The following is a 139,737-nucleotide window of genomic DNA, read 5'->3' as shown; positions in this document are numbered from 1 at the left end:
TATCTGTAACATTTTCACACAGTTCAGCTGAATTACCAGGTTAAAACAAGTGATCCTATGCCATCACAAAGTTTATTCTTTTCTTAACAGTTCTTCAATCACACTATGTGAGAATAGCTCAGTAAAACATGGGTGAAGAGAGAGACAAAAATTGAAGAAAACAGGATAGAAAGTTTCAGCTGGGTAACAACACAACAGGCACAAATCTCAGTAGATCAGCTGCTCATCTCCCTGGAAATTTTAATTTGAGAAACGACAGCAAGACTGAGCTCACCGCTTGCCCTAACTAAAACAGAAACACCACCCGCTGCCAAATAATCCAACTAGTGAAAAAAAAAAAAAAAAAAAAAAAAAAAGGCAGCGGACATAAAACTTCCACGGTTTGTTTCTTTCCTAAAATGCAAATAATGGATTTGCATAGCTTAAGGCAGAGTCTACCCACAGAGCCATTGTTCCTTCCCCGAGGCCTTCGGCATTTCCAAGGAACAGTTCTGTTTCGGTACCCTCGCTAGAAGCAATCCTCTATTCGAACCTGCCTGAGCGGCAGCCATGGCAAAACGGTGGGATTACCCGACCCAAGCAATTCAGCAAAAGCCACGAATCTCTCCTCTCATTTTACTTACGGGCCGCCGTCAGCTCCGCCGGGAGGCTCCCCCTGCGTGGGGCTGTCCTGCCCGCATGAGCCCACCGTCCCCCAGCCCTGCTCTGCCCACCCCCGGAGCTCCGGGCCCCACCGCCCCTTAACTCCCCATCTCCCCCCGTCCCTTCCCGCGCCCGCCCCAACCCACCGCCCGCGGGGGCCCCGAGGCGGCTCCGCCCGCCGCCCCGGCCTGCGAGCGGAGCTGCTCCGGGAGGCCGGGGGAAGGCGGGCGGCTCCCCCGCCCCGCGCCCACCAGGAGCAGCCGGGAAAATTCGGGCGGCCCCTTCCCGCCCTCTCGCCCCCCCCCCGGAGCCGCCTACCTGTGTGCGGAGGAGCCCGGGTGCCCGGCGGACCCTCCCGCGCTCCCCGCCGCCCGCCGGGGGCGACAGGCGGCCCCGCATGCGGAGCCGGGCAGCGCCTCAGGCCGGCCTCTCCCCCGGTCCCCGGCAGCCCGCCTGCGGCATCAGGCGCATCCAAGCGCCGCCGGGAAAGCGGGGGGCGGCGGCACTCGGGTTTCTGTCGGGCTCATCCCCACCGGGAACCGGCTCCCGACTACACCGCTGCGTTAAGACTTTTTTTCCCCGTGAAGTTCCCAGGAATCTCTGGGAAACGTCTGGGCCGTCTCATCTCACCAGCTCTCAAAACCGATTAAAATTGTCTTCTCTTCAAAGGAGGCTTGTAGAGGCAGGCTCCATACCTCTGGAAATTCAGTTTAATTCCTTGAGTGCTTTGACCGAGCAACACGCTGATGCATTGAAACAGCCACCTTTAACTACGAGGTAATTTACACTGAATAACAATGTTGCTGGCAGCTACTGCTATCAGCATTCACCTGAAGGAAATTTTAAAACTGGAAGCACGCATACAAAGCCTACATGAGATTAAAGGTAGAAGCTTTCCCGTCTGAAATGACGCAAGATCATGGAACGGTTAAGGTTGGAAAAGCCCCCAAGATCCACCGTGTCCAACCGTGGAACGTCTCCCGACAACCATCCCATGTCCCGCCGGCAAACTCGGCAACAAGCACTTCCAGCGCACCCAATCCTATGGGTTCAGTCACCATCCACAAGATCCACTCAGCCCGTGCAAGTGGATTTACAGAGCTATACTTGGTAAAGCAGGGGTGTTCACTTACCGGTTGTTAAGAGAGCAGCTTATTTTATCTTTAAATCATCCCAGAGAAGAGGGCAGAACTCGTCGCTTCTGCTCAGGGCCGCCCAGACTGTTGCTGCAGCCTCTGGCAAGTCCAGCCCGGTTCCCGCACGGTGGTGCTTATGACAGGATTCAAGAGGAGAGCTTGTTCAGCTCAGCCCCATCTGCAAGAGAAAACGTGGGAAGGAAGCACGTTGTCTGTTCAGACAGCAGTGTTGTTTAGCTCAAGCCTGCTGAAATTCCTCCTCCATTTATACCAAAGCTCACCAGGGGGAGAAGACACGTGAAGAGAGATAAAGCGGTGCTGCGTCTCTCCCTCAGTAAAACGAGTCCGTCTTTTCTCACCGACTTCCCTGCGAAGCCGCAGACGCTGTTCTTCCTCCTCCCCCTCCTCGGGCCGGCGGCAGGAGCCTCTCCCCCGCCCCGGCAGCCCGAGAAGGGGGGAGACCCGCAAAGCGGGGGGCAGCGAACCACTCCCAGCCTGCAGGAATTACCATCTTAAATAAGAAACTAATCGTCACCGTGTGTGTGTCGAGGGGGGTTGGGATCCTGTAGGGGCAGGATTCTCCCTCCCCAAGCACCTTTGCCCCCTGCTGTGAAAGCCCAGGGAAAGCCGTCCGGGGAAGAGCTACCCCCTGAGGAGCTGCTGCCAGGAGCTAAAGGAAGCAGCACCCAAAGCAGGCAGGAGTCACTGGGCTCCTGGAAAACCTCTCCGTACCTCAGCGCCCAACCTTTTGGGACTGGACCTTGCCATTTCAAAAGAAAGTTATTAAAAAAAAATCTGTCTCTGATAAAGAGGATGAAAAAATGAGTTTGTTTGGAATCCTGTGCTGCATCAATGCTGTATTTTGCCAAGAGGAGTGTATCATGCTAGAAGAAATCTGAGGGATGGTTAATAATTTAATTGCCTTCTCCTGTTTCTATCTCTATGGTCCTGACTGCTTCCAATCTGAAAATTTTCTATATGATATTTCAGTGACCTCACAGTGTTTTTAGCATTGTATCAGACCAAGATGCTTCCTTGATTGGAAAAGCAGCTCCTATTTTTTGATGGCTGTCACTAGGAATGACCAGAGGTGGATTCTGTTCTCAGCAGCAGTTTTCTGCAGCCTATGTGTACACATAATAAAAATAATAGATTGAAAGCTGGGAAATTTTGTCAGTTCTTCAGGGACTATTCCAGTCTTTAGCCTGCTGAGATGACTTTCATTGTGTTCTGGGCTGGGAACCAAAGTTCAGTCCTCTGTAATTTGTCTTCCCTTGAGCTGAAAATACCTTAGTACTTTTCCCCTTCTCCCAAGAGGTTCCTCAGGTCGTCACCCTTCACATCCTGCCCTTTACAAAACCAAGCTTCTTCCAAGTATATAGATAAATTATGTACCTTCTAATGTTACTTTATTTAACTCTGCTGTATCTTTTTCCCATTAGCTGTCAGCTCTTCAGTCCTTACCCTTCAATTTGCCTAGGTATCATAGGCACACAACCAATTAAAAAAAAATCATTAAGGTTGCACAACAAAGGAGTCAGAATTAGGATATATTAGAAGACTGATTTTGTGACTTCATGCTAGTCCCCCTGCTCATATGTTTCAGGACATTCCTAAATTATGTAGTATTAGTATTATTTTGTTCTGGCTTTGCTTTGTTTTGCAAGGCCATGTCTTTGTTTAGGATACAGGATGGACTTTCAGGATGTGCCAGATTTTTGCAGAACGAGATGTTGGGACTATTCACCACGGAAGAGTGTAGGAAACCTTGAGGAAATGGATGCTATTCCTGCCTCTGTTCCAGACCGGATGTGTGTGCTGCAGCTGCATCTTTTGTGCATGAGTTCATGTGCATGAGCTTATTTCACTCTGGCTAAGGTGGGTATTGGTACCAGTCCAGCAGGGATCGCTGAGCAGGCTGAAGGGCACAGAAGGAAGAATAAAAAGTGCTGTGGGCAAGACTGAGCCATGGCTCAGAGGCCAGCTCAAGTTACTGGTGCACCTCTGATGCCAGCTAGACCCATGCAATGTTCATTTCCGTGGTGGTACCATGTGGTGACTTAGAAGTCATTTGATTTTACAGCTGACTGCAAGTTAAGTGTTTGTCAGTTTCCTCGGAGTCTTGCATGAGGCATCTAACTCCAGGAAGAGCTGGATGTTCACAATTGCAGCCCAAAGCCCATAGGAAATGAAGTTCACTCACAGTTTATTGCCTTCCATTAGAGGCAGTGTGTGTAAGAATACAAAGAATTGCATCTAAGGTAGCTGAATACACCTTTATCTGGAGTAATCCACTATAGTGATCAAGTAATGTAATAATCTAACTTGCATTAATGTAATTTCACTTTGGTTTCTTCTGGCAATTGTAGCTGCCCCACACCGGCAACAGAATGAAAGCTGGAATTTGTTGTCCTCTAAATATGTTGAGCTAAATTCAAGGATTCAAATGGCAATTTGAATAATTAATATAGTACAAAAAGAAGTTTAGTTCCTAGTTGTTTTCCAAATAATCTGTACAAGCAAGAAGTTAGTAACTAATCTGAAACCCAGTGAATTTTTGAGCACAAAGTACAAGGAATCATTAGGATATAGTCTATTTGAAACAAATTATTTGACAACAATAAGAATCTTTCAAAATGCTTTTGAAATAGTTGACTAGCAGGAAGTCAAATGAATGCTCCTGCAAGCAAGTACAATGCATGTGACCAAAAAGTCAACAGATTTGCTCTTTCAGTTGAAAATCAACACTCCTGAGACACAAACCTCTCCCCAAACCAAACATAAAACCCCATAAACCTTTAAATGTAAAGCAATAACTAAAATAAATCTGAATAAAATGTAGACATATTTTAGTTCCAGGAGAAACTATGTACCTCCTGAGCTGTTACTAAACGAAGAAAATGTTGTCTCTATCTCAGCTTGCAAAATCAGAGAAAAGTAAAGTGGAGAATTACAAGAAACAGAAGGGAAAACTGTTGAACATGAGAAAATCAAAACTGGAGAGAAGAAGGAATAAAGAGAATGGAAAGTTGCAGCATCATAAAAGTGATTTCCCCATCAATCCAATAAGTAAGATGACTAATCAAGCTGTGTGTAGGCAATGCATTATATCTATCATACACTTCTGGTCTTAGAACTAAAATGCAACAGAACTGTCACCCTTCATAATTACTTTGGGAGATGAATGCATTTATAGAAATACAGGCTGTCACAACATCTTTGTAGGTCCCTTCCAACTCAGAATATTCTGTGATTCTGGGATCCCTTCTCCACCCATCTGGTAGCTTTACTGCCTACATCACAGTCTGATCCTAATCTTTATGTCACACCATGAGAACTGCCCTGAGTCCCACACATGCCCAAATCTCTGCTATTGAGCTCCAAAACCTGTCTCAGCACAACTGTTTTGCACAGGTTCTCTCAGTTCCCTTGCCTAGGTGCTCAGGGCTGCCCCCAGGTGCTCTTCACTGCACTTACAGTTCCAGTTGTAATAAGCACCAGTCCTTACATAGCTTTAGTCATCAATTTGTGGTTGCATGATTTTTCTTCCAGAGACTCTTTGCCAGGAGACAACTTGCTGAAGCCTGCCCCACGAGCTTTAAAAAAATCTTGTTAGTGGTTGTAGCACATCTCATCAGAACCCACAGTGTTTGTCATGAGCTCACAATGTGCAACCCCCACCTGGTTTGAGGTCATTTTTTCAAGACCTGGTCAACCAAAGAACTATATTAGGCTGTGGCTGCTTTCTCAGTCCCCAGGGCCTGCCTTTTCTGGGAATTGCAGAGTGCCTTCTCCTGCCCCAGGCTGTGCAGTGCTCTTCTACTCAGTCTGGGAGACAGGACACCAGCAAACAAAACATGATGGCAGGAAATGTCATGGAAGTAACCCAGGTAGGCTGAGATAGCCTCCCTTTATTTTTACTCCAGTAAAATGCAATCTGGGGTGGTGAGCACATTAGGAAGTGCTATTTTGCAACCAAAGTGAAACCTTTAATGCATGTGTTTATATGTGAGCATCTACAAACCCATAAAGAAATACATTATCTGATAGGCACTAGGCATTTTTGTGCTTCATTAGGCATATGCAGAACAACAAATAGGTCAAAGCACACACACTTGAAGAGCATTGCAAACAAAACAGTGGAAAGAAAAAGGGGAAAGGGTTTGAAAAATTACAGGAAATGTGTCCTGAGCAACTTGGGGTTTTCACCAGGTCAAGAACAACATTAAACCTCAGGTTTCACCCCACCAATTGTTCTCTTTTTTCCATTTAATTACAGTGTCATACGGAACTCAAATTCTCCACTTGTCCCTTCACCCTCCCAATGGATTTCAGTACACTGAGTGACTCCACCTATGTGTGTCCATGGGCAACCCAAACTGAAGCTTCATGGCACCAAAAGCAGCAAAGCAGGCAAGAGCTGCTGCTTCCTGCCCTGGGCAGGAGGCAAACCTCTCAAGATCCAGTTCTCCTACCCATGTGCCCAGGACACGGCAGTCTCCTCCCTGTAGCTTGCAGGCATGCAGTAGACTGCTGTTCATCCCAGAGGATGTCAGCTGTGACATCTGGCACAAGGGAAATCTGGGAAAAGGAGAGAGGTGGAGGGGTGCATGGGAGAGATAACCAGCTGAGGGGGGTGGCAGGGTGGTGGGAGACTCTTACTTGCAGCCTGCTGCTAGGTCACAGCCCCAGTGCCAAATGCAGGACACTGAGCTCAGAGAGAAGTCCTTGATCCTGTGGCTCTGGGTCCTACCCACTTGGCCTATGTGCTCAGACAACTGACATAAGCTACTTCTGGAACACGAAATCCTCACCCTCTTACGATAGCTCTGTCAGTCCTACACTACCATGCCACTCTCCATGTCTCCTTTCCAAGGAGAGGCCTGCATGTAAGATGCCTTTGCCATTTAAAGCACAGCATAATGCCCAATTTCTTTCTCTGTGCATTTTATAAAAAATACTTCCCTGGTTTTCCCACTGGCTCCCCATAGCACAGCCTCTGATTCTGGCCTTCTGACCCCCATATTTTTTTCCTGCGTCCGGCTGGCTTCACCTGTACAGCCAAGTCATTATTATAAGTGCTCAGGCAGCTACTGGAGCTCTCAGATATAAAACCCTTCCACTTCAAACTTTCAGCCCACTTCTTTGGCCAGTGTTAACTGGCCTGGATTTCTTTACTGGTTTGCTGCCAAAGATCTGAGAACAGGTGCACAGTTTTTCTGGCAAGTACTCTTCAGGCTGGTCTTTACTTGAAAATGTGATGTAGCAAGTCAGTACACAAAACAGGGCTGTAAAAGCAATACAAATAGCTATGATTAGATTCCAGAGAGAAGGAGAGTAAGAAGTTAGGTGAGCCTCTGTGAGCCAGAAATGTTATGACAAACTGCTAGAAGCCTTGTCATGTGTGAACAGCATGCTAATTTCAATGAGACACAGACACATGCTGAGAAGAAGAGTGCTTTGCATATTTCTTACTTTTAAAACTTCAAGTTGCACTCAGAGTCTTGGATGTAGGCAAAACGTGGGAAAATTTTAAATGCATTTATTTCCATGACTGACTTACCCACTTACAATTACTGCCATAATGTTAATGCCCATGGCTAGTGAGCAAATGGTCACTTGCCACAGGTTGGAAGAATCAGTAGGAATCCACACAAAACTGGGCTGGTGGTACAATAAAGTGAATCCTTCCGTCATGGCACTCCAAGCTGAACAGAGCAATCCTACGGCAGAAAAGGCTGGCTTAGTCTTTGTAACTCAGGAGAACAATAGCTCATGAATCAGACTTTTTTACTGCTCTGCTCCTGCTCCAAATGGAAGCTAGACATGGCCCATGTGGATATGATCAATAGGCCAAACTCCAAGCCATGTGCAATCTTAGTACATTACTCCTTCTATTTCAATGTTTAGCCATTTCATCTATGCAAGTGGAAAGCATCAACTGATCTTTGCAATTTATTAAAAGCCATCTGTCAGTTAACTCACCATCATTTAATTCATCATAAAATTCCCCATTGTATAGAAACAGGAAGCTCCACTTCCAGCGGCCCAAGCCACCTGCTCACAGCCTCTGTTTTTTGGGGGGTGGTTATTTTTGATTTGGACACATCACTGAAACCTGGCCTTTCTTGTCTGCAGCTAAAATATAATGGTGTAAGAAAAGGTCTGTCACTGAAATGTTATTATGGAAACACTACTGGGAATTGTGCCATGGCCAATTTTAACTTCCCAGATACTATTTAGGAAACAAATGCTTCTAATAATAAAATTGGGCCCAGCTAGCCATGTGTGTGATAACTGCCAGATTCCTTCTCAGTAGTCACTGAGACAAAAAGAGACAACCTCAAATTAGTAAGTTATGAAGACACTAAACAAGAACTGGCCATAGAAAACTGCATTGGGCTGAGTACTCAGCAACTGTTTCTATTTCCATGGACAGAATAACAAACATAGGCAAAGGCCAGACAGTCAAATAAGGAAACTCACTAGCAAATTCACCTGCACTAAAGAGCTGGAAGACTTGACTGGGGAGGGAGATTGGAATAGATCTAGATCAAAGATACAAATGCTATCCAAATGTATATATTCCTGGCAAGAAAAAAAAAATCTAATTGAGAAACACTTTTGACCTGAATAAATGGGAAAAAAAAACCACTTCAGAGAGGTTCTTAGGAGTCAGAAATAGTAAACAATCCTGGTCAACAAAGATAGCCTTTGAGTAGAGACACATAGGATTAAGGCCAGTTTTGTCAAAAGTCAAATGAGCCAGAACATGGAAAAGGTGATTGAAGTAAACAAGAAATAAATCTTCAACCACTCACAGAAAAGGAGAACATGCCTTAGATAGTATTTCTCTGGTAGAGGCACGGAAGCAGTAACACAAGTGTACGAAACTCTCTGTGGTGTTTCCCACACAGAACACAGGGTATGATTTCTGCTCTCACACTCTAGAAGGAAGCAGTGCAGGAGAAGATGCAGAGAAGGGTTACTGGGTTGTCTTGTGAGAGAAGCTGAACAATGCTGGCAGGAGAACAAAGGAATACAAACTGACTGTGAATTTAATAAGTTCCTTGCCACAGCAGAAACCTGCAGACTTGCTGGTACCCTTGCCAGGCTTTCTGCCCCTCTGTCTGTGTCACATTATCCTTTGGCTCTTTGGCCTTTTCCTACAACCCTCAAGCTCATTGTAAAGCACTTGAAAAGACACTTGGCACAACATAAATTGGTGGTGTAATGGTGGTGTATGGTGGAAATGTTTTATGGACATTTTTGAACAACAAACTCACTGTGCAAAGTTGCATGGCCATGGCTCATAGGGTGAGGTTCATCCAATAAAATTGGCATAATTTGAAGACAAATGCATTTCACCTTTCTCCTTCTTCCCTTAAAAGCAGGGAAGGGCTAAATCAGAATACGTACAAATATACACAAAAAAAGAGCTTTTTGTAACTGGACAGTGCTCCTAGTAACTGACTGATAAAAGGCTGCAAATTCACACCTTCCCTTACAGAAATACAACCAGAATTAAGCAGCTTTCAGTTACTTTCAGCACAGCGGATGTTTGCATCATTACTTGTGCTTTTGAGCCAGTTGCTGAACTTCATATGACCATGTGGAAATGTCTTATCTCCAGCAAGTACAAGTGAAGCCCAGCTGTCATTGCTACAGAAGAAAACCAGGCACTGCCCCTCCATTATTCACAGCTAAAAGCAGAATCCACCTCACTGCCTATTTTAAAAAGCACTTTTTTTTCCTTCTGAAGATTATTTTTGGAACTGTTAAATTTTGTTTCTTTTCTTCTTTTCTATCTTAGTTATTGGGAAGCTCAGTTTATTTTTAACTTTCTTATGAATCCGCTCTGAACCAGAGCAGATTCTTGCCCTGAAGGCATATAGGAAAAAGATAATTACAGAATTAAATTACCTGTGACAAAGTGCTTCACTTTGCCAGTTTATGTAGTTGTCTCATGAGCTAGACCAATTTGGGATGGTCAGAAGTCTCTATTTAAATCAACTCTAATATACATATGTGATAGTTATTTAAAATTAATTTCATCTGAACAAATAGATCTATTAAGGATTTCCCATTACCATGCTTGGTAGGAGCTGTCAGGAGTTAGCTGTGTACCCCTACAGCAAAAAAAGACAACCTTGGTGGAGTGCTACCAGTAAGATTTGCTTAAATATATACTTAGAGCTGAATTGATAAATCACAGAATGCTTTATAAAGTGAACATCTACCTTTAGGTGACAGAAAGTTTGATCCAAAGTCAGCAGTAAAATCCACATCCCACAAGGAGATATGGTCTTGTAACTCTCATCATATTGAAGGGTCATGACCATAAACATGACAATTACCCCACTACTATTGTGCCATTGTTGCTGGCAAGAAATCACAATCAGTGATTTACAATAGAGCATAACAGAGATAATGACAGAGAAATTTGAGATCAGAATTTGAATCACTGGTGCAGCAAGTCAAAAGGTCCACTTTATTGGAGAGAAGGGTCCTGTGACCTTTGCAGAAGAATCAAGTAGCAATCAAGGATGCTAAGAGTTGCACAAGTTACAAGTCTTTCATATTTTGACAGAAGCAGAGGTGGTCTTTGCAGAAGTTAAACCAAGGATTAAAGACTTATTTTCAGGAAGAAAAGGACTCATAAGACTTTACCTTGTCCAGGCTGAGCCTTTTTGCCTTTACTCTTTCCCATGTTTCCAGTTTTCTACTCCACCTGGCTGTTCTTCTTCTGTTTATCCGGTGTTTATCCACTGCTTGTGAACAGTGTTTTAGCATGGTAGGTAACACAGCCTGCTTTCTGAACAGGTTTTTTTCCATCTAAAATGTCTGCAAAGTGGATGATTACTAAAATACACCAAATTAACTATCACTTCTTACTAGAACTTGCCTGATTATTTTAGATTATCTTAAGATTAATCAAAACATCTTTCAGTGTTAAGAAGCTTCTGCAAAGTGAATGCAAATGAATGATGTCATCTGCCATTCTAAGTGGAAACTTTTTTGCTTTTTACAAACAAAAAAGGTGATTTGTTTGGCCTCTTCAAAACACATGCTCAGTCATGTCTTGAACCTAGACAGCAAACTGCTCCCACATAAATGATGACATACATCTTGATTTTTCAGGTCTTCAAGACCAGTAGGCAAAGACAGAGGAAGAAGACAAGACTATATGAAAGGAAAGAAAACAGCTGACTTAAGAAACCCCAAAATTGTAGAAAAGAGGTTGGTTTGGTTTTTTTCAAACTGTGCAGTTTTAGTTAATTTTTTTCAACAGACATTACCTGCTTTTTGACAGTAACTTCTATTGATGTCCAAAGTGTCTGGAAAAAGAGGGCTTGGGCCAACAGTGCAGTTCAATTCAGACACATCATTATTTAGATCAGTCTTCAGCTGCTTGATCAGTGTGCTCTGTGGACAACTGTCAGCTGACTGAAAGCATTTCAGAGCTTAGGAATAAGAAGATCAGGACAAGCTGTAGCTGAAAAACTAAGAAAGGGGATCAGTTTAGTTTTAAGCTGGTAGACATGTGATGTCACTGTGAGACAACAAGAGGCAGAAATTCTGTGAGAAAACTCGTATTAGCTTCATCTGACTCTGCAACCAGCGTTCCTTGGGATGTTCAGCTGTTATGCAGACTGCTTGCTTTCCTTCACCTACTGTTGTAGTTGCTAGTTAACTTTTAACTAATACATTTTAAATCAAAGTCAAGGGACACTTCTCCCTTGGGATCCTGCTTGAATTCCTGCTGATTGATTCCTTAAGGTTCTTGTAACTTCAACAGACAGATTTCCAGTGTCTTCACCTGCAGTCGGCCACTTTAGCAGATTTTTCAAAGTCAGGAATATTAGGAGCCCAACAGATCCTGGCAGTCCTCTAGGGAAGGAGTGTCCAGAATTTTCAGATTCCTTGCCCCCAACAGCCTAGAAATCAAAGAATCTCAATACTCCCCTCCCTGTCCTTACGTCCCACTGCATGGGCTGAAAGGGAAGGAACAAACAAGCCCCAGCTTCTATTGCAAATCCAGAGACTTTTGAAATTGGAAGACTCCATTTTCTTAATCTTCCCCAGTCCTAATTTGTTGAAATCAGCAAACCAACATTTTTCAGATTGCTGCTCTGTGGAGAGCTTAGCGATTATGTTTCAATGCAGTTTGGAATTAAAACAGAAATGTTGATTTTCAAAGTCACCAGTGATGGGAATTGACTGTTCTCTCTTCCTGCCTCTGGTATGGGAAGCATCAGAATTGTGCCTTTGGAAAGACAGACAAATACAAGTCTGAAGAAGAGGTAATTAATAACTGTCTGCAGATATTGCAGTGTCAAGTTTGAAGAGGAAAAGCCTCTTATTAATTAAAAATTTGATTTTAAAAATATGCATTTCCAAAAACATTTGCCATGGGAATAGAAGATATTTAAAGGAAAAAAAACATTATTAAAACTACAGTGAGAAAATCACATGTGGAGATTTGCAAAACTGTATCTAGTACGACCACTGGTACAGCTGGTTTCACCTTATTACTTTAGCAAGTTTTTAGGACTCAGCTTTATTGAGAATGTTGGCAATCCAATGTTTGGCTGTTGAGCTGATTAGACTGTGCAAAACTAGTTTTTCCTAAACAACAGGAGGAAAAAAAATGTAAAACAATCAACCCATACCTTTGACTGGGAAAAAATTTCTTAACCTCAAACACCATAAACTGGAATTCAACAGAGGTGTAATCAGATGAATCACTCTACCAGCATGTTTAAGCTAAAGTGTATCTACAGTCCTCAGAGGCAATAAAGAGACAGCCAAGCTGATATAAATACTGAGCAAACAAACAAAATTCAGGCTTGACCATCCTGTTATTGGTCTAAAACAATTCTACTCCCATGCATGTGTTTAAATTCTATACTATGAATTTTAAGTTACCTTTTTGTTTTCTTGCAAGGCAAAAATTTAAGGATGAAAAACGCCCCACTTTAGAGTAAGCCAACACTTACTTGATCAGTATGTTTGATAGTTATGCCTGCAGAAAAGGAACAGGCATTGCAATTACCAATGTAAAGAGAAATAAGCCATCATTGGACTTTTCTTCCCCACCCTAGTTTATAAAGCAATTCCTATTATTATTGGTTCTTACTTTCAGCTAAAGAAGCTGCTTTTTTGACAAAATTGGAACAGGCTTTCTTTGCAGGTTTCACCTATACAGGATGGTGAGGCTCACACTTACCTGGGTTGATAAGTGTGCTTTATCAACTGTGGGGATAAAATGGTCATGATACAGAAGTGTTTAAACGACAAAACAAAACAAACCCCAACATACTGTACAATTTTTCTGCTATTTATTTGTATGCCAGGAGGCTTAGCTGCATCTAATGATTTATCTTGCTACATGTTTTGTTACAGGTATGGTCAACTATCAATAACAAATCTGCCAAAAATTCATTATGTAAACATCAAAAGACCCAAACCTAATTATCAGAAGTAATAGCACAGTTTTAGACTAATGAAGTATGTTTGATAAATTTGTCGTTTTGTCCTGTTCTGTTGCCTATGAGAAAATCTTGATTCTGTAAACTTGCTAACTTGTAATTACTTGCAGTAATTACTCATTATTAACTGCAACAATTTTATAGGAAAACTTACAGGTGAATTAGCAGCATCTTGATTAAAAATTTACATTAGTTGGCTTATATGAATGTAATCACTAAAAAAAAATATTAACAAACCCCCAAAACACCAAGGGGAAGCAAGCTCAGTATTTAGTTAGAGTTTTGCTCAAAAATGGACCTTGACTGCTTAGAATACTGTAACATTTGTAGAGAGAGTTCACTTGGGACAGTATGACAAATGTTTTGTGGTGTGTAGGTAGGCATGGGTACTGCTGGAGTGGGGAGGTGCCAAATACTAAGAGGGAGTTCACCAGTGAAACTTGGAAACAGCAAAGGACATGACTCAGATTTTCAAGAGCTCCCAAACATTTGTAGGAAAGCATTGCTAGGGTGACCTACCAAGCATTTGTCACATTCCCTGAAGTCATGAGAAGGAAATCACTGAAATACACTGTTAATGTAAATAGCTACAAAACCAGTCCAAGTTTTCAGTGCCTGAGAAGCTCAATGAATGTGAAGTTGCACTAATGATCCCCACAAATGAAAACACCTTCAGAAAACAAGTACGGTCTGGTCTGGGCCATTTGCCCCAGCTGGATGCTAATACCAACAGTGAGAACCCATAAACACCGTCTTCAGAATACCAGCAGCTTTTAGAGTGCTTCTTGTCAGGTGTCCCCACACACACCTCAAGCAAGGAGGAACTGCAATGAACTGAAAAGAAAAAATAAAGGAAGAAAGGCAGATAGTCTGTTTCTCTCTTGTAGCCTCGGTGCACTGGTTGGCCAGCACAGCATCACAAGCCCAGGTATTTCTGTTTGAGTTTGGATCTGCCAGGAAATGTCCACAGCAGGTGGCAGATAACTCTACTGAATAGCCAAATGTACTGGTTTTGCATTAAATTACCAAGGTTTAAAGGAACGAACAGAAGCAAAACTTAATAGTCCTGGGTATTAACATTCACCCATGGAGCGGAAGGTCTGAAGGTTTCTACACAGGAAGTGGCCACCTATTAAGAAAGACTTAAATTATCCAGAAAAGCGTTAAGCTCTTCTTGATCTGTCTCATCTACTGGATCATGCTTTAGCTCCCTGTAATAAAACCACAAGACACAATAATGGGACACAGTCAAACACACACATACACACATTATTCTCTCTCCTCTCTTCATTATGGCCATTTTGGGTTTTGAATCAGATCTCTTGGTTAAGGTACAGCTGGAATGATGCAAATTTCTTAGCAGTTGAAGAGAAAATAAACTGAGAAGTCTAGTAAAGCTAATCTAGCTACTCCACAAATGAAAAACTACTCTCACTATGCACCAGTTTGTTGAAATTTGTGATTTCTGTATTTACTCATACATGAGCTGCAATCTACCTCTTATCTTGGGCAACTATTTCCTGTGTGGATGTCTTTTCAGTAGTCTTGCTCTCTTACATTTTCTTGCCAAGCTTCCTCCTTTATTTTCTATTTATGTCCATACCCACACTTTAGTTTTTCTCCTCAAATATCTTACCCTTTTTTTTCCTCCTCTTTGAAAAGAACAATATGTGCACAAAAGGCTTCTCTTCTTCAGTCTTCTTTTCACTACCCACATCCCTGATTTCTGTCCAACTCTTCAGCCACTTGGAAAGAGACTCCCCTGATCCCAGGATCTGCCCTCCAAAAAAGCCCATCAATACAGAAGAGAAAAATACTCTAAAGAATTCTGAAAATGCTTTTGTTGTATGGTACAGAATCTGTAAGCCTGATCTAAAACACTGAAAGCCTCCTGAAAGCCACTGAAACACTTACTCTGATTTGGACTGAAAGTTAGGGCTTACAAAGGATAACAAAATAAGAAGCCTTCTATAGACCAGCTTTCCTGCAAGACAGCAAGCATAAAGCTTGGGTTGCTGCACCCCTATCCTGGAAGGAGGATCAGGGAGTGGAAAAGGACGAAACTTATTCTGAGGTAGTTAACTGTTCCCAAAGCCAATGGCGGAGATCTGTCCTTGCACAATTGTCCTAATCCATTGTTGATTTTGCTGGCATTCTTTCCATTTTGATCAATGTAACTCTCCTCAAGGCCTAAATGGGAAAAGATTTCTTCTTTAAGCATTTATTTACCTTCAGAATCTCAACAATGATCCTCATGCTCCACAGAAGAGGACATCTAGCCAAGCTTTGTGTCTACTCACTCAAACTCTTTACTCTGACTTGGTTGTACTGAGTTAGCTAAAGTAGACTGACAATCTGAAATTAAATTAACCACAGAAAATAGACTAAACTAGCTTCAGCTGTTGATGACTTAGGAAAAATACCCACAAACAGTACATGCACTGATTTGAGTCAAACTCATGCAACTGTCTCGATCATCTTCCTCTTGGTTTCTCAATCCTTGTCCAATTATTTAAGAAGAGCCATGGCATAGGCATTTTCCTGGAAAAATGCAGATAAAACAATTGCCTCAGAAGAATGTGATCCATGTGGTGATCACCTGAAAAAGATCACAAGGTGAAATGAAAAGAGATATAAGGCATAGAAGCAGCTGTTATACTTAAAGCCTAACACTGCTTGGTAAAGCAATGTTTTTGTGTCATTTCATAGATTGGGATTATGTACTTGCTGCAGTATGTCAGCCAGGCTCCTGGTGAAAATATTTAATGATGTTTCCTTCTGATCTAGGCACTTTCCAGTCTGTCTGAATCAATAAAAACTGAATAATGGCAGAGCTAGAAGAAGGAAAACTAGGTGAGTTTAACACATCTGGGTAAAAGTAGTTTTTTACTTGAGACCTCATGGTATTATAATAAACACACATGCAACAAAAATAAATACATGGTTCTGCACATGGTTTATCACACCATGTGGTTTCACATATATTGTCATATATTATGCCATGGCCATGTGCATGCAGTACATACCAAAAAACCTGAGTTAGTGCACACAAATGAGATACCTGATCTGGTAGGAGAATAAAGAGCAGAGGGAAGAGAGGGGCTAAAGGAGAAACACAGTGATAGGAAGAGACACAGCAAAGGAAGAAAACTATGATAGGAGGACAATGTGCATGAACTGAAGATATATTAGAAAAATGAGACTGAATTAAGAGAAGAAAATAGTAAGATATTCCAGAATTTCTTCAATAATAATATTTGAATGACTATAAAAATAATAAACACATCACCCAAATGATTCCTAGGGCTGGAACTGTCAGTCCAGTTTGCAGACCTATACAATTCACTTTTCACTTTTGAAAACTTTACCTGGGATACAGGCTGCTTTCTGCTGCCATTAGAAACATCATGGCTACTTGGTGCTTACTATTTCAGAGAACATTATGCTACGTGGTCTCCTCAGCCCATAAGATCCCTACATCACTGCAGATTGCTTATGTGATCTAATGTTACACAGCAATGCATGGGCTAAGATTAGGGTATGTCTTGGAGCATACACATATCCAGGCTTAGACCCGAATTCTGCTGTTCAACAGGGGAACAGAGAGAAAGAACTGAGCCCTGTGTATCTGAACACTTGCAGATACAGCCACAGACCGGTTATTAAATAGCCACACAGGATCAAGAGTTAAACAACCGGCCCCCTCTCTCTTTGCTGCTCATACATGTTTTGTAGGCATGAATAAACGGTGAAAAGTGGTCAGGACATCTTGCATTCCAATCCTTGCCTTGCTGGGGGCTCTAGTGTGACCTCAAGAAAGTTATGTCTGGTATAACGCTGATTTCAAGATTCCCCATCCTTAAAACTGTAGCCTTCTCTATCTTGTTAGCAGTTTTTCTAATTGCTGTTGCTTTCCTTTCTTCATAAGGAATGAAAGCAATTTAGATTCCTTAACTTACCCTTCAAAAAAAACCCCACCCCAAAACCCCACACCCAAACTCCAAACCCAAGGGGCATCTTAAGACAGGTTAAGACAGCCATCAGGCCAGTGTAACTTGGGCTGGCTACAGTAGTTAAAAGTTTATAGGAAAGATCATAGTTTAACAAAAAAAGCTTATCCCAAGCTCTATCTTCAATTGCTGTCTCCACTGTTATTTCAGATGAGTGCCAATGTAAATTCATCACATGCCACCTTCTGATGTACAGATGTATGTTTTAGCTTTTGGGCAATGATAAAATAGCAATGTATGCACACAACTTTAACTTCTATATGGAGAAATAGGGTATATTAGTCTAATTAATTTAGTGTCTTCTGATTTGGTTTAAGCTGAATACTGGAGAATGGAAACAAGGCATAGATGTAGTCAGGATATGCCTTTCCTACATAAGTAAGGCTCACATGGCACCAAGGCCTGACCTTGAACTCAGGGGCTTTGGAGTATGTGGCCACTGGCATGACTGGTTGTAGACCTGCTGGGAGGTCCACATGTGCTGCCTGCCAGTTCCCTCTGCAAGGCTGAGTGGAGAGGAAATGCTGACAGAAGTTTTGTGTTTTGCTGTTTAGGTATATGTGGCTTTTAGGCTACAGCAAGCCCAAGGAGATTTTGGAACCAATTCACTCAGACACCATTTTTACTATCATGAATTGCTGATCACAGAGGAAGAGCCATCAAGATTAGATTAAAAAGAGGATGGATACAAATTGTACTTCCTTATGGTTCCCAGCAATATTTACTTTTAATCTTTTAGAGTCATGAGGGTGCCTAAGTCACAGCTGGTATTTTGCAAGCGATGCTTTGATACACACGTGGCCCTGCAAAGAAACCTGGATATTTCCTTAAGGAAGCATTCATTCACTCACACGCATGCTGCTCCAAGAAGTGTTTTATCCCCACATCCTGCAAAATGTGATCTCCCTATGGCTATAGAGAAAACTCATTACCATTCCTTGAGATTACAGCAACAAGACGGTCCATTCAGTCTTCTTAGGAAGAATTACTAGAAATACCATCTTTCACTGGTGCTGAAAAGCAATTTAAAAGGACAATAATGCTACTCCACATTGTTAAATAGTGTAATACGTGCTCTTCTGTCTGAAGGCTAACTCATGTGACCACATGACTACACGTAATCTTCAGCTGTCTTGATAAAGTAGTCTTTCATAAGCCTTGTTAAAGATCTAAAGCTGAAAAATCTGACCCCCCAGGCAAGATGGCAAATAGAGAAGAACTCTAAGTATTTGAAATAAACCTTGTGACTTTGAGTGATTTTTGAATGGATGGCTTGGGCAATGTTGCGCCTCCTAACCACTCCTTAAACTCTACTGATCATCTCAGTGCCCAAGTACAAATTTTACAGGCAATCTCATTTTTAGAGAATTGTCTGGAAAAGATTGTACCTTCCAGTGTGTTTGCATTGGACCTGGCTGTAGGAGGCCTCATTTCCAATTGCACAGTGCAGAATTGTAATTGCCATTTGAGCAAACAAAACAACAGACGCTACATCAAGTATTTTCTCCCCGTCTCATTTTTTTTACTTTACTTTATGGGGAAGTGCTGTGTCTAGAACTGAATAACTACTGCAATGAATGGCCTGCTGCTCAAATAATGAAGGCTGAGGTCTAGAGACTATGGATTTCTACATTCAGCTCTACAAGATTTAAAAATGATGAAATCAGAAGCAGCCAAACCATATTTGTTAGTTGTGACTACTATTAATATCTAGTGTATTGCATAGCTCATAAGACCCTGGATCCAGACCTCTATAATATTACACATTGTATAAATGCAGAACAGGAAGCTTGGCTCAGTCCCCAGGGTCTTACAGCTGAATAACTCAAACAGTCATTTTTGGATACTTGGCTGGCAACACATTCTGCCAGTTTTCAGAAATCCCAAGGGGCAGTAGCTCTCAGCAGTAAGAACCAGGGCTGCAGGTCCTCAGCATCTTTAAATATGAGACTTCAGAAGTGAACATATTCTAAGATCTCATGACCAGTGTTTTTGGTTGGCAATAGGTTTTTAAAGATGTATGGTCAGACAACATGAATCCAAGATGTTTTAACAGGGCCTAGGAAATGTCCCAGACACTGAAGCTTGGAGCATTAGCAAGCAGTCTGAAAATGTCGCTAGTTGTCCTTGTACTCATCAGAATGTAATGTGAAGCATAACTCACCTACATTCTGCAAAGAGTTCAATAATCACTGCTCAGTCTTTACAGTTAATATGATTGGACCAACATGCCTTAAGAACACTAATAAAAAATCTGAATGACCAATTTATTTTCAGCTATAGCACCCCATATACTATGCAGGTTGTTATAATGAAACGACAGCAAATATGGAAAACACAACAAACAAACCAGAAAAGCAGCATGACTCCCAAACTGCTGCTGTTTATTTTCATGCCAGCACTAAGCAGTTGGGGGGTGAAGCTCTTTCACCAAACCCACACAACATAACGTAAGAAGCAGAGAGTATCATGACACAGTCACTTTTTAATGGAAAGACAGGCGATTATTACAGTTTCTCAAGGGCTACAATGTACATGAACAAACCTTGCAAAAAAATTGTTTGGGCTCCACTCTCCCTGGATCCTGCCATGCTAAACCTGAAACCTGCTGAAGGCTTTGGATTAATTTGTTGAATTTGTGTCATTTTCCTTTTTATTTTTCTTTCTTTCACTTAGGAATCCAAGCCTATCTGAGATTGTGTTCCAGTTAATTTTGTTTCATTTTTTGTCTGTATCCAGAAAAGAGGCCAGCATTTCTTGTTCAAATGCTGGGTATTTTGCTTCTGATTACCATGAAGTTAATTATTCAGTAGTTTTAGCCTCAGATATCCCTTGTACTCAACTATTTATACATTTTAGTCCCTCACATCATACTGCCAATACAGTGTAAGATTGTTTGCAGCACAGGCACATGAAATGGCTGTTTCAGCAGTGGATGCTCCTTCACAGGTTCTCAGCAAACAGGACGGCTGAAGAACTGGGGTTTACATGATGACTTGCCAGAGAGCTGTTGAAAGGTATCTTTTTCAGCAGATGTATATTACTTGCTTTCATATAGTCTGAGTTAAGCATTCAAGGTTTTTTAAACAGAGGTCACAGAGAAAAAAAAAAGTTGTGTTAAATTAGCTGAATATGCTGTCACTCAGGCACACACATTTTTTGACACTAACAGGTTGGAAACCTCAGTTTGCTTCTCTCTCAATGCTACTGCCTTTCCCCTTCTCCTAACACTAATAACCCTTGCCCTAACACTAAATACCCTGTGGTATTGTTTTAAGAAAAGGTCAAGTTTATTTTCAAAAGGAAAAATAAAATTCATTAGGTATATGGTTGACAATAAAAATATATCTTATTGTTTCCTTTGATGAAAGTAACTAGTGATTTATAATACAAAAGGAAGAGAAACTTATACTTGGAAACCAGTGCTGCTATATTTTGAGCAAGTTTAATGTTGCTAGCAACATTTTCTTGAACACAAGCCTGGCCTCCTCTGAAAAATGTGTGGTGGGAGTGACAAGCTTTGTGCCTACAAAGCTTTCCAGAACCTGTATCTACCTTTTTCACAAGAGGCAGCGTGCACTGCTCCACCATGTATTTGATAGGTCACCCTCATTCTAGCTTCAGCATTCTTTCAAAACCTTTCATCTCAACAGAGCTGTAAAACTCAATAAAAATAGCAAGGTATATGCTGTCTCATGGTTATGTTCAGCAAAACTTGAGCACCAAGTGCAAAATGTGTCCTATTTGTCATTTATGGTTGCAGTTAGGCATGTGATACAGGATGTGGCTTCTAACATATCTGGTGCAAATTCAACAGCTTATATAGATCTTCCTTGTAAGTTGAGCCCCAGCTGCAGACAAAAATATCCCTCAGACCCAGAAAAAGCAAGAAAGATAAGCATGAAACAACTCTGAGGTCAACACTTCTTCCTCTCCACCCTTTCCGGCCACCACAAAAAAAGTACAACTGTCTGATATAAATGACAGAAGTGGTTTCCAGCCATTCCATTTTTGACAGAAAATAAGACTGGTTTTGTGACATTCATGCCTAAGTTAGTATATTTCTTTATTGGGAGGCACCAGCAAAGTACAGCACCATCCATGAAGACTTAGCATTGGTGCTAAATAGTGTGGCAATAAAATACTGGTACAAGCTTAATGTAACTACATCCCATTTTGTTTACTTCATCATAACATAAATGGATCTGAATGGAGTAGGCACTGTGAAAAATCTGGATATTGAAGCTCATACTCCTCTTATTTTAAGATAAAAGCCAATGAAGAGACATCTATACACCTGTGGTATTCTGTAAGATGTGCACTTTGGGTAAAGTACAGCTGGAATTTCTAAATTAACTTCCAGCTGATCTTAAGAACAATTCTTCAGTGAAGCCAGAGGAAGAGAGCACAAATAGAGTAGTAAAAAACAAATGTATTACTAAATAAATAATTGGTGTTTTTATCTCTTGCAGAAACAACTGAAGAATTGCCTAGAAGGGATGAGAATATCAGACTCTTCTCTGCTGACCCCAGCCATGTGGGACAGAGAGAATCACAAAATCATAGAATGATTTGGGTTGGAAGGGACCTTAAAGGCCATCTACTTCCAAAATCCCTGCCATGGGCAAGGTACCTTCTACTAGATCAGGTTGCTCAAAGCCAGGAATGAGGCATCCACATCTTCTCTGGGCAACCCATTCTACTGTCTCTGAAAGAAGGAAAATGTGTCAAAATCAACATGTCTGATGTAAGATAAAATTTTCTAGTATCAACTAACTAAATAAAGAGTTTATAATTTTTCCTTTTCCCTAGTGGGCAGCTTATACCCATGCCAGTACCCTAGTATAAAAACTTTATCAAAAATGGCCAAAAGCTCGCTCTCTAAATTAGAGACACATAAGAATTCACTTTAATAAATAAAGCATTATTTATTTTACCTTAAAAAATAAAGTGAGTATTGAGTTCCATGTAATTCATGCCTCAAAGCCTCAAAAGAGGCTTGGCATATATTCAAGACCTTACAATTCCTCAACTCTCTCTTCTTGGAATTCCTTGTATAGTTAAGGATTTCGTTTACAAAAGTATAAACACCTTCTTATGGCAAATTCAACAAAACAAGCAATCTTTGAATCTTTGAATCTCTAGCCTTAGTTGTATCAGAGTGAATCTGAAACAACCCTTCTCTTATTCCACAAGTTCCCTCCAACCAACAGAAAAAATAAAAGTCAGGCTCTGGAGCCCAGGACCCAGCCTGAGCTGGAAGTGAGACAGATAAGTACTTTTAGCTCAAAAGAACAGCTCAATATACTGACAATTCAATCACCTTCATTTACCTCCTTGAATTGTCATCAGGCACCAAACGGTGCTTATTTTAGTGCTGGAATGGATTGCTATAAAACACTTAGAAGAAATTTCCCTTTTAATTTGTCTTATTTTGGAAGTTACAGTCCATATTAACAGGCCATTTTGCTCCTGCAGAAGCATAGAGCAGGGACACTGTTTTTATTGTGAACCTTCTGTTTTCTCTTTCTGGCAAGCATCCTAGATTTTGTAATTTAATATTCCTGCCAAAAGCACTGGAAACATTTGAGAGGATCCTCATGGGATTAAGGACAAACTGTGGATTACATTCCTGGCATCGGACTACACTGGAAGCCATAATTTTTCTTGCTATCCCTGAATATTTGTGAGCTAACCAAATAAGAACACAGCAAAATTAAAAGTAATTTGATGTTGTTTTACTCTTTCTTCTCAAACCATCCCAGCATCTAATGCACTTCTGCTCTTAATCTAGGGAGTGTGTTTAGGTCAAGCAGATGTGTTTATGCTGATTAACTTTGTATATTAACAAAGTGAGAGCAGGTTTGTGACGTGGCTGAGGACATGGCTTTCACTTTTTTTTTTTTTTTTTTTTCCTGCACACTAGAAAATGTGTACTCAGCCATGAATCCTGAATCCTGCTTCCCAGATGCTGGGGGTCAGTGACTTAAGGACAGCCACAATGAATCAGACCAAACTTATAAAAAATCAGGCTCCTCCCTCTGACAGTGGGCAGTAATGGGTATTTTGGGAAAGAATACAAAAAATTGGGCAAGATTTACTCTTCTTCTAATATATCATAGTGAGATATGCTAATTCGCTGTTCAGGGACAGACAGAGCCAGAAACTCATTTTACATCTGTGGATTTAAAAGCCTTTCTATGATTTTCTTAGTTCCTTTTTAAAACTTATTTGCGCCCCTGGTCTCTGTACCTCTCAGTCTCAGTTTATTTCAACTATGCTGCATAAAAAGAACTGGTCTTTGCTTGCTTTAAGCCTGTTCCTGGTAATTTCCATAGACACTCTGACTTCTTGTTCCGTGATAGAATAATCCCCTCCCTAATCACCCACAGACCATATGCTGAATACCAGATCAGCAGCAGTGGAACCACAATCACCAGTGTGTGTCCCACAATCCTCTGTGGGACAGGGGCTTGATTTACAAGTACAAAAGGAGATATAGAGACAAAATGAAGAAACATGCGTTTTATCCTTTGCCATCACCATACCCACAATACAGAGAAAACTTTCAGAAAAAGAACTCCATTGAATCTCAACAGTTTCTGAACTCACTAAATAACAGCCAAACCCTTCAGGGATCCAGTAGGTCTCCCTTGCAGAATAAGCCCAGGGTTTTGTACTTTAAACAAAGAAACTGCTCAGACTAATGGGTGACAGCTGTTAGAGTTCACCTTCCAGTACTTCCAGAAGGGCTGGAAAACATGCTAGTGGAAAACATTTTCAAGATTCAAAGACCTCAACATTAAACAAGTCAATCAAATATATCAAACTGTTCAATGCAAGCTGTAACCTGCTACCTGAGTGGATGGAGAACTTGTCAAAAATTAAACAAAAAAGTATGAAAAACATATGGAATTGTGAATGGTTAAGTAATTTGTCTTTTACGAGTGTAAGTGAAATAACTAAGCTTCAGATAATATTGACCTCAAATTAGCAAGAAATCAGTCAGTTTAAAAATTACAAGAATTGAAGAACCTTGCCTATTTTCTATATTGTAAGATTATTCTTCAAGAAAGGTGCCTGCTCTCTAAAATGCTCATACTTTCATGAAGCCCTCTAAGTCATCCAGTAGATAATATCACTATAGTCCTGTGACAAAGCTGCCATGGAAATGTAACAGGAATGAGTCAGTATGTTTAAGAACAATATCTTCCACAATTCCATAGTCTAACAGAGTACTGTATATAGTTTGAATTACCTAGAGAAATATTACAGCACTATGAAAAATAACTCACTTTTCTGTTACATTGGACAGTTCAAATAATGCTCCACAAGTTTACAGAACTCGATGCACAGTTCTGAGAAAGCTTAAGATTGTATGTCCAATAGCTCTTCTGATAGCTAGATATAACAAAAACAGATCACAGTGATAGAGAAGGGTCACACTGATACCAGGGTGAGGCAATGGAACAACTTCAGCTAGTGTGTCATACCTATACCTTCCACTTTCCACAGTAAACAGATGAAACCCTTTACCTGTTTAAGATAGAGACTGTAAAAATGAATGGGTTAAAGTCCACTTTAAAATCCAATTTTTTACTGTTCAGCTTATCTTTATAACCTAAGAGACAGCCTACTTTAAGAATCAACAGAACCAGGTAAGACCCCATGTCCCATGGTTTTCACGTTGGCCCCCTGTTTTAAAATAAGGTTATCCTCTTACTTCTTCCTTTGATAGGTGAAAAGAGAATTTGTCCGAGGCCTCTTGTTAAGAAATTTAGAGGGAAAAATTGTTTCTCCAGGAAGCAGGCACCATTCTCCTGTAGCAGGTCACATCCTACATTAGTGGAGAATGAGGAAGTCCAGAAGAGAGAAAAAGTTTGAAAGTTGTGGGAGAGGAAAAGCTGCAGGAGTGTTACACAAGAATGAGCAGAAAACAGCTCTCTCAAGAAAAGTAGTCAGAGGAAAACAACTGTAAGGATTTGTGTTACCAGCAGACATGGGACCCTTGGGGAAACCAGTGATGAGCATGTGACAGTCTAGCCAGGGGTTTTCAAGACAGTTTTGAAGAACAGAGGAAGGAAGGCATTGGGAGAGGGCTCTAGGGTTTATTACACTGAAAAAGAATGAAACAGGAGTACCCAGAAGGGGAAGACAATGCCATGCTAAGATCCAGTATTGTCTGGGACACTCCATTTTATTTAAAAGCTGAAAAGACAATGAAATCACACAGAACTCGTGACAAGGCATGCTCTGGCAAGAAGGCAAACTTTTATAAATAGACAAAAAAAGGAAGTCTAATGCTGAGATGGTGCAGCTGCCCTACAACATCCTACACCTTATCAGGATTTTTGAGATCTGGTAGGGAGTTGTACAATGTTCTTGACAGGCTCTAGTATCAGTTAGAATTTCACTCTATGGTTTTCAATACACTGACTCAAATCCATTTCAGTCCTTGCAACTCACACTTACCCAAGAGGGCTCCCTTGCAGGACTTCAGCCCACTTTGGAAAACTAACTTTTGAAAACCATTAGTAGTGTCCAAACAAACTGTCCCAACCTTTCCCCAGAAGATTCTGCTCTTTGCCTCTGCTTCTGCTCTCCTCAACATGCTCCCATCTGTAGGGGGCTTGCTCCACTTCTCCACTCTAGCCCAGTCCCCAGAACTCCTGCTTAGACTTGTCTCCATGGTATGATATTTCTGCTTTGGTGACATTATCCTGTCCACAGACCTAAACCAATGTGAGGTGAAAGATTAAGAAATTCAGACAATGAAGGAAGTGAAAGTTGTGATTCAAAAGGTGGTGATTCACTTTAGGCCAGACTGCAATTTGAGTGCTGCCAAGACTTTTACCAACTGGCCTTTTAAACTGCTCCTTTTCAAATCAGACATAAGAACAGGGAGTAACAAAACACTCTTCTTTGTTTTTTAGAGGTTTGAGAGAAGAAAAAGTGCTGAAGGCAGTGAGTTCATTTAGGAATCCACTAGCCTGCTGGTGAAGTTTCAGGCTGAGAAACACATCATTTTCGTGGGTAAGCCATGTGTTCCTGCCACATCCTTTGCATGAGGGGATAGTGATCACCATACAAGGAGTTAAAGGGTTATGATTCTCCACTCTGGTGCAGAGACAGGCCTGATGGCATAGATAGGAAAAACTCCTCACTGTCTCTTCAGATATTCAAGAATAAGGAACCATCAATGATGCTAAAATAAGCTGTGTTCTAGGCAAGCCCTACAATGCTGCTTGCCTGAGAATTTTTTAGCTCCAGAAAATTCTCAAGAGAGACTGAATAAGAAGAGAGACCTGTTGACAGTCACTAACGAGATCAATCACACCAGGTTCAGGAAATCCTAAAGTGAAAACACATATAGTCTGGAAATGTATCTGGCTGAAGTATTCTTCTACTTCCCTGGCATCTTGCTTTTGCATTTGGCTTGCTTTTAGTCAGGTCAGATAGTTACATCTGGTAATTGAATAATGGCCTTGGCAAAACCTGTAGTTATAACTTCTATGAACTAACAGCATGAGGAAAGAGTTAGCTCTTACTTGACAGCAAATAATGGACTAAGCAGGCTTTATCATTAGTTTTCTGGAGGCAATGCAGGAAAAACAGTGAATCTTCCTTTTCATAGAATTCCTGACCTTATCCCTGCAGTACAATGAAAGTGTCAGACAAAGATGGTCCATTAAGCCTACAGTTCTTTCAGATGGTAACTGAGTCCCACCAAACCAGGTTAAAAATGCTTGAGCCAGGGACTATCATGAGTCCCAAACTGCCAGCTTGAAAATCACCACAGAAGCCTCCTGTGGGCTGTCCACAATTCTTAACATTGGTCACTTTCCTCATCAGCAAGTGTGAGCACAGCGACTTTTCCCATGGAAATTGCTTTTCTGTCCTACCCCCTGCTGATTCTTAACATATGCATCAAACCCTTCCCTGCCTCTAGTCTTCCTGATAATCCTGAGCTGCCCAGTAAAGAAGTTTCAATTATACTACCACAATGCATGTATGTTACTCAGAACTAGCTGCAGACACAAGTCTCTTTGTGAGATTTGTGAGTTAACTCAGACAGTCCTTTAGCTTAACCATAAAAAATGTACCTATTATTCCAGGGAGGACAGAAGGGTATGTATTTTGGCTTCTGGATGGATTTTCATAACAGTAAACATTACATTTAGTGTGTATAAACAGCTACAGAGGCTGAAAAAAAAAATAGTGACACTAGGGCAGTGGAGTAATGTTTGACCTGGATCTCAGTACAAGAAAAGACTTCTTGACAACAGATCACTTCTGTTCATTGTTTCCCTTTCCTTGGAAACCTGTGAGAGAAGTCATGCTTTGGCTTTTCCTGGATGCAGTCATATATGCAATAGCTATGGTTGGGGAAAATTCCTGATGTTTTATGAAGATGGTGCTATGTGACAGCAAATCTGAAGGCAGAGCTCAAGAACGGCACAGAGGAAGTGGGAAAACAATGGATCTCATCACAGGGAAGATGAAGTACCTGACCTGGAGTGCTGGCACATTTCCAGGGGAGGCTGCACACAAGCATATTTGGGGCCCAACTGTTAGGGCAAACCTCTATATTTCACTTTTTTACTTCTCTTTTATTAATTATGTAAAGGTGGTCAATCAATAGTGGAAGAAAGGTTTTCCTAAAGCACTGCACAACTCCACTTCCAGGAGGTAGCCTGAAAGAATTCCAGCAGCTTCTTGTTCTGTAGTTATCCTTTCCTTCCTTCATACATCTGGGAGAATCAATCCTGCATTTAAAAAAGCAAAGAAATAAAAGGAGGATTCCTATGAATCTGCCATCCAGACAAATTATTGAGATGACAGATGCAGAAAGAAATGTTTTCATCTTTCCCTTATAACCTTCACATCGCCTACTGTTTCAGCTCAGTCACCAAAGCTTTCACTTCTCTCTCACTGTTATCATATTGAGATAATAACTTAATTCAGCTTGTACTATCATGCAAAACCTTTGAGATGACCTCTGTTAAACATGAGTACTTGTCTAACTGCAAGCCCTAAAAATCTTTCTGAAGTCACAATCAATGCTTTGTGTGATAAACTGGATGAAAATGGCTCTTTTAATTTCAGAAGTAACAGAAATGCCAACTTGATGGGGAATTTTTCTGTTCTCAACGCTTCTTTTTCTTCCTATTTTCTGGCAAGAAATGCAAGTGCATTAATTTAGTTAAAATTAAGTTAAAATTTTTAATTTAGTTAAAAATAAAAGCATCAAACAGCCTCAGTGAAAGCATGTGTGTTCAGTCTGAATGAGATCTGATCATGCTTTGCTACCTTAGAACACGCAGTGTCTCTCGTTGTTTTGTTAGTATCATTTTTGTCCTTAAATTCTCATTAGAAAGGAAAATAAAACCAAGGTAGATGACGCCTAAATGCAAGCAGCAGCAGAGAAGCTTCAGAGCCCTTTTCAAAGTATAGGGAAAAACAACAAAAAATAAATAAAATTAATTTTTTTTTTTTCATAAGAGGTCACCTTACATAATACTGTGGATAGAAGTCTTCAAATCTTTAAATCACTGTAGCCCTACAACCTTCTCTAGAATCACACTCACTTGCACCACTAGAGGTTTTGGCTACAAAGCAAATCTAAATGGCTCTGCTGTCACTGAGAACAAAACCCACCACAAGACCCTCGCAACAAAACACATACAGGTATGAAAATGGACGACACACTAAGAAACAAAATATTCAAAGTAATTTCACCATGCATATTTTCCGTCAGACTTTAAGAGATCAAGACTTTGGAATTTCACCTAGCTCTCTAAGAAAGCTGTTGGGGGTTAGGTGTCCTTCCTTTTGTTCCTTCTCAGCTGTGGAATTTTTCCCCATTATTAGCAAGGAAATCTGACTGCTGCTACTTAGCGGGTGCTTGAGAAGCGTAAAGAGTTGGGCTGGGCCCAGGGGAAGGGGAGCAGGAAAAAGAGGGCGGCGGCAGCTGGGGGTGGCTGGTTTCTTGGGCTGGAGAGCAAGATACTCTCTGTCGGAGCTGTTGCTGCTGGGAGAAGGGAATTCGCCATAACCCAGACGGAGCTGCCGCTGCTGGTTCTTTTTCGTTGGTGGCCTCGCACCCCCTGTTCTGCCGGGACGTGTGGCAGTGCCAGGCACCGCCACGGAGCTGCTGATCCACCTCAGCCACCGGCCCGAGATCTCAGCTCATCCCTGCTGTTCCAGCTGAGTGTTCCTCAGAGCCCTGCAGGAGCACCGGGACTGACTGCCCGAGGGGTTTGTGAAGCAAAGCCTCTCCTCCATCCCTTCCCGTCTCAGCCGAGAAAGCTGTCACGGGGCCCCTGGTTCTGTTTTGTTGCTAACGCTATAGTTATTGTTGTTTGTTTGCCTTGTTATCCATAGTAGTAAAGAACTGTTATTTCTATCCCCAGGTCTATGCCTGAGAGCCCCTTGATTTCAAAATTATAGTTATTCAGAGGGAGGGTGTTGGAAGTTAATTTTTCACAAACGGGAGGGAACTGCCGGGTGACACAGCTTTTGTTTCGGCATCAGTCTCACTTACAGATACAGGAGATGGCACAAGCTCACATCTACCACAGGCAGCTCAAAATCTCTTTGTTACAGAACATTTTATAAATTTTTCAGCCAATAGCATATTGCCAAAGCTTACAGATAATTGTTCTATCCAATCACTAGAAACACATGTACACCCTCTTCAAACAATGCTTGGTTTGCTTTCTACTAACAATACACAATACCCTGTTACTGAGCTTAAAACTTTCTACTATCTTGGTAAGCATATTTTTCTGCAGTCTTAAGATCTTGGCCAAGCCTAAAGACTCAACTATTGTTTCATGTCCTTGCATATTGTATTATTGTATCTTCTTCACTTTCAGGCCTTGCAGCTGCAGCTAGTTCTAAGCTGTCTGCTTTTTATTTTCTGAAGCCCATTTTCATGGCTGCTAAAAGTCTTACCTTTACTGTTTCCCACAGGAGGGGGTTTACATTTTCATTCCAAGGGAGGCTCCTGCCCTCCCTAGCAAACACCTTTGTTTGTCTTCTAAACCAAGATGAAAGCACAAGATACATTTCCTCAGATTCAATTCTTGTTCAGGTAAATGCAAGACAAATTCCAGACTTTCCTCTTGGTCCTAAGCTAAACTCTGAGACCCTTTTTCCTCTTCCATTAGTATTTCCATAGAAAGGCCCACCCTACACACCACCACTGTGCACTGCAAAAGCAGATCAAAATGTGAGCTGTCATTTTCTTGCCTCATATCACTGCTGAGCATCTCCCACACATCAGTACTTGGCTGACGTTTCAACCTTAACGTGCTGCCAGAGAGGAAGTCCTCACGAGGAGCAAACGTGACAAGATTCAGCACAGGAACAGAGTGAGTGTTTTACACTCTGTCACTTCTCACCACCAACAGAGTGGAAGCCTGACCAGGCTTCTCCATCCATGAGCAATTCCAGTGTGTAAAGCAGTCATGCTTCTAAAGAGCAAGACATTGACCTGGCAATGTGGGTGCAGCAAAGGAAATTCTCACCAGATTCTTCCTGGTGGGGGTGGTGGAGTGCTGAGGTAGGAGCCCAGGCAAAATGAGGAAAGAGGTTTTTTCTAACTGCAGCTGGATGAGAAGGGCCTTGCACAACCTCATCCAGCCTGGGAATGGTGAGCCCCTGGGGGTGGACTAGAGACCTCCAGAGGTCCCATACAGCTGAATTACCAGATGTTATCAATCAAAGATTGCATTAAACCTAGTACAGAAAAAAACCCCAACAACAACATTAAATCAGCAGGAACGTGTTTTACATTACTTGGCCCCGACATTTATTAGTTTTTAATAGTGTCTAAAAAAAAACCTACTGAAAGAGCAGAGCTTTACTACAGTAAACGGCTTGGAAGGGCACTACCATCTTAGGGGGTTTGTGTGCTCTAAGCAGCCCTTTCCACAGTTCTTTATCCAGGGCTGGCAGTGATAGCTCAGTTTCTTCTTGAATTGTATCTACTGGATGTATCTAAACGTTTTCATGATAAACAGTGTGCATTAGGCACTTTCAAGCTATTTACAAGCGACAGACCTCTCTTAATACACTCCCTCCTTCACTCCCACCTCCACGGGGTTGGGTTTCTTTGCTCGTCAGGGATCATGTTCTCCAGCTGATGGCAGAAGAGAGCTGAGCTCAGAAGAGAGACAAGCTCAGAGATCTTCAGTTCCTCGTGCAGAGTTTCAGCAGCTTCACAGCATCCTCTGCTGCCAAAGACCAGAACCAGATCAGAAATGAGAACATGGAATGCCTCCGAGCAAGCATAACTTTATACAGACAGACACTTCCCCCCCCCCCCCCAAATACCCTGCAGTAAAAAGAGGCAGATAAGGAAGCCCAGATCCATAACAGTAATTAATCTCCACACTTTCCACAAAGCCACCCTCGAAATTGATCTATGCTTGGGTACTACAAGTGCAAATCAGTTCAGAAATACCAGATTTCTGTTTCCAAGGAACAGTCCCATACTAAAGTGCAATCTTTGTAGGGCTTTTCATGCTATGCAGTACCTTTCAACATCTGTCTCTACACAGACCTTCTCTTTGTTATTCTGAAATCTTATTTTCACAGAATCACAGGCTGGGTAGGTTGGAAGGGACCGCAATGGATCATCTGGTCCAACCTCCCTGTTCAACAGGGTGATCCAGAGTTGGCAAAGGATTGCGTTCAGATGGTTCTCCAGGGAGGGAGACTCCACATTCTCTCTGGGCATCCTGTTTCAATGCTTGGTCACAGTAAAGAAGTTCTTCCTGTTCAGGGAAAACTTCTTGTGCATCAGTCTCTACTCAATGCCTTCTTGTTACATTGCTTGGCACCACCAAATACAGCCTGGTACCCTCCCTTCAGTTACTCATAGACACTGATGAGGTCCCCTCTCAGTCATCTCAAGGCTGAACAGACCCAGCTCATAGGAGATACTCCAGTCCCTTCATCACTTTTGTCACCTCTTGTTTGTCCAGCGGGTGTCAGGGTAGTTAAAAGTCCCCCACCAGAATTGGGGCCTGTGACTGAAGCTGCTTCAAGCTGGCTGTAGTGGCCTCATCCACTTTCTCCTGCTCCGGTGGCCTGTAGCAAACACCCACAACAGTGTTACCCCTATTAGTCTGCCCTTTATTCCTAATCCTTGAGCTCTTGATGTGCTTGTTGTCTACCCAAAGGCAGAGATCGATACATTCCAAGTGAGTCTCACAGAGAGGGCAACTCCACCCCACACCTTGCTGGTCTGTCTCTCATAAACAGGGTACAGCCCTTCATGACAACACTGCAGTCATGCAAGTTATCCCACCACATCTCAGTAATTGCAGAGATCAAAGCCCTTTCACTGCACACACATCTCTAGTTTCTTCATTATATTAGGAAAGGAAATGTGCTTCAACTTTAGAAAGAACAAGGATGTATAAGCATGTGCCCTCCAAGATCCATGGGAAATATTCCTATTGCACTAAACTGGTGGTTCCACAAACTATTCAGGTTCTAAAAACTCATTACTATGAGTAGAAAACCAGAAATACCATACACAGAAGAGCAATTCCACATGGTTCACAGAACAGTTCAGTAAAATACAACTTTATCCCTATTCCAGCAATGCCTGGCCCTGTACAAGCCATTACTCACAAAATGACTCTGCAGCCTCACATAGTTGCATCAACAATACCAGTTATGTGTAAGCAGTATGCAGAGATGTTTTACAGGCACAAGGACAGCACAGCCCCCTCTCCCAAAGCTCCACCAGGCAAGGTGTGGCAGCTGAGTGCTGCATCCATCGATGCCTCTCCCTGTCACAGTACCAACATGGGTAGCCCAGATCCAGATGGGAGGGTTATGGGATGCTTGCACTCTCTCACAGCACCCAGTATGGATGGGATTTCTTGTACAGACATGTATGAGACAGCTGTGTGCCAGTGGCATTCTGGCCTGTTTCAGAAATAGAAAATCACTAGGGAAGATTTCCTCTGTGCTCAGCACTGGTGAGGCAACATCTGAAATACTGTGTCCAGTTCAGGGCTCCTCAGTTCAAGAAGGCCGTTGAGGTGCTGGAGCAGGTCCAAGGAGGCCCAAGGAAGAACAATGGAGCTGATGAAGGGTCTGGAGCACAAGTGGTACGAGGACCGGCTGAGGGAGCTGGGGCTATTAAGCCTGAAGAAAAGGAGGCTCGGGGCGACCTTATCACTCTCTACAACTACCTAACAGGAGCTTGTAGCCAGGTGGGGACCACTGTCTTCTGGGCAACCAGCGACATAATGAGAAGACACATCGTTAAGCCGTGCCAAGGAAGGTTTAGGTAGACTTCAGAAGAATTTCTTCACAGAAAGGGTGATTAGATATTGGGTTGGACCGCCCAGGGAAGTGGTGGAGTCATTGTCCCTGGAGGTGTTTAAAGACTGGAAGTGCCAGTGATCTAGCTGACAACGCGGTGACAGGTGACAGGCCGGACAGGATGATGTCAGAGGCGCTTTCCCCCGATTCCGGGCGCAGACACACGTTCACACCCGGCGCGGCCCCCGCCCCGCCCCAGCCCGGCCCGGCCCCGCTGGCACTGCGGCGCCGGTGCCGGTCATGGCGGCGGCAGCAGCGCGCCTGTTCCGCGGGGCCGCCCGCGGCCCGCCCGCCCTCGCCTTTGCCCGGCCGCTGGGCTCCGCGCCGCCGGGGCCGGCGGGCCGGGGGGCGCGGCGGGCCGCGCTGGCGGCCGCGGGGGCTTTGGGCGGGCTGGGGCTGGCGCTGGGGCTGTGGCGGCGGCAAGCCGCGTTGGCGGCGGCCCGGGAGGACGAGGAGGAGAAGGAGCTGCGGCAGCGGTTCATGGCGCCGCCGGTGAGCGGGCTGCGGGAGCTGCGGCGGCGGCGGCGGGAGCTGCGGAGCCGCATGGAGCTGCTCATCATGGAGACGCAGGCGGAGGTGTGTCGTGCCCTGGCCGCCCTGGACCCCGGCGCCTCCTTCTCCGTTGACAGCTGGGAAAGGAAGGAAGGTACGGGGGAGCCGCGGGGGAGACCGCGGACACCGGCACCCTGGGCTCGGTCATCCCTCGGTGACCCTGACCCGGAGCCTGGCGTTGGCAGGCGGAGGCGGTATCAGCTGCGTGCTGCAGGATGGCGAGGTCTTCGAGAAGGCGGGTGTGAATGTGTCCGTCGTGTCCGGGCTCCTGTCCGAGGAGGCAGCGCGGCAGATGCGGAGCAGGGGGAAGTCTCTGAAGGCCAAGGACGGTAAGGCGTCTAGCGCGCATTGGGATAGGGAACCGGGACCTGTTCACCTGAGTATTCCCGTGCAGGTACTCTGAAAGCAACTTGGCCTTTGAGCAGAACATGAGGAAGGCCAGACTGATTACAGCTCAAAGGTTTTAATTTGTATCAAAGTAATTTCTAATCAGCAAGCCTGACAGGTGGACTTATATATCCGTAGAAAGCCAGGTACGGGAGTGCTTCTCCCTCTGTCTTGTTGCTATAAGGAATGTATTGTAGGCACAGGTGGCTTCTCAATAATGACACTGTAGCACAACAGTGAAACAGTGCAGGAATTGTGTACCAAAGAGGTGGAGGGAGAAAACCAACAACACCTGAAGGTTAAAGAAGACTCAATGCACGTTTGTGTAGCAAAGGGTAATTGTGAGGATTGGGGGTGGTAGAAAGCCTTAGCAGTGCCTTATGTTTTGAGTGGTCTTCATCTAGTGGGTTCTTCAAAGTGTCCTCACATTTTAGAACAAATACCAAAGAAAGAGTTGAGCTAGGTGCACAGAAGTGTATGGATGAGAAGTAACTTGTCCACTGATTAATAATTATGGTGAACCCAGCAAGAGACATTTTCCTGTTGTGGCTTGCAGCCTAAGGGAAAATAGTGATGTTCCTTAAATAGTGACAAAATTATATTTGTTGAAGAAGTGAAGGGCTTTCTCTGTGCTTCTTTTTATCTAGGGAAGCTGCCTTTTTGCGCCATGGGTGTGAGCTCTGTTATCCATCCAAAGAATCCTCATGTTCCAACCATGCACTTCAACTACAGATACTTTGAAATTGAAGAAGCAGATGGTAAGGATCATAATCCAGTGAGGAATGTAGGAAATGTTTGACTGCCCAAAGCAAGTGTGAATACCTAGCTGAGGTAAGAGATCAAGAACCAGTACGAGTTTGATCCCAGCTATGTCAAGAGACACCAGCCCATCTTGTGAAACTGCTGTCTTAGAGTCAGTGGTCCAAAATGGTTTTCACTATGTTGAAGTTTGTTTCATCTTTTCCTGAAGTCACTGATCGTCATCCTACCTTGTAGTCAAATCTTTCACTACTGAAGTTTAGGGACACCACTGAAAAATTATTTTGTTTTGTATTGTAAAAGTAGTTGTTAGTTCTTGGTGAACTGCTAACAAGAAGTTGCTGTTCAGAAGTTTAAAAGAAAAATGTTGCTGTTTTCCTCTGCTATAGGAACTAAACAGTGGTGGTTTGGTGGTGGGACTGACCTCACTCCAACTTACTTGAATGAAGAGGACGCTGTTCATTTTCACAAGACTCTGAAAGAAGCCTGTGACAAGCACGATCTGAAGTTGTATCCCAAGTACAAGAAATGGTGTGTGGGGGAAGGGGTACTTGGGGGGGAGCAGAAAGCAGCACAGGATGTTGGCAGTTAAGTGTATGTGAGGAACTCTAGGTTCTGCTGCCTTTTGAAAAGTATCAGAAAGCCTAATGAAAATCAGTTGTGTACTGGGACAAAAGGTTGTCTAAAGAAATACCTTATTTACAGAATCCTGGATTTTTCAAAAATCAGAGAGCTGACAACTAGGATCATAAGTCTATAGCCCAAGGAAAAACCAAGCATACTTGTCAAGATTTTGTTGCACTAGGCAACTTAAAATTCCTTTTAGCCTCTGGTGTTAAACTGGGACAAGACTTCTGCCCCATGGACTTGCACAAATTCTGTTTACAGTGAACTTGTGGTAAATGTGCATGATTCAGTGTGAGCTCTAGGGCCATCATAGCAGTTCTGAAAATCCCACTTTTGTTTTTCTGCCTTCAGAAAAGGCCTTTGTGGCCTTTTTATTTTTTTTCCCCCAATTTCTAGGTAAGTAAAGGACCTTGTCCTTAATGTAGAAGCTTCATAATTTGATGAAGGTGCATTTTTTCCTCTGGTGACACATTTACTGGGAGTTCAATAGCACATTTTCTAAGATGCAAACTTTGAATGTTCTTCCTGAGCTGAGAGATACAAGTGATGGGATCTTCCACGCTTAAGTGGGAACTCGCTGCTCTGTGTTTGATAATGCTATCTGCCACAAGTTGTGTAAGCAGGAAGGTGGGGGTACCCTTTTGTAAGCTATTAGGTCTTGTCTGAGGACAGGAGATAAAGTGGGTGTTACAGTTTGGGTGGCAAGAACTTTGTAGACAGACACATCTTAGAGCTTTGAGATTACAGTCTTGCTGTCTGAGGATTTTTTGCGTGGTAGTTTAGAGAATTTGCCTTAATGGTCATATTCTTTGCAACCTAAGTAGGTTATCAGTGCCAGCTGCAGGGGGTAGGACACTTCTTGCCACTTTCCTAAAGATAAATGTTACTACATTTACCACATTGTCTACCTGATCTAGGTTTAAGATTTTTGTCAGGCTTATTCCCTTTTATGTTTCTGACTCGGCGTTTTTTCCTAACTCTTCCTGCTATCATAAAATAAAAACCACTGATTGTCCCAGTGAATTAAAAAATAGTGTAGGTTATCTGTTACATCTCCATGTCTCTCTTCTTATGGCCATGCCATATATAATGCTTGAGAACGACTGTGGATATATGGAAAACTGGTCCTGTATGGAAAATTAGTCCTAAAGGAGGGCCAGGTTTTCTTTATGTTGATGGTGTCTGCTTCCTACTTCTCTTTGCTTTCTGCTCCATTTGAAGACTTGCATGTCCAGACAAGGCACTATAAGAAAGATAGGGCTAAGTCATTTAAGTTACAGTAATTTCACAACTAAATACTCCCCATAAATACAAAATAGGTTAATTGCTTTTAGGATAAGCTGCCCTTACTAATTTATAAACTTAATGACTCATGAAAAGCCACTGCTATAATGACTCAATTTTCCAAGCTTTTAACTATTAAAAGCCTTTCTCCAAGGAAGGGTGTGGTGATAGTTGCTTTCTTATCTGGTCTTGGGGCCTTAGATTACTTTTGTTTGATGAAGAAAATTCTTTTATTTGAATAGCAGAGAGAGTAATTTCTCTTCCAGGTTTGAGTTCATATGAAAGCTGTCCAAATAATTTGGGAACTACATATAATGCTGGGAATGGAATCTATCAAGAGCCCTTAGTTTTGAAAGTTTTGAAATCAGATGTGGCTGTTCTGAATAGGTAGAGGATACGGATTGGATCAATCCATGTGGACACATCTGCAGTGGTGTTCAGCGACTTTGTGGCATTACAGAGACCTTTTAACCAGAGCTTTTACTGCTGGTGACATGGGAGTGCTTTCCAGGTGATGCTGCACCATCCTGGCTCTGGGCAGTCAGGGAAACAGTGGGGCACCCAGCCCTGCAGAAACTGACTTGTGGTCAGTGTTTCACTAGTTCTGTCCTGCAGCATGTAGCTCTTTGGAGTTCTGTTTGTGTCTTTTGAAAACTCTGGACCGTATTAGTAATCATCTGATCCTTCTTTTAGGTGTGATGACTACTTCTATATCAAGCACCGTGGCGAGCGAAGAGGGATTGGAGGCATATTCTTTGATGACATGGACTCTCCCTCCAAGGAAGAAGTATTCCAGTTTGTAAAGAGTTGTGCCAAAGCTGTCGTGCCTTGTTACATTCCCATTGTGAAAAAGCACTGCCATGACTCCTTCACACCAGAGGAGAAGCTATGGCAACAGCTTCGGAGAGGACGGTAAGTACTGGAGGAACAAAAGCACCTGCAGGAGGTGGACTGTGCTGGCAAGAAAAAAATATGAGCTAGTTCTTCATGGTTACAGGTTGTGTGGGCCAAAAAAGCTCACTAAGAATTTCAGCATTTTTGTGCATAGAACTAATTCTGAAATCCAACACTAGATTGCTAAAGAGGGTGCAAAGAAGGCATTTCCCACTTTCCCATGTTGCAACACAAGCATCCCAAAAAAAGTCACTGTTTCTTTCCAACTCCTTCAAAAAGCAAATGAAGCTTCTGCTGTGTAACAGGCAAAGGAATGTGTGTGTGCTTGGTGTCCTGAATCCTTCCCTCTCCTGCAGCCCAGAGGTACTGGATATAGAGCTGCCCTGTCACATGAGGAGCTAAGGGGTGAGGGAATGGTGCTTTCTATTAAGAAATCCAGCAAAATCCCAGAAAGTCAGGAAATAACTTGCATACTTTCAGCTCCTTCCATACATATTTACTTCATCTGATCTTGGCATTGAAATTCCTGTAAAGGAATTGAGGATTCTTGTAAAGGAATATAGAGGGTTGGATTTTCTTGTTCTGGTGTAGTCCAAGGTTACTGTAAAAGACTTGGGAGGATGCTTGTTAATGTCACCAGCTGTTAATGCTGCAAAAGCTTAAGTACGTCGGTCAATACAGTCGTACGCTGTTCTCCGTGTCCTGTGATTGTGTGAGTGTATGGAGAAATGAAATTACACATGTTTTGTGCTCAACTAGAGTCTTTAGTTTCTGCCTGTTCTGCAGAGAAATGCGAGACTGACATGGAAAGAGTGTAAGCATTCAAGTTCAGATCACAGGCCTGCAGGTGTTGGTCACTTAAGCAAGCATCCTTAATTTGGTGGGACTATTCTTGGGAGCATTGGGCTTTCAGGATCCAGTCTCTGGACAGGATTTAGCAAACCTGCAAAGTTAAAAAGGGGAGTAGCTTTTCTAAGTCGCAGCCAGGACCAGCTCTTGAGGTCTGTGTATTCCCTTGGGTCTGTTTGCAGGTTATAGGGCTGGGTAAAGCTTTCCATTTCTGCAGACAGAAAAGAGCTTTTCCCTTCCTGTATCTTTAAGTACAAACACCCTGTACTGGCTATTGAGATAATCCCTGATGAATTGTCACAGCTCTGTTCCTGGGAGTACTGGGAGCAGAAAATGGTCTGTTTCATCACTTACAAGTCCCAGCCAGCATTCTGAAGCTTATGTGTTCTTCAGCATGGAGGATTGCACAGTAGAATTTTTTCCCTGGTTATTTTCAGTACCTTTAAGGCCCCTATTTATGTCTGACACCCCCACAAAGAAGAGAACCACCAAGGTAAATGTGGTGTCGAGCTTGCCAGCAGGGCTGAGGCTTGGGAGGAGTACAGTAGAGCACAGGAACCTGCAGACTGCTCTCCTTTGAACAGTTGGTCTGCTCTACTCTCGTAGCTGAGGTCACTGCTCCCTGTGCTCTGTGGAGTGGCAAGGTCACACGTGCATTCCTGTGCAGAAGATGCTAAAGAGCAGTTGACCCCAACTCAGCAGAAAGACAGACTGATTTTGTTTGAAGCTTGCTAGTTGAAGAAAGCACAGTCTTCATCTACTAATAAACTCTGTTCCTTTCTGTTGCATTTCTTCATTCGCTCTTTATTCTCTGCATTAGGTATGTAGAGTTCAACTTGCTTTATGACAGAGGTACAAAGTTTGGCCTCCTGACACCAGGATCAAGAATCGAAAGCATTCTTATGTCTCTGCCACTGACTGCAAGGTAAGGGTGTGGTTATATGGGGTTGCAGTAGGCACTGTTCTTAGTAAAATACTTAATAGGATTAAATCAAAAATCTCTCCTGGTCTCCAGTCCCTTAACAGTGGTGAGTTCATGCCTGATACAAGAACTGGACAAGTACAGTTCTCTATTCAGCAAATGCAGATGCTTCTCTGTTGTCCTCACCTTGTTGCCAGTAGTGTGTGGCATAGAGATTTTCTGGAAAAAAAAATTATCATTTTTTATGCTTAGTTCCTCATGATAGATTTCTTGTCCTTGATATTTTGTTTTTGTTTAGTAGCCCTTAGAAACCATGAGAGCTTCTGGCAGTCCTGCCAAATGTGTGGCAAGGAGCTCCACAGTTTAACTGTGTGTTGTATGAGAAAATACCTCTTTGTTTTCTACTTGAACCTGAAGACTTCCTCTGACTTTTCACTGAGTAACATGATTTTCTTCTTGTTAATTTTCCCCGTAAGTTTTTATTTTACAGGATTCTAGGGGTTTTTCATTGTCTGTTTTCCGGGCTGACAACTTCTACCCTTTTTAGTCTTTTCTAAAGTTGCTCTTCTATACTTTTGCTGTAGGCTTAAGTTTTCTGTGCTCTTTCTGAACTGAAGATAAGGAGCAGACAATGTAAGCTGCAAATCTGTATACAAGATGCAGGTGTGCTGCTGACTCACAGTGGCATAGCAGTGTTTTAATTCATTATTCCTTTCAGAATCCTAATAATCTGTTTGCTGGTTTTGAGTACTGCTCAGCATTGAGGTGCCTTTTTCATAAAACTGTTATGATGCCAAGGTCTTTTCTGGGCAATAAAATTTAACCCAATCTGTATGCAGCCTTCTTCTGTGTCCATCACATCAATCAACAGTGCATTTCACCTGCCATTTTATTGCTCAGTTACTTGGCTAAATACTGTTTTTAACTGTCATTTTAGGCTTTAACCCATCTTGCTTACACTTGTGACACCAATAAATTCAGTCATTTACTATTTATTCACACTTTCAGGTTGCTTTTGGGTATGCTGTGTAGTACAGATCCTGTCATGAATTCCATGAAGTTCACCAGTGACCTCCCTCTGCTAGGAAAACTGCCTGCTGTCCTGTAACCGTGAATGCAGTGCTGTTCTCCCCATATATCATCATCCCACTGACAACACCTGATGTTGTGTCACTGACCTGGTGTTGTAGCATGTCCTATGTTTTGATTTAATTTCTGGGATTATCTAAATTTGCTCTTTTTCATCAATGTAACTAGCTCACTTCACAGCATGAATGGGTCATTCCTTGGGGGGAAAATGGAAGGAGGATGTACCCATCTCTCTGTGACTGCTGACACTTTCCTTTCTCTGTCGTGCCTCTTTCAATTGCCTTTTCAATGAAAAAAAGAGATCTTTCACAACTTTTGTTTTTGAAACCAAGATTCAACAAAGACTCATAGAGCTTCCAGTCCAGATTCTGGAAAAAGATCTTGTGTCACTGTCAAAATTCTGTGGGTTCCTTTTTTTCTTCATCTTCCTTGTGATACTAGTGTGTCACAAGAGACTGCTAAAAGATTTTTGCAAATAAACCTGCATGCCTTGTGGGGAATGGGGCACCGCTCTTTCCTTTTTCCTTGTCCTTCCAGCTTTTTCAAAAGTTGATAAAAAGATGAAGCTAACATTTTTCCTATCTACCCTGTCTACCGCTTGTGATTTGTAAGCATACCTGTCACCTCAGCCAAGAGTATCACCTGTATATGTAGCTTTGCATCCTTAGAAAAGGGAACTCCAATCCAAACACAGCCTGGTGCAGAAATGGCTGCCAGCTGGGCTGAGTTTCCCCTCTCCTTACAGGTGGGAGTACATGCACAACCCACCAGAGAGCTCCAAAGAAGCAGAAATCCTGGAGGTACTGCGAAATCCCAAAGATTGGGTGCACTGACAAGAATCATGAAGAAGATGGATTGCTTCCACTGAGCCATTCTGAGAGAACAGGAATGCCAGCAAACCAGCCCATTCAAACTGGTGTTGTGTGGTGTTTCAGTGTGTCTGTTTATACCTCGTGCCTTAATTATGCTGTAGACTTGTTAGAACTTGCAATTGTGTGAACTCATTTAGATTGATGGGCTAATGTTGTCCCCCTGTTGCTGCTGCCTTGTGAAGGACTGGTGAAGACTTCACAGGGCTACTCTGCATGCTTTAGGTGACTGCAAAATGGCAAACTACTGTGATGTGTTCAGGGAAATGAAAGCATTATCTGTGCCTAAATAGCACTGCTTACCCTTATAAAACGTTGGGATGCTTAAAAATATTTTTTTTAAAGAATAAAGGGAATATTTGGTATTATATTAAACCTTAAACTGTACTTCCAAGAAGCTATGGAAAAGGTGGTACTTAATCACATGTATTTTGGTGATGTCTTGTTGATTATGGAGGGGGGAAAATGGTTTAAGATGTGCTGGGAGATTGTGGGTTTAGGTCCCAGTGTTACCTCGTGAGAACAGAAGGCTGGCTGTCCTTTTGAGGATAAAATCGGCACTGAGCATCTGTGCTGCGATCATGGCAGCAAAACAGTGCTGCTCGGGCCAGCTCCAGTGCCAAGGAGGTCGACGGTGGATCAGCACGCTGCTGCGTGTTGCCCTAAGGCATCCACCTCTGCCTTCAACGCTCCTCCCAGCTTTGGACCGATTGTGTTTCTCAGCACGAACTTCTTTGAGAACACAATAGGGAAAAGCAAGTGGGAGACGAATTGCATTTCCCCCTGCTCGAGGGAAAAAACCATCGACTCCGTCTCCCCGTCGGGGAATCGAACCCCGGTCTCCCGCGTGACAGGCGGGGATACTAACCACTATACTAACGAGGAGTTGGATGGAGGCACCTTCTCTCCCCGCCGCCCCGTGCTACCGCCTCAGCTACCGCGGGTTCCTGGCGTGCGGGTGGCGGCTGGTCCGGCTCCGGGCAGGGTAGGTAGAGGCGCCGGCCCGGCTCGCACCCACTGTCCCTCCCTGACCGCCCAAGTCTAGCTTCCTGTTGGAGGGTACCGCGTTCCTTTCCGTGTTACCCCTCCGCTCCAAAAACAAAATAAAGTGATATTCCGCTAAATCAGCGATCTCCTTATGTCCAAGGGGAAAAGAAAAGGAAGTGGCCCGTACGGGGATCGAACCCGCGACCTTGGCGTTATTAGCACCACGCTCTAACCAACTGAGCTAACCGGCCAACTTGGCCGAAGCAGCACAAGGGTGGCCACCCGAGGGACTCCCACGGACCTGCGGCAGCCGCAGTCGCTATGCGGCATTACCGCCCTCGCTCCTCGCAGACACAGCCTCGACGAGCTGTTTCATGGAGCACGGGCAGAGCAACAAGAGCATTAACCGGGGTGATGAGCATTCCTAAAACATTGAGACTTTGAGATCTTTCGTTTTGCCACACTTCGCAGCAACCATTCCCGACCCGTCCCCCTCTCCATCCTTCCGGCCACGCCGCGGACAGGGGTGCGATGGGAAGAGGATGAAGCAGGAATGCTCCCCGGCGATAAGAGGCAAGGCTGTCTTCATGTCGGGGAATGGAATCCCGGTGTCCAGGCGGGGATACTCACCACTCTATGAATGAGGAGCGAGGCGAGAGCTCCGCTCTCCACAGGAACCCCCAAGAGCCGCCAGCGGGATGCCCGCCCGCTCCTGGCGCCGATGCCGCTCCCAGCGCCGGGACACGAGGAATGGGGAACCCTTCCCCCGGTCATGGCTCATTTGGATCACTTGTGAAATCAAGGCATTGATCAGAAAAATGCAGAAAATATTTCAGAATTAAATACCTCTGAGTCAGTGAAAAAGTTGTAGAGAAAGAGGACATAATTAAATTCCCAGCCCTTTTCTTCACTGTCAGTATGAGTGCTAAATTGAGCTTCTCTCCTTTGTTGTTTCGTTTGCCACTAACACGACATTTCATTAAATACATCAATTAAAAACATACTAGGAAGCCAAAAGTAAGGTAATACCTGCATAGAGAAGCATATATAAATGACAGTACAAGAGCTTCCTCAATCCCAGGCAATATTTAATACAGACATTCATTCCCACACGCCACAGAAAAAGATCCCAAAGCTGCCGCTAAAGCAATGAGCAATACACGATGTGAGGAGGCGGTCACAGATCATGTGTAAGAAAATACGGAGTAAGGAAGGAAAAGGACAGGAGACATCTGATTAAAAAAAAGCAGAAAAACCCAAATGTGCATGGAGATGAAAGAAGCAGAAAGCCCCAAAGTAAGGGGGCTTTTTAGAATTAAGACTTCTAAATTGAAAAGGCATAATTTACCAGTGACATCCTGGGCCTACAAAATAAATGAGCAGTCCATAAAAATATTTGATTAGCTGCAGGGTTATGTCAATAACCCTGACATGGTCTCAATTCAACAGGTGCTGTTTTCTTAAGCAGCAGCATTCGATCACTAACACTGTGGGACTCCAAGACTGTCTCTATCAGTTCTCAGGAAGTCGAAAAAAAACACTTTAGGAAACAGGACTGAAGCAAGAAAATCACTCCAGAGGCGAGATGAAGAGTGGCTGTTGTAAGCAGGAATATGGATTTTAAACTCTGTCTCATGCTTTCTCAAAAACCCACTTGTGATGGATTTTCTTAGAATTTCAAGCTCAAGAAGCATCATGACAAAGACCACAGTCAGAGAAGAGAGAGGCTGTAAGATGACTTTGAGTTTCTGATGTTGTGAGTAGACCTCATCTCACTGTAAAATAATTTCAGAGCTGCTGGGACAAGACCTTTTCCAGAGCAGGAGATTGCTCAGTGAAGAAAGAACAACTGTGAATTTGTGTGCCAAACTACAATGCAACTGCAACAAAAGGTGGTGTCCTTCTGCAAGAGAAGGGATTGCAGCCCTAACTAATATTATTACCAACCCTGATCTTTTTTTTTCAGTCAGTCTTTTAAAATACCATTTTCAAAGAAAATGATGAAATAACTATTCCACTATTTTAAAAATGCAAGAAGCACGGTTTGTTTTGGTCCTATAATATATAGCTAATGTGTCATTAGAGTTCAAAATACATTTCCAAATACATTTCCCAGTCTTTCAGGATAAGAAGGATGCCTAGGGAGAGGTTTACATTATCTTTTCTTTCTGGAGTAAGAAATAAGTAATTGTCTTGTCAACTGTTGCATCAGGAATGTACATGTGAAAAAGATGGTGAATCTTTGATGACAGATATTTGTCTAAATGCAAACTAAGTGTTTGAAATGCATGTTTCCTTTTCACTTCCCCAATGAGTCAAATTTAATACTTCCAACAGCTTTCCTCTCCCAGGAAAAACAACTGTTCCAAGAAAACCAATATAACCTTTGTAATATCACATAAACAGAACCAATCCAGAAATGAGAAAGTAAAGGGTAAGATGACATTTACTTTCCCCCTCTTAATTATGGCACATTGCGGGTAAGTGCTCATGTTAATAAAACTAATTTTTGAACTTCAGTTTGGCCAAGAACTCTTCTACCATATAATGGTTTTAATTAGCTTTCCAATTAATTGGTTTTAATCAATCATAAGCATTGTACTACTCAAAACCAGTGTGATTTTCCACTTGAACCATCCAGCAGCAGCTTTTTTTACAGACTGCTATCATTAGGATAGGGAAAATCACTGAAACTTTGAAATTTTGCTAAACTAACCTTGATGAGCTTCAGTGAACAAAGCCTGGGGGGGAGAGGTATTGCTGAAAACTGGACACCTGGAATGCAGAATTTATAGGCTGGTTGCAGAAACCAGAAGTTAAAGAAGAAACTAACAAACACAACTCAGCATTTGTGCTGGAAACACCTTTTCAGGGAAAAAATAGTAAAAAGACTGAAAACGTGCATCATGAGAAATCAATAACCAACAGGATACAGAATACTGTTTAATGAAAAGAATGATACAGTTTATAACCAATGAACATTAATTTGTTCGTTTGATAAAATTTATAAATAAATGAAAAGTTTGGAAGTGGCCCTGCATATAGGCAGAACTATACCCAGGCACGCTGGCGCTGTGAATAAAGCAATGCCTTTCTAATACTAAATATTCATTCTAATATTAATTAAAACTAAATCACAGTGATTTACCCCGACGCTTTCGGCGACAGGTACATGGCAGAAACTTGCTACAAACCTGTCTTAAAAACGCCAGCTCCTCATGACAGCTTTCTGCGGGTTCCTGACACCCCCCCGTGTAACGCTACAGGAAATCGTATTTTAAATTAATCCCCCCCCCCCTTTTTTTTTTTATTTCTGACACCGATTACACACGGCCAACTTTGCCGCCCTTTTACCAAGGAAACCCCACTATCTTTGTGACATTAATTGAAAGTTCTGGATGTAAAGCACCCAGCAAACCACGCCTCTCATGAATTAGGGAGGGCAGTCACCAGGCTGAAGGGTTTGGAGGCCAGGGGCTGGGTTTCCCTCTCAGCCACACCCTTCGAATCCGCTCCGTGAGGCGGGACTCACCGTAAACCTCATGTTCAAGCTCAGAGCAAGGCAAACGCAGGAGGTGAGGGGCCGCGGGTAGTTACGGACGCCTCGGGGGAGGTCTCCCTTCGTGCCCGCTCGGGCACGACAGAACGGGGATCTCCCTGAGGTCGCCCGGGCCGCCGCCATTTCCCTCAGGCACTTCCCGCCTTGGGGGCGAGAGTGATTCAGCGCGCTCCTCGTTAGTATAGTGGTGAGTATCCCCGCCTGTCACGCGGGAGACCGGGGTTCGATTCCCCGACGGGGAGGCGATTGTGTCCTTTTGCCGCGCCATCGCCGCTTTACTTTTCCCGGTGAGATTCCAAGCGATCCCCTCCCTTGTCATCGGGAACATGGCTGGAGGGGCGCGGCGGAGAAAAGACGCGGCGTCCCCGGCGGTGGCGCCGGGTGTTGGGCGGCCGTGATCGTATAGTGGTCAGTACTCTGCGTTGTGGCCGCAGCAACCTCGGTTCGAATCCGAGTCACGGCAGAAACATAAATTTTTTTTTTTTTTTTTTTTTTTTTCTCTCCCTGCCGCCGTCGCTGTCTGGGAGCGCCTTAGCCGGGACGGGACGACGTGACTTTGACTCGCCCGGGACCCGTCCCTGGGCGGGCGTGGTTTGAGACCGAGAACGCAAAAACGGCAAGAAAAAATGAGCGGAAAAAAAAAAAAAAAAAAGTCCACACCCCACAAAAAATATCCTCTTGGCCCGTACGGGGATCGAACCCGCGACCTTGGCGTTATTAGCACCACGCTCTAACCAACTGAGCTAACCGGCCTGCCGTACGCACGTTCCTGCGACCTCCGTTCTCAGCCTATCAGCGGCTTCGGCCCGCCCCGCTCGTGGAGCCTGCGCGGCCGCTCCGAGACCCCGAGCGAATCCCGGCGCCTCTCGGCGGGGGCGGTGCCGAGCCGGGAACGCGTCGGGCCGGGGGAAAGGCTGGAAAAGCTGGAAAAGGTGAAGGGGCGGAGCCACCGCTCGGGCGGGGAAACGCGGGAAACCAAAATAGGCACATATCCGGTAGTCGTGGCCGAGTGGTTAAGGCGATGGACTAGAAATCCATTGGGGTCTCTCCCGCGCAGGTTCGAATCCTGCCGACTACGAGGAACTTATTTTCCTCCTGCTGAATGTTCCTTCTCTCTCCGGTGTCCCAAATCCGCTCGCTCTTGGCCTGTAGTTTGTTTTGGGTTTTTTTTTGTTTTTTGTTTGTTTTTGGACTCGATAAAAATTTTCACGAGTAAGAAATAAAACGAGGGAATTCGGAGGCGCTTCCCGAGAGCCCCAGCCTGGAGCGGGAACCCTCCCGCACGGAGGGGCTGCCCCGCCAGCGCCCCCGCCCTTTTGGGCAGGGCAAGGCGGGGCTGCTCGCGGCCCGCCCGGCGCCGTGGCTTAGTTGGTTAAAGCGCCTGTCTAGTAAACAGGAGATCCTGGGTTCGAATCCCAGCGGTGCCTGGGCTTTCCCCGTCCTTCCCGCAGCTTCGTTTTGCGGGAGCCGCCCCTGTCCCCTGGCCGGGCTTCTTCCCGCTCTTGCCGTGCCCGCAGCAGCGCAGCGCGGCCCTGGCTCGTGTGTGTGCGTGGGCAGCGGGATGAGCTGGGCAGGGCGCCCATCGCTTTTAGCATTTGCCCCGCAGAGACTGAGCTCTGCCCCTGTACCCAGCTGCCGCCTCCTTGGGGGGTGTCCTCCAGCGCGGCCTGGGGTCTCGGCCCGTGCCGATCCCTACAGGAGATGGGGCTGTGCCCTCCTGCGGGGTCCGCCCTGGACGACGCCTTTCCTTCAGCCCCTCGCTTCCTCACCTCCGGCTGGACACCGTCCCGCTAAAGAAACAGCCCCTGTGATCAAATCGGAACCCAACAGCGGCAGCTTTTACCCGGCTGTGGATGCGGTCACGGCGGGGTGTGGGCGCCTCCAAAAGGGCGCGCTTCTCTCCCCCTTCTGCTGGTCGGCCCAAGGAGCGCGGGAAGAAGCCGCACCAGCAGCCCCCAAAACGGGGGGAGGCCCAAAACAGAAGTGGCCCGTACGGGGATCGAACCCGCGACCTTGGCGTTATTAGCACCACGCTCTAACCAACTGAGCTAACCGGCCCGTCCGGGGACGCCTTTGCAGCATTCTGCACATGAAACTGCAGCCAGCGCAGTGCAGTGCAGTGCAGTGCAGTGCTCACCAGGACTCGCGCGGCCGCCGACCCAGTCCGAGCCGATCCGCGACGGCATCGCCTGCACCGAACGGAGGCGCAAAACCGTGGGCACCACGCGTGGCCCTGGCGCACTTCCACCCTCCGCTCGCCCACCCGCGGCGGTGCAAGGATGGCGCGCCGTCGGCCCGCACTCGTGTTTGGCGGGAGCGCGCAGCAAAACGGCACCGCACGGGGCACAGCCAGAGAAGAAAAAAGTACGATGTCAGGAGTGGGATTCGAACCCACGCCTCCAGGGGAGACTGCGACCTGAACGCAGCGCCTTAGACCGCTCGGCCATCCTGACCGCTGTGGGAAAGTGCCCGGCCGGCCCGATTCGCTCCCACCGCAGCCCGGAGCGCCCCGGGCAGGCGCACCTGGGCTGCGGCACCTGAGCACACGGGGAGCGGCAGAGCTGTGCCAGGGCAGCACGGCACCCCAGCTGCCTCCTACCGCCTCCCGGCACTGCCTAAACGCCCCGACACACCACCCTGAAACAACAGCAGCAGCAGGAACCGCTCTTCAGTCATACCCTCAGTGCCCACTGGTGAAGGCTGCTCTCAGCCCCCCACAAGAGACCGAGATTTTTGGGTTACAAAGACCTGTGCTACCATTAGAGATATTTTGCTCAGTTCTGTAAATAACAGTGCAAAGTCACTTATTCCTTTAAAATAATTTGAATCAAACTAAAACCACACATTCACTTCACTTTACAGAAATTTGCCAGTTCATGAGATGGCAGCGAAAGGTAGATGGTAGACCTGCAACTTCAGAATTTCCTCAAAACTCAGAAAGAAGTTCCCATAGCCATTAGGAACTCAGGTTCTGTTTCACAGAAACATAACACAAATCTAAGTCCTTGCTTCAGTAAATCTTTTGAGCAGGGTAGAAAAAGTAATTTTCAAGAACAAAGGAGAAAGTGAAGTATTCTTCTAAGTCCTTCCTTAATTTTGTTACATACAATTCTAAAATTTATATAGTCTTGTTATAGAATCATGCTCAATTTTTAAATTTTTTTTTCCTGCATGCCCACACAACCTCACCACGGAACCTCTGAACTTCCTTACCTCATGTTTGTCTCCCTTGTTGTTGTTTCTCTTATGCCTGTGCATCTCCTGTCCTTAAAAAGGAAAGTTTTCTAACTAGAAGGCATTCATAGAAAACCAAGAACCAGTTTTGTTTCAAAACAACAGCTTAACTTAAAACTTTATTAACCTTTGCATACATGGTCAATAGTGAAACTAGTTATTGAAGTTGATAACTTTCCAGAACAGTTATAAAAATGTAGTTGTTTGTTGAACATAAATGAGCACCTCAAAACAGAAGTCTTATGTTGAAATCTGCACAGTTACTCGTAGGTATAAATTACTTCCTCTTGGGTATTGCAAATGATAATTAGATGCCAAAGAGAATTTTGAGGTCAGCCAGAGTGAGCTTAGTGAAGGTCTCTCCTTTGCCTGACAGAACCTCCTGAGCAAGACCTTTCTTCCTCTTCTGGAGTTGCAGGATCTTTTCTTCTACTGTTCCTTCACAGACAAACCTAAATAAATAAATAAATAAATAAAAATTAAAGACAACGCCACACCATCTCATGTGCTATGAAAGTGTCAGTGTTATATAAACAATTCCCCAGTAAATTTCAAGAGATTCATCTTACGGAGAAATTAATGATTAGCAAATTATGTGACTGACAAAATACTTTTCCTCCTTCCTAATTTTTCTGAAACCAAGACAACATCTGAACAGAAACCAGCTGTCCTCATAGCCAACCATGATAACATTTTAAATACAAGTCTGATGCACTTCAGGTCTCAACTTTGGTCATCTGAAGTAACAGTAATTCTGTGACAAAATCCTGTAATTATTGCTTGATAACCGACTGGTTTATTATACAAAAAAACATTGTATCCAAAATAGCATTTTAGATTCCAGTCTTTGAAAGTGCTTTGCATGCGTTGTAACTAAGTTAATCTTTCAGTACTTAGTTACAGGTGCATTTTCTAAAAGTCAACTTTGCCACTTATTAGAAGTGCTTTATGTGTTTTTTATTAGTTATACTATAAAGGTTCAGGCTTAGGGATCACAGTGAAAAAATCTCCACTCAATTAAGAGAAATGGTTTAGCACCCAAACCGTTCTCAGGAATGAACAGGACATTCCCAATAATTTACAAGCTGAAAACCAATAAACTCCTGCTAGCTTTCAGGACAGCAATATGCATTCAAATGCCACACAACACATGAAAACATTTTTATCTCAATGCCACTGCTAGACCTTGTGTCTAGCTCTAAGCAGAGAAACCTAAAGCCTGGCAGTATATAAGCAGCAGCTCCTCGTTCTGCTAAGTAAAATGCTGACCTGTGTATCACAACATCCTTCGTCTGCCCCACACGGTAAATGCGGTCACACGCCTGGTCCTCCAGAGCGGGATTCCTACAAGGTAATTAAAAAAAAAAAGTTGCCTCATCTTCCTGCCTTCCAGGGAATCCTGTTTTCTTCCTCTGTAGAGCTAAAACTGCTCCCAGGCTACCTTAGGTTTATCAGCTTGATGGCCAGCCTTCACCCTGACTGTACTTCCCTTTGGCCTGGGTTCCACACAAAGCCAAGGGCATGACTGACACCATGTAGCCCCAAGTCTGGCCAACAGTTGCTTCTCAGAGAAAGCTGAGTAGGTGGTGAGGAAAGAGTGAAACTAAAAGACAAACCCCATAACTCAGGAATATTTATGTAAGAGATGGGTCCAGCTGACTAAGTTACAAGGAATACTAAACACCTCCCTCCTAACGCAGTTGCATCAGACATTATAATACATGCAGTGAGAAAGCAGGCAGCATGCCCTACCTATCCCCTCCAAGATGGAATTTGTATTTCCCTTTACCAGTGCATGTCAAGGAGAAAGAGATGGTTTCCTCCAGTCAAGTTCAGGCCAACGCCTCCAGCCAGCAATGAGACCAACATTACCTTCAAAGGCCAAAAGAGTGTTAAGAAACCTGTTTTATAGTCACAGTCAGACATCAAAGCTGTTCATAGCAGTGCTAGGGACTGTTTCCCTGCCCTGAATGCATACCTGAGGCCCTCTGGGATTGTTATTGAACTCTTCCACCACATCCATCCTCTGTTTGGGATTGACAGAGCCATCTACTGTGGCGTACTTCAGCCCCAGGCGTTGCAGGTGCACAGCCACAACTTTGAGCATGCTTGTCCACTGAGAGACAACCACACTGGAGAGAGAACAGGGAGTTTACAACCAACTCTGTCCTGGAACAGTTTGGTCATTGCAGTGTCTCACCCAAGGGGCTACAACAATTCAGGCACCCGTCCCCACTGCAAACTAGAGCCGAGCCCTTCCCCAATTCAGGAATAGAGGTGCAGTGGTGGAACTTGCTGTGGAAGGCTAATACCAAATAAACTCTACATAAATTAAGTCTATAGCTTCCACCACCATTTTTGGATTTCACATTTCCACCTCCCAACCACAAACCTGAGTCACAACACAGCTTTTTCTGCAGAACACAAAAATCAATAGCAACACCAAATTTAGATTCACTATAGCTTCTCACTCCCCAGCTTCTTGGGCTAAACAGTTTGTGGAGGGAGTAATTTGTTTGATAGTTTCTTGAAAGGGAACAAAAGCAATGTTGGTGCTCCCATTCTTATGATGGGAATCTTTTTGGAAAAGACTGGAAAAAAATCTTTCTGTAAGTCCTGTGATCAATGCATTCCTTTATCTCTAACAGGTTCAGTTTTAATCTCTACTTTAGTCCTCCACTTTTTTTGGATTTTGGGGTGGGCAAATACTTCTCATCACAACCTAACTATTCCCAGTCCTATTTCTGGAGAATGGTCTTCCTGGTCCTCAAGGCCTGAGATTTTTCACATGTTCCCTTATATTTACATTTACCTGTATCTTAAACTCCCCTCTTTTGTCCTAGACTTTTTTTCTCAACACTTGTGTTCAACTACTGCAGTACTGTCACTATTTCACCATGAGTTTTGTATTCAATTATTTTAAGCTATTTCTGCTGTTGTCAAGAAAGAGTGTGCTTCTCTCAATCACTATGACTAAAGAAAAGGACATGCTTGCTAACCTTTTCTGAGGCTGTGAGTGACTCTGAATAGTTTTCAATTCGGCCAAGAGTTGAGCGATCTGCAGGAAAAAAAATCCAAAACATTAGTCTGCTTGCTCTCATAATCCACCTCATGCTTGGATATTCTTTATTAAAAGTAGAAAGTAATCAGAATAGCTTTTCAACTGGAATTTCTTTTGTGCTTAGAGTTTGAAGAGATTTTTAACAGTCATTGTAAGAACACTCCCACCACAGAAAACAGGGACAGGAAACCAAATCATACAAGCCTGCCTTACAGATTCCGACCTTCCTGTGAGAAGTTATTGCAACCTCTCCTCCTGTTGCCATCCCTTTTTTCTAGCTCATCACAAGCACCATGGTTTCACATGCAAGCTCTTCTGAACTTCTGGGAAGCCACTGCTTAAGATTTTCACTTACGGTTTCTCAGCAGTCACATTCTCACAGCTTTACTAGAAGTACCCCTCTACCTGTGAGAAGCTGGAGCCTTCCCAGCAGGGGTTCAGCAGGCTATCAACCTACTCATCTGATTTCATCTCAATTGGCAACTTAGCTTGATCTACAGTTACTGAGGTGTGACAATTCATGAGCCATTTAAGAAGCAAAATGCTGAAATCCAAGCTTCTCAAGGAAGGTAAGAATGGCACAGCCAGAATACCTTGGTGCTCTCCCTGCTGATGTCAAAGATATCTGTTTGAAAAGCTGTGCCATTGAGGTAGACTGTTGATTTGGAATCAGGAGTCTGGAGCTCAGACAGTGTCAAAGCACTAAGCTGTTCCTCAATGGAGAGTGCAAGGCCTTCGCTGTTCAAGTTAACTGGATCCAGAGCCTGTGGGAAGAAAGCAAAATAATAAGGAATCACAGTGAAGCCTGAGATCAAATTCAGTACTGATCCAGCCTGCACAGCATCTGCTGAGGACGCTGGGATTGAAGGATGCTATGCAATATGAAGACAGAACAATTAAGAAACACTACTGGATCAAACAGTCCCTTTGGACCTTTATTCTGCCCCAAAAGGGGCAGTGTATGGAAAGCATGTGAGCTTAGCCATTTCCTGTGGTCCAGTCTCCTCACACCCGCTCCCAGCATTTAACAACTGCAGGATTACAGATGTTAGAACATAAATGTTTCCTAACAGCTAACAGCTGAACTTTCACTACAGCTGCTATATATATAGCTCAGAGCCAAGAACTCCTGAAAGATTAGTCTGCTTCCTGCAAGGCAACCTCAAAGCACTGACAGAGCTCTCCAACACACAAGCTCTTGAAACAGGCTACACTCGTGCACTTTTCAAGGCTAGGTTAAGATCAAGGCTACCATTAAAAATTCTAATTCCCTTTTTATTTGAATAAAGGCATTTCCAAAGACACAGCTGCCCATATAAATCATGCTGAGGAACTCTTCAGCAGAAGGTAAGCCCATCTAAAGCAGCTTGGGCTTTAAAACACAGAGTCCTAAAATTGACTCTGTTCATACTCTCATAGCTAAGAAAAACAAAGATGTTACCAAGTCATTAACTTGATATAACATTAAATAAACCCCACAAAACTCTAAACACCACTACAATACAATTACCACTTTCAGTAAGGAGAGATGGCAGCAGCACTGACGGAGCCTCAAGAGCATGGACAAGACATGGGCAGTACTTGAGACCTGGGAAGCACTTTGTGAGCCTGCTACAAATTCTTTTTGACTGACTCCAAATTCTTGCGCAACTGTCAAGGAAGGAAGACAAAATATCAAGACCTCTGGGAGGCATTTCCAAGCACTGCCCACCCACCTCGAGGAAGAGGTTCATGAAAAGGAGTCAAGAATGAACAGGGAAGCAAATACCTGATTTTACATAGGAACCCATCAACCCCCACTTCAATTAAAAAAGAAAAAGGCAACAACCCAAGTCAGAGTATGATACACCATACAGTAATGCTCACATGTGTTATCTGAGCAACTAGACCTTTATTTCAAAGGAAATTTTAGACCCAGAACGGTTAAGAGATTTTCCCAGAGCCACAATGAGAACAACACTTTTAGAATATTAAGGTAAAAGTCTTTGTAACATGAGGGGAGCATTTTCCAAAGAATTTCTAAGTCCTGACCCCAGGTCTGTTCCCACTTCTGAACTGTGCACTTAAGAGCCACTTCTGCAAATGTTTTCAGGGAAGGGCATGCTCATACCTTTCTCAAAGGGGTTACCACCATCATACTCTCTGCCTTCATTTTTCTGCTCTTGTCTCTTTAAGTAGGATTGTAGTGTTGACCTGTAAAAACAAGACAAAGACACTGGGATTCATAGCAAGAAAAAAGGCAAGAGGGACCTGAGCTTAGCAAGCTGATGATGCATTAAGGTAAGGAAGGTTTCATTAATTATTCAGTCACCAAACCATCACATAAAAACCCCAGGTTTTGTTTAACTTGAGTATGATCAAAACCAAAGATGCATTTTGGAAATCACAAGAGAAAGCAAGGCTGGTTTTTGAGTATGAGAACACCTTTAAATGTGTATTTTAAAGGAAGGAAAATTCTTTACAGTGACACTGCTGAAAGAGCCTAAGAGAACACAAAATGATGCTGGCTTGCATTACAGCTATCTGGAGAGACCACCGTAATTTCTACTTGTACAAGAATCACAGAGCAAAGATGATAATTATCTCCTTTACAGGTGCTCACACTTCATCATTTAAGAAATATTCGTAATTCCAAGTCTTTGGAGTCTTGAAATCGGTGAGATTAAGCATAAGGCTAGAATACAAAACTCATATGAGGCATGAATATATTGGAGAAAAGAAATCCATTAGTTTTGCCTGCTATCCAAACAAGCAATGTATTTTCAAACACAATAGACAGATAAATCAGAAGCGGAAAAAATTTTGGAGTTTATCCAAAAGCTCTCCTCATCTGAAGTGAATTTCTCTTCCGATTCCCATACCAATAAGAAACAAACCCACAAAATACCGTATCTCTACCAATATTCCTACCTGGATCTTGCAAAGAGCACATTGTACACAGATTGCTCCTCTGCTGTAAGTTTTAACTGATGCAATTGTGTACTACGCTGGGGCAGAGACACCTGAAGTGAAAATTCACAGGGTCAGATGTACATAGTGCACAAGTCTTAGAGAACATCACAAACACCAGCAATCCAAGATTTAACACAGTACTCTAAGTGTGTTTGTTCACTAAAGCTGTATGTATTTACACAGTTGACACAACACAGACACTCACAGAACTCCGAGGAGCCTGTTTAACACTCACAATAAAAATCTTTATTCTCGCTCATCCATTAACAAGAGGCATGAACTACTATGTATGAACTGCTCAACTACCACAGAGGGATTAATTAATTTTTGTGTTGTTAGAGTATCTTATTTCCCTTTTCAGAATCAGATGGTACACCAAAACTACACATTTTAAAGGCTTAAGACATGCCTATGATCTAATTCTCCATTCAACAGACTGTTTGTAAAAAGCAATGCAGAAAGCCAATGCTCCAGCCCACATCAGGTCCATTTGAGATATGGCAGCTTGGGTTCTCAGAGATCTAGGCTAGTCCAGTGATTTAGACTAACTTTCCACTAAGCAGCCATCTACGTACAATTACTTGGCATATTTTTGTCTGCACATGACTTAAAACTGAAAAGTTTTATTATTCTCCTGAACTTTACTTTCTGGGTAAGCAACCAAAGCATCCCACAGGCATTTGCTTCTCTTGCTCAAGACACTGCAGCAGACAGGAAACCCCACCCATTAACAAATTTATGCATGTAAATAACTAACTGCTTGCTGCAAGGAGAACAATGGAATAATGGTATCATTTTGGAGGGTGAAGTTCTTACCAGGGGCTTGCCAGCTGAATCCAGCTGATCCTTAGTTCTCTGCAGTAAGAGGCTCCTGGTTAAGAGGCTTAGCCTCTCCCCTCCCTTCCGTGTGTTGTTATCTACTTGGTACTTCCACACTTTGTATTCATCAAAAGGAGAGCAACGTAGAAATCTGTGATAAGAAGGAAGGAGACTTCATACCAAGGGAAGAAGAGCTCTTCATTTACTCTAGAGTGACCAGAACCAAATTCCTTGCTACCAAAACAAACCATTTTCAAATGCCATAACTGCATGACCAAGAACATTAATGTAATGTAAAGATTACACTTCCAGTGTAATGGTGGTGACAACTTGTTGCTTAGATGTCCTACCATCATTAATACTGTAAGCATCTGATTCTGTACCCATCATTTCCTCTTAGCCCATTATGTTTCAAGCATCACCAGCAAACAAAAGACATCAGGATGCAGAGGCACTTGCCAAAAAGCATATTCATCTATTATTTCAAATTAGCAAGCTTTTTACTTGACAATTAATTACAATTATCCAAAATTAATTTCAAATGCAAGTTATCTCTGGTTCTCCAGCACCATTTGTAACATTTCCCCCCTCAGCAATGAGGAGCACCTTCATCATTGTTCAGAGAAGCCAAAGTTTTCACCCCTTCCTTCAATGCTCTTGTAGCGTAACACTCCAAGGTGGTCCTCCCACCACCTGCTAACAAAAGGGATTAACTCATAACATCTCTGCTCATCAAAATTGGTTTTGTGCATACTCATCCTGAGCACAAAGGAGATCCAAGGTAATTTCCCCTTTGTTTTCCATGGAGGCAGAAAAGCTACATGGCAACAGCAGACACATGGTCAGCCTTGTGCAATGCCTCAACCACAGCCTTTGCAATCCAGTGCTAAGCATTTATATAACTAATCCTACTACTCCACATATCTCAGAGACATCTCAAACTTAGAAACAACTTCAGCATTTCATCAGAGAAGAATTACTAGGACTGGATCCCTGTCCATGTGGTCACATGTAGCCAGCTCACCTTAGGAGAGAGTACATGTCCAGCAAGTTGTTCTGTATTGGTGTCCCAGTGACAGCCCATCTGGCACTGGCTCTCAATTTGCACACAGCTATAGAGGTTTGAACCCGTGGGTTTTTAATATTGTGAGCTTCATCCAAGATAATTCGAGCCCAGGCTACCCTGAGCAGAGGTGAACAGGGAGATGATCCACTCTGAAAGAAAAAAGCAGACTACGATCTGAAGCAAAACCTAGGCTCTCCAAGGAGCCACAAGCAAACACATTTTTCTAGCCAGAAGTCTTTTCCTGATGTTAGACAGCAACAGTTTGTGATCTTAGTGTCTTGTAAGAAATGGTGTCTAAAAATAATCTCTTTTAAGCTTCCATGTTTAAAGTTTATAATCCAAAAACTAACCTATTTGCCTGATCTCAATAACAATTTCTAGCATTTTTCTCTTTTTCTTGCTTTTAGTATTTTATTATATAACGTTCTTGCTTCAAGAGATGTTTTTTATCAGTAAAGTTTCACTATACTGAGTTGAAAGACCACATAATTATTCTGATCTCTCAGAATTTTATAGATGCCATCTAGAAGTTTCAGGAAATTCCAAGTCCTGTTTTCTTCAAGAACTACATCTAGAGCTGTGCACAGAGGTCAGAGACAGCAAGGGACTTCCTCTACACTGTGTAGTCATTTCAGTCAGCACTCAGCAATCACATCATTATTTTCATAGTTCAGCCAGCAGCACACTGCTGTTTCTTCAAGGCAGCATGGAAGCTGCCTCAGTCTCAGCTCTGACTGACCCAGACACACCTGAGCACAACAGGTTTCTGGTAGTTTGGAGTGACATTAGTGCTTCAAGCAACAAAGAACATCAAACAGGAGATTCTACTGCTCCTTCACCTCAAAAGGAGAATGAGATTCACCACTGCATTCTTAAAATTACTTCCTAAGACATTTCAACTCTACTCAATGTAGCATAGTCTATAATTCTGCAGAAGAGATATATTGTGACTATATCTGTTCTGGCAGTACATCACAGCAATTGCTCTCATCGCTTTGCTTTTACAAAAATAAACAGGGGCTTATTTAAAAAAAAAAAAATCAAGCTGCTGCTCACTATAGCACATATAAGATGCTACTTGAAAAAATAGTTTGCAACACCTCAGACAACAAAACCTTAAGGCAATTCCCTATTGACATTATGGCTTCTCACCCCCACATCATGGTCCTGAGCAGGGACTTCCCCCTCCTCTTTGCTTGTGGGAACCTCCTTGGAGAGAAGGCTGTAGGTTGTGACAACAACATCATATCCAGACAGCCTGAATGAAGGGAAAGAAGTAATCAGTACGAAGAACAAATAAGGAACTAATTTTGCAAGAGAGACTAAATATATGCTGAAGAATGCATTTAAGAACAACACAGCACCACATGAGCTGAAACGCTGAGTTTTACAGAAAACTGAACTTCACTGCAGTCAAATAGGAAAGAGGCATCGTGCCCATTTTACGGATCCTGGAAGTAAACACATCAAGCTCAAGATGACAGAACAAGCCCACTGACCAGAATGCACACCATATGGCATGAGCCCTACTTAGAGCCTGGCACCCAGGAATACTGCTCAGCATGGCCTGAAGAGGTCTAGAAAACATACTGATCTATACAAACAGCTGGTAAAAAATACAACTACAAGCATAGAAAAAAACTGCCACTGACAATCTTTGCAAGCAAGAGAGATTTTAGAGAATATGCACCTTTTATTTTTTTTGCTATCGGAAGCAGTGACAGCCTCCACCAGAACCACTGAGCATGGGCTCAGACCATAAATGTTTTACTAAATACACTTTGACAGCAACATCAGCCTGACTTTCTGGACCTTCCACATTTCAATACTTCATGTTCTCCCATCATTCTATATCCACTGAATTTCAACTTTGATAAACACAAATCTCTTGCTATGTAGTATTTTGCTTTTCTTGGTCATATTTATGGTTTAGCACTTACACCTCTGCATGCTTATCTCGATTTGGCCCGTGGTACAAATAGACCCTCAGTTTGCCAAAGGCCACGCGTCTCTCAATCTCTTTCTTCCAGTGATGGATCAAGGATGCAGGACAAATGACTAAAGTGGCATGGGAAGGGATAACAGTGAAGTCTAGAAGAAAATATTGCAGACAGGTTTCAATGTCTTCACATTAGACTAGAATAAAGACAGAATTTTTGGAAATTCACAATTGAGAAGAGTGTCCAACCAGTTCCATAAGGATACAGACAGTACAGACTATGGACACAGAAGCAGTACTCTTTAAAAAAGCACTAACATCCTCAGTGTCTGTGGACAAGATGTGTTGGGGGAGAGTTGAAAAGAAAAAAGATCAGTTACAGAGAGGCGAGTAGTAACTACTTGAAGTCCCTGTGAAAACTATCCATATGTTTAAAAAATGATGAAACCTTTTGCAAAGGCAGCATATGCTGGCTTTAACTATTTCAGGAAAACAGTAAAAAAAAAACCCAAAACAATATAAAGTAATGAGCTGGAAAACCCTACACATGCAATGGGAGACAAAAATGACCCTGAGCAAGAGAAAGGTCATGCAAGGAAGCACAGTACAATACAGCCAAATGAAAGTTTCCTGCAAAAGGAAAGCGAGTACAGACAGAGTATGTTGTTCTATGACCTCTTAACCTATACTGCTTTAGGCATTTCAGATGACACTTCATCATAACATATGTGTTGTTGGATGGAAGCAATTCTGTACCGTTTTTGGACAGCCATACTTCTAATGTCTCCTTTCTTTTCTCTGTCTTCAGCTGCTTCTGGGCCAGAATGAGCGCAATCATCGTTAGAGTCTTCCCCAAGCCCATGTCATCCGCTGCAAAAAGACACACGCAAGTTATCACCTGCAGAAATGGTGATAACAACCTCAGGTGAGTCAGGTGAGCCCATCTGGATCTACACTGAGGGAAATAGTACAACAGAAAGTGCCCTGGGGAGGCCAGAAAATCAAAATACACAGATGAAAATTGCAGGGTATGATTTAGTAATTGGTTAATGTCTGTGCTTGGTAGTAGGGCTCAGAAAACAAGCCCTTTTGACATGCCTACAAAATAACCAGTTATTTGCCACCAAATAAGTTACATGCAAAACCGCTGCCATAGATCTGCCCCACAAAATCCATTTTGCCGTTCTGTTGCTCACCCAGAATTCCTCCACACGGCCTCTGACTCTCTCTCCAGAGGAGCCATGCAAGTGCCTGTTTCTGGTGCTGCAGCAGTGGGACCTGAGAGGGTGAGCGAGACAGAGGATTTGAAGGAAACACCTGGCAAAATTTAGACACTTCTGTTTCCTGTACCAATTATCCTGTTCAACTGTTTTACTACAATCCTACTCAAAGGAGTTTACCTACCTGTTGTTTTTCCACACAGGCTGGGATACTCAAGGTAAGCAACTTCTGAAGACAGGAGGTCAGCAGTACCACAGATGAGTCTTCCTAATGCTTCCTGCACTAACCAGCCTAGTGCCTCAGTGCTCTCAGAGAGCAGATAACAACAGCTTGCTCAGCTGGAAAATCCACCCCAGACTACCTTGCTTACAACAGCTACCACTGTCAAGGAAAAGGATTGAGAATGCTTCCCCTTTTCTCACCAAGTCTAAGACCCCTACAGACTCTTGAAACAGGAAGAGGGACTACATACTACCATCACAGGACATTCAGTGGCCTTCTCCACCACTGAAAAGGTCCCAAGACAATGTGACAAGTGACACAACATATATGCATCTACTCACCATCCTGTAGAGGCATGTGCCTTTGTTCCAATACCTTGCATATAACCTCAAACAGATCAGAACTGACTACTCTGGAGTCCATCACACTGCATGAACTCAATCACCCACAACACTTTTTTGAGAGATTAGTTCTTATGGCACACCAGGAAGAATGAACAATGAAGTTCTCTGCCTCTTCTCACACCTCCGTTCTGCCAGTCATGTACAAACAACATGGATGGAATGTAATTAGTGTATCTCCTTCCAGCAAGATGCAAAGTATGTCAAAGTGGGAAGGAAGGAATGCTCTAGGGTACCACTCAGAGGCTATGATTCATTCATCAGTATGACAACTTCCATCCTTGCCAACCCACCTTCAGTCCAGAGGGATCTTCAGCTGCTGTCTCCTCTGTTGGACAGGATTCTAGAGATTTGTGAAGATTATTAATAGCCTCAAATATGGCACTGTGTACAGCCCTGAGTCGGTCTTCTGTCATTCTTCCCCCATACAGATTCTGCACACCAGCAGCCACTACAAAGATACAGTACCAGAGTTGTGTTTACAAAGCTAACTTTCCCAAATAGATCTTTCACCTCAGAGATTAACTTCAGTGGCTACAGATGCCTGAGGGACAGTATGCAGTAACAAAACAGGCTTAGTACTCTCACATGTATCCTCAAGTTGCAGGATTACTTCAGAAATAGTACACAACAGTGTTCTCTGTAATGGCAAAGTCTTTCTATACTTACTTCCAAAACATTGGCCACTGAAACCCAAAGTAGCAGCAGCCAAAAGGTGACTGTGTGAGCCTGCAGAGGCCTTGGCTGTAGGATCCTGGAGCGGGAGCGGTGTTATCAGCTTCGTACCACCTGGCCTGCCAACTGGGTTAGACAAAGGTTCTTCATGGCAGCTGCTGCTTGTGCTATCTTGCCCTTAAGGAGAAAGGAATCACAGCCTGGAAAGGTTGCACAGTGATTCTCAGAGCCTTGCTCTACAGCCCAAAGAATAGCCTTTATTTTGCCCAGTAGTCTGCTTGCAAAATACTGTGAAGCGGTGACATCAGTTTAATAGCAGCACATCACCTGAGCTACTGCAATTACCAGCATGTGCTCTTGGCCTGCTACTGTGACAGGCAGCAAGTTCAGTTCCAGCCTCAGTATGTGGTTTACAGCAACACTGAACTCCGCAACTGTGCTCAGAGTAGTGCAGACAAGGTCAGTTTTGCACCTTGCTCCCCAATGATTAATTTTGAAGACGTCTCTCTTGTCAATATTTTGAACACAAAAACTATTGAAACATCCAAGAACAAATGGGCCAAGAGCTCATGAGCTTGGCTCTCTCAGGAATGCCACACTGGAAGCTGCTCATTTTGAATCTGGTAAGTGGAATATTCAGTAACAACATGAATGAACAGCACAGTTCCATAATGCAACACAGATAGTTAGCACTTCATTAGCATGTTCTCATAAAGATACCTGTCTCAATCATGTAGCTAAAGCTGGAAACCTAGATCCTAACCATAGGAGGAAACTCCCTTGGGAAGCCACCACATTACAGAGGAAACATTTGAGTTGTTCCATTCATATGCTCCCAGACACATATTTTGCAATTAATACTTCCTCTTCAGTAAATCTCAACAGACAAACGTTTTATAGACCACAAGCCATATATAAGTTTATGCTATATTTCCTCAATATTAATAACTATTTTAAGACAAAGTGTTTTGTAAACTTCTGCAGTCAAAAAAAAAAAGTAGCCCTACCTTTTTCACTAGTATCTGCTGTTGAAATGTTAAGAGCACTGAGTGTAGCTTCCAAATCCTGCACTTGCTTCAATAACCGTTCCCCTTTATCTGGCAGCAACTGAACGTTCACTGTAGCCAATGTACTCTGCAAAAAAGAAACCAAAACTTGAGTGTGGTTACCAAGCTCTGCTGACACAGAACAATCAGCTCAGAAGTCTAAAAAGAACTAATCTCATCCCATTTAAATTTGTATTTTGTTACTGTTCTGTAATCTCCAAAAGCTTTCAAGTGCCATTCAGTGCAATTAAAAAGTCTTTTAGCAGTAAATAAGCTAACCATTAGTGTTTAGAAAATATGGAAGGACACAGGGTCTCCTCTTTATGAAACAGGCAGGTGAGTCAGACAATCTTAACATCTCTTAAAATATCCACAACATTTAACCTACTTGCACCTTTCTTTCTGTGCTTGCACAACAGTTCTGACTTTATTTCAAGATTCTGCTCTGAGCTCTAGACAAACAGTGGGGCTTATAATAAAAATGAAAAACATAGTGATGGGCAATTATTGAAAAAAACAAAAAAGCAAACAGGCAGGTAGTTTATTTCACCCTAGTGTGAGCTTTCATAGCCAGATCACAACTACTGCACCAGGCCAAAAGAGGCTACCAGATACAGCCTTGTTATTTACAAAGGTTAAACTGGCTGTGCACTATTCTATTTTATGCAAATTACTTTCAGGGTAAAAGACAAGACACGACCTCAGGTGAGTCAAAACTGAGCACCCCCAAAGGCAGAAGACTATTACCTTACAGGTAATTGGTTTGTATCTGCTTAATACAACCAGTCTGTACATAGGCTGAATGCCCTCCCATGCCACATCTTCCTAAACCCCATTTTGAGTTTCTGCTGTGAGGAGATACCATATTCTGATGCCTGTCACAAGTAAAGGAAGTCACCTTGGAATCAGAACAATAAAGCCCCCAAATAATAGCTGAAATAAATGACCTTTTTCTGTTTCAGCTGGACTACAAGATGGTCATGAAGCACTTTAGGGTCCTGGGGTCTTTCCATGTGATGTGATGCTGCTGCATCCAAAGATGTCCCCTGCACACTCTTTCCTGATTTTCCTGTAGGAATCTCAACTGATTTCTCAGGTTTAATTTTACCTGATGAGGAACAAACAACTTCATGCACTTCATCACTGTCACTGCCAGAGGCTTCACCAGGAGGCTGTGGCAGCCCTGGCCTGAGTTGTGCCTTGGGCAATTCTGCCTCTGCCCCTCCCCTCAGGGCAGCATGCTTCGATGTCGACTGTGCTCCTGCTGGGGAAGTGGCATCTTCCTTAGACACTGGTTCCATTTTGCCATTCTTCTGACCAGTGCAATCTTTCTCTATTGTTTCTTTATCCCTACAGCTTTTTAAGCTTTTTCCTCCCAGCTGCTCCTCCCCTGGAGGCTTGGTACTTGTAGTTTGCTTTCCATCACTTAGTGGCAAGAATTTTGATCTTGCTCCTGGCTCCTTGTCCACACAATCAGAGGGCTTCCGGGATTCCCTGCCACTGCCACCATATTTCTCTTCCTCTGGAAGTGTATTTTTCCCTTTCCTGGTCTCAGAAAGGCAAAGTTTAGATTGAGACACTGTAGTCTGCTGAAGTTCTGGGTCACTTTTACTTCCTGTGGGTGATTTCTTTTTATTTTTGAGCTCTTCTAGAGGTACTGTCTTTATGGAGGAATCAGAGGTTGATTTCTTTTCTTTATGTGACACCAGCACACACTCACTGTCTGCTTTAACTCCTTTTGCTTTACTTTCCTCTCCATTTCTTTGCTTAATTTGTTCCCAGGATGATGGAGCACAATTCTTGTCTAGTACTTTGAATGGATTTCTTTGGCTAGTGGGATTGAAGAAAGGTATCGTCCTGGGCTGGGTTTCCAAGGGTTTTGACACTTTGGTAGCTTTTGGATCCTGCAAGATGTACATGGGAGTAAATGCCAATGTACAAATTATTAAAGCCTGTTAATAACACACACAACCTGATCACCTCAAGCAAGACTTCATCCTCTACCAAAGTCATCTTTCCTATCATTTTAACAGAATGAGGATAAACATTTCATAAGAAATCCAAAACAAAAAGGCTGGTTTTCAACTTTATTTGCCATTCCCATTGTTTTTTTGCATCAAGTCCCAGTAGCACAATCTCTACAAAAGAGGACAGCCAGAAATCAAATCCAAGTTTCTCCTAAGCCTAAAGAATAGTGAGTACTTCACACAACTTAGGAGAAAGATAATTCTCATCTAGAGGACAGAGGGCTTATACACTTCTCAACTGGAAAATATAAAATCTCCCAGTAAGTCGTTTCAGAGGTGATTATGGTATAAGGAATGAAAAGTCATGCCAGAATAAAGTGACACTACAATACAAACAAGACACTCATACCTGCCATGGGACGCTTCCACACCATTTCTTCCCATTCAACTTACTCTTAAGGCACCGGTAAAACAACCTACCAAGGATTAAAACAAGATTTCAATCCCAGGAGCCAGTAAAGAAGCTCTAAGCATTCTTTTAAAAATACTTTGCACCAAAAACCATTACAGACAAATTCTGTTAATCTGTACTTTACATTCATACCTTTGCATAACAAAAGGCCATGAACACTAGCAACAGAGCATTTTACAGGAGTAGTGTTCTCTGAATAAAGATTCCTAGGGTTTGGTTTTTTTTTTTTTAATTTTAGAAACAGAAGAGTAACTGCTCAGGCAAAAAAGCTGTCTGTGTTTAGAGCCTTAGAAGCATCTTATGATTTCTAGGTGCAAGGAGACAGCTCTTCTTTTAATTACACTGCACAGGCCACCTCATCTTTACAGCAACTCAGGGACAGAAATACTTTGGATATTGTTTCTTTCTTTCTTAAACTAGCAGCCAACCAGGACTGCTGCAATCAGAGTTAACGCTGGTGAATTTGATGCTGATTTTGGATGAACCCAACCACAGAGCCATGTTCAATTCTGTTAAAAACAAAAATTACCTGATGACCTAAGTTTATACTATTGAATGTAAGTGCTAATTAAAGTGGCAATCATTTGGAAACAGGGTAAGTGAAGGCCTCAGGGCTCAATGACCCTCTCCCATTTTAGTAGGAAACTGCCAAGTCAGTCACAATCAAACAATTCAAAATATTTCAACATGTGCAAGAAACCCCTGTTTCCACTTTGAATGACTGGTAGTTCAACTATCTCACTTGTTCATAAATAAGAAGGAGAGCTAAGATCCTCTTGATCCTAAGAGCAACGATCTTTATTTTTAAGAGGCAGCATCCTACAATGGAAGTCTTCAAAGGTGCCATAAAAATGAGATACTCTAAGAAGATACTCCCTTCCCCAAAGAACAGAGGTACGGCTTAGGTGGATGTTAAATCCTCATTACAGAAAAACTACTTAACCACGAGATTCAGGTTTTCTGACGTGTAACTGTAAAAACTAAACGACCATGAGTCAGAATCATAATGTTGAGAACATTATTTTAAGCACTGAACATAGGGCAAAGAAGGAAGAAGAAACACAGGTTTTACCCGTTTGAAGGCAGACATTCGGGTTTTAAAAAACTTGAGGAACTTACTGGTATTCATCTCTGTCCGGCTGCTGAACCAGGACTTGCAGCTCCACCACGCACCCCTCATGGATCAAGCAGTGAGAAGCAGGAACCCTGAAAGGAGGAAAGGAGAAGCGGAAGAATACAGACAAGACGAACTGCCCAGGAAACTGCCACCGCAAAACAATCACCTACGATAAACAAAGGCTATGTAAGAAAACAAGCTTGCGATTGCTGTCACGGCAGTGAACTTCCCTCAGGACAGCCAAGTGTGTCCCCTGTCCCATCGACCCCCTCCTGCCGCCCCTGCCCTGCACCTACGGCGCTGGGAGGACGAAGCTGCAGGCATCGGGGCCCTGCGTCCCGCACACGTAGAAGCTCTTCCCTTTGTTGGGGCCATCGCGGACGCCGGTTTTTAGGAAGCAGAGGGACCCTGCGGAGCGGAGAAGAGCGGAACTGATCAGGCCGAGCCCCCCACACACCCGCCCCCATGGGGACCCCGGGTCGGCCCTCACCGTGCTCGGCGCACGGCACAGCCTCCATGGCCAGGCAGCACGGCCGCGCCCCCCCTTTGAACCGGCCAATCCCGCCGGGCCGGGGCTCCCACCAATCAGCGCGGGGAGGGGGCGGGGCATTGGGCGCGACAGCCAATCGCCGCTGCGCTGCGCGATCCCCTCCGAGGGCGGGAGGGGAGACACAAAGGGGCGTGGCCACAAGGCGATGGGCGTGGTCTCGGGCCCCGCCCCGGTGCCGCAGCCAGCGCGCCCGCGCTCCCAAAGCCTGCCCGGGGCCGAGGGAGCCGCGCTCCACCCGGGACACCTCCCTGTCCTGGAAACGGCTCCACCCGCCGCACCTGACCGGCTATTCCTGCCGGCCCGACAAACTTTTGAAAGAAAAATACTTAAAGATAAATGTAAGCTGAAATAACAATACAAACAACCACCACAGACCATCAGGAACTGGAAATAAGTTGGTTTCTTTTTCTCTTCTGTATTTAAGATGGGAAATACAGTTTTACAAAACGTGTGCATTTCTCAATTACTGCTTTTGTTAATGACAACTCAAGTGAGAGAACCACTCCGGTAACAACAGTTATGGAAGGGTTATAACGTGTGTACAAAAATATCAACAACATTTACAGTAAATAAGAGATTAGTGACATTAACACTGGCAGCCGAATTCAGCCATGGTGTAAACTCTTGCAACACCCCTGACCTGCCTGAAGGCTGCATTTGTCTCAGTACCTGTGTGAAAAACGTGCTTTTTACACAATACTATCGATTTAGTGCTTCCACACGTGCCTTGGAATTTTTTCTCCTACACGCAGAGCGTTTTGGGCCGGCACCTACTCCTCCACAGTGCATTCATACTCGTGTGTGCCCTTCCGACATTCAGCTACGACTCTGCTCAACTTGTTTCAAGCAGGAGTGCGGAGTAAAAGGGATGCAGACAAAATCCTTCCAGGCAAGTGTACAGCTTAAGGAGTACTGAGTACTAGGGAGACTGTGATTGTAATGTTAATGGCGGCAATAATGACCTCGCTGCAGGGCGTTTCCCGGCAAATACTGGGATTTTTGGTTCTTTTTTTTTACTAACGAGTGCCCACAGGTGCAATTTCTCTAACACATTAAAAGTAAAAAATGCAGGAGTTAGAACCTCACTATTATTAATTGATTTATTCCTGCATTATGCTAAGAGCCATCTTACTGAAGCTTAAGTGTTCTTGCTCTAACAGCCTGTTCTTAAATCAGCAAACCATGTACTGAATTTTAAGCATGCAGTTATATTTTACATGGGAACACAATGAGATTCAGGCTAGTTCAGAAAGTCAAGTTGCTTTGTCCAGAGATGGACATAAGCTTGTGCTGAAATACATCTCTGAGTCGGGAACACAGACAAATAGGATGTCTAAATACAGTACTGGACCAAGGTTCTGCCTTTCTGCCTCACAACATCTTGTTTCTGTGCCTCTGAATAAAGTCACAGAGAGACAAAACTTAATGAGCGTATACCCTGTTTTTACCCATATGGAAACATCCTGCTCCTGATTTCCAGGCTGCAGCAAAACCTCATACAAAGCACTTCTGGGAAAGGTAGAGGCAGAGGGGAGCAGACACAGCGTAAACAAATGCAAATTCTTGGTCCTTAAGTCCATTTGCTACTGACACCCATTTTCTCAAGGAATTATCCTGCTCACTTATGTCTCCCTCTCTTTGAAATACACAGTAAGGCAGGGCTTTAATCCCCCCAAAGTAAGGAAGGGGTAGCCCAGGAAGGCACAGAAACGTTCCTCAAGCTGGTTATATTCTCATTCCTCTTTTCCTTACAAAACTTGCCACCTTTGCATCTTGTTTCACGGCCAGCAGCTTGGCTGTGCTGAGTTCCCCTTCTCTGGCAAGCAGGGCTGATCAACCCTCTCACAAAGGCCTAACAAGGTAATGTCTGTACAGTGCTTAAGAACATGCAAAGTGCAATATAAGTGCCAAATGTTCTTATTTTTGAGATTAATGAATTAATACTCCAAGAAATAGAAGCACTGAGGTAACTACAGCTTAAATACATTCCCTCATGATTAAAAAAACCCCCAGCTAACATTCTTCTCTCTAGAAGATGAATCCTGAATATGAAGTGGTAATATTTATATTCTGTCAAGCTTAGCACAGCCACAGAGTGCCCTTTAAATAACAGCAAAACCAGGGACATGAGCTGAAGTTCTCAGAGAAACTAAGAATTCTGCACTAATAATTTCCTCAAATCTCATCTCTGTGCTGTTCCCAGCACGTTTACTCCCATTCATTACATCGAGAGGAGCTGGTGTCCCATGCCGCTGAAGCAAAGCGCAGTCCAATGTCAGATCTGGCATTCTGATGGCTGAACAGACTGAAATATCCCCCAGCAAAGGTAAGTACCTACAATCTGCATGAGCTCTCTTAAAAGTTCAGGTTTTGCCCTTACTGAAGTTCCTCAGCCAGGAGCCTGAGGCAGTAAGGCTTTATGTACCATCCAATGCACAAGCTCCTATCAAAGCACTCTAGCTATCAAGTGTCAACCGATTATCCTGGTGGTCAGAACCAGGTGGATGTAACAATGAATTAAACACTGCACATACCTTTTCTGTTTTGTTCCTGTATTAGCTTTGGCCAATAATGGACCCAAGATTCAACTGACTAACCATCTGGTCAATGAAACCAAGCCCTGCATTCCTATGCGCTGTGTGATAGTGATGTGGCAGAAGAGTCAGTAGCACCCTAACCAGTAAACAAGCACTACTGCAAAATGCTGATGTAAGTACCAGAATCCAGCTATTTCCAGGTGTTGAAAAAACACTGGAAACATCTCAACAAGGTGTCTTGGTTCTGGTGAAACACTACCAGTTGCAGTAGGCCCTGCTTAGTGGTTTCATTCTGTTTTCCTACTCCAGTGCTCGTGTCAAACGTTCCCTTCATCGATGCTCTGCAACTTCAGTCTTTGGCTGGCATGGGGCCTGGCACCACGCCGGGCGTTCCCACTGCTTCCTGCAGGAGTCCACAAGGGGAACAGGGCTCCTGGTAAAGCATCTTCCCCAAACAGGCTGAGTTTCACATCAGCTTCTATAGCTCGGGCCAGGCTGGCTGCATAACTGTCCAGAGATTTATGGACTTCAGCTTTTACATGAAGAACAGAATTCTTTGCAGCTTCTGAAAAAAAGAAAAATAGAAAAAAAAAAGGTAACAGTTGGTAAGCATGACTGTGCAAAGGCTTGAAAATTAATACAGGTCCTGTTGTAAAGGCATGATCATGCCCTCTGCAAAATTAGTACACATTTATCAACAATACTCAGGCTTCCTACACCATTCTATGAGCACAAATCTTCAGAGTGACCTGGCATAATCTGTGTTGCTGCAGCTGTTTTTGTAGCATCTGTACACCTCTCTACTCACCAACATGTTGAGCAATACAAGAGTTCATCCTAAATGTGACTCTTCAGTGAGGCTTCTGAAATAATTTAAAGCTTCAGGGTGCTGAAAATCCTGAGACTCACCAGGAAGAATTGCTAAACCTGTGGGGACCTGTGCACTGAGACTTCCCTCTTTCACAAGAAATTAAATGTGTGCTCCTACATAATCACTCAGAAAGATAGTGGGAAATGTATGCTAATGTGTTTGTACAAGGAAATATTCATCTCATGCTGGGAAGAGGACAAAAGGGAATTTTTCCAAGGTGTTTAAAAAATTCCATAGAAAGAGTTTTCTCATTATTTCAGGTTTTATTACTTGATTCTTAAAGGCATCCTGCTCATTTTCATCCTATCCATAATCATGTATTGTTTAGAAAATTCAGTTGTTATTATCAAGCCTTCTATTGACATTATTGTAACTCAGCATAAATTAATGTTCTGACATTTTACAGATGATGACAGCAATGTTCTGCTAGTCCAGAATCAACAAGCAAGTTGACTGAAAAACTGCACGTGGTCCATCTGCTGAGGAACACACCCAGTAAAGCAAAATAGAATTTAAGTAAAAAAAAAGTAAATTAATCAGAATAAAATGATATTCAGATCATTGAAGTCTGTAAATGGAGGAATTTCAAGTCTGTAAGTGACAAAGTTGAGAAAAGACAGCAAATGAGAAACACAGGGATAATGCAATCAAAATACAAGGACAGGAAAATATATTCCCTAAGAAACACAAAATAGAATGTAACAGCCACCAAGATGAGTGGAATTGCAGAGAGGATACTGCTGTGCAATTTAATTTACATATATGCAGGGAATCCCAGCTTCTAACTTTTGTCCTTGCCTGCTGCTGGTTGAGATCTGGAATAAAGACCTGATTTTGCTTTCTGTTGTACCTGCATGATTGATCGGGTCTGTCAAGACAAACAGTGGTCAGATACTTTTCAAGACAATTCTCAAGGTCCTGGGAGGCTTCATGCACAATCAATATTGCTGACTCTGAGCAGTTTCATACTTGCCCCTACACTCACCTTTAATTTGTTCCACCTCATCTTCAAATGTCACTGAACTCCTCCTTCGAGGGGGACAGATGCAGTGTGGGGCATGAGGGCCATCTGAGCTATAATCTTCAAGAAGCATTGTATCTGTTCCTGAAAAGAACAAGAGCCCCCAAATAAAACAGTAGCACTGGGATACAGTATCGTGACAAAAAGTTTTCAGCCTATTTTCAGCAGTTCCTTCAAAAGACGTCTAAACCCAGCTTTTGTAAGTAAATTTCACCTCAAATTAAAACACTACACAGGAAAAGAATGAGGTCGGTTTTCACTGGAAGGATTGGAAAGTCTTCTCATTAGAGACTGGCCATCACAGGCCCCAGGATCACGTACTACATGCAGCAAGGACGGGGAAAAGGGACTAAGGCTTCCTTCTGCTCTTTAGTAACTCACAGTAAAAGCATCTGAAGTGAAACAGCATTTCACAGTGGATCACTGTATATCCATTGCCAGGCTATGGACTGTGCTCCCTCCTTAACCAGCAGTGGCACTTCTAACAGCATTTTGTTATGGCTTAGTTTTGTTCACTGGTTGAAACTGCTGTCACAAGATGGAAACACCACATCCTCTTAACTGAGTCAGGTTTACCAGCAGGCTGCTCTCCTTTATCACATACAACTGTAGGATATCCACAACAGGCAGAAAACTACCAGCACAAAACAACTACCAAAAATAAATGCCAGCTCCACAGGCTTCCTTTACAGAAGTAGGAAACAAACCCCTTACACCAAGCAACTTTTAAAAGATCACCCTCTGGTGTCTCTAGAGCAGAAATACTCTCTAAAATAACTACTGCAGTTAAGGACTGGTAGCTGAGTTAGCTGCCAGAAAAATCTAACAACAGATCGGGATAGAAAATTACCATCAGAACACTTTTTCCCTTTTCCAAACCATCTTTAATTGAGAGATCTTGAGTAGCAATGAAATCATAAGCTGAAACCATCCTAAGTGTGTATGTTTATACTGCAGGATGAACAAGGTCTCTTACAAAATAGGAAACAGAGAAGCACATTCTTCACAGCACTCTGTTGCTCCGTTCCTTGTGGATCCAGAGAAAGTCTCCAAAGAACAATAGAAACTCAAGGAGAAGGGCACAAAATCAGTGAGCCTTGTTCCTAGGACACATTACCAAGGGAGGGTCACCATTCTGTAAGCAGCATTTTGCAAGTACAGCTATTGAGCGCAAAGGAGGAAAAAAGCAACTGCAGCAGTTTTGTTGGAACAGCTGGAACAGATGTTTCATGTCATTAGTCTACCAGGAGACATCTGTGGGTGTAAATACTGACTGTCCACGAGACTGCTGCCAACTGCAAACTTCTGCCCAAGTAGGGAGCAAGAGACTTGCGGTTACCTGAATCCTGTGAGCAGCTGAAACCCGTGTCTCCTGTGCTGCTGCTGTTTCCCAGTGGCCTCCCACCTGCCATGAGGGCAGTAAGGTGAGGAGATAGTCCCAAATCTGCAAAAAAGTTTTATTTTTGTTACACAGTGAATGGTTAAGGAGTTTGCAATGGTAAAAACCTCTTCCAGTAATACCCACTGTACTGCCTTATTTATTATTCTGCATATAAAACTGACCTTGCTGAAGCAGAGAGCATGCCTTCTGGACTTCCCATCTTAGAAATCCAGTGAGCAGCTCTCAGGTTTGGAAAGGCAAGTCTCCTTTTTCTCTGCACCATCTCCCTCCCACTCTTGTTGCAAGTCCATGTGTTTTATCAGCCAGACAGGCTGAGCACCAAGCGTATGCTCTCACATGGATGGGGAGATTTGCCAGGCATCTTCCAGACAGAAAATAAGCTGGTAGCCACCAGCAGCTGTGACGGGCCATTGGTGTTGGGAAGAAGCTTAGGAGCAAGGTTGGGGCACAGAGATGCCCAACTTCTTTCAAATCTCCAAAACAAGAAGGGAGGAGATCTGTGAGATTTTTACAAAAGGTACTGCTTTGGATCCTACCTTGAGATTCTGTTGTGAATTTGTTGGGGGTCTTTTTCACTTCCCTATCAGCCTCCAGCTAAGACATCTGATGTCAGTTGAAACTGACAGCTTCAACTTTATCACTTGGAAAAAGAAAGAAATTTCCTGTCTTTTCCCTCAGTTTCCAATGTATTAATCCACAGCATTTTCTGGATACAGACTTGCCAAAGCTCCTGGAGCTTGTAATGTGGCTACAGCTCCTTAACTCTTTAATTTACATGACATCTCTCCCAGTGTTCAGGTTGCAGAAAAGATAATGGACGCCTTGCTGCTCTCATCTTCCCTCTGCATTTTAGATCATCCTTCCCAATTAAATAATTTCAGTTCTTGCCTCTGCATGAAATATCCCTTGAAGATGTTCTATATTTGGAAGCTTCTGTACCATGACCAGGGAACTTATTAAAAATCTGAATGTCATTGCATTGCTACTTTAAAAAAGAAAAAAACAAGAAACCACCAAACTGAGAAACTGGAGGTCTCAGTCTCCAACTTGGGGACACACCAAATAGCTCGATGGTTTTACACCATAGTTTTACTTTGTTTATGACCTTTTCTTCCCAGCCATTAAGCATAAAAGCTGAACTTGCAGAAACAGTTACGCCAGCGGAACCTTAGTGGATTTTAGAGAGTTGTAGCATGAGGCCATTAATCAAAGAAAAAGTGCAGTAAAAAGTACTGCTGGTAGAGCTCAAATCTGGGCAACACAAAATGGAAGGCACACAAAAGGAAATGCTTGAGAAAGAAGAAAATAAATTATTTTTATTAACCTCATCACTATGTCTCCTCTGCCTGAGGTTTTACTATAGTAGGAGAAAGATGTTAACTATAAAAAAAGAGAAGTCTCCTTTCAAATGTCTATAACCTGAGTGATGAAAGACTGCTGAAAATTCCAGAAACATCCAACTCTCTTTACAGAGCCCTGAAACGTGCCAAATGTGCCAAACACAGGCAGACAGGAAGCCTTGCTCTTGGTGGTATTATGGAAGTGTCTTTTGCAGCCACATCTTACCTGTGATCCTATTGGAAATGCTGAAGAGCCTCGATGTCCTGTGCCGCTGAACAAAGGACTTGCGGTAATACCGATCCCCAAAGCACATCCCCAGGAGTTCCCTGCGCACTGTCTTGTTCCATAGCCCATAAATTAATGGATGGCAAATGGCACTGGAAAAGGACAGCCATGTAGCCAATGTCTCCAAAGCAGGGGAAATACTGTTTTTACCCCAAAGTGCCTCTGATGTTATTACCACCATGTAAGGTCCCCACGTAATGACGAAAGCTCCGATGACAACCAAGATGGTTATGAAAGCTTTGCACTGGTTGGCGGAGTAAACAACCCCTTGGAAAGCATTTCTTCGGCTGCCAGAGGAGGACGTGGAGGTGCTGGAGTTCTTCCTCCCGTTCCTCTGTGAGTCCTCCTCCACAATGACCACACTCCCACAGTGGATTTTGCGGGCCTTAATCCTCGCCACACGGAATATGAATCCATAGCAGATCATCATGACCACGAACGGCAGCAGCGCGCACCAGATCTGCCAAAAGGCCGTGTAGGCAGCCTCCTTGTGCCAGGCTGCCACACACATCCACTTGAATTGGTCAAACTCCAAGGAGGACCAGCCAAAAAGGGGAGGGAGGCAGCCAATAAGGGAATGCAGCCACACGTACACAAGAGCTACCACTGCTCTGTTGCCCGTTATCTTCATCGGATAAACCATCGGGTACAGCACAGCGTAGTACCTGCAGGGGAAGAAAAGAAGTAGTCCACAGGAGCATAAAAAACATACAAGAAAGAAAAGAACACTATTTAATGATAATGATGCTAATATCTAGTTCTTTTTTCTTCAAACAGGCTCAGAAACCTGCTTTAAAAAACTCTAGATCAATGTCTGCATTTTCCATTACTGATGACATCACTTTCTCTTGCTCCACATCAAAATTTCAGGAGGGGCTGAAGTAAAAATGACATTCCAGCAGTACACCATGTTACCCCCTGCAGTGCTTCTCAACTCAGTGAACAGGCAGTGAGTTACTCTATGAGAGGAGCAGACAATTTGTTACAATTGTTACAAAATAAGAGCAGCTTACCTGTCTATAGCTATGAGTCCCAGAGTGAGCATGCTGGCTGAGCTGATCAGCATGTAGAGCAGGGCAGAGAAATTGCACCAAACAACCCCGAAGATCCATTCTCGCCTAATGGAGCTGGTGACAACAAAAGGCAGCACCAGCACGGAGAGTAGAAAGTTGGAGAGGGTCAGGCTGAACACGAACTTGTTGCTCAAGGTGAGAAGGTACGACTTGCGATACAGAGTGACAACAATCACCAAGTTGCCCAAACAGATGAAGATGGCAATGACAATTATAGCAATGGACTCGGTGACTCTGACTGCCCCATCTTCCTCCGTGGTCAGGTTCCTCAGGCCTTTCCCATTGCTGAGGGAGGAATTGCTGGTCATGGTCAGAGTGTGCAGACCTGGGGCAGCCAAGACATGCTGAGCAGCTAGAAGCAGAACAACGCTCAGAAACATTCAGGCAAGTGTTCTCCAAACTCTTTCCAATGACTGGAGGCCCTTTTGCCTTTGTTAAAATTTACCTGTGGTATGCAGGAAACTGCATATTTTAGATGGGCAAGCGAAGGGGCAGTAAATTGCCTGTGGGCAGACCAAAGAGGACAACACCAAGCCTAGAACAGGGAAGACAAGAAGAGGTGGAGGGGGGAAAATAAGAAATAAAATAGGCATATTTTACCTTAAAATTTTTACAGATCTTACTTGTTTCTAAGTCCTACTTACCACAACCTAGATAAAGGCCCTTTATCTAGGTTGTGAAGAAGCAAGAATGTCACTATCAGTCTTTGTTTGTCTTACTTTAAAGAAAGTAATTTTAAAAAAAAATTGCCTATACTGATAGTTACCTTATATTCTGCCTATACAGCATTTACTGGTGGTCTCTGGATGCCTGGCTTGTCATACCCTGCTGACTCTTCCTTAGCAGTTGCTAAGTAACATTCAAAGACTCAGGGACCACTGTACATACTCTCCCAACATCATTTCTCCATGTTCATAATCACCTTAGCTACAGCCCTGATTGTATTTTCCTGCCAACACCAAAGAATTGGAGAATTTGCTTTCTGTACAGGAGGTTTGAAAGACACTTCCTCGCATTAAGATGAGGTCCAAGCTACAGAAATGCTTGAGAACCTCTAATCCTTGACTTCTCAGTGTTAGCATCCATCCCACTGATTCACAGCCTCATTTTGTGAAACCTTCTTTTTTCTTCCAATTCCTGAACAATTCCTCTTTCCCCTGCTGCCTCCAAATGACATTCACTACCTACTTCATTCAGTCCTCCAGCCATCTGCAGGACAGCATAATGAACACAAACAAACAAACGCAAATATGCAGACCAGAAAAAGTAGAAGAGTCCACCAATGAATATAAAGTTGATTTTAGCTTTTCTGGGAAGTAAGGGACTCAGGAAAGTTATCTCAGCTAATTCTGCAACTGTGCCAGGATGGGTCATAGGTCTCAGACAGCCGGGAGTACTCACAGAAATGCTTCCATCTGCATGGCTGCTGTGGCATTAGGCAGCATTGTCAGTCTGGAAAGACGCCTTTTTTCCATTTTTATCTGTACTTTCCTAAGAACATAATTAAAGACATTACTGGGCCATGCTTTGTAAAAACATAACTTAGCTCTTCCCTAGCCTCTGACTGAGGATGTGTGCAAAAACACTTCCCCTCGTTTCTTTCTCTCTCAGCACGCCTGCACAACCTCTGTCTGCCTTTCCAACACTTTTTGGCCGGAGCGGGTTTTGCGAAGGCGGCTTCCCCCGCGGCCGCTCCCCGCGATAGCGATGCCCGGGGCACCTGGCGCTCCCGGTCCCCTCACGGCCCTGCTGCACCCTGCGGGGAAAGCGGCCTCTGGCAGAGGTGGCCCTCCCGGGGCAGGGCTGCCCGGGGCGGGGACAGCATCCCATCCCATCCCATCCCATCCCATCCCATCCCATCCCATCCCATCCCATCCCATCCCATCCCATCCCATCCCATCCCATCCCATCCCCATCCCATCCCGGCCGCGGGCAGTGCTTCCCGGACACACACAGCGGGTGGAACCGAGTTAGAAATACTATGGGGAAGGGGGGTTTCGCCATTTTGCCCCCGCGCTCCCTCCGGCAGCGAACAAAGGGCTGGAACAGGGTCCTCTGCCCCGGGCATCCATCGCCTCCCCCGCACCCGCCGGCGGCGAGCGAATCCCGCCGCCTCTGGCCCCTCCCCGGCTCCGCACTCACCGCCCGCCACCGCCGGAGACTTTCCTGTCTGGGACGCCCGGGACGCCCCTCAGCCGCCGTGGCCCGAGCCTCCCCCGCCATGGGCATGGGCACGGCCCCGGCCCCGGGCCTGCCCCTCCCGCCGTCCCGCCCCGCCGCCTCAGCCCGCCGCGCCCCCTCCCCGCCCGCCATGTTCTCCGCCGCCGCCCCGGGGCGGTCCGCGCACTTTTCGGGAGCTCAGTTAAAAAGGCGGGGAGAAGTACTTTACATGGATGAGGTAAAGCCATTTGTCCCAGCTAGTAGTGCTGGGCAGTCGTAGAGCCTAAGTGCTAGACTTCCTAGACCCCGAAACACTATTAAAAGTAACACAAAGAAGATTTGGGGAAGAGTCTTTCCCGCACACACATTTGAAGCAAGACATAGGATATAGGTGTCGGTATAAAGGGCACAGTATAAAGGGTGAACAATAATTAAATGCCGTGCTTGTGCATCCCTAGTTCCTGCTTTTCCCTGGCAACGCCCTTGAGGGCAGAGGGTGACTGCCCTGATGCGAGCTGTGCTATGTTTTGATGGCTCTATGGAGTTTTTAATGCTGTGGACATCAGTTTCCTATGGGTGCTGCCTCAGTTCACTCCAATGCTCCAACAGCAGGAGCTGGACTGTGTCTTGCCCCTGTGCTAGGGGAAGTCCATAGAGAGTTAGTCTGCCCTTTCGATGATGATGCATTAAAGCAAGACAAGCACCCACCCATCAGTGCTGGAATACTAAGCTGATGTATCATTTTCAACCAGTTCTACTGATAGCTTTTTACAGGACTTCTAAAAGCTTACCATGCCATTGCACTTCAACATTTTAGAAAGACCATCTTTGGACAGTATTCAAAAACATTGAACCAGCACAAGAGATTCCATATTGAGCAAAAACTGATGCACAGAAGTTCCATCTGAATTTGAGGAAGAATTTATTTCCTGTGCTATTCCTGTGCTATAGACTGTGACTATTCACAACCAGAGAGATTATGGAGTCTCCCTCACTGGAGATATTCCAGACCTGTCTAGACACAATCCTGTGCCGTGTGCTCTGGGTTGACCCTGCTTGAACAGTGAAGTTGGACCAGATGATCCATTGTGACCCCTTTCTAACCTTGCCCAGATGTGATTCCGAGTGCACAGATGTGTGTGTACCATCTAAGTACAGAGCACTTGTGTGATGGAACCAGCTAATGCCTGCTGCAACTGTGAGTGTGGCCATGGAGACGGTCCAGGGCCACCAGAGGCTTCAGAGCTCCCCAAAACTGCTCCTACCCAGCTGTCCCACTGCTCTCGGTGAGGTACCCATGGGGAAGTGGCTGGAGGCACAAGCACTTGTGGGGCACACAGACATTCTCCGCTGGTCTGCAGCTCAGCTTTGCTGGAACAGGGCCTTGGGTGAGCTTGCTGACTCTTGATCCTGGGCAGAGGAGATTAGAGAGCCCACTCTCCCCACGGTGGCTCCCCACCCCTCACCCACCTGCCCCCCCCTATCACCTGACAGAATCACAGACTGGGTAGGCTGGAAGGGGCCACGATGGGTCATCTGGTCCAACCTCCCTGCTCAAGCAGGGTCATCCCATAGCACATGGCACAGGCTTGTGTCTAGACAGGTCTGGAATATCTCCAGTGGTGGAGAGATCACAACCTTTCTGGACAACCTATCCCAGTGCTCAGTCACCTGCATAGTAAAGAGTTTCTTCCTCATGTTCAGGTGGAACTTCTGTGCATCAGTTTCTGCCCCATTGCCTCTTGTCCCAAGGCACCGCCGAGAAGAGCCCGGACCCATACTCTTGGAATTCCCTCTTTAGATACGTGTTCACATTGATGAAGGCCCCTCTTAGCCACCTCTTCCCGAGGCTGAACATGCCCAGCTCTCTCAGCCCTTCCACCTCATGGAGATGCCCCAGTCACTCAATCATTTTCCCTGCCCTCCGCTGGACTCGCCCCAGGAGCTCCGTGTCTCTCCTGTCCTGGACAGAACACTGCAGATGTGGGCTCACTAAAGGCGCAGGATCCCTTCCCTCGCCCTGCTCTTCCTGATGCATCCCAGGATTCCGCCGCCGGGCTCCGCGCCGCGCGCGGCCCTGGAAGCGGAAGCGCCACGGGGCGGTGGTTCCGGAGCCGCCGCTGCCGTGAGGGCTGTGCGGGAGGAGAGGGGAAGAGAGGGGCTCCGCCGCCTCCGCCGCCGCCCCTTCCGCCGCCTCCTCCCTTCTGCTCGGCGGAGAGGAGGCCGCCATGCACCCTGTGTTCCAGAGCAGCCGGCGCGACTTCACCTTTGGGCCGTGGAAGCTGAGCGCCGCCCGGACGCACATCATGAAGTCGGCGCAGGCCGAGAGGTGGGGCGGGCTCCGGACAGGGGGCGCAGGGGGGCACAGCACAGCACGGCACGGCACGGCACAGCACTGTGTCCCCGCTGCTCAGGGAGCCACCGCCGGGCTGCGGCTTCGGCCCTCACAGCGAGGGGCTGGGGGTGTGGGGTGGCCTTGCGAAAGAAACACGGAGCGTGCTCAGGGCGGGGGAGACGCTGTTGGGCCCGGTTAGGCGAGAGACCGGGGTTGTTCTTCTCTTCAAGCTTGATTCTCCGGCTGGAGAAACGGGCTATTTGAGTTACAGGTAATTTCCAAAATTTTGTTTTAATGATTGCAGAAGGCAGCCTACAAGAAAGACGAGGAGGGACTTTTTACAAGAGCATGTAGTACAAGGACAAGGGGGAATGGATTCGAGCTGAGAGGAGATTTAGATTGGACCCTAGGAGAGAAATTCCTGACTGTGAGAGTGGTGACTCTGAAACGGCTTGCCCAGAGAAGTTGCAAATTCTCCATCTCTGGAGATGTTCAAGGCCAGGTTGGATGGAGCTTTGGGCAACCTGGTCCAGCAGAGGTGTCCTTGCCTATGGCAGAGGGGCTGGGACTTGACCTTTAAGGTTTCTTCCAACTCAAACCATTCTGTCATTGTACGATTATAATGGTTTTGGATCTCTGTGAACTCAAACTCGCTAATTAGAAGCCTGATTTTCTTAATTACTTTTGAAAAAGGATATTTTTAATTTCTCATACCATGTCTTGGTAATAGATATTTTAAGGTAGTGGTTTACATTAAAAATTTATCATTTGCTCTCTTCTTGTAGGAATTTCCAATCCAGTGAGATCATTAGAGGAAATATTCATGTATCAGCATCAAGTACTTAGGTCAGATTTGCTAATGTGGAGCTGAAGAGTTTGGCTGTGCCATAACTGACCTTAGTGGCAGATGGATTTGGCAGATATTTCTCAGTTTCATTTTCTGGAACAAATTGCAGTATACATGGGAATCTCATTAGTCTTATTAAATGTACTTTCATTTATCTTGCCTTTAGCTTTTCTGAGGGTAATGAGGCATTCTCTGGGAGGAACTGGCTGCTCATGGCTGGGATGGGTGCACTGTTTGCTGGGTAAAGCTGTCTGGATGGCTGAGCTGAAAGAGTGATGGTGAATGGAATGACATCCTGCAGGTGGCCCATCAACTGTGGTGTTCTCCAGGGCTCAGTATTGGGGCCAATTTTGTTCAATATCTTTATTGATGATCTGGACAAGGTGATTGAGTGCACCCTCAGTAAGTGCACAGATGACCCCAAGTCAGGTGGAAGTGCTGATTTGCTGGAGGGTGGGAAGGCTCAGCAGGGGGATCTGGACAGGCTGGATCGATGGGCTGAGGCCAACTGTACAAGATGCAACAAGGTCACAGTGACCCATTTTGTCTTTTTTATTGCTTGGGGAACATTATTAGTAAAATTAGGAATTTTATTTCTGGCAAATATATATTACAAAAATTTCTCAGCAACCTGTGTGGAAAGGTGAAGGATTAAATTGTTATAGCCAAGAACTCTTTTCTATGCAGGGGTTGGTTTTTGCAGGTCAGGGGTCTCTACACTTGATGAAATGGAAAAGTTCATAATGTTATTCTGCCTTCTCTGGGAAAAAACATAGGCTCTTGTTCTCCAGGTCTGTGAATTTGCTATTTTTATTTTAGTTAGGTTAACACTTCTTTTGTATTCAGGGTTACAGAAATAACCACTTTTGTTCAGGAATGCCTTGTTATCAATGTGAACGTTATGATTAGGACACTCTTCTCCCTCCCCTCACTCAAATGAGTGTGTTTTCTAAAGCTTTCTTCTCTCTAAATGTCACGTATTCCTTTTTGATCTTGGTAAGTCAGGTAGGTAGGGAGATAAAGAAAAGTTTAGGCAGTGTACCAGTACATGTCTTCCACCAGCTTGAAAATATAGTAGAGCACATTAGTATGTTCTGCACTTTTTACATACTCTGCCAGGGGTGTCTTAAGCATCTTTTTTGTAGGCTTCTAAATTTGGAGTTATGGACCATTGTGCAGTGAATTCCAACTTGCTCATGATGAGTCCTTATTCCTAAAAGTTTCTTTGAGCACCTACTTAAGTTGGTCCATAGGCCATCCAGGGATTTCCTAGCATAGGCAGAAAATTGCTTCTACGTGCTTCTCAGATACTCTTGATTCCTCATGTGTGAGAATTTTGTCTGAGCCTGATGGTGGAGGAATGTTTTAGGAATACTTTTTTCGTGGAAAAGCCACTTTAGATCAATGACTCTGCATTTTAGGTGAAATGATTAACCTGGGAAAACAACAAAGTCTTGCAGAACATACTGATGATGTCTCTTCTAAGTTATCATGGTCTAAAGAATCCGTATTCCAAAACAAGGACTGCTTTCACTGAGCTGTAGCTGACTGATGCTTCTTGTTTTTCTCGGCAGGTTGGCTGAGGAATTGCACATGCCTTCCCTGCCAGAGATGATGTTTGGAGACAATGTCCTAAGAATACAGCATGACCATGGTTTTGGAATTGAGTTCAATGCTACAGATGCTTTAAAATGTGTCAATAATTGTCAAGGTATGATCAAAGTCGCTTGTGCAGAAGAATGGCAAGAGAGCAGGTACAGTATTTTATCACCAGTGGGCAAGTACTGGTGTGTTACACATGAAACTGTCATACAGTGGTTAAAGGAACAAACTGAACTCTGGAGGACCATGTTGCATTTGGTTCTAGCCTAGATAAAGCACGTGGTCACAGAATTTACTTGGCTTTTCTTTGCTGTTATCATCTTTTCTGTTAAATTGGGTCAGTTGTATTTTTCAGCTGTGTCATGGCTTTCTTAAAGTAAACTTAAAGTTTAACATGACTTAATGCTGTTTCTGTTTATTCAAACTCATAGGGCCTGGAGCATTACAAGACTGTTGTCTGGTGTTGCAAAGTGTACATGTTCAAAATCTTAGCCTTGGGAATAAAGCAGAACAATTACCATGCATGAGAACTAATTATGATGCTTAGTATTTTCCAAATTGGATTAGTTGTAGGGCACCTGGAAATAAAGCACAGAAAGAAAGCAAAGTTGTCAGGAAAATTAAGCTAAATTGCAGTGTTATTGATTGCTGTGTGTTGTCAAGAGATCACTTTCTGCATACTTAAAGAAAAATTGATCTTGAAATAAAAATTTTTCAGCAATATTGCATGAAAATCTTTATTTCGAGTCATAGAACTGAAATAGATTGAGAATTCTCAATTGTTTTCAAAGTTATTATGAAACAGATGTGAAACCATTATTAAGTCTTGACATTGTGATTGTAGCTCAGACAATGCTGCTGTTTTTCTTCAGGAGCAGTGTGGGAATTCTAATGCAGTCTTATGTGAGGTTATAATTCTTTGAGAATTACTACAAAGCAATTACTACAAAGCTGTTTTCTCTTTCACTGTTGAGGAGTGAGACTGAGCACAGTAAGGAAGTTGTCAAGCCATATGACTGGACTTACACAACAGATTACAAAGGAACTTTGCTGGGAGATACTGCAACATTAAAGGTAATAATTTTCTTCTTGGTAATTGCTGACTGCATCTTGCTTCAGTCAAACTCTTTTTTTAAAGCTGTCATTTACCTTTCAGTAGGCTTCTGTAAAATCTTTTGTGCTTCGTAATTTCTGATTTCAAAGTGTAATTTGGGCTTCTCATGTCTCTCAGGTCATGATTTTATCCTAACCAAATAATGGCTTATTTTAATAACGGAGGTGTGTGGTGTCTTTAAGCATTTTAAGATTAAAGCACATGGAAGGCTTCAGCTCTTGCTGGGGGTCGCTCTGGAGCCCCAGAGATACAGCAGAACTATCAGCTGTGTCATTCTGTAATGCCTTCATGCTCTGCTGCTTGCATGTTTGTCTGATTTCTGGCTGCTTTCAATGGCCTGGAGTTTTTCTGCAACAGTAACTCAGTAACTCCTCCTATTTAAACTCACAGGCACTCCCATGTCTTTATTTTTGTGAAAATAAGACTGAAGTTCCCAGCTTCTGTTTGCTGCATACAGGTTGCTTGCTACTAAGCAGATAATCTGTATTAGTTCACTAGCATGGCTTTAGTTAGAGATCATTTGAGTTGTGCTGGAATCAAAAGTGGAACTTAGAAATAAACAATGTTGGTCCATAGTCTTTAGACACCAGAAGTGTCTGTGGAGACCATGAGAAGGAAAACATACAGGTACTTGATTTCCATGGAAAGGCTTTACTAGAATCCTTTTCAAGGTGTGTAGTGGGCTAGGGGTGCTAAATGCACGGAAATCTGTTTATAAACCTCAACTTCTCATACATATGTTAAACACAAGATATCTTCAAATGTTTTGAAAGAAAGTGAGCAGAATTGTTTGCAGCTGAAACCCTACTGAGCCTGTATCCAGAGAGAAGTTTATTCAGAATTTTCCACTCTTAGATTTTGCTTTTGCTTGATGTTATTTCCAAGAAGAAACTCTTGGAAACTTTGATTTTTACTTTTTCTCTTAGAAATTTGGGGTGTCTTAAGCTTAGTGCGTTAGAAGTCTTTTCCTTTTTAAATCTGTGGAATTCAAAATATCAGGACAAGCTTCATGTAGTTTGGCAACAAATTAATATGCTAACTGTTGTTAATCTTTTTCTCTAGGTTGTTCCTACAACAGAACACATAAATACAGAGAAATTGAAAGCCAGGGAACAAATTATGTTTTTTGAAGAGGTACTCCTGTTTGAAGATGAACTTCATGATCATGGAGTATCAAGTTTGAGTGTGAAAGTAGTAAGTATTGGGAGGTGTATAAAAAATACTTGGGGACTCAGTTGGCTGATTAATGCAAAACACAGCTGCTTTTTGCACGTTGTTCCTTCTGGGATTTAAGCTTTAAAGCACAAAGTTCTTCATCCTTGCTCTTAGAAATAGAATCTTACTGGAAATGGTGTTGTCTTGAAACCTTTGTCATCTGTCATTTGCTCCAGGGGACAATCTTTTCCCTCCTGCATCTTGCCTAGTAGTCCTCTGAGACCCTGTCTGTCCCGCTGGCCAGCCATAGCTGTAGCAAGTCAACAGCCCAAATTTTGACTTCATTTTTGAAAACTTCTCATATTGTCTTCCATTGTGAATACCTGATGCAGGCAAGTAGGTGCTGAAAGGAAGCCTTTGTAAGGTGCTGAATGGGCCATTTATTTTTGCAGAGAGTTATGCCTTCCAGCTTTTTTGTGCTGCTGAGGTTCTTTTTGCGAGTGGATGGGGTACTCATCAGGATGAATGATACAAGGCTTCATCATGAGGTAAACCCTTACTTTCCATCTTTTTTTACAGAGGTTCCCTTGCCATTTTACTTCCAGTGACATGGTGATATTTCTTTAGTTTAATACTCATGTTTGGGGGGCATAAAAACTTCTTGAGTGTATTTTATTATTGGGGTGGTGCTGAGCTAGCAACTGAGTGCTGGATGCCATGGTGTGTGAGCACAGTAGGCTACCCCCCATGTGATGTAATCATTTAAATACATTTGACAACACAAATTAGAGAAGGAAGTAAAAGAGGAAAAATAGGCAACAGTAAAGAGTTCAATGTCTTATCTCCAACTGTCGTCTCCAAGTACATTATTTTTGCCTTACCTAATAGAATTAGACTGCAAGTGTAACTTGCAAATGACTCTCCACAGTACATTGAGTTCTGGTATCTCATAAATAATAGAGTATGTTAAGATTTGTAGTTTGGTAATTCTGTGTAGACGTGTAGGAGTTCTAGCTGAGTAAAAATTAACAAGCATATTCAGTTATAGGATTTTTTTTGAAGCATGCACACAGGTGGTTTTTGGAAAAAAACACATTGTTATCATCTGACTTTGTGATTTGGAATGTACATTTCTTCTAGGTGAACCTAGTCAATTTGGTTGTGGTCAACCAAATTCCATTGTTTACTAAATTCAGTATATTTGAAGTGATTAGTTTCTACTGATACCAGATGTTTGCTTTTTTCCATTAGGCTGACAAGACCTACATGTTGCGAGAATACACATCCAGGGAAAGCAAAATATCAAGTTTAAAGGTATTGCATTTTTAAAACTTTGTTTCTTTTCCTTCTGTCTGCCTTTTTGTTTTATGGTCAGCATAGAAAATACTGTGTCTCTAAGTCCTTCTTTGTACCATTTGGAATTAACACACAGGAAAATTCTGTCTGCTTATGCAGCTTTTGTTCTGATGATTTTAGAGCAGATTTGCATTTTGTAAATGCTGAGATCGCAAGATAAGGTATGGGATTAGGTCACTTTTTCTGCTGTCGAGTTAATAAAATGTTTTTATTATTTTATTTTTTCATAGAACTGTTCAGCTGCAAAATCAGGTACTCCACATCCCATGATGTTAAATTTCATGGCTGGTTGTGTGCTTGCAAGCAGTATTAAGGGTTAAGGTCTGTTTGGTAATAGACTCTTTCAGTTTTTCTCAAATGTTTGAGGTTAATAGGTCACCTTAAAACTCTAGTAATGGCTCAGAATAATTTGTGGCACATTTGGAGTTGCAGCTGTTGATTTTTATTCATGACAAATGCCTGACCTTCCATTTCTTGTACCTTTCCTTCTCCCTTATTTTTCCCTTGCCTCTAAAAAGTTTGTCTCTAGTGGTGTTTACATGCAGTAAATTATAAATTAATTGTCTATGAAAGTTTGGGGTTTGAATACATTTTCTTATCCCCTTTTTTCTTTCACTTGTTTCATGTAAATGTTTTACTTTTTAGAACGTTCCACCTTCCCTGTTCACGGAACCTAACGAGATCTCTCAGTATCTACCCATAAAGGAGACAATCTGTGAAAAACTAGAATTCCCAGAGAAGCTGGAGCCCAAACCAGAAACATCACTGGAAACCACATGTGCTAAGTCTAAATAAATGTTACTTCATAAGGACTTGAAGTAGACTGGAGATAATGTGATCACAATTGTTGTCATGGGGGGCATTTCACTACTAGTGGAATGAAGAATTTGGCTAATTTTTCTGTAGCCTTTAGGAGAAAACATTTCAAGCAGGTTTTGCTAATGGTGTTTTTTGTTTGGATTTTGTTTTTTTAACCTGTGTCTGGAGTTGATGATAGACTGGTGGTGAGTTACAGTTTTCAACAGCAATGGAGAAATGACTGTTGGGAGTCTGGGTTCTGTTTAGTTCACCAAGCAGGCAGGAGTATTGTCTGGGCCCCCATCTGCTAATACTTCTATGAAGATTTTGTTAGTGCTGCTTCAGATTCTAAGAAACTACCAGAGTTGTAAAACTGGCATGATTTTATTTTTGTTGAGAAATAATCCACAGTAAAAAAAAAAAAAAATCCTCTGCATTTATTTTGATCTGTCAGTCTTAAACGACCCATTTTGCTTGGCTCCCCTACTGATAACCAACAAAGTTACTTCTTGTAGTTTCTGATCCAGAGTCTCACCTAAAAATATTCATTTCATTTGAGGATAGGTGTAGGTGTAGGGAAAAAAAAGACATTTGTTTGACACCATATAAAGATAAAATTGTATGTGAGGCATTAACTCCAGAGCAGGAGGAGAGCTGGAGGTTAACAGAGAGACTCTGGTAAGTCTCTTTATCAATGCTAATTTAATCTGATGTCAGCTGGAGTTCTCTGGGAAGTTTTGGGACTCTCTGTGCAGTTCTGGGACTCTGGCTTGGGGTCCCTGTGCTGCTCCAGTCATGTATGATGCTGGAAAGGCATTGTCCTGCACTGGCCTTCTCCTGGACGTGCCCACATGTGATGGTTCTACTGCCCTGACTGCCAAATTGCAAAACTACAGTAGGGCTTAAGGCTGGGGAAATCTGATCCCTAAAGGATGCTGGTATTTGCAGTTCAAAACAGGAGTGGCATTAGAAGGATGCTAATATGTATTCCAGATACATAATTTGGTTTATTTTAATATTCTTCTAATATTGATAGAAGTGTGATCACTTGTATAGCCATGGTTTCAACACTCTGTAGATGAAACTGAAATACTTGTATTGCTTTTGGAAATCCTGCAATGTGTTATTGGTTTGGCCTAAGAATGGGGCAGCTGAGCAGGCTTGTCTGGGTTTGCTGCTGACACTCAGTGCAGGAAGCAAGTAACTGCAGTGAAAAGCAGGCCTTGTGGTGCAAGGTGCTTGCAGATAAGAACATGTACACATCCTGATATCTTGGGGTTTTTGCTTAAAAATCTTTGTATTCTACACTGCATGGCTTACTAGAAGCAACCCACCACAAAACCATATCTTTTGTGAACTGGTTTTCTTGTAGAGAAGACTCTGAGGTTTTTAGGGGAGAAAAAAAGTCTACTGTCATCTAAGTGACTGTTTCCTTAGTAAAAACAAATAACACAAATTGTGTGAAACACAATTTCACTTTTATTTGAGGAAGCCTGGTCTAGTGAACTCTACAGCAGATGGAAAGGCAGGAACTGCCTGCAGTTTTTCCTGTGTCACTGATTAACTGTGGAAGACCTTTCTCTGTGCCTCCATTCCCTGTATGTAAAAATGAGAGTTAATATATGCCTACCTCACAGAGGGACTGTGAGGATTAGTTTGTACAAAGTTATTGATTAGAATATTTTTTTCTGAGTACACCTTCAGCCTTATCTTTGGAATCCTTTGCAAAGGATTACTGTAAAAGAATGATCCATAGGATGAGTGAAGAAAACTGAAATGAAACAGTTTCTGAGAGAAGTTGTCAGCTGTAATAATTATCAGACATGATCTGGGTGAATGAATTTTTCGCCACTTCGAAATAGAAGTGTTCCCCATTACAGTCCTGACTTCTGTTGGCTTTTTTTCATCTTCCTGCCCTTGTTTTCTAAACATTTTAGTGTCAGGATGAAGAAGGGGATTGCAATTGAGTACAGCATGGAACAGATTAAAATCCATTTGATAATAGAAGATTATTTGGGTCCACTCCAGTGATAGAGAGAAATGAGGAAAGAGTGAAAAGGAATGGAACAACAAATGGGGGTGAAGAGATTTTTCTGGTAGAAGTAAATCATGGCACTTCTTTTACTCTAAGCATATATTAGTATACATGCCTTAGAGCTTACAGAAACACACTTTATAGCTGGTGTGACTGGGAACAGAGGTCATGTAGTGCTGGCATGAAGGAGACTATATCTGCATTTGTTAATTCAAACTCTAATTTGGGCTTAGTCAGTGATGCTAACATTAAACTCCTTTGGGCTGAAATAGAGTGGGTGGAAAAGCCACTGAGTGGGGAGGGAGCAGTGGAAAGGGCACTCTGCATGTTTAGCTTATAACTGTGTATTTTCTCTTGTCCATCATACATCCTAATTTGTGACCCATTGGTAAAGTTTTATGGAATGGACTTGTATCCTGACTCTAGGTATGTGCTCTCCATCTGTTCTAAAGGGTATTGTGCATTTCAGTGGAACACAGGTGTTGGGGAAATCACAAGAACACCTTTAGGAAGTCAAAGTTACAACAAGTTCAAAATTGGAGCACTCTGTGACTTTCTTACACCACGCAGATCACCAAGAAGCAGCGGTATAAACTGGTGTTCAGCAAGCTCTCTGGCACAAAATTTCCACAGAAAAGTACCACTTTGAATAAATAACTTTAGGGGGGAGGGAGTGGGGTGATTCTCCAGCTGTTTTGTGTCAAGTTTTATGTGGCAGTTTATATTGTTCCTTGTATGTTGCTAAATAAAACGTACCAAACATTTACAGTTCTGTTTTTAACTGAGCAAAATAGATTGAAATAACTACCTGTGCTGCTGAATTTTGGCTGCTAGTAAGACATTGTATCCACATACCTTTGTCTGGCAGGAGACTGCTCGTCTCGTTACAAAAATAAAGTGAGCGGGAGAAGAGTCATAGTCGTGGGATTAAAATGAAACCTCACTGTGACTATAAAATGAGTTTGGCTACTGCCAAGCGATGGATCGGGAAGTGCTGGCGGGAGAGAGGATCCATCCAGATCCGGACTACATCCCCCGGCAGCCTGCGCGCCGCCCCGCCGGCCTTCCCCTACCTGCGGCGCGCAGGTGGGCGCGGTGCCTGCCGGGGTTGGTAGTCCCTGGGGAGGGAAGGGAAGGGCAGGGCAGAGCAGGGCGTTCCGGCCGGCCGGCCGGGCGGGCTGTGGAGCCATGGACAAGCTGAAGCGGGTGCTGAGCGGCCGCGACGCGGAGGAGCCGAGCGGCCTGGCCGAGGTAGCGCTGCCGGGCGGGGGGACCCGGGCGGGGGGAGCCGGGCTCCCCTCCCCGGGGCGCTCGGCGGCGGCGGAGCTGCTCCCGGAGAAGGCGCCGGTGGCGGGGGCGGGCGGGCGGTCCCGCGGGGGCTCCCCCAGCGCCGCCCCCGCGCGTCCTGGGGCTCGGCATCCCCCGCTTGCCCCGGGACACTCGGGAGGGTGCCTGGGCAGGACACGGAGCAGAGTCTGAGAGGAAGTTTTCGCGCTCGGTAGGAGGCAAGAGCTACAAGTAAACAAGTTTCGCTTTTGTTTTTTCCCCTCGTTTCCAGGTTATCGACGCGACTTCGTTAGGTTGGGGCACCCGAGTGAAAGGTTTCATTGCGTGTTTTGCCATCGGATGCCTGTGCTCGATCTTGGTAAGGACGTTTTGCCGGATCCCCCCAATATTTGAGTTTCAGGAGCCCAGATAATTACAGCCTCTCTCTGTGCTGTTGCTTGCTTTTTCCGAGTCTGCCGAGACGTTTGACTCTGTTCCAGTTAGATGCAATACACCGACTCTTAAAAGGAATAACAATAAATGTGATTTACTTTCGTATGCGTAATTCTGCAGTTTGGCTTGAAGTCTTCCTAAGATTTCTTTTGTGACTTGACACTTCTTGGATATATATATATATTTGTTTCAATTTTAAACCTGTTAAATTTCCCCCCTCCCTTTCTCTAAATGTTCCTTTTTAGGGTAGTTGTCTGCTATGGATACCAAAGAAAGGGCTGGTGCTCTTTGCAGTGTTTTATACCCTGGGGAATATTGCATCTATTGGGAGGTAACCATCTTTATATATCATTTCCCTAATACAGATGAGAAACAAAAGCAGAATGATAGTGCGTAAGTGGTAGAAACTGTTGCATTTGTGAGAGAAGATTTGCTTTTGTAGATAATTTTCTTGTTGAATTCTACAGAACATTATTTCTGTAGCAATCTGAAATGGTAAAGAAAATTTTAATATTGTTTAATTTGTTTATTGTTCTTAGTAATGCATTCAAAAAAGTTGCTCATAAGTAAACAAGAACAACAGTTGTGCTGTGAGTGTTGAGGTTTTTTGATATTGTTGGTTGCTCCTACCCCAGATAAAAATAATTCTTTGCCATTTTGCATTTGGAAGTGTTCTGTGTGTTTTGGTGAATATGTTTGGGGCAGTCTGTCAGGGCAAGCATATGTAGTAAGACTTCATGGCCATCAAGGTTCTTGAGGCAAAGCCCTACATATTCAGTGACAGGCCCAGCTTTCTGTGATTGTGGAAACTTAGCATGATGCAAGAAAGCATAAATAATGGAATTGGAAGTAATATGCTAATAAGGCAAAATAATATAGTGTATGAGGCAGAAATATCACTTTAGATAAAACTTCCACTCTGTGTAATTCATCCAGTATCCATCACCAGGGCTCTAAATGAGGCTGCAGATCTGGTAAGGGATCAGAGAACGGATCCAGGCCTGAAAACAGCCTTTTATGTAGAGGAGTTGAGCTGGATTACCTGGCAATCCATGCAGAGCCTCTGTGGATGGTGTTCTTGAAAAACAGATTTAAAAAGCGTTTTTGAAAAGCAGGTTAGAAAAGTACCTGTCAAGGATGATCTGATTGGAGCTGACCTTGGACTATGCTTCTAACTTGATAGTTCTGCTCTGCTTCTGTTAATTTGAATGGAACAAATGTGAATAAAATTGTGAATACCTTACACAAAGAAAAGGGGGAATGGATTTTGTCTCATTGTATAATCCCATTTCTTTTGTTATGCTGCACTGATTACCATAACAACACAGTGTACTGATGCCCCTATGGCAGCAGACTGCTTAATCTTACAGAGTTTCACTTTTGCCTTTCTCATTTCCGTGTTCATCTGGACTTGTTTTTCACAGCACTATGTTTCTTATGGGACCAATGAAACAACTGAAGCGGATGTTTGAGCCTACTCGTTTGATCGCTACTATTGTTATGCTGGTAAGTACCCAAGGATTTCAACTCACACAAACCTGGCAACAAATTTCGTTGTGAAGTCCTTCCATACCCATTGATCCAGCTGTGGCTCAGGATGTGTCTGGGAGTGGTTTTTTGGTTTGTGGTTTCTTGTCTTTTCTTAAAATGTCAAACACTGCACATCTGCTGTAGTGGAAAGGTAAGTGTAGAAAAAAAAGGAAAAAGCACCTCTCTGTTAGGCAAGACTGAGCTGAAGTCAGCTTGTTTTGCTAAATGAGCATTAAGGGTCTGTGACTGGTGTGTGTGAACCATGCATGTGCTCATTTAGGGTACTTGAGGTCACAGCATCATATTTACATGTTGCCTAAGAAGTGAATGATGGGAAACTAGGTTTTTTTAAGTTGTCCTTTGGATTTTGCTAGATATTTTACTTTGCATAATTTTATCCTTTTATATTCTGTCTGATTGCCTTGAAAGAGCTGTGTAGGTATTTCTACCTTGATAAGATCATCTCTTCATGACAAAGCAGCTGGGGAAGCTGTGTCTTAGTCACCTTGCATTGGGGATCATCCCAGCTGGCTGATAGCTTCAGGTTTTGAAACTTGTATGACCAAATGAAATTGCAAATTCAACATTCAGTGGAGTCATCCTTAGAATTATTTTATTTTCAGAAGATAGAAGTTATAGCAAGCCTTGTGTTGTGTGAGCTTCTGTGTCTGAAAGTTGCTGCTAAGTTTCAGATTGACTCTCCTTTAAAGTACACGGGTTTTGTTTTCTGTCTCTGCAACTTTCCTGTTTTCTCCTGGCAAGTCAGAAAGTTGAAAGGTGCTTTAACTTGCATGAACCTCCCGTTTTTAGTCTGAATGTCATCAGAGTGTTTGTTTGGCATCAGCACTTTCCAATTTCTCTTTGCACATCCAGAGATACTGCAGAGCTTGAGAAATTGTCTGTGTATGCTTGCAGATCCAAGCAAGAAGCTAGTGTGTGTGTGTGTGTGTGTGTGTGTGTGTGTGTGTGTTGTATGCATTCAGGATGCCTGGAGTCAGGAGAATTCCTGGAATGTTGTTTACTGGGATAAAGCCTGTCATTAGATGTATGATGCAGTATTTAGACCACTATACAAATCACCACCTTAAAAGTAATGGAAGAGCTGCATTTATTGTCAGTACTGGTTGAGCTCAAGTGTATGATTTCTTTGGTAATGCATGTCTTAGTGTCTGAATATGCAGTACTATATAGGGTTTTTTTTCTATTCTAGCAGAAGGATGTACATTATAATCTCTGGTAGCACAGTGGTACATGTGTATCTAAAGGCTGTTAGGTGCTGATGAAGGAAGATGAATTATCAGCATCTATCATATACAAATGAGCTGTCATATCTTAAATTGAAAACTAATAGGAGGCTTCTGTTAAAACTGAGGATTAAAGCAGAAAATAATCCTACTACCCTCCAAGATTTTACCTATAGTAAAGAAAGAGAGACACAGTGCACATACTGAAAACAGAAAAAGGGCTTGTTTGAGTGACTAGGCCTTACTTAAATATATACACAGGAGAGCTACTAAGCAGCAGCCCAAAGTTCTTGAAAGTGTAGCTTAGTTTTAATTGGTGAGCTTTTAAATAATGACATAACTTCAATGCTGTGGTAACCATGTAATCATCAGGAACTGTGCAGAAGCAGAAGGACTAAGCGCAGTAACTGAAAAGTATTTGAAAGGTCTTACAAAACAGTGAAATGTGGTATGTGATGGTGACACCAAGAAGTGTGTGGGATGGAGTAGGGACCTGCAAAAGAGCTGCAGGAAGCTGTTCCTCTTGCTCCTTTGCAGCCATAAAATCACTTTCTGGAGATACCAAGATGATGTTTCCTGATTGCTTTAATTCACTTCAGAAATATAATAGCGAGAGCATTTTAAATACAAGGAACTTTTAAATACAAGGAACTCCTATGATGCAGAATTAAATAAAACTGTGAAATGATGTTATTTCTTTCTCTGTGAAGGACCCCATTACATTGTTGCAATATTTATAGAAACTGGAGTTATTTCTATTTTTAATTAAAATAATTTGTTTTCTTCTAGTTGTGCCTCATACTAACACTGTGTTCTGCTTTCTGGGTGAGTACTGGAGTCCTGTATGTATATATAACTGTAGTTAATATAGCTGTATATATAATATGTAATATATAATATATAAAATAAAATATATAATTTAATAATATAATAATATATCATATAATAATACATAAAAAATATATATTTATAAGAATATAGTATTTTAGAAGTAAAATTCTTACACTGTTGTCTGTGCTGTGTTTCTTCCCCGTCCCCTCTCCTCTCCCTCCAGTGGCGCAAGGCGGGACTCGCACTGCTTTTCTGTATCTTACAGTTTTTTGCAATGGCATGGTGAGTGATTTCCTCCCTATACACTCCACTTTCTGTTGAACCTGACATCAGTAGCTGAATTGTGAGTGGATTTTGATGCTGAGTTAGGTGGAAGAAAAATTTTTACCTTGTCAATCCCTTAGATTCAAGAAAATGCATCAGTGAGGAGCTGACCTGTTCCCACTTCTTGGTCTCTCACACCACTACAGAGGCTTTGGAGATAGAGCTCAGGGCGCCATGTCTAGTGAAAGTTCATTTGATTTCTCTGGGCTTGAACTGAGCTTGTTTTTTTCTTTCCCTTTTAAATCAGTTTGTTGCCTGCTATCTGCAATTCCTCTTACCCTCTCCTGAATTTGTTTCATTCACAGCTCCATTTATCCCAATCAGATTGTCAGTGTTCTTCATGTTAACACATGGCCTGTGCAAGGTCACCAAAGAAGTGCACAAACTGATATGGACACCTAGCCAGCCCTCAACACTAAACTTGCCTACCAGTAGGTGTTGGAGCATGAAGGATACTGAATGCAGGAGAGCTGTGTTTAAAATGCTTCCACAACATCCCCCTCTATTTTGCCATTGTGTTTCATACTCTGGTTGGGCTAGGATGGCTTGCAATGATACTCTTTCCTGTTACTCACAAACTCACAGCTTCCTTTTGGTTATGTAAATTGCAGTTTAGAATATCAGAGGGGTTGTTCATGTTTGTGACTAATAAAATCTGACTTGAAAAGTAACTTTCAAAATCTTTCTTCTTAGGTACAGCATTTCCTTCATACCATATGCAAGGTAAGCTTCCCAACACTCTTACTCTTTGTCATTTTGAGGTTTAATCACACAGAAGATTGTTCTTAGTGTCAGTGGGATAGGAGCACAGAATGACTCTTATTAAATAATGCAACTGAGGTGACTCTGACTCTCTTGTGTTTTTTTCTTTCTCCTGCCTGTAGGGATGCTGTGAAGAAATGTGTTTCAGTCTGCCTGTCCTAACAGGAATACTGGATGCCTCACAAAGTTCTAGGAAGTTCTAGGTTGAACTGTGTTGAGATCACTGTGTTGTGTAGTTTCCTACTTCTGTTTTGAACACGTGCCTTTCAGCTGCTTGTTAGGGGCTCCTTGTGTTACACCCAGCGTCTGCAGTTGCTTGGGTTTGTAAGCAGTGGTGTCTGTGGGACAGGGGGCTTGTGATCAAATGAAATTCAGCCTGACAGAAGAACTGGGCAGAGGTCCACAATTTGTTATAGTGATTCTTGCATAAATTCATGCATTTGGTTTTGCAGAAGTTCCAAAGTAATGTGTGAAGTCTGTAAAGAGCTTATGGTGCCAGTTCTAGAGTTGAAAACTGATTTCTTACCAACCACTTGGGAGATTTTTGAATAGCTTTATGTCACTTAATCGTTGCACTGTTTGCCTTGGGTAATGGAATTATTGGTATTCTTTCTTTTTGCTGTCTCTCTTGCAAAATTTTAGGTTTATGAGACATCTGAAAGATGTAATTCTAAAAGCAAACGTGCTTGTGGACTAACCATGAAATGTTTGCATCTTCAATGAAGTATTGAATTCTCAGTCTATACTGATAGTCTTCCCTTAAATTACACGAAAGGGACATTTTCATCTGAAAAAACTTGTTCCTGTGGGAAAAGCACTTGTAAAATAAGGTCCATTGATGTTTTCAGCTACCAGGAACCTGAGAACTTTTCCTTGCTCATGACTGCAAGGTGGGAAGCTGACATTTTTCACAGGAAGTGAGATGCTTCTCTTGTCCTCCAGCTGTAGCATAAGAGCAATGCAAAGGGCATGGTAGGCAAAGAAAAAAAGAGTTTATGTATGTCCTTTCTCAAAAGACAAACTGTCATAAGGTAGAAGTGGGCTGTTGTTTTTAAGCAGCCTGGGTCAGGGAGAAGATGTTTTCCTCTGAACTAAGTTAAATTCCAACATTTCTGTTTGTTTCTTTGTAAGTAGAATCAGTTTTCTTTCTGCTAAAACTCTTGCACACACCAGTGAACTTCTCTGCATGGAGGAGCAAGCACAATGTTTTATTTCCCGTGGTAGCAAGGAAAGTGTGAAATAGTCCTGCTGCTACCTCCAAACAAGTGCTGAGCAGTCTGTTTCCAAATTCCAGGGCTACTCTGCACTCTCTTTATCTTCTGAGCTACAGATAATCATGCACTCCCACAGCATTGCAGTGGTCAGTTTAATATCTGAGCAGATTCTCTGCTGTGTGAGATAGTGTTTAACTGCTTTCCCCTTTCTTTTTACCAAACTCTCTTGCTGGAGCCGTTGTTTAAGATGATGGTTTCCCAGTGTACTGTAGTGGGAACTGAAGCATCTTTTCCTCAATCTACCAAGAGTTTAGTTGTTTAAGAGCATTATGTTTGCATGGCAAGTGTATCCCTGACTTGAACCACAAAGATTTTAATGTAGTAAAAACCTAGATCTACTTGGCTGTAAAGTCTAAGCTCACAGTGAAGGCAAATAGCTCTATGGCTTCCAGAAAGCTAGTAAGAAATTAATTAATACAAAATCTTAAATTCACATGTCCTTCTGATAATTTATAAAGCTCAGTACCACCTACCTGTAAGGATCCTCTAAAAAAAAAAATATTAAAGATCCCCTTTTGCAGATGGTATGGAAGGGAGATTTTGACAAGCATTACTTGCCAGAATTACTGTTGCAAAAGAATTGAAATGAAAAATGCCACCTTGGAAAGATGGCACTGATGTTGGGATGAATCAGTTACGCAGATTCAAGTGCTATGCCCTGGGGCATTTTTTATCCCCCAGGATTTAGATGTTAGTGTTGAAATAAATGTGTTGACTATTACTCTTCTTGAAAAGATTTGATGAAATGCTCAAGAGAGACTGGGAATTAAAGAAGACTGATCCTTGTTTTCCCTGGCTGATCTAAGACAAGTGTCTAAACTGATGTGTGTCTTTTTTTATCCGGGAGCAAGTTCAAAACCTAATTTACATCTGTCAAAGGATCTATGCCAGTCTTTTCGTAGGCCTTTCATAATGTTTACAGGATTCCTTTGTATAAGGGAAATTGAAATGCAACCCTAATGCCTTTTACATTCCAATATTCCTTTAATTTCAGCATCTCTGAATTTCCCTGGAAAAAGCTACAAGCACAGCATCCATTGTTTTTTCTTCCCCTCTCCAGCTCAGTTATGTTAACTCCAATCATCATTCCAGGTTGTGCAGCAACAGGAGCAGAATTTGACTTTTGGGATTCTATTTTTGATTACTTCAGATTAGGAGTAAGGAGTAAAAGTCTTTTGCTTATTCCTTGGCTAGCTTGGGCAGGGTTCTGGTAGCCTGACTCTCTGGCAGTTCTTCTGGAAGAACAGTACAGTTGGGTATGGTGAATGTTAGTTTTCCAATGTGCAGAGTAGCTAACTAGAACCTTTTTGTTGGCTCTTGTGAACACAGCCAATTAGAAGTAGGAAATCTATGAAAATACCAGTAGATAGCACATAAATGGATTTTTGTTCTTTCCCCCTTTCCTCTCAGTTTAAAACTGTAATTCCAGCTTCACAGCCTTTTGTTCAGGAAAAGAACAAATCTTCATTTGACTGCACAGCACGTGAGGCTAAGCAATTGTGCCCTTAGAGGAAGGGAATCCAAGGGGAGATGGCAAGGACTCAAGGATCACAAGAGTGCCACTGGGATTTGTGTTGCCCTTTGGTGTTGTATTCTTGTTGTGTTCCTGGGGACATCAGACAGGAGGAGAGACTTGCCATATTCTTGCCAATAAGTGAAATCTACTCAGGGTTTGTCGCTTCATCTACAGCAGTTTTGATTTAAAATAACTCTCAAAGAACATAACTCTTTAGACTCTTACTCACTTTTAAGTAGTAGTAGTGAGGCTGTTGACAAGTTTAACAGCAAAAGAAATTACCACGTCACTGAAGTACTTTATTTTATATGATTTTTACGTAACTGGGGAATATACTGTACAAATATTCCCTCTTGAGTAGTTTTCAATCTGAATTAGATGATACCATTATACCATTTTTTTTGGTCATTAAACCTACTTTGTGTTACGTTTTGCTGTCATCAGCTTTGGTTATCTGCTTGGTGGGAAGCACGGTGGGTATTTCTGAAGCTTTCCATCTCACTGTCTTTGAGGGCAGGAATGTTGGTTGTGTGTGCTCTACTGCAAATAGAGTTTGTGGTTTGAATTGCAAAGCTCCTTCCTTCCCAAAGTCCTTGCTCAGTTGCCTACAGCACTTAACTCAAGGCTGACTTCTCAAAGGAAACTTCTTTGATGTTGGATGCTCATCCCAGTAGGATTTGGTGTTCTAACAGAAAGTGGTTTTTGCTCAGCCTGTTGACTGATTTGTCCACTTTTTTTCACTTTTTGCTGTACAGATAACGTAACCTCAACCAAGCAGCCTTAGCGTACAGTTCTAGCAGGAAATTTGTATATCCTGGATCAGCTGACTTTCCAGCTATATTAGAAAGAGAAATAGAGAGAAATAATAAGACTCTATACATTGAAATATGGGATTTTTTTTCACTACTTCAAGGTTTTGCTGTTTTGTGATGAGGTCCGTTATTAATACTGGTACTATCTGAAATGGCTCTACACTGATGATGTGAACAACTTCTTCTCATTTAGTATTTATAGTAATAACATTGTTCATGGGTTGTTACAAAAATCAAGGAAGAATTTTCTGCCACAAGTTGAAATTCTTTTCAGAAACCATGTTTTTGAAAGGAAAGTGTGTTGGGCTCTGTGTGTGCCTCTGACTTCCTGAGAACAGCTCTTGCTTCATTTTGGCACTTAAACATGTTCAAGAAATTGAGATCACTGTGCTATTGTAGACTGAGGAGGATGTTTAAACACATTTGTCTTAAATACTGATGTTTACAACCATAGCAGATACTGACCATTTTGGAGGGAAAGCACACAGATGGTTTGTCTTAAAACCATGTGCCTCGCTATAATGTTACCACTAAATTTTTTTACCAGCTGTGGAATTGTTTTGTAAAATAAAAACCAAACTCAGAAATTCTCTGCAATGTTTTATACTGTTATTGATTCTGTTTGCTGATGTGCTTTTTCTATGGATTTACACTGTTTGATTTCTACTTTGATCTCTTTTTCTGACTTAAAACTTTCTCTGTAATGAAGTGAAACCCTTACAAGTGCTGTTTATTTCCTTCAATAAAGTTATCATTGCATTAAATGAACTGTTCTTATGGTTAATGTTCTTATGGTTTTTTAAATGATGCTGATTCTCCAGATGATGCTGAAATTGCTGTGAGTAGTTTAGTAGTTTGTTTCCTTTTGTTTTTGTGTTTGTTTTTTGTTTTTAAATTATTGTCCTGTCCTCACTTCCTTTGCTGTGCACACAACTTGTACAGCTGGGGGAAATTTTTGTGTCACCAATGTTTTGCAGCAGCTTCACCTAGCAGTTGCAGGCACCTAGACAGCTGGTTGTCAAGAGTGGAGTTGTTAAGGTGAGGATGATATTTTTATTGCTTCTTATTTACTTACCTCAAGAGTCAACCTAGGTAAGCCAACAAGCTGTCCTTAGTCCATACTACAGAGAAAATAATGCCTGGTGCTATTCTGTCAGCAAAGACAACAGGAAACAACCTACCTCTGAAATAAATATGTCCTTAGTGATGATGTACACTCAATAAAATGTAAATTAAGTAAAATATCAATAATTTATGAAGGTGTGTTAAAAGTAATTAGAGGCAATTATTTTATTTATTTTAACTTTCAAAAAGCTTGTCTGTTTAAGTGTGTGCCTGCTATGCATCCAAAGACCTGCTGTGGTTTAATATTCTATGGCAGAGTATCAAGGCTCAGTGTGCATCAGGCTGTTCAGGCTATGTTACACGTTCTCCTAATTGACAGGCAGGTGTTTGTTGTTTTTTTTTCTGTCTGTAAGGGTGGTGGTGAGACTTGTGTGCTGTGGGAGACTGTGTTAAGTTTTCAATTCTCTTTTTTTCATGGTTTTTTGATTGTTCTTCTAAGCAAGCTCTCTGGCAGCTGATGCAACTGAAATTTCTGTCCTACAGGAAACTCCAAAGTTGTGTTTGGAATACAAGCAGCAGCCTTCTGTAGAGTAGAAACCTAGGGGTTTGCATTTTATCTTTTTGAAAAGGTTAGTGTCCCAGGAATGTCAGGAAAGCTGGATACATCTGTGTCATACCAAGACAACTGTGATTCCTCAAAGGGCAATAAATCCTTTCCCTGTCTAATAGCTTAGAGGTGTTTTGCTCGCCTAACTCAGCCTCCTGCATAACCACAAAGCTGTTGAACTTTGCCACTTCAGACTCATGCTGAGGTCTTAATACTTGAATGATTAAATAAATGTGAAATCTTCATCTGAAATCCCGAAACAGCAATCAGCTGCCCTAAAGCGCATTCTAGTGATTAATGAACTTGCTCCTTAGAAATGCTCTGAAAGGGTTTCCCAGTTGTGCTACAGCATCTAGACCCGAATGCCATTATCCTGCAAAGTCACCAGCATTCAAATACAGTGACAAGGCTCTTGGAAAGCTGCTGTAATGTCTGCCCCTTTCCCTTCTCCTTCCCCAAGGTCTGATTTGCAAGAGAAGATATTTCATGGATGTGAGCCATTCAAAGGTGGGGGTTGATAGTTATTTCCATCCCTTGCTTGTACCTTTGCTGTTGAGCTCAATATGTGTGGGGGTACAGGCTTGTAGCTGCCCAGCCATCAAGTGCTGGAGAGTCCTAAAGGGGAAAAAATTCTGTTTTTCTCACTTTTCAGATGAAAGCTGCTGGTGAATTAGAGATGGAATAGTCTATCTAAGCTGCCAATCTTTGGGATTGCTATTTTAAGTTAGCCTGGTTGAAACCCTTTTAAGTTTCTCTTGCGTTCCCTTGTGGCATCTCTAAGAGAAGTTATTCCCGAGAATTCGTGCTTCAAAACCTCTGTGGGAATAAGTGTGGAGTAACATGGGTGTAGTGGAAAAATGGTACAATGAGAGTGTCACCTGGTCAGTGAGATTTCATTGCAGCTCTGAGGGGCTGTCATGCCCTAAAACCTGGGGAAATACTGAAAGCTGGAGAGGGGCTTTGTACAAGGGCATATAGTGACAGGACAAGGGGGAAGAGCTTCATACTGGAAGAAGGGAGGTTTAGATTAAGGATTTGTAAGAAATCCTTTACCGTGAGACACAGGAACCGATTTCCCAGAGAAGCTGTGAATGCCCCATCCCTGGAAATGTTCAAGGCCAGGCTGGATGGGGCTCTGAGCAACCTGGTCTAGCAGAAGGTGTCACTGCCCATGGCAGGGGGGCTGGAGAAAGATGATCTTGAAGGTCTCTTCCAACCCAAACCATTCTATGATGCAATATGTGGTGTGAAAAGAATGTATTTTATCATGGGCATGTGCTCCTGTGGTTTCTGTTTTTGTGTAACAGGATTTGTCAGGCTCATCACTTTTGAGAGAATCACCTGCTTAAATGGAGTTATATTTGCAACTTGTTAACCCTCATTGTTAGCAGAAAGCTTTAACCTACGCATCCAGGTCAAAAGTGCATGTTTGGTTTGCTCAGTAAACACTGAATGTATTACTTTTGTTCTGAGATGTAAGTAGGACTTAAACCTCTCCTTAGAATCTCTTACTTTTAAAATTATTTTCTGATCTTAAAGATGGGACCAGTAATAGTTTCTTCCTCTAGGTGATAATTCATGTCTGAAGACATCACTGAAGGTCTTCAAGTAGAAAAAAACAAATTAGGGAAAAGTATAGTTATTGTTTAAAACAAACTAACTTACATTAATCACCAGCCTGACTATGTATATTTGGTTTGCTATCAATGTTTTGGTGAGGGGGCTACAGGGGTGGCTTCCCTGAGGAGCTGCCAGAATCTTCCCATAGGTTGATAGAGCCAAGGCCAGCTGGTTCCAAGATGAGCCTGCTGCTGGCCAAGGCTGAGCCCAACAGCAGGAGCACCTCTGGGATAACGTATTTGAGGAGAAAATCCCCTTGCACTAACACATCCAAAGAGATGGGAGAGAATGTGAGAGAGAAACAGCCCTGCAGACACCAAGGTCAGTGGAGAAGGAGCGGCAGGAGGTGCTCCAGGTACCTGAGCAGAGATTCCCCTGCAGCCCATGGTGCTGAGTGTGGTGAGGCAGCTGTGCCTTGCAGCTCGTGGAGGTCCATGGGGATGCTGCAGAGACCCACCTGCCAGAGCAGATGCATGCCCATAGGAGGCTGGGATTTGTGGGAAGCCCAAGCTGGAGCAGACTCCTGGACAGAGGAACCCACACAGGAGCAAGTTTGCTGGCAGGACTTGTGACCCCGCAGAGGAACCACACTGCAGCAGCCTGTTCCTGAAGGACTGCACCTCATGGAAGTGACCTGTGCTAGAGCACCATGTAAAAAACTGTGGGAAGGACTGGTGGAGAAGTTCATGGAGGATTGTTTTCCATAGGAGGAATCCTGTGCTGGAGCAGGGGAAGAGTGTGAGGAGTCCTTCCCCTGAGAAGATGGAAGGGAGGAGGAAGAGAAAATCAGGAGGGAAGTCAGGCCTGGGAAGAAATGAGGGGTGCAGGGAAGGTATTTTAACATTTAGGTTTTATTTCTTACTAGCTTACTCAGTTTTCATTGGTAATAAATTAAACTAATCTCTCCAAGTCAAGCCTGTTTTGCCCATGATGGTACCTGGTGAGTGATCTCTCCCTGTCCTTATTTCAACCCATGAGCCATTTGAAATATTTTCTCTGTCCCTGCTGAGGAGGGCAGAGGATGGGAGAGACAGAGCAGCACCCACCCTTTGGCAGGTACCTGGCACCTATACAGGGTCAACCCATCACACCACATTTAGTTTTTTTCTTTGGGTTTGTTTGTTTGTTTTCTTCCTTCTCATTTTAAAAAGCAGAAAGATTGTTGTGGAAAGCCTTCCCTGGTCCTTGGGCTCAAAATTAATCTCAGTGTAATCTCAGTTACAGCACCAGACAGGGAGGTACCACTCAAACACGCTGCTTGCCTTTCTGCTAAAAACATACCCTGGGGAAGTTATTGAAACTGTCCCCCCACAACGACATTAATGAAAAGGCTAATCTTCTTTAAGTCTCCTCTAGCCTAGCAATCTCTTAAGGGGCTGGATACATGATTAAAAAACAGAAGGAAAGCAGCTGTCTTTTTATCCATTCTTAATTATTCCGTGGTAGTTGATAGGTGTTGATTTCCTGGGAGTGTCATGGTGATGGAGGTTACATTTCCCGGTGCTGTTGGGACTCAGTGTTCAGAGGGGGGTTGGTTGAATGGTGCTCTGGGAGCTTTGGAGATGGAAAGAGTGAGTCTTATTTTCTGCAATTTCATCTGATGATGAAAGGCTGCCTTTTCTTTGGAAACATACAGCTAAAGGCCAAAAAACAGCTATCCAATGTCAAGGCAAGAAAGCCCTCTTTAATTACCTTTTTTCTTGTTTGCCTTTTTCCCCCCTTCTTTCTGTGTACCTCACCAGCTGGTGGCCAGGGGCATTTAAGAACAAGCGTAATTAGAAAGTCAAAAATAACCCCTTGCTTTTTTCCTGCTGTAACTTGGTGATTGAAGTTAAATAAATATTGTAGGATTGTTCTGATTGTTCTTTCACTGCTCTCCCCAGTCCTCGTTGCTTCATTTAAAATATGAATTACTAAATTGGAGATGATTTTAAATGTTGTGCTTGTGTTTTGAGCTAGTTCTGTCTGTGTGCCACAAGGAGTCTGATCCCTGCTTGGAAGTGCCCAGCTCTCACAGCTGTGTTTCAGGGAAAGGTTACAAATTTGCAGGTTTTGTAAGGGCATTTTCTGTTCCTTCTGCTGCGCCCACTGATTTGCTTGTCTAATTAAATGGGTGACAAGTGCTAGAGGGGCAATAAGCAGTCTTCTGTCCTTCGGCCCTGGCACTGGCTGTCAGTCACCAGGAACATTTACTGTGCTTCTTTCTAAGTCCAGCTACTTTTTCTTCAAATGTCAGGTTCAGGGAAATTTAACTTCCAGTCCAAGAAATAAGCCACATCTGAGAATGGATTGTTCTCCATGTAGGCAATACCTACAGCCAGTGACATTAATTTGTTTGGGCCTCTGTTTCAGCTCCTGTAGACTTGGAAATATTAATCTTGCAAGAAAGTAGGAGAAAGAATGGTTGCTTGGAAAGCATTCCAAGTTGTTGCTTAGGTGAATGGAGAGACAGAAGATTAGAGGATGTCTCTCACTTCTCCTAAAACAGGCTGAATATTCAAAGTAAATTTCCACATGTAATATTTTTGTTAAATGAAAAGCCAACAATAAACAAACAACTGTGACTCTGAATCTGTCTGCTTTCTGTTCTGTAGCCCTCTCCCATGGCAGCTGTGTGAAACAGTGCACAAAGCAAAGAAGCCTCATTCACAGAATCTGGAAGTGTGTTTTAAAGTAAAATCTCAGGCCCAAGTACATGCAGCTGAACATGTGCTTGCATACTTGTAAACTTATTATTTCTTTGGCTAATTCTTTTAGGTTGGAAAGATGTGTCAGTGGCGAACTCTGCCTTCTGCTACATGCAACACAAATTGCTCTTAGGCTGAACAGGAGCTGAAACAACCTTCCCCATGCTGAAAATAGTAATTGGGCCATTCCCACTAACCAGCCACAGGTAACTACTCTCATTTTGGAAAATGTTGTGGTTTCAGGTGTCCTGAGCTATGGTAACAGTTACTAAAATTCAAACTGTGAAAGTCAGGTACTTTAAGTTGTTAGATTTGTGGTTTATTTTTTCCTCTGGACACTAGACTTTCACAAATCAGAAACCTTGTATGAGTGATAACCATAAGCACACAAGTGTTACCCACTTCTGAGATCTGAAAGTGCATTTTATTACTGGGCAGGATACAAATTTTAGTATGGTACTCTGAAGTAAAAACATTCATGCCTCTCCCTTAGGGATGCTAGTTGTAAAAAACAATCAAGTCTTATTGATGAAATCTCTTCCCAGCCCACTACTGGAACAGGTCCATCATCCATTCCTTCTATATACCCCTCCTTCTCTACAGCTCAGTCCCAGGAGTGCTTTGGGCAAGCAGTGCACTCCAAGCAGGACCTCCCTTTCTTTTGCTTTGTGGCAGCCTCCATTTCCAATCCATCTTTCCTGAGCATATTCTTTACCTCTAGTGATGCACCAGTGTCTGCTGGTGAGAGGGTTTCACTTTCTCATTTGGAAATCCTTCCACCAATGTGAACTGTTGTTGCTTTTTTGCATATGTTTGGTTTCTTTTAAGTTCTAAGCATCTTGAGGAAGGTAGATGGGATCTAATTTTTGGAGGCTCTAATCCAGTATCACTCCACTTGAAGCCCTGCAGGAGAGATGGGCAGTGAGTACTTCTGAAAGTCAGGCTGCTCCTCTTTTTATTTGTCTGTTGAAAAAACTGTGTGTAACTACTGGAATATTATTACTTTTATGAGCTGTTGTGTCTTTACCTGCCTTAACTTTGACTCTTCTGATTTCTGAGCAATTATATCTAAAAAGGCTGTATGGAAATAGGGCTTCAGCTAAAAAAAAATCCCAAAGTAACATGTACCTGTTTTAGAACTTACTGAAAACCTGAAGATGTTGAATTGAAATTCATGGCACTTCTACCAGCTCCAGCTATTTGCATCTGTAGTATAATAAAATTTAAAACTGTCTCATATAGTCTCCTATGCATTTCCTATGCCATTTGATCACTTGTAGGGAAAAAATTCCGTAGCAGCTTCTTTCTCCTCTTTGAGTATTTGGAAAGGGGAAGCCAAACATAAACATGTTCCATTTACACCAGCCTACCTGAGATGCAATTATTTTTCCAAATGCAAAGTGGTACCCTTCCAGGTACCTAAATATCCTATAGATTTTGATGTACAGTCTTTAGTAGTTCAGCAGTGAAAATGGGCTGTTTATCAACCAGAAGTTGCTGACACCTGCTAATGTACCTCACCTGTTATAAGTTTAGTTATAAAATAATCTAGGTATTTTTGTTTTGAGTTGACAATTAAAAAAATAAGAGGGGAAGAGGTGTCAGAGCGTGAAGTTTGAAAGCAGCATAGAATCATAGAATGATTTTGGTTGTAAGGGTGCTAAATAAGGTGCCATCAAGCTCTGGCCATTGTTGTTTAGGTGGATGGTACCTCTCAGTTTTTTTAAAGGCAATATCTGTTGAGCCTTGTGGATGATGGATTTAACTTAAATTCTGTTTTATAAAGTGTGCCATGCTCTTTCTTGTCTGTAAAAAATCCCAACAGTGATCCATGAAGTTTTGTCTTTCTAGAAGAGGCAGAAGCACAGAAATTCAACAGGGACTATTGAATTGAAATCATGCAAAGTTCTCAATAAACAGACAGAAAATGTATTTCTCTATAAATGGCCTCTAGGACTACATTTTCATACTCAAGTCCCTGACTATTGTCATGTTCAACAGACCAGAAATTTAAAAGGCATTATCAGAGATGTATCAGGAGAAGTTAGGTACTCCAGCATTTGTTGTATACCAAAGTCCAGTGTTTTCAGGTCACAGTTATTTGTGGGGCTTCCACTTAACCCTCCAGCAGGGGACCAAACTCACATCTCTCCTCTCCTTGGCTGAATGCTGAGATTGTTGGAGTCCTCAGTAAAATGGTGGGTTTTTTTGTGGAGGGCATGTGTTGTTGGATCAGAGAAGGTCTCAGCATGAGGTGAGAGGGAATGACTTTTTGGAATGCTTTTGCATGAGATGGACCTTGAGTTGCTCAGCAGTGCCAGGCCTCAGGCAGTTAAGCTCATCCCAGCCCAGAAGTGTGCAGTCTGTCCCTGGAAAGGCAGCCAGAGGGGCGTTCAGCCACCTGTAAAGTGCAGCAGGGGTTTTGTGAATGACAGAGGGACCAAGGGATGGACACGATGTCCATCCACAATGGAGTGCAGGGATGCTGCCTTCTCCTTGTGCATTGAAACCTCGGTGCAGAAAGGTCTCTTACTACTATATTTTGATTTAGGAATGTAGAAGAATGAGGTTAATGCATTTATGCGACGTTCATGGTGAAAATATTTTAAGACAACCTTCTCTGTGTAACTATCTTGACTCTTCCCAGCTCCTTCAGTTAGAGTCCGCACCAGCGTGAATGCAATTTCCATGCATTGTTTCAGTCTGGAAATGAAACAATTTTCATTAATGGAAACCTGGTTCTCAAGCAGAACAATTAGACCCACTTCAGGTTGAAAAAAGATAAAAGCATGCTAATTTGGATGGAGGACTCTTCTTTCAAGGCAGCCAATTGAGTCATCAGCCAGCCACCCACCTGACTGTCTAACAGGTAATTAGGAGATAGTCCTCTTTTTGTGTGGAGCGTGTGCGTAAACCTCCACACACTGGTGTCACTGCCCATTGGGACTTCCAGGGGAAAGAGCCAGGCAGTGGCAGAAGAGTGAGGAGAGCACGTTTGTCAGACGGTGCCCAATGAACTGACTTCTTTTTTTTTTATTGAGCTTATTATTTTTGTCTTTTCAGCAGCTACCTGAAGTTTCTGGCAGTAAAGCCGTCATGGCAGACCTGGGCTGCAAAAAACCCAGCGACTGCACCGTCTCCAGGCTCCTCAGCGTAGTGGAGAGTGAACTCCGGGCTGGGAGAGACAAAGGCGACCCCACGGAGAAGCAGCTCCAGGTTGTCTTGGAGGATGCGACGCTCTGGCAGAGATTCAGGGAAGTCACTAATGAGATGATCGTGACCAAGAATGGCAGGTGAGTGATCTGCTCAGCACTGCGGGCTCAGTGGAGGTGACAGCCAGGGGGGTTAAGCTCTACAATAATAACCGGTGTGTGCAGACTCGAGAGAACTGCAATGAGCACACCAGAGTTTTTAGGGGACTGCAGCCTTACAGTCTGCTAAAGCCAGTGTATGAACAAGATAGGATGACCCTGCTTCTTTCTGGTCACTGCCAAACCATTCCTCCCGTGAAGCATGCTGGAAAAATATATTGACTAACTTGTGATTGCACAAAAAGGAAACTTCTGCAAGGGAATGCCTCTCAAACCTTTTGGAATGACTTCTTATGCTAATAATCATCATTCTATATTAACAAGTCCTCACCTGTCGCTTCAAATTACTGCACAGAAGCAGATTGGTGCTGTCATCCCCAGCTGTAGTTTTCATCCCTCTGGCCTTGGGTATTAACAGCTTGTACAAGCAGTCTGTACCAGAATGGGTGCAATAAAACTGCCCTGTGTGCTCTCTGTGTATGTGCAGTCTGAATTGCATGGTCCCACAGCTGTTGCTTAGGTGCCCTTAGAAACAAGAGTGGAATATTGCTTAACATACACAGTTTTAGACGGACAAAACATTGTGGTATAAATGGATCACATGTCTTACTACTTGGGGGACACAGGCACAGGAAAAAAGTGAAAAATCTGGTGAGAAGGATGTTAATTCTGAATCAGGCACTGGCTTGAAGAAGGCTCTCCACAGAGGTTCTGCTCTGAACTGGGCTGACAGCAGAGTCCAGCCCAGAACAGACACAGTACAGACAGCAGCTACCACAGTAAGATTTGCACAGTGGTACTAAGGTTTTTATTTTATTTATTGTCTCCAGCCCTCTGCTGCCCCTCACCCCAGCTGCTCCCTCAACATGCATATGTTTTGCAAGACCTCTCAGGAGATCCACATAAAAGAGAGGAATTAAGAGATGGAGAGAAAGACTTACTCATGTGGTGTGAGTTTCATTAATTTTTCAGACTTTGATTTAGCAGAATTTGTGGATGAAATTACTGTTGACTGTAGTTTGATGAGGGAGATAGGTGGAAGCAGTAAAAATGAAAAATCTAGTCTGTTGGCTCAGCAAGGTGATCCTGCAGCAGTTACCTTCCCAAAGTACCAGCTCTTGGTGTAAGAGTACCTGTTGCCATTCTGATTCCTCCTAATAACCTATACTGATAGAAATCTGCTGCTGAGGTTCTCTTTATATCATGAAGCTGCTTTTGCCTCATTTAAATTGCTTTGAAAACTGCTATTAGGCTACAGCAAACTTCAAAGTGAACTTTTACTTGGTGCACAGTAGCTTCAACTGGCTCCTTAAGCAGTGTAAGTGACTAAAAATGAGGTAAGATGATTAATTAAACTCGTACAAAGAATCATACTTTACCAACAGGTTTTTTTCAGTTTCTTTTCTCTCAGCTAACGAAAATCATGACTTCACGGTGATAGTAGCTCTTTCTGAAGTGTCAGGGTAAGTGCATAGATAAAATCTTTTTATAATGTTGATAAGGGAATCTTTCGTTATCTGAATATGCCTGGGTACTTTTTATTTCATTGTGTAAGCTGCCTGGTTTTTTTATTTTAACTTATACACTCCTTATCAGCCTGATTCTACTTTTCCTATAGCCAGTGACATCTCTAAAAATGTCAGTGAGAGCAGGAATAGGTTCTTTATGATCAAACTACAGCAATCTCAAAATAAAAAATTATGAAAGTATGTCACACTGCCATTTGCATTATTCCTTCTAGCATAGTTACTGTAGCATCAGAGACTATGAAAAAGGATCTCTGCATTTCTGAAAGTATATTTCATCTGAAAACACAGCAGCACACTAAAACAAAGAAACTACAGGCTGTGGCCTACAGCAAAGCACTCTGAACCATGCTATTCAAAAGGAGACAAACTGGAGACAATTTTCTACGAGTGCTGAGTTTTTCTCAGGTTTAGGATTCTTCAGTGATTGTCTCCACAGAGATTCTCTGTAGAAAAAATATTGATGTCATTCTGCTGCTACTAAATGAGTACAACTAAACCATTCTTGCTGAAGGGTAGATGAATGCTTTTGAAAACTGTGTTCTACAACGAAAGAGAAGAGCCAGCCTGAACTTTTGTGTGTGAAAACTGAAACAGTTGGTGTGGACAGACACATTGTTAGCAAAGCTCAGAAATTAAACAGAAACCCGATAGGGAGTATCCCAGCGAATGAAAGTCTAATTGATTAGTGATCCTCAAGTGTCGAATTCTGGCATGCACAATTCTATCTGCTTTGAGTCATCTCTAATTGGTACTGAGGGTCCCAAAATGTCACAGTGAGATGAACCAACTTCAGTGTTAATATACAGACATTATGTCTCTGTGACTGTATCATACTTCATTATAATAATCACCTGCCCTAGCAACATGCCTAGGGGAGACAGATATATTCTGAACAGGATAGACATCATTAAAATTAGACCACGTGCTACATCACAAAATACATCCCAATGGGTGCAGCTGATACAGTGGGAAACCATCTCCTATTTTACTCAGACCTATTGTATTCAATTGACATTTCAATAGCAAATGTGCTGTTACCTGACTGAGTGGGTTTCCTCTCTCTCAGTGTTTATACCACATTAGCTAGGCAGTATCCTGAGCCTTTGCAATCCCTGCTATTGCCTGGAGACAGGAAGGTGCCACTGTTCCCCTCTGTGTATGGGGAGAATCTTTAGGGCATCAGTGCAGGCAGCCACAAGTCGGGGAAAAAAAGCCCCTTCCAGGCTTGAATGCTAAAGCAACTTTACTGGTTACTGCACATTCAAGTTTGATACCAAACATCTTCCCACTCAAGGTCTGTACTGTGGAGTAATTGCAGCAGATTTGCTCTAAATAAATTGAAGAGGCTGAAGTGCTCAGCTATTGCAGCAATGGAGGTCACGTGTGCACCTACCTGGTCATTGAAACAAACACTCTGAAACAAATTTGGAGAAGTCACAATTTTCCATGCTAAAAGACAGATTTTAACAGTTAAGTCACTTAATCAGCAGAACATGTTAGGTGGTAAGTTTCCCATCGTTAGAGTCTGTACGGTCAAGACATGCTGGTCCAAGCGAGGTGGGGAATTACTGGGTGTGACGCTGGTTAACACAAGGAAGTGCTCTAATCTTAGTTCCACAGGAGGTTAAAATTGATGGTGACTGTATTCTCTTCTGGATTGGTCTATAGGTCCTTTGGGGATAAATTTGAACCTCTCAAATAAAAAGGCAGAGCAGCCTGCCTGCATTGTGGGCAGAGGAATTTGCAATCTGTGTGTAACACAAATAGCTCTGCGCAATCTAGTGAAATTAAATTTTCATGTGGATTAATTTTACCCTCTAATTCAATTTCAGCTATGTATCTAAATGTGGTACTTTGAACATTGATTGGGGGAGATCTAAGCATTGGAAGGAGCAATACATCCAAACTTTTTATCACATCCCAGTTTTGTAGCTGATGCATCCTGATCAGAAATACACGTGCAGTGTATAAATCCTTGACTAAGCTTCTATTTAATTAGAAAGGTCATGGTTCTCTGTACCTTAGAGACCAGTGAGGAGTGCTGTTCCTCAGGGGTCAGTACTGGGACTAGAGCTTTTCATTACCTTTGTTGGTGACAGGGGCACACCCTCAGCAGGTTTGCCAGCACTCCCCCAGCTGTGTGCTCCGGTGACATGGGGAGGGAAGGGATGTCATCCAGAGAGATCTGGACTGGCTTGAGAGCAGGGCCTGTGCAAACCTCATAAAGAGAACTTTATAGTTCTGCATTAAAATACTGGGTGGCTGGGTGGAGAACAGGTTCAGAGCAGCCCTGAGGACCAGGACTCAGGAGTGTTGGTGGACAAGAAGCACAACACGACCCAGCAATGTGCACTGACGGCCCAGAAAGCCAAACACATCCTGGGCTGCATCTAAAGCAGCGCAGCCAGCAGGGCGAGGGAGGGGATTCTCACCCTCTGCTCCGTGCTTCTGAGACCCCACCTGGAGTGCTGCACCCAGCTCTGGGGTCTCCAGTACAGGAAGGACATTGACCTGTTGGAGCAAGTCAGGAGGAGAGAACCTCTCCTCTGAGGAAAAGCTGAGGTAGTTGAGGTTGTTCAGTCTGGAGAGAGAGAAAGAGATCTTACAGCAGCCTCCCAGTACCCAAAGGGGGCTACAAGAGAGCTGGAGAGGGACTTTTTATAAGGACATGGAATGCCCTTACAAGGGATGGTGAGGCACTGGAAAAGGCTGCCCTGAGAGGTTGTGGATGCCTCATCCCTGGAGGTGTTCAAGGCCAGATTGAATGAGGCTTGGATCAACCTGGTCTAGTGGAAGGTGTTGGAGACACCAATCCAGGGACTGGGACAAGATGATCTTTAAGGTCCCTTCCAACCCAAACCATTCTATGATATCTTATTCAATACTGCACTGACCATGTATCATCAAGTGTTAATATTAGATGAAAAATCTCAAATTTCTCAAATTCTGTCTTCTCCTGTCAGCAGAAGGTGCTGAATGTATGCAGCAAAAACTATAAAAAGGTACCCAGAAAGGTGAGTGGGATGTCATGTGAGACTGATTGTTAGCAATTTGTATTTGGGTGTCACTGGAGAGTATGACTGCAGGGGCAGAGAGTTCCAGTCCTTTAAGACAGCCTGGAGTTTCAGCTTCCTTCTTATGTACTTTGGCTGTCTTGTATGGTACCTAAGCCCTGAGAGCTACCTTACCTTAGCCCCATGGTTATGGACCTCAGGCCATTGTCTGGTTGCTTGGTGTACTCTCTCTGTAGCCACAGAGAAAAGGAGCTCAAAGATTCATCGGCCTTCATTGGCATTTATGGTCCATAAAAGGTGGCATGGAGAAATGGCAGTTGCCAGGAGAGGTCAGTATGGAGGTGTCTGGGGCAGGGAGGCCGGTTACTCACAGAAAAGGAATGTAGGAGGTGATATGTAACAGCAATTACATGTATTCCTTGACAAGCTAAGAAGCTTAAAGAATAGGATACCTTTGCTGGGAGACACCTCTGTTCTGATGTCCACACATTATTCCCAGTTCCTGGAAGTGTTGGAGCCCTATTAGCTGTATTGCTGCAGACTTTCAGGCACTGAGATGTCAATTCAGAGCTGTGTGGCATTGATTGTAAGGACTGGGACAGACAGAAAACCACTAAAAGTCAAGCTGTGGGCTCCTGCAAATCACCTTTACAAAATAAAATTACAATAATAAAAGGGGACTGAGAAAAGGTGGTTTTGGACCTTTAGGCACAAAAGGATCATTTTCCCAAAACTAAACAGAGGCAGGATTTTGGTTTTAAGCACACAAGATAGTGGAAGGCTGGGTAGAAGTTTAGAGCTTGTGTTTAAGATGGAACTAAAAGCAAAAGGACATGGTCAAGCTGGTGAGGTCAGGGAATATGGAAGTATGGGACCAAATAACTGGAGAAAACTGCAAGCACAAGGTCTGATGGCTAGGGTGGATTGAAGGAAGGGAGGATGTTCTTTTATACTGAACTCGTCAGTGAGCATCTGGAAACAAACATAGTGAGGAGAGTCTTTCGAGACCAGTTTCCAGTGGTGTCCCCCTGTTTTGTTTCCCCGGCCAGGCGGATGTTCCCTGTTTTGAAGATCAGCGTGTCGGGCTTGGATCCAAATGCCATGTACTCCTTCCTGCTGGACTTCGCTCCGACTGATGGCCACCGCTGGAAGTACGTCAATGGAGAATGGGTGCCAGCAGGGAAACCAGAGCCACCGAACCACAGCTGTGTCTACATCCACCCAGACTCCCCCAACTTTGGGGCCCACTGGATGAAAGCTGCCATTTCCTTCAGCAAAGTCAAACTTACCAACAAGCTCAATGGGAGTGGGCAGGTATGGCCTGATGTTTCCACACCACCTCTTGGCTTCAATTGCAAGCACCTACCAATCAAGAAATATCAAGGGTGCATTTATGTAATTATAGAAGCCCTTACAGGCCTCTTCACCCACAGATGCCAATTATTCTCTGGAGGCCAAATGTAAACAGGGATAAACAGGCCTTAATTGGCACTTTCAGATTTTAATGGACTTCTTGATGTTAAGAGAGACAGAGTGCTGTGGTTTACTTAATCGTCAGGGGTCTTTTCAGAGTTGATCTTGTGTGCTGGGGATTTTTACATAGGACTTCAGAGAAAGGGGGGAAAAATGGCCATGGGTATTAGGTTTTTGTTGTGTTCCCCAATGTTGTTTGGTGTAAGTGGAATGTTGGCAAGAGTCAGATGGCAGAATAAAAGGCTGCTCCTAAATGAAATAATTACTATGTCTGCTTCTGCATCATGATAATTATCAATATTCTATTGAATCAGCTTTGGCCTTTGGAAAGAAACCACATGTACCAGAAATAAGTGACTTTCTCTTTGAACCCCTTAAAAATGCAAACAGGAAAATTAGTTTTGTTTCATATTTTATTTTTGATGATGCATCTAGAGGCAAAATGTTGCACAAGACCTTTTGTTCGCTTGTTTGTTTTGTACAAAACTCCTACAGTAGATGATACTTGTCAGCCCAGAATCAATTTCTTTCATGTAAATGTTATGCGTTCTCAGTCTGTTATTTCCATTAGGTTTGTGAGGTACCTCCGTAAGCTCAGTACTCTAGTGAGGTAGGAAATTATCTCAGGTTTTACAGATTGGAGAACAGGAAGATGATCTGACTTTTCCTTTGTCGTATGTGGAACCAGCACACAAGAATTATTGCAGAGCATAGAACAGGATCTGAATTTGCAAATGCTTGTCTTTTGTCCAGGATCTCAGAAAAGTTGAAAGCCTCAGAAAAATATGCATGGGGGGAAAAAGCTACAGGAAACTTGGAGGGTCAAAGAGTCTCCGGGGAAAAATAAAGAGGAATACTGTGTTTATATATGAAGGAGAGGAAAACAGTAGAAAGCAGGAGAGGAAAAACTGTAGGAGAAACAGAACCCAAACAAAAGTTACTAAATAACAAACAACTGAAGCTTCCTTTGCTTTCTTTTGAAATCAAGACCACAGTGTTAAGTAAACCGTGTCCCCACTCTGTACTTCAGCTGCCCCTTCTGTGGTGCTACTAGAAGGTAATTGATGACTATCAGTGCTTTATGCGAATGGCTGTGTTCTTTCTTTTATAAATATATATATATATTTATATAAATATATATATAGGTATATATGTATGTATGTATACATCGATTTGCAAAGTACACATTTTAAAAAATAATATTTTTCTTGCACTAGAGCAAATTAAAGGACCTAAAAGACCTCCTGGAATCAATGCTATTCACAGCTTTTAGTGCCAGGTTAGACGATCTGCCAAGGCTTGTTTAGAAACACTTCATCTTGCCCAGAGAGGAGACTGGATGACTGCTGTAGCTTCCTCCTGGCACCTTTTCTGTGATGGTGATTCTGAGTCTTCCAGACAGCAGAAGCAGGACAGGGACTGCTCCTGAGCTGTTTCAGCAGCCTCTAGTGCAGTGAAAGCCGAGTGGTTTGAGTGCCATAGCTGCAAACACAAATACTCACAGATGCTGCTGCATCCAAAGCCTTAAATACAGCCCAGTGAAGTCTCATTCTGTTCAGCCCTGTGGTTACTGCAGGGGAGGAAGGCACCTGCCCTCATGCTTCAGCTGGGGAGGTTCAGCAGTGACAGCTGCTCTGTCACACAGCCAGAGGGTGGCTGTGAGGTACCAGAGTGGTACTGGGGGCTGTCTCTCTGTTTTGCTTCCTGCAGATAATGCTGAACTCGCTGCACAAATACGAGCCCCAGGTGCACATAGTTCGCGTAGGAGGCCCCCACCGGATGGTGATGAACTGCTCCTTCCCTGAGACCCAGTTCATAGCGGTGACTGCCTACCAGAATGAGGAGGTAGGCGGGTGCCACGCTGTGCTCTGGTCACCACTGATGAGGTCTGTTAGAAGCTGATTAACTACAAGACCTGTGTGCCTTCTTGTTTCCCCACCAGTCCCATGCAGTGTAATAGTCTGTCCAGTCTAATACTCTGTATTTTCTCTGCAGTAGAACATTGACTAATCTGGTGTCTGGCTCCAGTACTAAGCCAGGTTTAGCTTAATATCCTGCCACAGCTGTTCCAGACTGGTCCATCTGTCTCAGCATCCCAATCCTTTACTGGAAAAAAAAAAAAGCCAAATAGCCCTACAATCAAGCCCAATATCTCTCACCAGCAATAACTGATAGTTATAATGATAACCCTACCTCTCCATGTTCCCTATAATACAATAGTTCATGAGGAAATTTCTGCCCTTCGGAAATTTTTGCTTTGGATTGTAAGAATTGCCAACTCCTGTGCCACATCCCTTAGCTAATGTTGCTGCAGATTTTATTCGTACTTGATAGGAATTCAGTGTTTAAAGTCTCTTGAAAGGGTGCACCATTCCACTGGATTTACCAGACCAGCTCATGCCAGGCTGCCCCAACTGGTGTTTTGCCTGTGGCACTGATCAGCAGACAGCAAAGCTGTCTCCTACCCAGCCCTGGAAAACGTCAGATGTGGGGATATATTTCAGGCTAACCCAGGCAGTTACACTCAGATTACTCTGGAGGATGTTTTGTCACATTTCTATTTCAAATTGCCTTCACTAACATGCCCTGTTTTCTGTAAACTCAAGATAACAGCTCTCAAAATCAAGTATAATCCCTTTGCCAAAGCCTTCCTGGATGCAAAGGAAAGGTGAGTTCATATTTTGGTTTTTTTTGATCCAGTAGCTTTTTGCTACTGGTATGGTTAAAACTGTGACATCACCAAATGAAAGATAAATTACATAACTATATCTTGTTTCTGCTGCCTTAAATCCAGAGTCACTCCAGTGATATTATTGGGGAGACTATATAGTTATTACAATAGGTGCTGAAGTGGGTGAACATGCTCTTGGGGATCCTGGCACTTACCTCTGTCTACACAGAGAGCCTGAAATGAGATGGTGTGAGCTTCCCTAGTGGTGTTATACCCCACATATGTTCACTACAGCATACTTGCACTCCAGTGAATCCCGCAATTTGGTGGGCCAGCGAGAAAAATGTTAACTTCAGGTGTCAAAAAGCCTAGTTGAAGTGAAATTACAGTGTAAATGTAATGAAACTACACTGCTGTTATTAAGTCTGTGTGATAATTTATGATGGGTTTATTAAAAGTAAGATGTCAGAGATGCTTCCATCAGGAATTAATTGTAGTTTGTCTTGCAAAATTTTCCTTGCATCACCCACGCTAATGCACAGTGGCATCCGAATGACGCATTCCAGACCATAATTTCTAATTATTTTGTTTGGACCTGCTTTATCTTCTGACATGTGAAGTGCCCCATGTGCCTGCAGGAGAATCTGTATTTCCTTTCATTCCTCTCACCACTTAAGAAGCTGCTGTGTATCAGTGTTAGGGTTTCCAGCTGGGGAAGGGGGAGTGCTGCCTTCAGCTTGTCTGCAAGCAGGAATGGTGCCCACAGGTAGATTTAGAATTCCATATTCAGCTCCCAGATATGGCACAAACTTAGGAACATTTTTGTTTATGTCATCAGACAAAAGCTCCTGCTTCTTTTATGACAGAACATAGCAAGACTTACTGCTGCCTAGCAAGGTTATAGAGGAGGAATTTTTAATGAATAGTTCTGGTTATAACTTTTATAGTTTTTCAATGAGAACACTTACCACTAAATATTTTGTTTTTCAGAAACCATTCTAAGGATGCTCCAGAGACAGTCTCTGAAAGTCAACATATGGCATATTCTCACTGTAAGGTTTTTATTCATGTCAGCTACAGGTTTTGTGATTTATGATGGGTGCTGGGAACCTGGGCCTTGCTTAACTGGTTCATACTGGTCACTTACTGAGTCCTGAATTTGTGTTCATCGAGAGGGACCCTTTTAAAAAAGTAAGAAGATATAAGAGACCTCACATTAGGAAATAATGTGAGAGGTTGTGCAGAGGGATCATTTTCCACACAAACCAGTTTTTTAATATTAAAAGGAATCTGGAATCAAGATGATATATAGCATTTTTAAGGCTTTCTTACCCCTTTGTTTTTGTATTAGTGAATGTTTTTGTCACCTATAAAACTATCTTTCATAGGTAAACAGGTAAAAAAATGAGGGGAAACAGAAGTTGCATTTGCTTTACTGATAGCTCTTCTTTCATTTGTTCTTTAATGTTTGTGACATTTTCTGGTTGCTTTCAGGTCTTGTTTTCAGAGTTGGTGGGTTGGGAAGGGGGTGGAGGGTTGTTATTTTTTTGTCAGTTGTTTCACAAGCTAGTTTCTTGGAATCTGGTTGGTATTTCTGAGGCACAGCTGATTCTTCAAGAAGGCTGGTTATTTCTTAGTTGTATTGTAGCACTTTAATGCAGCAATAGCAATAGTTTTGTTCTCTCTCTTTTCCCTCCAAGTGGGTGGCTGGTTGATTTCCAGCCCGGATCCAATGTGTGCCTCGGGAAGCTCTAATTACCAGTACAGCGGACCTTTGCCTCTGCCCGCTCCGCAGGCTCCCCACAGCTGCGAGAGATACTCAGCCCTGCGAGGCCATCGCCCTGCTCCATACCCACCCTCCTACATGCAGAGGAATCACTCCCCTACAGGTACCCCTGGAGCACTGCTTTGCTGCCCCTTGCCTTAGGTTAGCACAAGCACTGGAGTGAGCCCAGGAAAGGGCACGGTGAGTCTTTGGGACGACCTGCACAGAACCCTCCGTGCACCCAGGGTGATTGAGACAGCGAAACAAGAGGTACCAAGACTGGGTGTATCATTAGGAGTGTACTGGGTGCACTCCTAATGATAAACCAGAGTGTATGATCGTGTTTTCACTACAGCTTCCAGTTATACAAAAAGCATTTCAGGTCTTCTTTCGATGTCCTGCCATGATGCAGTTGAGGTCTCAAGTCAAAGCAGCTCTCAGGTAGGAGCTGACGTGAGGCAAAGGGATTTTGGTATTGTCAGAACATCTTTTGAGTGCCTTTTGCTTTCTAGATCTGGGTGCAGACTTCCAGAAATTGATTCTACTTTATCAATTTGATAAAGTAGATCTACTTAATTGATAAAGTAGATCTACTTGATCAGAAGAAGTGGGTCAGAAAGAAGAGTGGGGATAAAGTAATCTGCTTGCTAATTATAATTCAACAAGAATTCCTGTTTAATAGAAGTATTTATCATAGAACAGTTTGGCTTGAGAGAGGCCTTGAAGATCATCTTGTTCCAACCCCCCTGCCAATCGTAGAGACATCTTCCACTAGACCAGGTTGTCCAAACCCCCATTCAACCTGGCCTTGAAAATTTCCAGGAATGGGACAATATTTATAAGACTTTATTAAGTATTTTAGCTCAGATTATAAGGAAATTGCTATCAAAACATTTCCTGACACATTTAAATTATGAAAAACTATTACTCAGACTTGCAAAAATGCAAATCCTATGTCTGTTATGCTGTACCTTCTCATGTATCACAGCTGGGATTTCAATGGCACCTTGCTATTCTCTAAATGAACACAGGAATTTTGCCTTTTTACCTGTGGTTGGGACTTCTGCTCTATTACCTGTGGTTGGAGACCTCACAATCAGATTGCTGCCTTAAGCCTGTCTGTGTTTTGCTGTCTTAAGACAATGTCTGCAATAGTCACGGAGAATTTGTTTGTTGCTTTTTTTCCCCCCCAAAGTTAACTTGTTGGAGAGCTCCAGCAATAATCTTCAGGTATTCTCAGGACATGACAGCTGGACTTTGCCATCATCTCCACACACTAACTTGCTCTCAGTGCCACACACAAAGGGAGGTGCCAGCCCTGGACCCAGGTAAGTTTACAGGAAAACTGCTGGTGTGAGGAGCACTGAGGCTTGTAGGACTGCCCTGGTGATTTTCATTTTGTTCCAAACTTTAATCAGTGTCCAGGATTTGAAATGTGTCCTAAGTGCCCAATTCAAGATTCCTGGGCAGATCTTGCTGACAAGCTAATTATCTTCTGCTCTTAAATCTATGGAAGCTTTATTTTTCCCCAGCACTGCTAAAAACCAGGATCTTGGAACACCCAGAAAGAATTCTGTTCTCTATAATTTGTGAGCATTTTAAAACCAAATTTTTTTTTTCATGTATTTCTCACTATTATCTTTCATGAAATGAGGCTCCTATAGGAACAGATGGAATGTAGACCTAGAGAATCAATTAATTATAAAATATTTTCCCTTCTTTTCCCCAAATGAATGCAAACATTTCTTCTCCATCTTAGGTGTCAGGAAAATCAGCTGCAATTTCAAATGCACTGTTATCTGATTGAGTATATTTTCTTCTCAGTGTTTACACCACAGTAGCTAGGAAGTATCCTGGGACTTTGTGACCTCCCTCTCTAGAAACTTTTCTGACTCAGCTCCTGAGATGGGGAGAAGTCACAGAGGCACATAAAAAGATCTTTTAATTTTTGAAACCTCACATATACTCGCACATTTCTCTCCATGCCTCCCTCCAAGGTCACCAGCTGACCTTGATTTTTCACTTAAGATCTTCAAGGCTGATCTAGTTTGGTAACTTGGTTTGACTAGTTGCCTTTGAACAGATAATGAAATTGACTTTACTGTGACAAGTCTTATGCGGGCTAAATGCTTTGAAATAAGTCATTCAATCTGTGCTGCTTTTTTTCCAGCCACTACCCTTGCCTGTGGACAGTGAGCAACAGTGCTGTAAGTGCTGCCAACACGGGAAGTGAGGTGAACAGCAGCCCTCCAAGCGTGTTTTTAAGGGGTAATGTCCCCTTACCTGCTGCATCATCGGTGCAAATCCCCCTGCAGGGAATGGTGTCTGGCAGCATGGAAGCACAAGGGGAAGGTGCTCTCACCAGACTGTCCGACTCCACGTGGACATCCTCACACTCCTTTTAATGGACAGGCAGCTCCCAAGGGAAGCTCGGCCAACCAAGACAGACACAAATGGCAAATGATCCCCAAGGAGTGCAGTGCAAAGCAGAATGTACGCAGGAAAAGGACTTCATCACTTCTCATAATGTACCTTTTGTGTGCCAGCTAAGCCAAAATGCAAAGGCAGGAGATATTACAGGAACCAGCTTGTTACTGCATCTTTTATGCATCATTCAGGATGATGCCCAGAAATAATCTTTCTAGTTAGCTTTGCTTCTATATCACATTAAAATGATCAGAGACATGGGACTGAGTGAAGCAGACATGGCAGCTGGATGCTCGCATGTGATTTTAGAAGTTCCTTCTGTAACTAACAGCCAAGTCCAGGGAAAACTGTGAGCAAGTTAGCAGCTGGTCATTTGAATGGACAGCACTGCTTTAAAGGCTTTCTGAATCTCTTACATAGAGGTTTCCACAATACCTGAAACTAAACCCCTCAGGGTACGAAATTTAAATCTGACATCCTAATGCCACCTGCAGACAGCATTCACCGCCCCCTTCCCTTCTCCAGCTGCTCTTTGCTCTGTGTGTGCCATGGGGACAGTGGGCACACTCAAGCTGCAAAAGTGGCTGCATTGTAGCAGAAGGGTGAAGGGCAGCTAGTTTAGCATTTGGAGTCTGATGCTACACTCTTTGAAATGGAAAGTTCCAGTATTTCCAATATATGCTATTTTTGAAAGGGTGGAGGGAAAAGAATCACAGAAAAAATATTCAGCTTGCATTTCCACTTTGCTTCAGCTATAGAGTATAAATAAACTATGAATACATGGTGTATTATCTCCTCAGTGCCTTTCCAAGGTGTAAACACACACACAGTCTTTCTCACCTAACAACTTCTGAGCTATTTAAAGCAGCTCTGCCAGAAGCAAGTTGACAGAACAGGAATTTTCTGGTCCTTGTCCATTTACTGGGTGCAAGCTCCTGGGCCTGGTATTTCATGTCTTCACACCTATTTCCCTTCTCACTTAGTCTGCTTCAGCTTCCTTTTTCACGCTGCTCCTTTTTCCATCCTGCATGAGTGTGCAACACAGCACAGTGGAGTCCTGATCCTGTCTGGGATTTCTAACCACTACCGTGATGCAAATAAGAACAGCCATCCCCCAGTCCTCCTTGTCCTTTCATGTATCTCCTCAGTCAAGCCCTATAAAATTCTCAGAGAAGAGTTCTGCTGTTTGGTCTCTATAAAGAAAAAACTGCAAGGTAACCTTTGTAGATATGTTCCCTGTATAATGAAATGCCCAGCAGCAATTCTGGTCTGTTTAGAGTCATGTGCTTTGATAGCGGACAATCCCCAGCATAGAAGAGGATTCTCTAAAGCTCCTGTGAGCTGATGTCTCTGCTTCTGCTAGATACAGCAACATTCCCTTTGTGAATACTCATTTACTGCATGCAGACTCTGGGAGCAACGTTCTATCTTGGGTGGGCATTAGAGGCAGAAGCAAGAAGAGCCTTTTGATTCAGGTTGTCAAATATGCATCTGCCTGGTGAACTCAGCAAGCTTCTGTTTGATATTTTATTACCTGGCCTGGAATCACCCCCTTAAGCTGCTCTCAGTGCATTTCCATTCCTTCCCCATCTGGGTTTTCAGACCTGCTGCAGACAAGATTATGTGCCAGAATATACTCAGTAACACTGAATTAGTTTTGCTGACTTGTGCTGCAATCCCATAAGATCAAAGTAATGAAGTTGCTTTGGGTGTGCATTTTTATTAACAGAGGCACTGGTCAAACAAGGGTTAACAGAGTGCAGCTCTGCATCCTGCTATCAGTCTAATCCTCATCAGTTCTGACTGCAAATCTGCCTTCCCACGTTCTGACAAAAGCTTGGTGATGAGTTTTTCAGTGTTATGTTTCTCTACCTTGTGGCAAGAAATGTAAGTAGGTGTTTCCCTCAAAAATAACTCTGCTTTACAAATGAGGTTTATTAACTAACTTATGCTACCCTCTTCTGGCTGTTCAGCTCCCCACAGGCACACCACACACAGAGTCTACATAAAGATGCTAAAAAGCAGGCAAATGGTGACTTCTCTGTGTTCCAGGACTTGCAATGCTTCCTTCATGGTTAATGAGTTGGATAACTTCTTATTGCAGATACTGCATTACAGTAATACATGAGTGATTATAGGGAGTTCCACAAACTGCAATTTTATTTCACAAACAAAGAATGTAGGGGAACATCTAATTAGCTTTTCTGAAAGAAATTAATTTTTTGAAAGAATTAATTTTTGAAAGAATTAAAAAAATATCAAAATGAACAGGCAAAGTAATTTTTCTTCCTTTTCACTGTAAAAGCAGCCATGACTCATGTCACAGGAGGCAAAAAGTTCTGAGATCTCAGAACTGAGTTAAGTCTTTGTCATTGCAGACAATCTGATTTAGTGTGACCCTGAGAAATGACACAGAAAGAAAAAATACCCTTGTTTTGCTCACTACCCATGGCCCCATCTTGGTACAAGCTGGTATTTGTAGCCCAGAGCCTTGGGCTTGAGGATAGCAGGGAGCATGCTGATCTTGAGTTTTGTGTTGGGGAGTCCTGCAGGGAGTGGGACTCAATCCTTATGAGTTCCTTCCAACTTGAGATCTGTGATTCTGAGCTGTGGTTTTGCAACTCTGGTAAATTATTTGGGAGCTGCTATCTGGTTTGGACAGATTACTTCTAAGTAGAAGAAGCACTGGAGAAAGCTTTTGCTATCTGTTCAGAAGAAAAACTGCAGTTCTATCTACACAGCTCTCCTTTCCCAGCACAATGGACTTCCCTACAGTGCACTAACAGGTTGGGATGCTGGCTGCAGTGCTCTCCTGTGGGAGGCAGATTCCCCTAAACTGTGTGTAAAACTGTTCCTCTCCTAATAAACCATTACCATGCATTTGGTTTTGCACCAACAGTGCATTTTTTTCTCAGCAGATTTCTGCTTAATATTAAAACCCATACAAGGATAATTTCTGAATGAATATTTCCCTGGTTGTTGTAAGCAATAACTGAAATGGCAGCATGAAAAGAGAGCAAAGAGCCCTCTCCCAAGTTTTTATAAATGTTTTGATCAAATCAGTTCCTGACTTTGTGGAAAAAATATACTAAACGTATAAAAATATAATATTTAAATATTTAAATATACTAAAAGACTGGCTCTTTTGAGATCTCTAGGGGTGCTACCTGCTATTAATGATAGTTTGTAATTTTTAACCTGATTTGGTCACAAAGCCTACAGGGTAGGTTTTTGTCCTGCCAGAACCAATGCTGGGTACATGGCTGGTAGCCCTCAATCCTTTCATCAGGACAGACAAGGGGCCAGAGCTTGGGAGCTCAGCTCCAAGCAAATCTCCATGTTATTAGAGGAGGGAATAATTTATTTTCAGTTTCTGCAGGGCTTTAGCACTGTACTCACCTACTAAATGTGAGGTTGCAAGGTGGTTTGTGTGACAACTCATTTAAGTGTATTAAAAAAGGAGGGAAGTGGTTACTGAAAGCGGAAGAGCCACAAGGTAAAAAACCCAAGATGTCAGAACAACCTGGTTGTCTCTGATGCCACAGCTCCTGTCCTGTGGTCTGCAGCTGTCACTCGGCCTCAGTGTCCCTGTCCCAGGGAGCCTGACCTTAAATCCTTCCCTGGATCGGGGCTTCTCCTCAGCCTTCCCGCCTCTCCTGCCGGCCTGAGGCAGATACCTTTTGTCTCAGGCTTTTCCCTCGCCATTTATTTTCCTGGCTCTGGGACACAGGTGTTCCAGTAAGGCAGAAGAGCGCCCATGGCTATGCCCAAGGATGTGTGGAGCAGCTTTTCCCTCAGAGCCCACAGCTCCCCAGCCATCACCATCTCCCTCTGTGAGCCCGAATGGGGAAGGCTGATGCCCGCCCGTCTCTGGCTGCTGTGGTGGGTGCCCTCAGCAGCAAAGCGACCTCATCCCAAAAAGTCCCTTCTCTCTCCTGTCCTTCACTGTGTGGAAGAGAAGGGCTTAACATGCAGCTCCAGGTGTTGTCGTCCATGACTGTGGAGTTTTAAGGGAACATCCCCGTGCTCCCTGTTAGGCAGAAAACCCGAGAGCAGATAAACATCACCTTCTTGTGCTCAGCACTGGTGAGGGCACACCTGGAGTGCTGTGTCCAGTTCTGGCCCCTCTGTTTGGGAAGGACATTGGGACTCTTGAACGTGTCCAGAGGAGGCAACGAGGCTGGTGAGGGGCTTGGAACACAAACCCTGTGAGGAACAACTGAGGGAGCTGGGGCTGTTTAGCCTGGAGAAAAGGAGACTCAGAGGTGACCTTATCATTCTCTACAACTCCCTGAGAGGTGGCTGTGGTCAGGTGGGGTCAGTCTCTTTCTCTAGGCAGCAACTGACAGAAGGAAAGGACACAGTCTCAATCTGCATCAAGGGAAATTTATGTTGGATGTTAGGAAAAAGTTTTTTAGAGAAAGTGTGATAAACCACTGGAATGGTCTGCCTGGGGAGGTGGTGCAGTCACCATCCCTGGAGGTGTTTAAAAAAAGACTGGGTGTGGCACTCAGTGCCATGGTTTAGTTGAGGTGTTAGGCCTGGGCTGGACTCAGTGATCTCGGAGGTCTCTTCCAACCCAGTGATTCTATTGAATTCTGTTGTTGAATTCTGTTGAATTCTCCAGTGCGAGCCCAGATGCCCCCTGTGAGGCATCCCTGGGTGCCCATCAACACAGACACCCGTGGCCCTCTTGGTTTACGCTTGGCTGCTGCTGTTTGCCCACACTGGGTGCTTGGTTCAGGGCTCAGGTGTAGTTTTGTCCTGAAGCTGGTTCTCACCCTTGGGCAGATCCTCTGCACAGCTCATTTGGATTCTGTGTTTCTGTCTGTTCTTAAAATGAGCCTGGTAACCACTGTTAATACTTAACCATTTTTATATTTTAGCCATATATAAGGGTTATAGAAGTTTGTAGGTTAAAAATAAACCTTCTAAATTTAACACACTGGTAAAAATACACTGTTTCTACCTAATAGTGGCAGCTGTTGCGTGTCACAGACTGGTAGGTCTGTAGCAACAATAAATAATAGTCCTTACCACAGAAATGCTAATGCTTGCTATGTGGTTTGAAAGTGTCATTTTGAAAAGCTGTCAAACATAAATTATGAGTGATTTTTATGGTGAGCTCAAAGATAGCTCATATTTTAAATGAAGAACTAATGGAACTAGGGGAGGATGTGAATTGTATGGCCTGAACACCTACAGTTTTCATAGACTTTCTGTAGGACTTTGTATAAATGACTTAAGCCTCATGGGTCAGGTACCTGAATATCTTTTTATTGTCTCAGGGGCAGCATTGCATTATCTGGTTCTTACTTGAACCTGACGATGCAACAACTCTGGTTCTTATCTGAAAACTGGGCATTTTGCTTCCTCTCAGCCTCTGTAGTGGAAGATCTCTGGGATAGGAGTTCCCCTTACTGCCCATATGTATAGAACTGACAAAATGAAGCCTTGTCTTGCTGGGGCCTTTCGGTGTAGTCTTACATATAAAAATTCCATATCCTTGAGTGTTTGTATGTGTATCACCAGCAGAGGCAGAGTCAGTAGCACTGTGATCTTTATACTCTAACACCTGTGAGTTGTGCTCTGAACAAGACATCATTGCTGTTCCCAAAACACAGCTTGACTCCAAGAAGGAGGCAATGTCTCCAAGTAATCTGCTGTGGGGAATGATGCCCCCCAAAAATGTTTTAGAAATCTGTTTGCCAGGCTGTACATTTGCAGTGAAATCGAGGTAAAGCTGTCTTCTGTTGTTTTAGGTTGCTCTGGAAAAAAACAGGGAAGCTTCCGTGTAATTCACCTCACCTTTAGTTCAGTGATAAACCTGATCTGGAGGTCAGGTGCAGCCCTGGACCAGGACAGACTGTGGGCTTGGTGGGTTGCACAGGATGTCACCACCAGGAGTACCAAACGCTGTGAGGATTGCCAGGTCTGGAGTTCATGTCCCCGTGTCACTGTGATCTCTGTGGCTGTAACTGGCACATTGCTGCTAGAAAAGGAGTGAAGAGTCAAATTCCACAGACACAGTGTGCTTGCCGGCTGCTGTAGGCCGTACTTACTGGGTTTTACTATTGGATTGCTTTTCAGAGAAGATGTGGTAAAATACAAAATCATAACTCCTGGTGATGAGATATTTAAAGTGTCCAATTTATAACACAAAAATACACTGTAACCTTTACTTTTGTTACATCCCTGGGTTCACTAATGAGCCTTAGTTGCCCTGATCAGCCTCACCTGGAGCCTCCTGGAGCCTTATTTAAGCTCAGCCCGAGGGTATTTGTTCCTATCTGGGCTATTGTCAGCAGTATGTGCTCTGACTCGAGTTGGTGTTTGACTTTCCTGGACTTGATGTTTGCTGGGCTGTTGGTAGGATGTGTTTTCTATCCCAGTCCTGTGCTGCCTGCTGGGCTCAGCTGTGGTAGGTTTGTGCCCTGCTGCTGGGAGCCCTGCCCGCACTGCAGCAGCCCTTGGCTCCCCACGCTCTGCTCTGCTGCCCCTGGCAGGTTTGTGGCTGTTTAATTTCTTTCTCACTTTTATGAAGTCCCTGCTGGTGAATGAGGAGTTCAGCAGTGAGTGTGTCCTCACCAACTTCAAATGCATGTGGCTTTGTGTCTATAATGGGTATGGCACTTAAACCTGCAGGAAGGTGACATACTTAAAAGTGTCCCCGGTCATGGGGTGTTGGCTTCTGTTGTAGACACTGCTAAAACGCCAAGGGAGGGCCATCAGTAGGAAAATGCTGTTTTACTGTTCAAATCTGTACTTTCCTTGGTAAAGAAGTTGTTCCTTGCTTATACAGGTGTCACCTGTGGAGTGTTGGTGCTCTCAGAGCCAGATGTCTAGGGGAGCAGAGGAAAGAGGTATGAACCTGTTTAACATCTGTGTTGCCTCTGCTTGCTTGAGCTGCCTGTTCAGGCTCTGAACCCTTCTGAAAATGAACAGTCTCTCCCTGTATTTTTCTTTATTTTCCCGATGTTTTTTGGGAAAAACAGTAGGACTTTTAGCCGCAAATGTAACGATAAATAACTGGAGTGTCTTAAATTTGCGTTTATTGATAATGTGGCAAATGGGGTGTGTATGCAAAGAGGTAAAGATTTTTCGTGGCCAGTATATGTTGTTGCTATTACTGTGAAGTGCTGGTTTTGTTAAAATAAAAACTTTCCTTTTGGAAAAGGTCTATTTTCATGGATATACTGTAATTGTTTTGGAGAGGTTGAAGTGGCTTAAAATGTTTGGAAGGGAGGTTGAATTGTACTATAGCAGTTTAAACTGACTTTCACTTCAGAATTCAGAATTGTTAGGGCTTAAAAAATTAAGCAAGAGAAACTTATTTTGAGAGTACTGAACTCCTTAAATAGAGGTCTTTGACATAATTTCTTTCTAGATTTGTCTTACACTTTCTGTCAATTATGTATATGGAGTCTTCCAGGTCATTCTTTTGGGGCAGGAAAGACATAATCAAATGTTAGTTTTGCCAGAACTGTATGACCTGGTAAGAATAAAGTGGAATTGTACTTCTGAAGAGTTAGTTGTTTTCTCCAGTAACTACACGCTCTAATTAGGAAGGATAAAAATCCATGGATTTTAAGAGTTTTTGGAAGAACTGTCTTAGAAACTATAGGTGGGTTAACTTGAAATAAAGACTGAAGAGTATATACACATCTGCAAGTATTTATGCATGAAGTTTCCTATTTCTTCCAGCAAGGTCAGTGAAAACAGTTTAAAAATTATTATTATTTTTTTTCTGTACGGCTGATCCTTGGTTCAGAAAAACCCAAAAAACCAACAAATCAAAACCAACCGCCACAAAAAAAATAAACCAAGGGCAAAAAAAATCGAAATCAAAAAGCTTTTGAAAAAAACCTGCCTTTCTTTTGTTTATATATGCCATTGGAGACAGTTACAACTTTGCTCTTTGGATGTTGCATCTCTGAATGTCTTATGCTCTCTTCTGTAAGAGATGCTTTGGGGGGTGGACGGTGTGAGACACGGCAGAGACCTCAATAGTTGAGTTAGGTGTTAGTAGTTTATTTCAGGGTGTGGGGGAGAGAGAGAGAGAGCTTGCTATGAGCCAGCAGATAGAGCTCAAAGCAGGCTCAGAGAGAACAATACAAAAGGGGGTAAAATATGAATACATGAGCTCAAGACTTAAGATAGCTAAGAAAGAGAGTAACAGAACAGAAGTGAGAGAGCTGGGAAAAAAGAGAGTAAAGAAGAGCAGGAAAGAGAGAATAGCAAGAGTGTAGAAAGCGTGAGGCAAAAAGGCTAAGAGGGCTAAGAGAACGTAGCAAGACAGCTAAGAGGGCTAAGAGAGAGCCAAGAGAACCAAGAGAGCGAATTCTCTTTTACAATTACTTATATAACCTATACATTGAATATTCTATTCCTTCACTAACCAGTCTTTCTAAGTATACTAGTACAGTAACATTTGTATGCGACCTATAGAAATCGCTGCTTTTGCATATTTTTAGTTATTTCAGGGTTCTTCAGAGCTTTCCTTATAAGGCTGGGAAGAGGGGTCTCAGCTTAGTTTTATTGGGGGAAAGAATGTGTTCTGGCATACCAGCCCAGTTTCTTTGAATTATTTAAACCGTGCTTTCATTTGTATTTCTTCCTTAGCCTTTCTGGCTAAAGAGTCATATTTATAATTCCTTTCTAATTCTACCTTCCCAACACTCTTCTGTTCATTAGTTGTTCCCAAGGGCAGTATGAAATACAGAAGGTGCAGACTCTGCCCCTTGCCCAGAGGACTAAGGTGGTGTCAGAGCAGAAGTGTGGCAGTTTACCCGAGGGTAGGTGTGAGTGTGAAGCCCTTCTCTGTTTGGGGTGACTGTGTAACTTGGCAGAAGGGCCGAGCTGTGACTGGGTGTGAGGATCAGGCAACCCAGCTGATGTTCTGAGGCAGGCTTTCAGTTACTATGAAGTTCCACTCTGCAGTAGAAAGGATTTCACCAGTTGAGCATTTTCCTTTGAAACTCTAGTCTCCAGACCAGTCTGTTTTAGCCCTAGGACAAGCTGTGTGCATGTTTGCCTACGGATAATCTGTATGTGTAACCCTTCCCCTAACAGTAGCTGGCAGACAGCAAACAGGACATGATCTCTATCTGATGTGTTTCAATGTCCTCAGGTCCTTGCTGTCTCCTCCTATAGAAGTTCCTCTCTACCCAAGTAAATACCCAGGCAAAAGAATCCATTTGTGTAACATATGCTGGTCAATTGCTCTAATTCAGCCCTGAAAAGTCTGCTGTCCAAAAGGGACATGTTGCTTTTTTATCTATTCTGTCAGCTTGCAATAAGATGTTTTGTCAAGATTTGGTCAAATCTTTCATTTGAGTCACTTTGAGTAGTTTTTTTGTTTATTTTGTTTTATATTGTTAATTGCAAGAAATCTAGTTTATGGAGCCTTTAAATGTGTTCAATAATTTCTCTGTTAGGAAGGCTGATATAGATAGTCAACATAAGAATGTAGAAAGGTCAGGGAGCTCCAGGAGTATGCTTTATTCCCCTGCCATTGGAAGGAAAACATAATTCATTTTATAAACTTATCAAGATTTCTTGGAATTTCTTGGAGACTTAGGAGCCAGTAAGCCATGGAGAAAATGATAGTTTATTTCTACCTTAAACGTGTTTATGGCTAATTCATAAACATTAGTTTTTTGTACTGGTGCTGTGCTTTTCCTGTAATTATTAATTTTCTCTTTCATTTTTTTAATGTAGTTTTGGGGTTTTTTGGTTGCTTTTTTATTTTTTTAACTGCTGTGCTTGGCAGCACTTCACAAATTGCCTTCTGAATACAGTTTTACATCTCATTTGGTCTTCCTTCTGCTGAAGGAGGAGATGCTTGTTTTTTCCTCAGCTGCACATTCCTGCTGCTCCCTTTGTCCATCCTCTCTATGCTGCAGCCTCAGAGTGAGCTGTGTGGACTTGTGATCTCCCTTGCTTGACGCCAGGGTGTTGTGGGGGCAAGTGGGGCTCCTTTCTGCTGGCCAGCTGCTGTCAGATCAGATTAGGAATGTTTTATATCTGCAATCCCAGTATTAATTTTGCTGCCCAAACAAGAACAGGCTTAGTTTTATTTCACTCCCTTCCTGAAGTATTTTGTCTTTCTGTTGCTGTGCTCATCCTGGTGTTCTTTTCTGTGCTGACTCAGTTGAAATTCATCCATCCTGAACTTGGTGAGCAGAGCTGTCTGCAGCATTTCAGAGTCATTCTTATTAGTGTTTTGTACAGTGCCACAAAAACTACCCTTTTTCTTTTGGAAATACTTCAGATTCACCCTATGGTCATGTTTGCCTCTCTCACAGAAGGTAAGCTTCCATTTTGGGTAGCACTGATGCATGAGGAATGACCTTTATTTCCCCTTGTTGCTGAGGGGAACCTATGATTCGGGACTCCTTGTAGCTTTTACAGTATTATCTGAACCAGCCTGCTTACTGCTGTGAGGTTTTGCTAAATTATTGGTGCTACCAAAAAAGCTGGAGCAGAGGGAAACCTTGAATAAGGGAGCAGAAGCATTTTACCTACAAAGGGTGAAATCCTGGCAGCACTTGCACCGACTTAATAGATGTGCAATAGGAGTCAATAGAGAGCTTGTCCTTTCCCTCAGTGTCTGACTGACTTAATTGGGACCTTACATAAAATCTGATGTCTGACTGTTGAACATGTGATTCATCCCTAACTTCAGTATGGAAGTAGGAAAACAGAGGGGGAAGGAAAGCAGTGGGAAGTAGGAAACTCAACCTCCACAGAAAGCTTCATACCCTATGAAATTTCAGCCAGTGTTCACCTTGGTGGAACAAAAAGCTTAACCATTGCATCCCATGTTGTAAGGAGCCAGGTGATGTGTGAAATCAATTTGACCTGAAGAAACAAGAAAGGGTGTGCACTCTCCTGCCCTAAATAACTAATTAAAAGCTATCATCTTGCATCCAACAGCAGTGGCAGCTGCCAAATTGGATGTTAAAAATATGCCTGCCAGTCTTTGAAAAGTACATGTTGGCATGGCAGTGAGAACTGGTACTTTGGCCTTTGTACAGGATGTTAAAAACCAAGGGCTGATGTCTGAGATAATGTCTGAATGTGTAATGGCTGCTTCCTCTCACTGCATAGGCTCCGCATCCCCAGCTTCTGACTCATACTGAGGTCCCAGATTTTCAGCAGAAAGCCAGCTCATTTTTACGCTCCTGCAGAATTCTATCCTGACTTTGCAGAAGCCTTGTTTACAGGATAGCTGTATGTTTTCTGTTGGTTTTTTCCTGATGTTATTTCCTTTAATCAGGAAGGGGTAAAGCTGATGCACAGGTCAGTGATCCAGAAGTGTCATTGCATGGCACAGCCCCCTGTAAAATTTGCCCCTCCAGAGCAGGGGACTTTTTGTCTGTGATTGCCTGTTAGTGTCAGCAACCCAGAATTGCCTTTCAGAAGGAAGAAAGCACAAATAAGGTGTGGATGAGGGGGGAAGGACAAATTCAAAGCAGAGCCACAGACACCTCAATGTTTGGGGTGGTATTTTTTTCCTTTTCTGCCTGGCAGTGAGTTGCTGGTATCATTTTTTTCTTCCAAATCCAGCAGATGGTGTTAGATGGCTATTTAATGACTCGCATGGGATGGAAAGATCCTGGTGATAGAGCTGGGGGGATGCAAGAAGGAACAGTTTTGTAGGGATGTTCAGTGAAACTGAAAGCTGTGATAGGCTCCTGTTTTAAGCATCTGTGTGTATGCTTTCAGCTTACTACTACTAGGGGGTGGAGAGCTTCAGAGCTGTAGTACTTGATTTAAATTGAGGTTTCTGTGACATCTATCATATTTTCCTTCTAAAGGTTTAGGTGTGCTTGAGTGCAATGGAGCAAAATAAATATAGCCAATGGCCCTCATTGAGAACCTTGGGGTTGGGAGGTGTATAAATGATTTCAGTGTTTATTTTTTAATTGGATTTTTCCTTGAATGCACCTTAAATGGAAAAGTGAAGTGGTACAAGCTCTCTGCAGTGCACTCCTGTGACAGAAGTATTTCCTAAATCCCATAGCCCATACAAAGGGGTTAAGTGAGGTGGAATGAATCAGATGTGAGCTCAGCAGGTTGTCCACCATCCAGCCAGGTTAAAACACAGCATCAGTTTCTGACTGCTTTCTGTTAGCTGGGGTGATGAATGTACTGGGGCTTGCTCAAGCTCCTAGAGAACAAGTGTCTGTCTGCACTGACCTGGATCTGTTACTGGTGATATTACACAAGGAAACTGATGTCAGAAATTTGAGTACCTCTGGGTAGGAAAAAAAAACCAATCAGCCTGATTAGATATAGGTACAGATGGGCTGTAATTTGCTACCATTTAGGAAAGATCTTGGAGGTATTGTGGATATTTCATAGACTGTCTGGTGAGCACACAGCAGTTAAAGCTATGAATTGTAGAGAAAGGTAATCGAACATCTATTTTTTGGCTGCATAAGTCAGTGGTGTAGCCCACCTCCTGAACACTGCAGCCAGTTCTAACAACTATCTTTAAAAGTTTTTAGAAGAGCAAGAAAAAATGTGAAAGAGTGCATAACTAGTTTGACCCTTCACCCTGGAAGGAAAGGGACTGGGGGAATGTTATAAATAAGGAATATGGGGATATGCTAAAGATGAACAGGGAAAGATTATTGCTATTTATTCATATAATTGGAGAAAACACCCTGAAACTTCATGTGGGTTTTTTTCATTTATTTGGAGTTTAAGCCTACTGGTTCCCATAGTGCATAAGAAAAATTGTGAAGCTTATTTTCACTTGATTTTTCTTTCTTCTTTGTGGAATTAGGAGAAATAAATGTATTTAGAAAGGGTTGGGCAAATTCAGAAGATCCATTGTTGGCTGTGAAGCATGACTACATGAATGTAGGTTCTGGCAATATAAGATGAGAGGGGTCAGCCTGCAAGTTCCTTTTCTAGTCTTCTGCCAAGCATAGTGTTTGCTGGCAATTCCTGAAGGGACATTATAGGTCTGTTCAGTGGTTACTCTGAGTGGCTACTGGAAATGGCGTCACAAACCTCCTTTCCTGTGAGATGATGACACATATTTAAGTAATGGATTTTAGAGGTGAGGCTCTACAGGTCTGTTACTGCAGGCTTAGAGCTATCTCCTGCAACCTGTGACTCAGCTGCTTATAGAACTCAGCCTGCATCTGCTGATGCTTTTTAAGCAGCCTTCAGCCTGAGCCCTAGGGCTGGGCCAAGGATGCTGGCAAGCTTCACCTTAACATCAAACAGTTAACAGGCTGACACAGAGAATCATCAGCACAAAAGTCTTGACATGCCAGTCAAAGGAATAATTTATACAATCCCAGGAAATTTGTTTTTATAAAGCGACAGCTTTTAACGGTGGCATAATGTAGTCTACTTGTTAGACTTGTTCCCAAGCAGTCACTAAAAATAGCACACACTGGAGTATACAAATGTCCTGGGTAGAGGCACAAGAAATGGAAGAAAGGTAGAGCAGCATGACTTGTCTTTTAATAGACTGTAGGACTGCTGGGTTGTGCTAAGATTTTTTTTTTTTAATAAATTATTCCTCTGACAGATGGGGCTGGTTTCTGTTCTGCAGTGCATAAATCCACACCCAGTAATTAGAATAATTTATACTATGGTATTTAATCTTGGAGCATCCTAAAGCAATTTAGAGCCTACTGTCCATGAAGAGAGCCTTATCAATGTCTGATCTAGGAAGCTGAGTCATCCCTAAGCGTGACCAACCCTTTGCTAGCTGGAAATCATGTGTCCATTCCTGCCTGCAGAGGGAAACCCCCTATCTGCCCCAAAGAGAAAAACACTCATATTCTGTTATTCCTGGCCAGTTTTCAGAATCCTTTAAAGGAGGGAGGCCTGAGATCTTACCTCATGCCCTGAGTTTTCACTTTTGATTTCCTCCATTGGAGGAAACTGAGATTTGCTTTCCTCCATTGCATTGCTCAAAGACAGTAAAAGAAAAACCTGTGTAAGGAAAGGCTTCTGGTTAATGCATCTCAAAGGCCTTGCTGGTTAGAAGGAGAATGTTGTGGATGCTGGTACTGCCTTGGTATGTGATACAGGTGTAGTTCTGCATTGCAGATCTGATGTAGATGACCTGGCTGAGTGTGTATTGTGCTTGGGCATTAAAGTTCCTTAGGTCTGCTTAGCTCTTGGTTACTTTTGAAATTTCTCTTAACTGCTTTCATCCTTTCTGGATGTCCATATATGCTGTTCTTGGTAGAAACAGACTCAACCTCACTTCTGCAGACAATAATTCTCTGAAGGGTGTGGCTGGTTTGTTTTTTTTTTATAATCTGCGGATGTCACTTTATCTTATCAGCTTCTGAGGCAGCTGAATGTGTCCCCATACTGGGTGTGCTAAAGGGGAGCAGAAGCTCTCAAAATGGCCCTTGGCAGCCAAGAGGGTACAAGTTCATAAATAACTGTTGCTGTGGTAACACATCAGCACTGTCCCTGCACTGGGTTTTCACTGGTAGGTGCTAACACTTAAAATTATTAACCTGGACTGGGAGTGGTGGTGGTGGTGGCAGAGAGCAGCAAAATAGGATTAACCACTTGAGGTGTGTTAACCAAAACCATTCAGTCCTTGCCTAGATGGCTCTGAAGATTGGTGAGGGGATAACATAGTTTTTGGTGGGTTTGGGCTCTTTAGTGATCCAGACAGAAAATGTGCAATAGTGGATAAGTCCCCAGGCTTTCCTTACCTTCATATTGACAGTCTTAGCAAAAAGTCCAAGGGCTGATAGGAGAAACTGGTGCACTTCAGATTTGTTCAAACTCTTCCTTTCCTTGCCAATGACCACTAAGCAAATGCTGTTGGCAATCTACAGAGGCATGGTCCACATTGAGGCCAAATTGTCAAAACTTTTGGATGGCTTTAGCACAAGCCCAGTGATAGTGAAAGAATAAATTTAAGCATTGCTTAGGAATCTAAACATCTTCATTTCTTCTCCCAGTTATGCTTCTTGAAAACAACTTGTTCTATTTTTAGAGGCCAACTACAAATAACATTTTTAATCTTACATGTATTAATATTCTCTCTGGAGTGGAAGAACAGCATGCATTATTCAAATGGCCTGTTTGTTTGTGGTTTGGTCTTCATTATCAAATCAAATTGAGTGAGATAAATTTAATTGTATTTACATTCTTTTTTATTTTCTGGTGTGTATGTATTACCTCTGTGTACTATTACTCCCTAAATAATCTTCCTGGGATGAAGCAAGGTTTATTCTGTCCTTTTTTTTTTCTGGATGTGTTCTTGTTTGTTTGACCTTTTTTTCCGCCTTTTTATATGAAAAGATGTTTGTCACTTCTAATCATATAGCAGCTCTGGAGCTTGAGAGGTCTATTTTTTTCTAAAATATCGCCTATATTCAGAATTAATTAAATCATATATTCTTTGGTTTATATGAAGTATCTTTTTTCTGGCAGTAGCTTTGGATTTCATGGGTTATAAGCCTGGATTTAAAAGGAAGTCTTTTAATAACCTATCTTCTGATCTTACTTCATCTTTTCTCACACAAAATGTGTTTAGTTAATATGAAACACAATGATTTCTTCTGGACATCTTGATGGTGTCTTAAGATACTTACTCTTAATTTACTCCTGCATACTACTGTGCATGCAGGGTGACATTAATGCACCTTAAAAGACCATGTTTTGCCTGATGATTTGGTACAGGGCTTTCAGAACTTCCAGATGTGGCAATTGCTGTATGACATTGGATCTTATTCTGTTTTTATGAACTGTTTATCTTCTGTGAGCTTTTGGTACCAGCAGATTTTTCTTGAAGAATTTTAAATTCCCCCTGGATCTGCTTATGATACATATCTCAAACTTAACCTAATCTCTTATTTTCCCTAGTAAAGCAGTGCTCTGGTTTAGATGATTCAGGAAATTCTTTTTTGCCGTTGGTGGAAAATAACTGCAATAACTCAACAGCCTCACAGGGATTTGGTGTCTGAGAACTGAGAGTGGTGCTTCTTTGCCAGCAAGGGCAGTGTAAGCCTGTGGAGCTCCTCTGTGACCCTTATGGACAAATGCATACATTTTGGAGGTGCATCTGGGTCACAACCTGGTTCTTAAATTGATTCACTCCATATTTAAGGCAAATGATCTTCTGGAATGAGTGGAACAAATGTGAATTAACTTTTCTGCAAGTGTGTGATGCAGCCTGCCTGTTCTGCAAAACCTTCTGAACTTTGATCAGGTCAGAAAACCGGCTGTGCTAATTTGCTTTTGGCTGCTTCAAAGGTAGAGCATCAGCTGAGGAATCTCCTCATGCTGTTGAGGACTGAGTGGAAAGAACTAATAATATTTTTTCACCTATGCTACAGGGAACTAAAGTATTTCTCCCCACTTTTCTCATATGAGACAACATGATGCAGCTTCATTCTAGAAATCAGTAAGGTAATGAAGATAAGGAAAGGCTCTCACTGCTGAAACCATATCCCTGTGCAAGGCTCAGTCTTTGAGACTTCAGCTTTGCAGTCTTCCTTCAGTTCTGCCCTCAGGCCTGGAATTATCTGTCAACATGTTAAGGGAATTTAAACCATGAAATGAAATTTGGGTGAATTGCAAAATGCTTGATGAATTCAGGAAGGGAGCCAGCCTTCACTTTGTCCTTCTCTGATATCTTATCACAAATAAGAAACTATTGTTGACAGCTGGAATTAGTTCTAGTGTGAGTGGAAAATCCCATATTCCTCCTTCCTCTCAGCCCTGGAAAAGAACAGGACAGCAGCACTCCAACTGGTGGGCTAGAATTTGTGCTGGTCTTCCTGTGGTTCCCTGTGTGGATGCTCAAAGCAACGTGAACAGCACCAGAAAAAGGTGTCTGTACTGAAGATGAAGTTTATGTGCAGAGTGATATTAAAACCATACCAGTGTAGTCCTGCTGGAGAATTCTCTTTTGTAGGGGAGCCTGATAAAGGAGGCTGTCATACTTTGGAGTTTGATCTGACAGGTCACACTAAGCTTATGCTTTGCATTGTCAGCAAAATAGTCCAGTGCTTTCATATGAGATCCAAAAATCTTAGAAGCTCTTGTCTCTTCAGCTGTTTAAGCCAAAGTGCTGGATATGAAAGACCAAACTATGTTTCATTTTTTGCAAAGCTTTCACAGTCACTTCTGCTTTCTTTTTGCTCTGACCCCCATACTGAGTGGCTGAAGGGTTTGCTGCCATTCCCACTCTACAGCAACTGTTCTAGCTCAAGAATACTCAGCTTTTCCCATATCACATACATCTTCTCTCAAGTTCATCCTCCCAGACTTGCAGGTGTCTGACAGGAGCCTTTGGAGACATTTTGCACTTTTGTGGCTTCTCTGCTCAGTCTGTAGGGCCATGGCTCTTTATAGAAGTAGCTGCTTTCCTTGACTTCCCACAGTATATTCCTTATGCTCTGCTGGTAGGAGCCCGCAGTGCAGATGGGTTGCTTTCTTGTTTTGAAACTGTCACTGAGCTGAAGTATAAGATGGGCTGGAATGCTTTGCTGAAAGCATTTCCCTGGTGGGATTGCAGAAATTTTAATCCTTCTTGTTGCTGTTCCTTGTCTTGCTGCTCTGTGTGACTTGTTTTCATAATTTGATTACTGCATGATGCTGGAGAAGGAAAGAAACAGAATGTTTTCCTGTGAGAGTTGCAGCACTTAAGAGGTCACCAGCAAAAAAGTCACAGTCTGCATGGTCAAAACAAACTTTTTTGAAGGATGATAGCAAAGACTGGTTTTGTGTAGAGAAGCCATAGTTTCAAAAGCAATTTTAAATTAATGAGTCATGGTCTTGTCATTACATAGTGATATGATATCGACACATAAAGAATAGAAATTAAAATATCTGACTGTCCCCCCCAGAAAAAACTCAGGAGAAAACAGCTTACTCCATCTATCCTCTCACAAACAAGTGCATAAACATCGTACCTAAGCTGATGCCTGAATTTTAAAGCCAATCTGGAAGTTAAACAAAGGCAAACTGCCTCCTGCTGAGAAGGTATGGATGCCTGCTGGATTGCTTCAAAAACTTAAAGAAAAAAAGGCAGTGAGGGGGAGAGAAAGCCTTTAATGTCTTAACATCAAGTTGCCATCAGATCGCTGCTGTGCCCTAAGTTAGCCTGTCCTGCCAGTGCAGAAGATTCTGTCTTGGAGAACGTGCACTTAGATGCAAGTTCAGATAACATGCTTGGAAGAAAACCTGGCAGGCAAGTGATTTTTAAGTCATTCAGGCCTTGATGTACCTATGTGACTTCTCTTCTTCCCATCTTGGGAACTGAGTCAGAAGAGTTTCTAGAGACAGGGACTGCAAAATCTGTGTTCTCCATTCAGTCCTTGAATAGCTCTGAAGAGTAGCACCTCAGACTGATACAGATAACAGAAATGAGAGCTGGATGGGAGGCTCTAAGGTTCGGATGTTCTAAGGTTCAAGTGTGTCCACTGTCTGAGAGCACCAGTCAAGGGTCAACATCATAAATCAGCA

At 43.0% G+C, this 139,737-nt stretch overlaps 7 protein-coding genes and 9 non-coding genes across 25 annotated transcripts in view; 8 read left to right on the top strand and 8 right to left on the bottom strand.

The window, feature by feature from the left end:
• Positions 1–2,825, bottom strand: part of ST3GAL6 (ST3 beta-galactoside alpha-2,3-sialyltransferase 6) — a 41,676-nt gene extending 38,851 nt beyond the window's left edge. For 2 of the 6 annotated variants that reach the window (XM_058836062.1, XM_058836109.1), the window contains exon 1: positions 961–1,753. The gene's annotated coding sequence lies outside the window, so the exon portion shown is untranslated. Of the gene's footprint in view, positions 1–623; positions 743–960; positions 1,754–1,775; positions 1,957–2,059 lie in introns of those variants that run through there. The other 4 variants (XM_058836070.1, XM_058836128.1, XM_058836055.1 and 1 more) reach the window with 3 other exon arrangements.
• Positions 2,826–33,845: 31,020 nt separating this feature from the next.
• On the top strand, positions 33,846–42,244 carry CPOX (coproporphyrinogen oxidase). Of its 3 annotated transcripts, XM_058845988.1 has the most exons (8): positions 33,847–34,276; positions 34,368–34,511; positions 35,217–35,327; positions 35,718–35,859; positions 37,933–38,151; positions 39,803–39,907; positions 40,623–40,702; positions 41,739–42,244. In XM_058845988.1, the coding sequence occupies exons 1-7, from the start codon at positions 33,871–33,873 to the stop codon at positions 40,666–40,668; spliced, it is 1,173 nt and encodes a 390-aa protein (XP_058701971.1). In that variant the 5' UTR covers positions 33,847–33,870; the 3' UTR covers positions 40,669–40,702; positions 41,739–42,244. The 3 variants fall into 3 exon arrangements, with proteins under 3 accessions (XP_058701954.1, XP_058701971.1, XP_058701963.1); XM_058845971.1 differs by lacking the exons at positions 40,623–40,702; positions 41,739–42,244 and adding an exon at positions 40,913–41,372 and having other exon boundaries at positions 33,846–34,276; XM_058845980.1 differs by lacking the exon at positions 40,623–40,702 and having other exon boundaries at positions 33,849–34,276.
• A 431-nt stretch (positions 42,245–42,675) lies between these two features.
• On the bottom strand, positions 42,676–42,747 carry TRNAD-GUC (transfer RNA aspartic acid (anticodon GUC)). The gene has a single exon. It is a non-coding gene; the product is annotated as a tRNA-Asp (tRNA).
• A 279-nt stretch (positions 42,748–43,026) lies between these two features.
• TRNAI-AAU (transfer RNA isoleucine (anticodon AAU)) lies at positions 43,027–43,100 on the bottom strand. The gene has a single exon. It is a non-coding gene; the product is annotated as a tRNA-Ile (tRNA).
• A 3,478-nt stretch (positions 43,101–46,578) lies between these two features.
• On the top strand, positions 46,579–46,650 carry TRNAD-GUC (transfer RNA aspartic acid (anticodon GUC)). The gene has a single exon. It is a non-coding gene; the product is annotated as a tRNA-Asp (tRNA).
• Positions 46,651–46,799: 149 nt separating this feature from the next.
• TRNAH-GUG (transfer RNA histidin (anticodon GUG)) lies at positions 46,800–46,871 on the top strand. Its single transcript has one exon. It is a non-coding gene; the product is annotated as a tRNA-His (tRNA).
• Positions 46,872–47,087: 216 nt separating this feature from the next.
• On the bottom strand, positions 47,088–47,161 carry TRNAI-AAU (transfer RNA isoleucine (anticodon AAU)). Its single transcript has one exon. It is a non-coding gene; the product is annotated as a tRNA-Ile (tRNA).
• A 242-nt stretch (positions 47,162–47,403) lies between these two features.
• Positions 47,404–47,486, top strand: TRNAS-AGA (transfer RNA serine (anticodon AGA)). The gene has a single exon. It is a non-coding gene; the product is annotated as a tRNA-Ser (tRNA).
• Positions 47,487–47,761: 275 nt separating this feature from the next.
• Positions 47,762–47,835, top strand: TRNAT-AGU (transfer RNA threonine (anticodon AGU)). Its single transcript has one exon. It is a non-coding gene; the product is annotated as a tRNA-Thr (tRNA).
• A 557-nt stretch (positions 47,836–48,392) lies between these two features.
• Positions 48,393–48,466, bottom strand: TRNAI-AAU (transfer RNA isoleucine (anticodon AAU)). The gene has a single exon. It is a non-coding gene; the product is annotated as a tRNA-Ile (tRNA).
• A 312-nt stretch (positions 48,467–48,778) lies between these two features.
• TRNAL-CAG (transfer RNA leucine (anticodon CAG)) lies at positions 48,779–48,861 on the bottom strand. The gene has a single exon. It is a non-coding gene; the product is annotated as a tRNA-Leu (tRNA).
• An 867-nt stretch (positions 48,862–49,728) lies between these two features.
• On the bottom strand, positions 49,729–67,135 carry TTF2 (transcription termination factor 2). Its single transcript, XM_058845959.1, has 23 exons — positions 67,091–67,135; positions 66,897–67,008; positions 66,603–66,689; positions 65,421–65,487; positions 63,992–64,948; positions 63,006–63,132; positions 61,993–62,175; positions 61,617–61,774; positions 60,676–60,757; positions 60,236–60,349; positions 59,481–59,631; positions 58,693–58,798; positions 57,499–57,689; positions 56,472–56,625; positions 55,614–55,705; positions 54,814–54,896; positions 54,214–54,353; positions 53,297–53,467; positions 52,642–52,700; positions 51,621–51,774; positions 51,432–51,514; positions 50,912–50,986; positions 49,729–50,094 (listed from the first exon to the last, which is right to left on the bottom strand). The coding sequence occupies exons 1-23, from the start codon at positions 67,116–67,118 to the stop codon at positions 49,950–49,952; spliced, it is 3,519 nt and encodes a 1,172-aa protein (XP_058701942.1). The 5' UTR covers positions 67,119–67,135; the 3' UTR covers positions 49,729–49,949.
• Positions 67,136–67,541: 406 nt separating this feature from the next.
• On the bottom strand, positions 67,542–77,936 carry GPR161 (G protein-coupled receptor 161). Of its 2 annotated transcripts, none has more exons than XM_058829321.1 (8): positions 77,823–77,936; positions 77,082–77,171; positions 76,126–76,215; positions 75,621–76,032; positions 74,548–75,272; positions 72,919–73,023; positions 71,544–71,663; positions 67,542–70,252 (listed from the first exon to the last, which is right to left on the bottom strand). In XM_058829321.1, the coding sequence occupies exons 2-8, from the start codon at positions 77,113–77,115 to the stop codon at positions 70,005–70,007; spliced, it is 1,734 nt and encodes a 577-aa protein (XP_058685304.1). In that variant the 5' UTR covers positions 77,116–77,171; positions 77,823–77,936; the 3' UTR covers positions 67,542–70,004. The 2 variants fall into 2 exon arrangements, with proteins under 2 accessions (XP_058685304.1, XP_058685305.1); XM_058829322.1 differs by having other exon boundaries at positions 75,621–76,005.
• A 1,999-nt stretch (positions 77,937–79,935) lies between these two features.
• TIPRL (TOR signaling pathway regulator) lies at positions 79,936–87,067 on the top strand. 2 transcript variants are annotated; one of them, XM_058858899.1, is made up of 7 exons: positions 79,936–80,169; positions 82,597–82,776; positions 83,599–83,698; positions 84,801–84,932; positions 85,346–85,441; positions 86,145–86,207; positions 86,895–87,067. In XM_058858899.1, exons 1-7 carry the CDS (start codon positions 80,069–80,071, stop codon positions 87,042–87,044), a joined length of 822 nt encoding a protein of 273 aa, XP_058714882.1. In that variant the 5' UTR covers positions 79,936–80,068; the 3' UTR covers positions 87,045–87,067. The 2 variants fall into 2 exon arrangements, with proteins under 2 accessions (XP_058714882.1, XP_058714892.1); XM_058858909.1 differs by lacking the exon at positions 86,895–87,067 and adding an exon at positions 86,480–86,848.
• Positions 87,068–90,219: 3,152 nt separating this feature from the next.
• SFT2D2 (SFT2 domain containing 2) lies at positions 90,220–99,862 on the top strand. Its single transcript, XM_058859321.1, has 8 exons — positions 90,220–90,333; positions 90,641–90,727; positions 91,047–91,132; positions 92,226–92,307; positions 94,365–94,400; positions 94,630–94,688; positions 95,424–95,453; positions 95,615–99,862. The coding sequence occupies exons 1-8, from the start codon at positions 90,271–90,273 to the stop codon at positions 95,652–95,654; spliced, it is 483 nt and encodes a 160-aa protein (XP_058715304.1). The 5' UTR covers positions 90,220–90,270; the 3' UTR covers positions 95,655–99,862.
• An 8,307-nt stretch (positions 99,863–108,169) lies between these two features.
• Positions 108,170–121,241, top strand: TBX19 (T-box transcription factor 19). Its single transcript, XM_058858206.1, has 8 exons — positions 108,170–108,366; positions 113,977–114,241; positions 116,111–116,245; positions 117,007–117,068; positions 118,062–118,123; positions 118,859–118,960; positions 120,032–120,164; positions 121,007–121,241. Exons 1-8 carry the CDS (start codon positions 108,170–108,172, stop codon positions 121,239–121,241), a joined length of 1,191 nt encoding a protein of 396 aa, XP_058714189.1.
• The last annotated feature ends 18,496 nt before the right edge of the window (positions 121,242–139,737 follow it).

Source organism: Poecile atricapillus, chromosome 1, assembly GCF_030490865.1.
Source record: "Poecile atricapillus isolate bPoeAtr1 chromosome 1, bPoeAtr1.hap1, whole genome shotgun sequence".
Classification (NCBI taxonomy): Eukaryota; Metazoa; Chordata; class Aves; order Passeriformes; family Paridae; genus Poecile; species Poecile atricapillus.
This window is presented reverse-complemented; position numbering and strand designations above follow the sequence as displayed.

Excerpts from the sequence above, each read along its gene's own strand:
- CPOX (XM_058845971.1), top strand. The coding sequence starts at position 33,871 with ATGGCGGCGGCAGCAGCGCGCCTGTTCCGCGGGGCCGCCCGCGGCCCG. Across the intron at positions 34,277-34,367 it reads CAGCTGGGAAAGGAAGGAAG|GCGGAGGCGGTATCAGCTGC; the intron begins GTACGGGGGAGC and ends TGGCGTTGGCAG. Across the intron at positions 35,860-37,932 it reads TATCCCAAGTACAAGAAATG|GTGTGATGACTACTTCTATA; the intron begins GTGTGTGGGGGA and ends TCCTTCTTTTAG.
- TTF2 (XM_058845959.1), bottom strand. The coding sequence starts at position 67,118 with ATGGAGGCTGTGCCGTGCGCCGAGCACG. Across the intron at positions 58,799-59,480 it reads CGAGATAAGCATGCAGAGGT|GCTGTCTGGATATGATGTTG; the intron begins GTAAGTGCTAAA and ends CCCTTCATTCAG. Across the intron at positions 57,690-58,692 it reads CTCAGGACCATGATGTGGGG|AGTGGATCATCTCCCTGTTC; the intron begins GTGAGAAGCCAT and ends TTTTTCTTTCAG.
- GPR161 (XM_058829321.1), bottom strand. The coding sequence starts at position 77,115 with ATGCCACAGCAGCCATGCAGATGGAAGCATTTCT. Across the intron at positions 75,273-75,620 it reads GGACTCATAGCTATAGACAG|GTACTACGCTGTGCTGTACC; the intron begins GTAAGCTGCTCT and ends CTTCCCCTGCAG. Across the intron at positions 71,664-72,918 it reads CAGCTGCTCACAGGATTCAG|GAACAGATACAATGCTTCTT; the intron begins GTAACCGCAAGT and ends TGTTCTTTTCAG.
- TIPRL (XM_058858899.1), top strand. The coding sequence starts at position 80,069 with ATGCACCCTGTGTTCCAGAGCAGCCGGCGCGACTTCACCTTTGGGCCG. Across the intron at positions 83,699-84,800 it reads GAGATACTGCAACATTAAAG|GTTGTTCCTACAACAGAACA; the intron begins GTAATAATTTTC and ends CTTTTTCTCTAG. Across the intron at positions 85,442-86,144 it reads ATACAAGGCTTCATCATGAG|GCTGACAAGACCTACATGTT; the intron begins GTAAACCCTTAC and ends TTTTTCCATTAG.
- SFT2D2 (XM_058859321.1), top strand. The coding sequence starts at position 90,271 with ATGGACAAGCTGAAGCGGGTGCTGAGCGGCCGCGACGCGGAGGAGCCG. Across the intron at positions 90,728-91,046 it reads GATGCCTGTGCTCGATCTTG|GGTAGTTGTCTGCTATGGAT; the intron begins GTAAGGACGTTT and ends GTTCCTTTTTAG. Across the intron at positions 94,401-94,629 it reads CACTGTGTTCTGCTTTCTGG|TGGCGCAAGGCGGGACTCGC; the intron begins GTGAGTACTGGA and ends CTCTCCCTCCAG.
- TBX19 (XM_058858206.1), top strand. The coding sequence starts at position 108,170 with ATGGCAGACCTGGGCTGCAAAAAACCCAGCGACTGCACCGTCTCCAGG. Across the intron at positions 117,069-118,061 it reads TTCCTGGATGCAAAGGAAAG|AAACCATTCTAAGGATGCTC; the intron begins GTGAGTTCATAT and ends TTTGTTTTTCAG. Across the intron at positions 118,961-120,031 it reads GAGGAATCACTCCCCTACAG|TTAACTTGTTGGAGAGCTCC; the intron begins GTACCCCTGGAG and ends TCCCCCCCAAAG.